At 40.7% G+C, this 140,271-nt stretch overlaps 1 protein-coding gene across 5 annotated transcripts; it reads left to right on the forward strand.

The window, feature by feature from the left end:
- The first annotated feature begins 62,350 nt into the window (after nucleotides 1-62,350).
- KIT (KIT proto-oncogene receptor tyrosine kinase) lies at nucleotides 62,351-119,609 on the forward strand. Of its 5 annotated transcripts, none has more exons than XM_027636183.1 (21): nucleotides 62,351-62,435; nucleotides 80,884-81,123; nucleotides 84,655-84,933; nucleotides 88,267-88,403; nucleotides 91,071-91,230; nucleotides 94,058-94,247; nucleotides 94,928-95,043; nucleotides 100,488-100,602; nucleotides 101,793-101,986; nucleotides 103,070-103,176; nucleotides 103,269-103,395; nucleotides 103,653-103,757; nucleotides 103,845-103,955; nucleotides 105,607-105,757; nucleotides 107,527-107,615; nucleotides 107,964-108,091; nucleotides 110,852-110,974; nucleotides 115,124-115,235; nucleotides 115,329-115,428; nucleotides 116,064-116,169; nucleotides 117,291-119,609. In XM_027636183.1, the coding sequence occupies exons 1-21, from the start codon at nucleotides 62,366-62,368 to the stop codon at nucleotides 117,414-117,416; spliced, it is 2,886 nt and encodes a 961-aa protein (XP_027491984.1). In that variant the 5' UTR covers nucleotides 62,351-62,365; the 3' UTR covers nucleotides 117,417-119,609. The 5 variants fall into 5 exon arrangements, with proteins under 5 accessions (XP_027491984.1, XP_027491988.1, XP_027491987.1 ...); XM_027636187.1 differs by lacking the exon at nucleotides 62,351-62,435 and adding an exon at nucleotides 78,343-78,412; XM_027636186.1 differs by lacking the exon at nucleotides 62,351-62,435 and adding an exon at nucleotides 78,420-78,520.
- Nucleotides 119,610-140,271: the final 20,662 nt, after the last annotated feature.

Below are 140,271 nucleotides of genomic sequence, written 5' to 3' on the forward strand. Positions count from 1 at the left end.
TGGGGGTGGTCAGTGGTCTGCAGTACATGGCTGTGATCTGCCCAGGGCAATGCAGAGCTTCACAGGGATAAATTTGCTTTCAATAGTTTCACCTTCTCAGCCATCTGCCTGCTGTCTTTTCCCTCCCTGCTTCCCCACCCATGCATAGGAGAAGTAGCTCAGCTAATCATGTAGACGATGAGCCAATTTGTGAATACTTTCCATGGCCAGAGGTGAAAATTGGCATACTAATTGGCATACAGGGGACAGCCCCTTCAGTTTGGTCTTGGGTGTGGGGCCCGAATGCTTTCTGCTTGCAAGTGCTGAAGGTTCATGGCTGTGAGTGCAGTTTGCCATTTGCAGCTTTCACACTGACTTGCCTCTTTCATCCTACCAGGCGCCAGATCTTGCACTGCTGGTGGCTTGGCAGAGCTGGTGGGTGGTGGAAGGGTCCATGGCTTAGCTGCCCACACAGCAGGTGTGTCCAGCAAATCCTTATGTGCCAGGATGTCTTCAGGAAAAGCAGGGAATCTGTTTTCAACCTTTCAATTCATTTAAGGTGGAATTTGTTACACAAAATAAATTTATTTGTACTGAATTTTTCCATCTTCACCAGCGAAACAGTTAGTTTTGCTTGTGAAGGAACAAACCAAGATTTTTCAGCATCTACAACTGAATTTTGACCTTGCAGAGCAATTAAAGAAAATATATTAAATAAAGTATGCTTTAGGTTGCTTTTTGCAGAGTCTTCCCTTGGCAGATAAAATTACTTTCAAATGCGGTGATAGGGCAACATTATTCTGGCAGAAACTCTCCACAGTAACCTTATCAGAACAACTTTAAGCCAGCACATAGGGACAAGAAAGTCAGCTCAGGTTCCATAGAACTGGGACCACCTCTAAGAGCCCCAAGGCCCTGTTTTGCCTGCCAGTGAAATGAGAGAGGATGTGCTTGGTGCTACAGCAGAAGACAAATTAAAAAGAAGCTGCGAATCCACTGACAAGCAAGGTAACCATATCAAGCATATCTCTGCCACACAGCTGTGTCAGTTTGGCTAAAATATTTACATTTTATATATGTCAAAAATATAAAGCACACTAATGTATCTTAGAAAAAAGATAGTAAGTTTAATAGTGTAGGTAAGAGAGATAAATCCTTAGTTTATTAAAAAATTTGCCACAGATATTTTTCTTCTTTTCTATGACTGCTTATAATAAAACATCATTGGGAAAAACACAGGCCATTACTATAGCAGATTTCCCTTCATGCTGACCACAGCATCAGGCAAGTACAGCTTCCCGAGAGACCATTTGGCATCATGATTTTGTTTCTCCTGGACATCACCTTTATGTTTTGAAAGAGGGGAAAACCCCAAAATTTGCCTGCTGTTTTCTCATGGATGCCTCACGCCTGTTCATTTAATTTAGTTGTTTTTCATATTCCAAAGTAAAGGCTTTCTTCCTGACAATGTTTGGTGTTTGCCATGTGTTGGAAAAAAAGATTACTGCTGTCTGGTACATTCTCTTTTGTGGAAAAGGAGTCCAAACCAACAAAGCCTTCCACCTGTGAGCGATACTTAGTCAAATAAATGGGACATTGCACAAAAATTACTAACTTGAGCAAAGATTGCAAAGTTAGTTTTGCCCTTATGAAAACACTGCTGATCATAAACAGAAAAAGGCAAAAACACAAGCTGAGAGAAGAAAACACTAGAAAAGACAAAAACCTGAATATCACATCTTTAAGTCTCAGATTATGTACCTCCTGCACAAATTTGCAGGTAAACAAGTTGCAGACAAAAATGTTATGTCCACAATTAAGCATTGGAGAGTTAATTCCACTTAGCTCCTTCAGTCCTTGATATGCAGGTACCACCAGATGATTGATGGTTACTTTATATCAATCACACCTGGTAATTTTTTGGACTTCAGTAAAGCTTTTGATCCTGTCTCTCACAGGATCCATCTGGACAAAATGTCCCGCACACAGCTGGATAAACACATCATGTAGTGGGTGAGCAATTGGCTCATGAGTTGAACACAGAAGGTAACAGTGAATGGGGTAACATCAGACTGGTGACCTGTCACTAGGGGGGTTCCACAGGGCTCCATCTTTGGCCCTGTGCTCTTCAATATCTTCATAAATTACTTGGACACAGGACTGGAAAGGATACTAAGCAAGTCTGCAGACAATACAAAACTGGGAAGATCTGTTGACTCCCTCGAATTCAGAGAGGTCCCGCAGAGAGACCTTGACAAATTAGGGGACTGGGCAATCACCAACCATATGAAGTTCAACAAGAGAATGTGCCAGATTCTGCACCTGGGATGGGGCAACCCTGGATGTACATACAGACTGGGGAATGAGATGATGGATAGCAGTGCCATGGAGAGGAACCTGGGAGTCCTGGTCAATGGCAAGCTGAATATGAGTCAGCAGTGCCCTGGCAGTCAGGAGGGTCAACTGTGTCCTGGGGGCATCAGGCAAAGCATTGCAAGCTGGTCGAGGGAGGGGATTGTCCCACTCTGCTCTGCACTGGGGTGGTCTCACCTTGAATACTGTGTGCAGTGTTGGGCGTCACAATATAGGAAAGATATTAAGCTCTTAGACAGTGTCCAGAGGAGGGCAACAAAGATGGTGAAGGGCCTTGAGGGGAAGCCGTATGAGGAGCGGCTGAGGGCACTTGGTCTGTTCAGCCTGGAGAAGAGGAGCCTGAGGGGAGACCTCACTGCAGCCTCCAACTTCCTCGTGAGGGGAAGAGGAGGGGCAGACACTGATCTCTTCTCTGTGGTGACCGGTGACAAGACCCAAGGAGAATGGTGTGAAATTGTGTCAGGGGAGGTTTAGGTTAGGTGTTAGAAAAAGGTTCTTTACCCAGAGAATGTTTGCGTCCTGGAACAGGCTCCCCAGAGCAGTGGTTCAAGCCTGATAGAGGTCAAGAAGTGTTTGGATGATACTCTTGGGCACATGGTGTGATTTTTGGGGATGGTCCTGTGCAGGGCTAAGGGTTGGACTTAGTGATCCTTGTGGGTCTCTTCCAACTCAGCGAATTCTGTGATTCTGTGATAAGTACTGGCTATAAAAACTATATCCCGATGCTTAAAATGCCAAAAGCAAAAGAGAAGCCAATGTCCTGGCAATCCAAATATCATGCCTCATTTCTTTCAAAAAGTTACAAGTGAAAAACACCCCACCAGTGACAATTTCTTGCTTGCAGTGGACTTGGGTCAAATCAACACCAAGAAGAGTAAACACTGTAAACAGAACCATCTAAATGTAAGCTGGAGTTTCGAAGTGATATCTACGGCCAAAAGCATCACATAAAGCCTAACACTTCCACCGTGATCTGGCTAGAACTCACACCAAGATCACTAAGGGAAGGATGGGATCCAAAAATTTTGGCCACAGGTAGTGATAGCAATTTGAATATTGTAAGGAGTGAGCTCTTAGATCTAGTGATGCTCTCCAAATCTTCAAAGTGCCCCTTATTCTCAGCTGGGAGTGTTGCCCTTGTTTGTACAGGGCTGACTCTGATTATCAGGTAAGCTTTTGCTCATCTGCTGGGCTAGCCACATTTTCATAAGACTGCCTCTTCAATACCAGTTTGAATAAGTGGCCTTTTCATTTTACTCGCAAACAAAGTGAGGCTTTTTAAAAACTGAAACCACAAGGGTAGATAAAGGCTTTCCAGTAGACTCTATTTAACACTACCATACTGTTCAGATTTGCTTCTCATCAATTTGCAATGTCCTTCTGGTTATTAAATGCAAACCCTTTGTTAAGGCAAAGTGAGAAAACAAAAATTTGCTTTTGTCTTTTGATTGAACAGAAATTATAGAAGATCCGCAGGAGGTTTCTTTGTTATTTGTTTGTTTGTTTGTTTTCTTCTTAAAAATATGAATACAGAAATACAACAGTGTTCTGTATTAGCCTCCTTGCTTCAGCTGATGGATATCTGTAGAGAGTTTAGGAGACTCAGGAGGATTAGGCAAGCTTGGAGCCGCAGATGTTGTATCTTTCCCAGGACCTTTAGACATCACTGGAGCAGCATTGGGTTGAGGTCAATCATACCATATCTCCCCAGCTGGTCAGGCAGCAATCAGGGATTGCTCTGAAGCTGTTGCAGCTTGATAGCTACAGCAAAAAACCAGGAGAATCACCACAATCCCACCTTGACTTGATGGTCCTCAGCTATAAGGCCAAGGTGCCACTTCAGAGGTCCAGTGTGGTGGAAATGGGTAAAGATAAGGCCATTTCCAGAGCGAATTGGAGTTCCTCACATCCCCTTACCTCACTGTGAGATTGGTAAGAGGCTTTTTGCTAAATTGCTGTGGTCCAGCTGCTGAAACTCTGCATAGAGATGTATTTCTGAGTTTTGTTGTTGGGTTCAGCTGTCTCTAGAACACAGAGAACTGGGAATGCTTTTTTTTTTTAAGTTAGAAAAGGCCTTTAATTGAAATTTTATTCAGTGTGAATAGGTCTTGCAGAAAAACTAGCTTTTACATCTTAACTTTCAGTGGCATTTTTTCACCACAAAACAAATTTCTTTCATATGAATGTCATACTTGCAATTGGTGTTATTTATTCTTACTCTCAAAGGCACAAATTTGCTGCTTTATTTGTGCAGTTCAGTTGCAACAACATAATACGAAGATTATAGTGCAAAGGTATAGGATTTTTTCCTTCTCTGTATTCAGTTTTGCTTTTTGATATGGCAGTGTCTACATCTAATATGTATGTACAAAAAGTGCTGCTATGGAAGATTCAATTTGTTGAGAAGCACACCCATTGATTTGTGACTCTTCTGTAATCTCATCCATTGCGTTAATGCAATTCAAATCATTTTCTTTGTGAAACAATAGCTTTTATACATGTGTATGGCATTTTTATTATAGCCTCACTTCATAAAAGGTATAGATTTACTTTAGAAATCCAACTTCCAGGCTTCTTTCTTTGTTTTTTTTTTTATTATTTTTGAGTAATGAATATTTGTTTGAGTAGCCCCAAACAAATATTTTCCAGATCATTGTTTTTAGCCCTCAATAGTTCTGGTTACTTAAGTGTTAGATATTAGAAAAACCAGTTCATGGAAACCCTTTTACCAGTGCTGGTAGCTTTTGGTCCACGTCTTCACCACTGCAAAACCCTGAGAGAAGACGTCAGTATATGACTTTGTGTATGTGCTGGGCATTGCTTAAGACACTTGTTTCTGTGTCTTCATGGAATTCTCAAATTTTTAAATCTTTGTTGTCAGAAAATATCCTTTGCGCTATTTAATGATTGCCAGCCTCTGAATCACTTTCCTTTTGGCTGACTCCAGAGTTTCCATGACAGCGGATTATGGTACCATAAGAAACATGCCTTACAGATTCAATTACAGCCTGAGAGAAGAAAGGTGAATAAGACAGAAACTTGCAGCCAGAGCAAAAAGCTTCTCCATTTAAAGAGAATCCAGAATAATATACTTAGGAAAGTAGGGGGGTTACCTTCAACACTGTGAAAAAATGGAACAGCAGTCGTCTGAAAATAAAATGAAGCCGATGTGTATTCTCTTGTGTGTGTCATTCTTGTAAAGTGTATCTTTTTCACAAGCTGGTTAGAGTTGAGATGATAATTTGCATGTCAAGCAAACTGTCTTAATTTCCTTGTTCTTGCTTCCCTCCTAGGATGACGCTGCCTGATATGTGTTCTAACAAACGTGTTTGTCAACGAAGAAATCACAGCAAATGCGCGAGTTAATGACTGTGTTAGCTGTTAGTTTGGCATCCCTCTCTGACTTCATTGTCAAATCTGTTGGCAGGGATAGCCAGCAACATACGTACTCTGAACACATAGACTGGCTCAGGGAACCCATACAATAGACCATAGACCAATATTCACCCTCACAGTCAAATTAACTTTGAAGGTAAAGTGTTTTAATATTAGTGGTTCTGATGGGGGTCTGTACCTGCGTGCACTACTGGTCTGAAATGCATAAAAAGCCCAGTCACACAGCTCTAATTTAAATCAATTTTATCTCTTGTAGCATTAGCATTAATTCTGTGAAACACTAAATGCACTGTAATTATAATAAATCCATTGGGTTTTCTAGTCCATTAAAAACACAAATGAGAAAAAGGTTCCTCCCCTCTTCCCCCTCCCCAGAAGGCAAAGAGTTTTTAAACTGGGAGACAAACAGATATTTCAGGAAGTCCAAGTGTTAGTGTTAATGACTTTATTGCTTCTGCTCCAAAGCATCTTATCATAGCAAGTATAAAAATACGAATGAAGGCAGATTTACAATCAATAGTACCACATCGATAAGGAAATACTTTTGTCAAGTACAGTGTTAATTACTGCACAATGGTATTGCTGAAATGAGAAAAACCTGAAGGGGTCAAAAGGAAAAAAAAAAAGGAAATTTGAAATGGAAGGGAAAGAGTTAGAAGGGAAAGTCATGCTACTACCGTCTCAGAAAGAGAATGTATACTAGGTAATATCTTCTCATTTCAGGGTTCACTGGAGTTAATAACCTTGAATGTTCTGCTCATTCCTGGTTCTTCATGGTCAAGTAGCAAATATCTAACCAAGGCCCTTTGATGTGAAGCAACATTAAAATGCATTCTATGCACCAATAATAACAACACCTCTCACTTATGGCTTCAAAGTCTCGGTCACGTTCTCACATTGGACACTGCAATAAGAGCCTTTGTCCACACTGGGTGAACTACTGCACTCTTTCAGCACAAAGCTTCCAGCTGGTCGGAAGATGTTCTTTACAGATCAACTTTTGTGTTAATTAAAACAAAACGAAGCATTTGTGAATTTTAAGTGGTTGTCCTAACAATGTCAGTCTTCAATATTGCCTCTTTGTCAGCGTTGCTCAGATTTGAGGGGTGTACAGGAGGCACTTTGTGTTCACTTCAACTCAGAAGTTAGAAGTGCATTGCAGCAGTCTTATTTGAGCCAAAAAGATTCGGGTTTTCTTTTCTTTTTTTTTTCCCCCTCTAGTTTCAGACACCAGCCACATGACTTATGGCAAACAATTTTGGGTTGCTGGGATGCTTCTCTGCCTTTTGTCCGACTGTGTATGCTCTTTCCATGAGTTCTGCTTAACTTGATGTAGGTAGCAGTGCGAGCCAAGGAGGGCTGGTGGTGCCTGCAGCTCTGCAGCAGGGTCCCTTTGATGTATCACAAACCTCCCTCCTGTGTCCCTGAGTAGGAAATACACCAGGTCTTTGCAGAGCCTGGAGAGATAGACTCTTCAAAGGAAGGCAGTGAACATGGGAGGCTAGAACCTTGCACAGATTTACAGGGCTGGGGAAGCAACAGGAGAAATGATTCTGCAGCTGTGTATCCCCTACTTTTTGAGCTGCATCAGAAAGCACCTCTTTGTCAGGTTACAACATAAGGCATGATCTACCATAAAATTTTTTACAGTAACAGCTCTGGTGATTAATGCAGAATTCCCTTCCTGGCAAAGCTTTCCCTTTGTGAGCAGAAGCCAATGGATTTCAGATGTTTTGTCATGTTGCACATGGCAAAAATGCTCAGTGTAAGCACTGACCCTGTTACACAGGATCTTAGCCTCAGTAGGCATCTACTAGGTCAATACCACTGAAAATGTAAGTGTACCTTGAGTGGTTTTTGAGGTGGAACTTGAAAAGACCAAACTTACATAGGAAAAAAAGCAAAAGGTTGGCCTTCAAATATAGATAGCCTGCAGATGTAGTTTCAAATGCACTGGTTAGCCTAACCCCTGCTTCCATGAAAATCCCCCAGCTGAACTGAACACCCAGGTTTACAGAAGATGCTTCTCAAAAATGAAAAGCATAGGAGGAATTAATTAGAGATGAAAAGGATATATATCATCTATAAAAGTAAGTGTTGAATGTTAAGCAAACAGGTCACATTTTTTATTTATTTTAAGTAGCAAGATCCTATGTTCCCAAGGGTGATAATGTTTTACCACACAGACTTTAGGTAAAATTGAAATACTCTAATTGAAAGTCACTGAGGACATTTTTATTGAAAATTCAACTTCCAAGAGAGTATCCGTGGTTTTTCATGGTGTCAAACTGCAATTTTTTAATTTTATAATCCTAGTAGTTACCTATAAACAAAAACCTGCCCTACAATCAGTCATCATCACCACTCTAATGTTCTACACATCTGCGTTGGTGAAAAGGTATCTTAGCCATTACAGTCACTTGCAGATGTGTCTTTTATAATGTGTTGTAAAGATTTTTTCGTAAATATCCTTTTGCTCTACAGCATGTGGCAACCAAGCTGAATGAATTTCTCAGCGGATTACTGGGCTCAGCCATTGAGAGCAAAAGCTCTTCCTCTGTCTTTGCCGATGCTTGTGCATTGAGCATTGTTGCTCCATTTCTATCATTCACAGATGGATTGCTAGGAAATGTGTGAAACTGCCTTGGGCACCAAGAAAGCAAGGGCATCAAGCCAGGACGTTAAAAGACTATTTCCAACAACTGCAGCTGCAGTGTGCCTTACTCCACACTGAGCTCCACTCTCCTACCCTGACTGGTTGGCTTCCTCTTTATCTGAAAAAGAGGGTGTGTTTCAAATACAAGCAAGTTGGGGAATTACAGAAAAAAATGCAAAAGACAATCTCCTTTAAAGCTTATGCAAATTCTTTCTTTGGTGCTGAAAATCTATGTATCTCTACACATGAGATGAGCTATGAAAGTGCTTAGACCTGAGTATCTTTCATCAGATCCTCCCTATTTGTGCGGAAGTGCAGAGAAGGCAAAGAGCGGTACATAAACACCAAAATAAACAATGATTTGGTTTCAATTTTTTTTATTTTAAACCCTATTTTTCACTTTTTATTACTCATCATTTGACTAGAGTGATGGTCCTCAAAGCAGTTTGAGAGGAGAAATTGAGAGCAGAAGAGCAGATGAGCCAGCTCAGCATCAAGCTGTAAGGAAAAACCAGGAATTACCATACCGTCTCACAAAATGCCCAGCAGACCTGAAGCACATCATAAGCAGAAGAAAGTGGTTCAAATTTGACTGTATATTAGAAGGGTGGGAGGCTGCAAAATCAGACAGTAACAGGCTTTCAGAGGTGTACCCGTCCCCAGAGAAAAACAGAACTCAGGGACAAAAGAAATCTTGCAAAATTTTGGCTAAATGACAAAACTGCAGATACTACCTGATCTTTTAAGGAATCTCTAAGAGAACAAAAAGGGGAAAAAAGGATATACCTGATACCAATAAAAAGGATATAAATGTAATTATCTACATCAGTATAAATTTTACCGTAGCAAGTCCAGGGCATTATTTGTCTGTCTTAAGTAGCATCATAACTGTATTCTCTGCATATTGCAATTAATATCATCATTCTGCATCTGGAATGCAAAAAACCCAAGGATGTCAAACTGGAAACAAATGGTATTCCCTCCACCTAGATTAATATTTACAGTTCTAGACACTTAATCTCAAAGAAACAGCAGAAATGGAAGGGACATATGGAAGTGGAAAAAAAATGAGAAGAGTGCAGGGAAAAGCGCCCTGGTGAGAAAGCTGGATTGTAGCAGAAGGAAAAAGAAAAGAAAATAAACTAGTAAATCCTGTTTCATACTACAAGGACAAGAGAAGGAGCCAGTGGAACTGGAAATCAGTAATCAGAAAACTAATTAAATCACCATGCTTTGTCTTTGCACAATGCATAATTAATCTATGTCACAGATGTTCTAGAGTCAAGAGAGATTAGATGATTGTATACATAATATGAACATCTGCAGCCATGTGATATAGGATGGAAGCTTTTGTATTGTACACTATTACCCAGGTACTCACTGATGCAGTTTTGGATCAAACTTCTCTTACTATCAGGTTATTTTCTATCTCCTCTGCACTGGGTTTGCACTACCTTTAAAGCAACTGGCAAGACAGCTGTCACATTGAGTTCCTGGTGTGCTAAACTATTTGGCCTTTTCTGACTTGTGTCATATATTCCACTTTGAATTGAAGACAAATATGTATATATATGTATTTATATCAGTCTCAGATAATAAAAATGTCTCCTGAAAGAAAAATAAATATGACGTATTTCTTCACATGGTTGAAAGCAAAGATTGCATCTTAAAGGCTTTGATTAAAAATATATATTAATTCTGCATATATTATACAGAATTAATCATACGGATGCAGATCTCTTTCCTCAGAAGGCTGGCTGCCTTTAAGCAGCTTTTCCCTTTGAAAATCCTGAACTCTGGATGTGACAAAATCATTAGTTCGTATTTTAAAAGAATTACAATGAATGCTAAAGAGAGACCCCCACTTCCCACATACAAACTTTCTAGCCATAAAGAGCCTTTTCAGACTGTATAATCCTATTTACTGTTCTTAATTGGAGAACTGTGTTTGTCAAAAAGTAAAGAAGTCTTCAGTTGTTTGGAAGTGAGTTTGGCTCATCAGCTCCCAAGGAAGAAAAGAGCTATTTATTTTAACTGTTAAGCCTAAATGCAAACCACAATAAATCTGTCTATCCAAATACTGACCCATTTGATGTAATGTGAAGATGAGGCTGGCCTTGCTCTATAAGGCTACTGTTGCACGTTAAAAAAAAAAAGCAAACTCTATTACAGAGCCCTGGAACCAGCTTCTAGAAGTTGGCAGGGTGAATGACCGCCAACCCAACCGCCTCCCTCAACTCCTCCACAACCATCAACCTGAGGGGAGGCTGGAAATGAACCTCAATTACCCAGCTCCATCTAGTGTTTGGGAAACAAATCACTCTTTGAAACCTACCCTGCCCATTAAATATCACCAGTTTCCTATTTTCCCAACAAAAAAGAGTTTTGCAGAGCAGGCAGAGAATGGTGGTGCTAGGATGGATATTGGTGCTAATATGCGGATGAGCATGGCCAATACCACTATGTTTCTCTGCCAAGGAGCTTACTCTGTAGCTGTGTGTCTTTCTTCAGTCTGTGAACTTCTGGATATCAGTAAAATGCTTCCATTTTGAGCAGGCAAAGAAAGACATTGAACTAGGTATGCTTGGCTTGCTAAGTTGATTTGCATTTCCACTGGAAAATTTATCAGGATCAGCCACAAAAAAACACCGTTCCATATCCAGAAGTGGTGGTCAGGAGGAGATGGTATTGAAGCTCCTCAGAAATGCACCAAGATTTGGCATCCAAGATGAAAATGCCTCTGGATTTCTAGACAGAAGTAGAAAGGTCAAACCCAATCTTACGTCCCTTTAGTTTCCCTAAAAAAGGCCAGTCTGTAGAAAGCAGAACCCAAAAAAATTGCAAGAGAAAAGGTTGTCTTTGGGCCCTTCCAAAGACACCCTTTAGGAAACTGCTGACACTTGCCCTCTGTACACTTTCTCTGGTTCACAGGTGACTTCCCTTTGACAGCCACTAAAAGAGCTCCCAGAAAATATGCAACAGCTTAGTTGCCAGTTATGTTATCATCTGACATTCAACTGTCTTTCTTTAAGAAGGGAAAAAATGTACAGCTTAGGAAAACAAAACCCATGGCACATCCCTGCCGGTTCTCCAGTCAGAGCATTTTGAATAGTGCTGAGATAGAGCAGTTTAAATAAACAACATGACAGTGTTTTCAAGAATAAACTAACTATAAAGACTTTCCAGTAAACACTTGTAAAATTTCATTAAAACTATCCATTTATAGCCAGGCGGTTTTTTTCTGGTCAGCTCAGAAATAAATTTTCTTGCTTTTTTCTCTCCTTAATAATTTTATGTGGCTTGATTGGCAATGGACTCCAGCCAAATTTCCTGGGTGATTCAAAGTTTGGTCCAGCAGAAATGAGACTATTCCTGCTCAGGCTTTGCAGATCGAAAAGACATCAAGTTGCTTCTTCTTAACAGGCTGAATTAGGTGCTTCCTTCAAACCTTGCCCTCATACTGCAATGGGGTTATTTCACTGGATGCAGACATGGCTCTTTTCCTGAGTCTATTACAACAGTAGTTGTAACTCCACAACAGGAGTTGTGTACTCTTTGATTCAGGGTATCTGATTTGCATAATAAGTAGAAAGATGGTTATTGTGGAAAAAATGGGCTGTATATAAATCCCCATACTGATGGAGGACAGCAGCCTTGGGAACCAATTACAGAGAAGGGATTTGAGTAACTCCTGCATATGAGTTTTTTTAGGAGTATATTGCCTGTGAGTTATTGTGAAGTGGCACAACTACAGGCCACCAACTCTCCAGCCTTCTACTGTCTTCCCAGGTTCCCTTCCTGTCCCTAGTCCTCATACCGTTTAGAGGAGCCCAAGGAATCCCAGATTGCTACCCAAGGCAGGGCCGGCTCATGCACTAGGTGAGTCTGGGTGTCTCCTTGCTGCACAGAGGAGCCTCTCAGCTCTGATTTCCAAGCCCCAAGAAATGCCAAGTGCCTCAGCCCCACCTCCAGGTTTCCACACAACATTGCAGGTTTAATAATGCACAAGCCTTTTGCCACAGCAACATGTTGCAAAGATTTCCTACAGCATAACTGGATATGCAGCACCTCCTCCTCTACCCCATAATATCCCCTGTTGCCTCCTTCTCTATAGTCTCCTTTAATCAGCCCAACACTAATCCCATCCATGCCTAAATAAATGAAAGGTAGTATAAGCTACTTAGGTTTACTTAAGGACCTATACCACCTCCTCCCAGCTTCCTTCAAGCTCTCTCAGCTAAAAAATAATTCTCCTCATGGTAATCCATAAAACAAAGCATATTTGTAGTTCTTTAGCAGTCCATTTTGCAGACTTCCAGAGTTAACACTTTGCCTCTAAAGAATGACAATCAAACACACTTTAAAAACACAGTTTTGTGCTCCTTTTCCGCTTCTGTCTAGGATTAAGATAGTAGACAATATTTAGTCTGATGAGACAGTAGCATGAGACATTTTAGACAGAATTTTTTTTGGCAGAGAATGCAGTACAAATTGCAAATATTGGCAACTGGACTTGGATTTAGCTTTAAACTGACCTGCTATGAGATTAAGCAATGCACAGCTGAGGGACAGGCAGCATTGCTAAGATTTTCTACCACTACATCTTTCTGCAAAGATAAGCATCTGTATATCCCTTCATCTAGCCAGCTACTTTAGCTATCATGAGACCTATTGACTCATGATCATTAGCAAAGTCACAAACCCACAGTAACTTTTATCCACATTAAAACATTTTGCCATCTACGCTATCAAAACGGAGCAGAAGTAAAAAGAAAATGTGTAAATCTTTATCTGAATCTAAAACATTTTGGAGTAATTACAATTCAGTGAAATCCATATTGGAAAACAGCTCACACATCCTTAGGTTGCTGGGAGTTTAACTTGCTTACACAAAAGATGTCAGTGCATCATTTTAACATGGGGCCTGATCATTCTTGAGGACAAATTTTCTTGAGGACCAGTCTCTACAAATTTGTAAATCATAGCAAAAAACTACATGAAGGAATAAATCTGAACCTTCAATGAAAACATACCCAAAAGAATTTCACCTTTCATAGCCCCCATACTGCAATTTTCTCATTTCTACACTTCTTGTGAAGAGAAGTGGGTTTTCTGGTACTTTCCTCAGAACAGACCAGGAAGTATCCAAATCCTAGATAAAAAATAAAGTCTGAATGTAGGAGATTTCCAGACAGATTTCTCAAGCTTGAAGTTTCAGATCAGTGTGGCTAGCCCTAAGATAAATATTTCAGCTTGGCTTAAAAGTTCTCTACCTGTACCCGTTAAAATTTAATGGAGTGTTTTGGTGGTTTGGATTGGACTCTAGACTGGAGAATAACCACTGGAAAAAAAAATCTTTGTTTTCTAAATCAGTATGAAGGGGACATTTGTTGCTATTTTACTGTTTCTTAAGATCCCTGCTATGCAAAAGTTTCTTGTTGAAATAGTTCACCAAATGACATTCTTAAACAGAAGCTAACAGATTTAATTGTGGCTGCCCACGTGTCAACTGATCACCTGGGGACCTGCTGGCTCTCCCACCTGTCCCTGCCAGCCCCCACACCAGAAGCACAGCACCGCTGTGGAAGCAGGGGCAGCCACCCCAAACCCAGACTACTCACATGCCCCAAGTACAGATCTCAAAGTACAGCAGCTTTTGCAACATTTGAAAGAAAACTGAGGTGTTTCTAGACACCCTGAGGGGCTTAGTCACACTCCCAGGATCCTCCAGACAAATCCTTCCAATTCTGGCATATGGTACCATTTCCCAGGATGTTTCTTTAAGCAGAGTGTTCTGCTCTTCTTCTCTCCTTGGCACAATGGATCATAGCTAGAGATGAGGAAAAGCATCTCCAAACCATGGAAAATGGCATTTTAGTAACATCTGGAGAGTACGTCTGTGAAGGAAAGAGCACTTGGAATCATGCAAGAAGTAGGGGTAATTGCTGGATGATATTTCACTTCTGATAGCCAAAAACTCTGGCTGTAAGTCTGGTGGCTGACATCCCCTGGGTGGGTACTAGAACCAGCTGATGGGCTGAAGTTTTCTGCCGTGCCAATCAGAAGAATCAGTGGTTGATCCAGAAGGAAGGAAGAGACATTACCAGATTCCCAAAATGCTTGGCCCCCGACTTTGCAGTGTTGTACCCTCCTTCCCCCAGCCTGCTGTTCTTCTGGCTACTCTAGAAAATTATTGAAGCAGCATGTGGTGTAGAAGTCACTGATGAATGCTGTGCTGGCATCGTACAGTAACAAAAGCACTGGAGCTTCAGCTACCACCACTCCTAAATTCTGTCAGAAGGAAACTCTTCAGTGAAAACTTAGGGTAGTCTCTGAGTTTTCACATTGCTAGCAAGTCTAGGAGATACTACTTGGCACAGTCCAGACATACTAATGCAAGGCTGAATTCCATTAGGCTGAATTGCACTGGCCATGAGAGCACATTTGTCTATTAACAATATTTTCAAGTTTTGCAGGGCTTCTGCAATTTCTGCTCTGATGCAGATGGCAAAGAGTCAAAATAAAACCCTATGCACTTGAGGATCAGAAGTTGTCCATTGTAGTATCATATCATATTCATTTTGTCCTGTTTTTTGTAGCCACACATTGAGATGTCGACTCCATGAAACACTTGAGAATGTTCAGAGCTGCAGCAGAATATGACTTTGAGAAGCTACAAGGAAATTGGAGGTGTCTGCTCAGTGACTAATGTGCTGATTATAATATCTGCCTGCTGAATTTTGCATAATACATGGGAGAGAACTACAGAAAAGGAAGTCAATAGTCGTGGATCAATTTGTATGCAAACATCTAGGTCATCTGCTGCTGCTGAACTTACACAGATTTGGTCAAGACAAGGATGTCATAGTGCTAAGCTGGGCTTGTTCTCTTCGTCCATTTTCAGATCAGTGCTGAGAAACTGGAGATAGATGAGTGGAATTAATGGTATATTTGGGTTAAATGTAAAAAAAAAAAAGGGACCGAAGAAATAATTATATGTTGCTGGCTTCATCTGTGCTTTACAAATTTGCGCTTATGAATTTTTTTCTTGCGATTAGCAATTTCTATTTGAAAGGGTGAGGAAGTTCTTGGAAGAGTGAATTACTGCTCACCACTGCTGCCAAGTCTCATGTTTTAATTTCAAGTTTCATGATTTTTGATGCGTTTCTTAAAACTTACATTCTTGGAATAAAGATTCTATAACATTTCCAGCTTTTTTAAAATGTAAAACATGAAGCAATTTTACCTAGGAGATCATATCTAAAAGGCAAATAAAAAGAATCCAAAATGTGTTATTTTAAGCATACTTCACAATGTTAGGTCAATCTGATGGGATCTGGAAGGCCTGATTCCTGGGGGGTTAAGGAAATTATATACTTTATTCATATGAAAAATAATATATCAATTAACTAGGTGCTTTTCCAAAACCAGTTGCAATAACCAAATGAAGAGAAAAATTTGAAAGGACAAGTACCACAGAGATGTTTGTTTTACATTTTCATACAGTCCATATCAGTTAGCTCTCAATCTTCCTCCTCTTTAATATGATAACTGTCAGAAGGAAAGAACCTTTGAGATGGTCAGAGAGCAGCAGTTAAAGAAGTACAGTTCTGTACTTGAGCAGGTGATGTAGGACCTGTTGGGCAGAGAAGCTTTATTTTTCATATAAGATATCTTCAGTATTCTCAAATTTTTAATTCTGGAAACCTTTCTCAGCTGATTTCCTCTATTCCATCTCAAGCTCTGTGGGCTTGCAAAAGTGGCTTATTTAGAGAAATGCTTTTGATCTGAGCTCAGGTTCATCCTGCCAATGCATAGATAGGAATTTGGTATTTATTTTCCTTGGATTTGAGATTTCTATTCTTCTTCTGCCACAGATCCAATTTGCCTACTCCAACCAAGTCTATTTGTCAGTGATTACTACAGTGCATCAGCGGTTACCATGTAACTGAAGAAATTAATGCAGATTAAAGAGTACATTGCCATAGGGATACTCCATTCAGTCCTTTAGAAAGACTAAATGAGTGTAATTGAAACAGCATCTTCGGGCCAGTCCCAGTTTCTTGCATGACACTCTCTTACTCATTTCACTTCTAAAACTAGAAGTGCATTTAGTGTGCATTATGCAGGAGTGCTAGAGAGGTTTGCAAAAAAAGAAGATGAAAGGGATGAATTAAAGGGAAGAAATAAGAAGGGGGAGCCTTTGCTCTTATCTGGGCTGATTGTGTGAACACAGCATGGTGTGTTATAACAGTCAAATGACTGTAAGAGTTGCAAATTTCTCCACAGCATGTCACATCAAGGTCAAATCCTCGGTTTCTAACAGACTCTTGATCTGCATTGATTCTTCATGCAAACACTCAGATTTTTTTTGTTGTTGTTCTTATTTGTAAAGGTCAAACATAGATACTGCAAGCTTTGCTCCCCTAAGTCCTTATTATAACAAGGGGCTCTTCTGATCTTCTTCCCTTCCATATCTGTTTCAGTGATCTTTCCCTCTAACTTTGTAATACTTTTTTTTCATAGCAATACTCTGCTAGCACTCAGCTGAATGCAGTGCAAGCATATGATCTAATGTGATCCTTGTTCCCAAGAGCTTACAGAGTAGGTAAAGCAGGATTATGATATGAGAAAAACGCTTGGAGAGCAGTTATAAAAAAAGCAAAATTCAAGTCCTCCTTCAGTGAGGGATGACTGAAGTAAAAAGACAGTGTGTGGACAGATTTGGCCCCTGAAATACATCTTTTAACTTTTTGCTGGCTCTCTTCTCAGAACAGAGGTCACTCACTGTTAACTGGGCTGTATTTTGCCATGTGGTCAGGCATGTCCTGAAGGCTACGGGTTTAAAGCTTTTCTTATGTAACAAAACTGCAATCTTTGAAATTTGGGACCTGAAAGAAAGGAGATATAAGTGCAATAAGAAAAAATATGATGAAATACTGTAAATATTGGGGTTGGGACACATAAGATCACCTGAGAAGAAAGATGATTCCACTTGAACTAGGTGCAAGGGTTTCTGCCCTCTTTACAGGTAGTGACCAAGTCGGGGTTCTTATCTTGGAGAGAACTGTCCTCAAGTCTGTAGTTATTTAAAGATCTGTGTCATTAAAGCAGTAGGGAAAATAAAACAAATAGGATTTTAAGCTTATTAACTTCTCACTTCCTTTTGAACCCTTCTATTAAATTATGAGGCTCTATATTTTCCTTTCTTTAAACTCTCTTTTCAGCTGCCTTTTCTGTTGTGTGAATGACCCACACAGAGTGACTGGGGAAATCATGCCAGATAACAGATATACAAATAACACTATTTGATGTACAGATATAAAAAATTATCTTTTATATAATTTCTCAGTATAACCTAAGCTTCCTGTAGCAGAATGAGGCTTTTAGAGGTCCCAGGAGGTCCTTTGAAGGCAGCCAGAGGAGCAGAGCTACTTCTCCTGCTGACCTCTCACCATCAGAGTAGGAACAAGGATGTTTGGGTTCCCAAGTCCTTCCCCTAATTTCTGAGCTCCAGTAGCAACAGTAAAATGACAGGCAAAGGAAAGAGAGATGACGTGATTTGACAGTCTTAACAGACAGCTTTTACAGCCAGTGTGAAAACATATCACAGAACAAAGGAATAAAAAGAAATTAAAGCTTTGCATCTGTCTCTTTGGACACCATATTCTGTGACCTTGAGGTGTTGCTTTTTTCATCCCCAGCACAACTTTCCAGACTATAATTTATCATGTGAATGTATAATTACCATGGTGACCACAAATAAAATTTTTTAATGCACCTAGTCTGAAACTGAGCATTGTTTTCTTTTTCAGCTTTGGTGCCTATGTGTGCTGGGGTATGCATTGTACTTCTGAGACAGGGAAGGGGATATTGCAGTTCCTACTGTGTAGAATTGTCTATCACGTTTACACTGATATTCTTGTCTGCAGTTTGCTTTATGTTGGGGTGCAATAGCAGCAGCTAAACTTAAAGGTCACTCTGCACAAAAAATACCTGAGAATCCCATTGTCTAAATGCACAAGATAACTGGACATGGGAGGAAGAAAGCATCCTTGTAACTCACAGTATACACACATATTTCTAATGAAGACTTTTTAAATCAGTGAAATATCAGAACATTTTCTTGTTCTAAGATATATTTGACCCATATTTTGCAAAGTGGTTGGAAATGTGGTGTGTCTTTCCATTGCAGTATCAACACAGAGATATCTTAAATAAAACTGATTTTTACATGGCAGCAATGATCAGAGTAGTTTGAATATATCTCCAGGAAAGCAATCAGAACAGCTCAGCCTTTTTCACCAGATTTTTGATGTCTACTAGCAGAGAATGTATTTCTTTTATGCCTGTTGATACTGATAGCATTCATACTTCACCGAGCTGAGCAAAGTGCACCTTGTTTAGTCTAAACTGCACTTCCAACCTGATGTCAGTAATGTGAAAAAAAATCCTATCCTAATTTAGGAATAGCACAGAAAACTCTACCGTACATATAAGCCCACACTAAAACCAGTTCTTTTACTAGTACCATGTATTCTAACTGGCAAAATAATATCACCTAGAGTGACAGAAAACCTCTTTTCTGAACATAAGCTGGCCTACAGCAAGGAAGATGTACTGCTTTTATTAAAAAAATTAAACATTTTCTAATATAAACAATGTTTGGAGGCCAAATGCATAAAGACATCTAGGTACTTGAAATTTCCATTGAAATTAGATGGGAAAATTGTTTAGCATCTATCCACAAGGAAGCTGAAGAAGGCATGTCAAAGGTTTTTTCTCCAACCAGAAAATACCAGTAAAATAAAGACACATAGAAGTTTAAGAACATTCATTAGGAGGCCTTTAATCTTCTAACGACATACATTTTTTGAGCTCGCAATATTCTTGCACTATCCATGTATGGTTTTTTGCACCCTGTTAAAGCACCACAGACTGGATTTTCCTGATGGGAATAATATCGCAGGTACCTGTGCAACTTGGTTCTGTTGTCTCCTTTGCCTGTTCCCATTCCTGCCCTAAGACTGCAGAAGCATTTCCCCTTCTCTTTAACTGCAAATCATGCCTCCTTCAGGGATGAATTTCAGGAAAAAAACCAACCCCCAAGCCAGTATAAACCAGTAAACAGCGTAAGAAGAGGCAGCACTTGCATGCTCATAACTTTAACCCCAGCTACACAAGGATTAGTGGACTGAGTGAAAATGCCGCGTCTGCCGATTTCTGAATGCGGACAAGCATTTCCTCAGACTGCGCTACTGCAGCCGCATCTGATTTGTCAGCCATTTCGCCAAAATTGCCTGGAGACCCCAAGAGAGAGTAGGCTCTACACTAAGAAGGAAGGACTAAAGCAGAGAAATGAAACTAATTGAACACTGTGGCTAGAAAATCCTGGCTGCAGTTAGATCCGAGTTTATCTGATGACTGTTTTCAGTGTTCAAATGTAATTTAAATGGGGAAATTCAGGTACCTAAACATAATGCTTTTGGAGGTGGTGGCAGTGCTGGAGTCATCTAAATGTGTTGGCAGTTTTGACACAGGATTTATGGCAGGATTTGTGCCCTGCTGGAGCAGCAGCTGTAAGCCAGATGGGTTTCTTGGAGTATCTAAAATGACATTAGACAGCTCTTCTTATATTTAGTCACCTGAATCTCTCTAAATGTTCCTTTCTTGGAAATAAGCATTTTAGAATCCATTCAATGCTACCTCTAAGTTACAGGAATGATACAGTTGTGTAATCAAATATAGAACAGAAAATTACTGAAAGAAGGGGCCTCAGGCAGTCTCAACATGTCTTCTTGCAAGTGTGCATCTTGACACAGTCTGTAGGGTATTGGATAATTTTTTCCGTAAAACCCACATTGCATTCAGTCTTTGGAAGGTTGATACTTATGCAGAACTTTCCACCTTTTAATTACTGTGTACCTTTCAGACTCTGCAGAGAATATGAAATTATTAATTTCCTCATGGTGAACTGTTAATGAATACTAATGAATACAACTTTATGGTGCCTTTCCCTGAAAAAAATTACCTCAATTTACTGTGGTGGCTGTGATGTCAAAATCTTTAAAGTGAAAAGAGGAACAGGCAGTGTGGACAAAACATCTTAATGCTCCACCTGTGTTATGTCCATATGGGTTTTTCTCAGAATGCACGGGGATTCAGACAAGAAGGTTTGTCTGATTAATGATTCACAGCGGTATGTTGCATGTTATAGCAACTTAATAGTAGTTTCAAAAGGTGTGTTATGTCCCCTTATCCTGGGGAGGGGTAATAGTAAAAGGGGATGATAAAGTTCAAGTCATTAGGTTTACATTTGCAGTGTAAGGAAATTAGGAGTGAGAAGACAAAATAGTGTGATATAAGAGCAAGGGGGGGATAAGGTAAGATAAGGTGGGTAGGGAAAGGTGATGAATGGCTCTGGGAACGTTTTCTTCTCATCTTTGCAGCCTGGACACACTGGGGGACTTTGTGGTGACACACACTGAAATGGTACAGAGATAATGTTTTCAAGTGCAGAACAGTGTTCTGTTTTACCTCTGATTTGATCTTGGAATCTCTGTTTCCAGTATTAAAATTATTAGTCCTAAAAGCCTAGCCTTAGGTCCAAAATGTGTCATATTTAAAAGGCAAGATGAGCCTCAGGGAAACTGGAGATGGTGGGGTGAAGTCTCACAGCAGCAGCAATGAATCAGCAGAAAGGGAAGCTGAAGTGCCCACTCCTGGCAAAAGAGGACATCCTGTCTAGGATGGATGTTCCTCTCTAGTCCTTGTTGCCACTGGTATGAGGTGTGGAGATGTTATGCAATGCTCTGAGTGAACTCTGAGATGCCCCAAACATAAGGTCCAGGGATGACAGACAAGGTTACTACACTCAAGTCTTAAATCCTTTATAGACTCAATCCCAATCCTATAGGGCAACATTCAAGTGCCTCAACTATATGCCTGTCCTATTTACCTGTAAACCAATGTCTCCTTCATGTTATATCTTTGCAGTATCCTCAATGAATGAAATGAGTCCCAAGGGATTAAAAGAAAGTGTTGTAGAGATCAAGCTATAAAATATGTGCATAAAGGGAGTTAAATGAAAGCTGGACAGGAACTCTTAATCTTCCTATTTCATAATTTCTTCCCTTTTTCATAATGTGGTATTTGAAAGAAAAAAAAATCCATTCTTATTGTTACTCAAAAAAAAAAAAATCTAGACAAACCACAGGAAGAAAAAAAAAAATCCATGATGTGACTCAGGCTTTATTCTTACCAGTGGGGTTGGGACCTTTCTAGATCCATAACAAATCCTCTATCCTCTTTCTGCTTTTACATTAAGATGAAGGGTTTTGTCTGCCATCTGCACATCTCTGAGGCAGGTAAAAATTCAATTTCATGTCCAGGAGGCAATATGATCTAATGGCCAGAGGAAACCTGTATCTTCCCCATCTTCTCCATCTCTCCTGTACTGTTACTGCCAGTGCCTGTCTGCTCCCTGGCTGTTCCTGCTTAAATTGTTCTAATTTGTTGCATGTGTGAGGAAAAAATTTTATGCTTCATGTTGAAAAAAGACTATTTGTTAGATTTCCATTTTATTTACAATGTTATACTGTTGACTATGCAAAAGGCACACAGTATTTGCTCCAGAAGCACATTTCCTTTAACAAATTTAATATTAAATTAAAAGGGGGCTAAATCCGTACAGAGACTGAAGCTTCCCAATGCTCAGTGTTGTAACAACTGACCTAATCCCTGGCTTTTCCTGAGACATATAACCACAGTCCAAACTGTTTCCACAGGCCATCATGCTGTTAGACTGTGAAGGCAGCCCTGGAGTGATCCTTCAGACCCTTGCAGTGAAGGGCTGTCTCTCCTGCCTGACAGCAGTGCACCAGGACACGGGAGGGCTGGAGGCTTTGCAAGGTGTCAGGGCTGTCTACACCACCTCTAACAGTGAATTAGCAAGAGGCAGACAGACATATAACAGATTGATCCTGGGAATGTTCATGCTGCTTCTTGCTTTTGAAAAAGGACACTGCTGGAGATATATTTCCTCATGGCTTTATCAGACTCCCCTTTAAAAGCTAAAGAGCACCTGAGTTTTTCAAAGCTATTGTACATGGTGTTTGGTGCCTGCCTTAGCAATTTTTCACTTGGTCATGTATCGCAGTGATTGCTAGGACCCTCCAGGGCTTCTGCCAAGAGGACCTATGAGCTAAACCACCTCCCAGTGCTGTCCTCAGCATCACAGCATACATAAAATGATGGTCGCAGCTGCAAGGCTTGGCACGCACATCCCTGAGCAGTTGTGGAACTGCACTTATTTCACCCTCGATGTTAGGACCTGAGCCAGCACCCTCACCATGAGGCTGCACATCCCTCTGCATCAAAATACATTCCTTTTGGTGGAAGAGGTTGAGCAAAGCCTGCTCCAGTCACCCTCTGCTCAAGGTTAGTGTGGAAATGTGGACGCACATTTTTCACCCAAAACAGGGTGAGGGTGTGAAGCCAGAAACTGCCTCAGTGCTGCAAATAAAGTTACATTCCTTGCTGTCATATGTGGGTCACTTATATCTAAAAGACAAGGTAGGAGAGGATCTGTAAAAACTCTTTTTGAGCCTCTGCTGTGAAATAGGGCTGGTTCTGGGCAACTTCTGGCAATCTGTACACGGCCACTGGGAAACTTGGCACTGGCAAAAGCAGAATGTGGCTTTTGACATTCAAGCTAGTAGACAAATACGTAATAATACCCAGTGGCTGGAAATTGGCTGTCAACTTGGTAAGTCCTGATATGTGGAAATTTTTGAAGATGGAAGTGATTAACCATTAGAAAGCCCTGTCAGAGGATTGGTGAAACCAATTGTTAAGATTTTAGTTTTATTTTAATCTAAAGTACCTGTTTCTGAAAGAGATTCTCTAGTTCAAACAAAAAATGAAAATATTTGGTTGTTTGCTCTGGTAGGTTCCACAAGACACCAAGTTAGATGATCACAACTAATCTTTGTTACCCTATGATTATTTGAGAAATACACACTGTATACTCCAATATCTCTGGTGGGCTAGACTAGGTGTTCTTTGCACCTTAAATATTCTTGTGTGAACTCAGAGAGTTGAACATAAGTATGTAATATTGTGCTTGTATTTTCCTGGAAATTCTTCGGTACTCCCTTTTGAATGTCCTTCCCTTAAGCCAAACGGCTATCAGCTGCCATTTGCTAGTCAAAGTCCATCTCAATTAATGACAATAGATGAGAATTTCTTGCCCCAACTCATGTCTTGTTTACTCAAGCCTATTTCCAGTTTACTCAAATCCTGCCATAAAATCCTTCTTTCTCCAAAAGGAAGTCACAAAAACTAATATTGGAGAGCTCATGACTTTTTTAAGGCAAAAAATGAGCAGACAGATTTCTAAATTTGATATGATCACCAACTCCGTATTTCTTCCTTAGATTGCAAAACTGAAATATCTCTATGAGTAAAGGCGAATGTGTTACAGCTAAATTCACTACAGACCAACTGATCAGACATCCATGGGTCATCATATAAACCCATGAGGAATTTCCTGAGTGTGAAAGATACCATATCAACCCACATTTATTATTTTGGTGAAATATAAGTGTGATATTTGTAGACATCTTTTTTCAGTAATGCAATCCTGAAGTTTATTATATGAAATGCCATTTTTATTTGCAAGTGGGTAGATAAATTAAATTTTATTATCCTTTTTCCTCTCTCCTTCAGTATAAAGAATGGGTTATTGCAGATGCACAATCTTTGTTACTTAGCCAAATTGTACTGTATTATATTTGTAGTTCCATCTATAGGGTTAAAGTAAAATCCCAGAACTTTGTGAGACATTTTTCGTGGCAGTTATGAATAGCTGAACCATATTTGTTAATCTCCTGCTAAATTCTCCAGACCACACCTTCCCTCACATTAGAAACTGTCCTACTTATTTTCACAATAGTCAGCCAAGTTTTCTTACTTTACACGCAGTACAGTTCCAGGCCATGTCAAAATTTCCATAGAGATCCATGCAACACCTTTTCTTCCCAGGAGCTCTACTTACTTGAACCAAATTAAAGTTAAGAAACAAATTGTAGCACATGTTAAGGCACAGTTTAGGAAATAGATTAAGCCCACTAACCCCCAGCATAATAAGTGGTCATCATGGCTTATTGAAAAAAAAAGAAAATCTCCAGCAGGCAGTACTAATCAGCTGGTCATACTAGTCGTCACTATTTGGTGTTGGTGCACATCACAATGCAGAACATACAACATGAAGGAATATCTGACCCATTTGATTGGTTTTCTTGCAATCATGCAGTTGCATTCAGAAATGTACAAAGTTCCATCTTGAAACCACTTTCCTGTTTTCCATTAACTCAGTGACAGAGGCTGTTGGAGGACCTGTCTCTGCCAATGATCAGCTTTTCTCACTTCTTTTGGCATGTCCACTGGCCGTGTCTCTCTGTCCTCTCTATGTAGACCCAGATATCCCCTTTCCCTCCTTCCTTGGACAAGCCTGAACACATCCCACCCTCAATTCCCTGCAATGCAAAAGAGATTGCAGAAGACAGTTTTGTCATCCATGATGTAGAAAGAACATACTAGTTCCTGGAGCATTGCCCTCTTCACAGTTGTGTTTTCCCTCAGCTCTTCACAAGATACAGGTTTTCCCAGTAATCACACAGAAAACTCTGTCCCTGACCACCTGGGGATACACTGGGACATTTGCTGGCAAGGGCATCATACAAGGGCAGGACCACTGAGTTTGTCTATCTCCTCTATGATGAAGAGCAGGCTGCAAAAACTCATCTACTCATCTGTGCCCATTACCCATACTGCAGCAGGCATGACACAAGTACATCTGGGAACTCATCCTGGAGGGAGCACTGCTGGAGTGGAAGGAGAGAGGAGAAGGGGAGGAGGGAGGCCAGGGAAAACTGAGGTAGAAAATGAATCTGTTCCTACAGGGCTGACAGCAGCTCCTGCCTGCTTGGGGACAGACCAGTAAATGACTGGAGAAGAGGTGCAAGAGGCAGCTCTTCCCCTGTTTCTCAGTTTATATACGTTGCCCTCCCAAATCCTCTCCCTGATCTTAGGAGCTATGGACTACAGTGGTGCCCAGGAAACGCTGTTTTTCTGTTTGAGCATTCACATTTGACTGTAGAAGTTCGTCAATTCTGATTTTCAGCCTTTGATTAAAGCTATGCTTGCATGTCGTGGCAGGGAACCAGCTGGGAGCCAGAGTAGGTCGTGTGGCCTGTTGGCTGAGTCTGTCATGAAAAGTGGGTGAGAAGGCCACTCTCAGTTCTCAAGTCTCTTCTGTCTTTGTATGTGGGGTGAGTGCACAGAGTGTGTTCTAGCAACTTTAGGAAGCTAGTTCTTGATTTTTTCTATTAGAGTTTTCCTCCATACCTGTTCCTCTTTTCTTCATGCTGGAAGATCTTTTGCTGTGTCTTTTAATATCCTTCACAAGTCTGACTCAGCTTGACTTTTGGCAATATTCCTTTTACCGAACACAGATTTCTTTGCTGACCAAATGCTTTTGCAATACTTCTGAGCTCTCTGCTACTCTTAATACGACTTCTGAGATGCTGACTCTGTTTGCTTAGTCTGGAGCCCTTCCTGATAGATTTTCTGTTTCTGCCTGGGATAAAAGTTGAAGGTACTATGGCACCTTTGGCTTTAATGCATTTCTTTCCATTCATGATTTCTACTTCTTCAGGTGTTAGAATTCATTTCATTATACAAAAGTACACTTTAGAAATTGAAAAACTTTAAAGTCTTCCACTGAATTTAAGGAGAATCAGGTCATAATCACAAATCATTTCATAACCAGAGAATACAGAGGATACTTTATTTTTCTGACAGCTTCTCTATTATCTAAGCACTTTTCTTGAGCAAAATACCCACAGTCCCTTCCCTCCCTTGCTTGCTCCATTGCAAGTGGTCCATGCTCCCTTGTGTTTCACTCCCCAGGGGTGACCTGTGATTCTTCTTTGCTTTTCTCAGAAAATCCTGCCCATACGCCTGACCAAGAAGTCTGGAGAAAAACCAGCAGTCCTTCCCCCTGGCTGTAAACTGGAAGAGTTTGATCCCTCTGGAAGAGTTACTCTCTCTGTATGTAGGAAATCACGTCTCTTCATAATACATTTCCCAGCTGCATGGGCCAACTGCAATCCATACTTGCCTGCTGACCTGAGCCCTTTGGTTTTGGAGCACTGACCTACAGGAGCCACCTTGTTCCTCTCCTCAAGTCTCCAATGCAAACATACTCTTACCTAGGCTTTTCCTGCTTATTTACTGCAGTTCAGTCCAGTATTGCAAGGCAGAACCCTGAGGTAGGACTGAATCCAGGGCTGGGGAGTGCTGAGGACAAACGCTCCAGCTGTAAGACAATGCTGAGGGCTCAGGACATTTTTATCTTATTTCCTGATGCATCTACTAAGTCATGACAGAAGATTGTGATTCTGAGGATGATGTCTCATCATTAGCAAATTAGATGCTGTAATCTGCTTCTAAATGAATCTTCTTAGGGGGTATTACTCAGGGTCAGATTAAAATTAAGTGAGAGAAAGACTTATTAAAATGTAAGGTGAGCTTCCGTTCTCTGCTTCTGGTAGGTGTAACACAAAACCCTTGAAAGGGCAGAGGTATTTTTAGACCACTTTTTTTTCTTTTGTGATCTACCCTGGAACTGTCTCTAAATCAGATCACATGGTGATGTGCATATCCCCCTCTCCTCTGGGTGCCAGTGAGTGCCATTCCCCAGGTCTGTGGGCAACCAGGTCTTTGCAACTGAATGAGCACTTCAAAAGCTGCTGTAAACACTTGTCCTGGGGTTGTAATTTGCAGGAAGAGTCTTCCCATACTTGTATAGCCACTCTAGCATGCAAGATTGTGGGAACTTGGGCCAGCAAAGGATTTCTGCTACACTAGCAGAGTCTCCTTCAAAATATGGGATCCAGCGTTATTTAATGTATTCCTAAGGGAGGAACAGCTTTGAAAGTCTTTTTGGCCTAGTCACTCCTTTGTTCAGTCCTGCTCTGATTTCCGAGAAGGAAATAACCAAAACCAGCTAACAAGAGGCTGTGAGAGTCCAGTTGTACTTTACCAGGGACCCAGATTATCTGGTGGCATTTCATGGCCATTTTTGTGCTCCTTGACCTACACCAACTTCTATTTATCTTTTGTCATCTCAGATTAATTCTGGTTGGATTCAGATGTCACACTGATGCCATTAGGGTAATATGGAGATCTGCAAATGGGCCAATAAAAAGTATTTGGGTTTAATTTTGACTGAAATAAATTACTAAGCGAGTCACTACATATTAAAGCTTTGCTACAGCAGATCAAAACTGTCCCGTTAATTAACTGCCATGTTAATTAATTGGATGCGTGTGAGTTGATGTTAGGTGCAGTCAAACAGCAGCATATTTATTTTTCTCATGCTGTACAAATGGTATTAGCAATTTTAGTTTCTTGTCTCATAGCTACTGCCTAATTTCATGACTGAACATGAAGGCTGTTTATGATGAACAGTGCTTTAAACTATTCTGACATGCTCTCCTTTCTTCTCACTCTCCATCCAGTTGCGCCAGGCCCATGGGCTTCTTCTGCTCTATGCCCTCCACCCACCCACATGGCCCCAGTGCTACCAGGATGGCCTCACTATGTGTACCAAAGAAGAGCATCTCCAAATGCCTGAATTCAGGCTGCTTTGCCCAAGATGACGCTCCAAGGCACCAACTCCCACCTCAGTACTAAACTTTACACTTCGGGTTTAATTTTTTCTGTTCCAGCTGCTACAGCTCCCTGTCATCTTGGTAACTGCAGAGGGCAGTGCCTCTCCTCACTGCCAGCTGCTCTGCACCGGGCTCCCCCAGCTGGTTACTTCTGTCTTATTCAAAGTGCTCCTAATCCAATTAGGTGTCTGTTGTGAACATACTAACAACAAAGGCCACACATTCAGAACTATAATTTGATGCACAAATCAAAGCCTGTTTGGGGTTTTTTTGTTGTTGTTCAAGGCTTCTAATAGCCAAGCTCCATGTTTGCTGGGTAATACGTTTAGGTTTTCATGCCAGAAAGGCATGAGCCAGTTCCTTCTGGAGTCCATAAAAAGGCCCCTGCTGACATTTGGCTGGGGCTCAAGACCTACATCTTCATCAGAAGGCTTTGTTGTCTGCCAGTTTTTTTGAGCCTAATGCACAAATTCAGGCAAAAGCAGGGACAACTGCAAGAAGCATGCTAGAACCAGAGAGGTACACCCATAATCCAGCTTCAGTCTTTTTATTTGAATATCTGACACAATAGATTTTAGCCTTTTCTCTGAAATCTCTGAAAAAACAGATTTAAAATCTGGCTAATTTTCTAGACATCGTGACAGCATAATTATTACTTATTTTCAGGCTAGAGGATAATGTTGTTGCACTTAAGAAACGATAAATACTTGAGAAATTGGTGTGTTGTCACTTGCTCTGAGGCAATGTGTTCAGAAACAAAAGCAAGATCTTACCAAGAAATCATGATAGGTACTCAGGATGCCACGTTTTCTTCTCAGTTTGGTGGAAGTATTTGTCTCCACTGGGAAGTTCCCAGCAGCTTCTCATATTTCTCTAGCCTTTATTTTTTGAGTGTGGTTTTGAATTATATTAAAAGTTTACTGTATCACAATCGCACACATATGTACATAAAGTACATATAAGATGGGATCAAACATGTAACTAGTAAATGTAGGGGATGTGTGTGTAGGGGTGTGTGTGTTTGTCATAAGTCTATAACTCAATTTGAAGTGTGAAAAAACACGCCCCAGTGATATCAACTATCAGGATAAGATGAGGACAGTTTCAGATGAGCCTGTGCTCATGAAAGTACAGAATAAATGGAGAGGGACAAAGCAGGCTGAACTCAAAGAGAAAAAAAGTACTACTTGTTAATAATTTTAAACACACCAAGACCACTAAAAGCCTAGCCACCAAACAAGGAGTTAGATTATAAGGGTCCCATCTATTGTTTAAAGATAAAGAGAAAAGATAAAAACTTCTAGGCAGACACATTCAAAATCTTCAGAGATGGTAGGAAATAAAGACTTTTGAAGAGCATGCTTTAGGAGAGCTGAAAACAAAGTCCGGAGTGTGCAGTTATGTTCTGCTGGCTCTATGCAAAATGAATGTGGCTTTGAAAAAAGCCTGTTTTGGATACTTTTTATTCCTAAGTTTTTATGAGTATATAGAGGAAGGCAGTTGGAGAATTTCCACTGGTATGAAGTAAGAATTACTGCATGAATGTCATCAGGATATGTTAGTGAGAATGGGAGAATTAACGCCTCAAGTATGTTTCTCAGTTTCAACATCCTACTACATTTCAGCAGTGCTTTGGGATCCAGTGAGATAAAATGTGCTGTACAAATGTAAATGTGTCTTATTACTAAGTGTCTGCTAATTTTATGCAGGGAAATAACCCTTGCTGCTCTGAGTTCAGCAGTGATTTGCATAATCTCAGGTAAGTGAATCAGAAATGTCTTTTAAGAAGGAGGCTAAACCCTAAAGAATTTTAAACGAGGAAGGATATTAAACTATTGAAACTCATCTGAATTTCCAGTTGCTTTTCTTTATATTTCATCTTTCCAGGGTCACCTAACTCCAGCTGGGTGAAAGAAATGGAGGACAGGGGAAGGTAAAAGACATAAACAAAACCAAAGCAGAACATTTGAAGGAGAAGTGGCATAAATGAAGATTGAAGAACTATAAAGTGAAAAAACACCTCTGAGAAAAAGCATTGCTCACAGAGCCTTTTAGTTTGTCACAGGGAAATTACATTTACAGTGTCCTGGATAGATGGAGAATTTTTTTAGAGGTAAAAGAAAAATAATCCTTGAGCTCCGTTCTAATGCCACCATTTTTGTTTTGGCATGTTTTAATTTTTTTAAAGCATTAATACCTCTTGACCATCCTTCCAGGTTCTGCCTCTTTCTCTCAGGTGTGGTGACTAATAGCAAGCATGAATGCACGAATGCCCCAACACTGAAGAAAATGCTTGAAATCAAGCACTTTGACTTAACTGAAGACAGAAGAGGGTAAGATCATTGAACACAGCACAACCCTTCATGTAATCTGGGTGTTTCTACCATCAACTAATTGATTTGTATTGGTTTCTGCAAATTTTGCAAATGACAAATATTGTCTATGAGAAGAACAGAAAAGAACTGTCTCGCTTCAAATTTTTCTTCAATGATCTTTGAGCCAAAAAGCTCTCCAGAATTTTGGGCCTAGGTGAAGAAGGGTGTCCCTGCTTTGAGGGTCTAAATATGCAAGGCTGCTCTTTTGGGTTAGTTCTTCCGTCATTGACAAAGACCTTCCTGTCAACAAAATGTTGGGCTTTCCTTTCTGCCTGTATTCTTTTATAGGGCAAATGCAGGATACACTGGGAAGCTGTCTACTGTCAATTAGTCACAACAAGCTCATCTTAAAAACCTTAGGATCCTGCTTCCTTGATGCAACTGGAAGTATGTTCTAGGACATTGGAGGATGACAGCTTGCTTTCTAATTCCCACTCCAAATTATTCATTGCCACTTTCTTCTCATTTGGCCTTGTGCCAGTATTGTCATCTTACTTAAAGGATTCTTAATTCTTTAATGACTACTTGGTGATTAGCCATTTCACAGATATATACAGAAAGATTGTAACTCTGTATTCTAGTCTAAACCACCCACGCTCTTTTATTCTCTTCTAACAACCCTTCTTTGCCCTTCTCCAACCTGGAATTCACATTTTTCAGAATGGGCTTGTACAGAGCGGTATAGATGGGATTCTAACAGTCACCTGTATGATGGCATGGACACGCCTCCAACTACAAAAAAAACCTGAGCTGATGCACTTCACAGTTACATCTTTATTTTCCTGGCTGCATCACACCAATGGATTGATTTCAGCCTGCAATTGCCTAAATACCCAGGATGTTATTTTCATCAGTTTCTTTACCCTGAAAGTTTTGTTCTTCCATGCCCTGCCATTTAAACAGGTATGAAATGATGTGCATATCCTTTCATACATGTCATCTGCTAGTAATCTGAATCTTGAGGGTTGAATCCAGCCTCAGGAAAAGCTCACCATTGAATATGATGTTTCCTTGGTGTGACTTCACCTCTCATGAAAGTCAAACACAGTTTGACCTGGAGCCATACATAACAGAAGAAAGTTTCTGTGATGGCCACTCCAGTCCTTCTTCCAGACAGTGCAGTGGTCTCTCCCAATGCTTTTCTTGTGGTTGCACAGCAAGCGTTGCCCGTGGGGGCTTCTTTGCAAGTGTTCCTTGATTATTTTGGTTCCTACAATGCTAGACGTGTAGCTCCATCAGAATAATATCTGTCTCCTGCACTTGCACACATCCTTCCCTGGTCAAAACCTCCTGTCCATCTAGCGCTGAGTTGTCTCGTCCCTAACTTGTGTTTGTGGCCTTGGGTCTTAATGTAACTCCAAGAGAAGTTTGTTATTATGACTGAAGAAGATCTGTTATGGGAAACTGTAGAGGTCAGCCAGGCTTCATTTAACTTTCACAAGGGAAAAATTGCAAAATCCCATTCTTCTTCATGGCAAGAATCAGAATCCTTTTACAGGGAATGCTCTAACAAGTCACATGTATCTAGACAGGAACCAATGCAAGACCACTCAATATATTGTAGAATCAGGCTCTGGTGGTCTTTTTAGAAGTTGTACTGTCACTCAATCTGCCTTTGTCAAAGTCTTTGTTGTGGCAATGGATTTGCCATATGCAGGATGGAAGAAGTCCTGTCAGAGATGGATTAGTGAAGAAAATGAGAGCAGTTCAAATGTTACAGAAACTGAAGTTTTTAAGGTGGTTTAAACAGGTTTTAAAATGGCTTTTACCTTTTTGCAGAGTCACTGATCTTCTTCCCAACATCCCCTGTGCTCCCACACAAGGTGTCCTGGGAAGGTGTCCTGAGATGTTTCCCATTGGCCTTTGTTAACCCCTTTCTATTGGCTGTTGACCCTTCACCTGATGGTTTTTTCTATGTGACCCTGAACTTGTGATTGGTCCCCTTTTGACCCTCCTGAAAGCCTTATAAACCCCTACCCCACAGTAAACTTCCTCTTTCGTCCGTCCCTCCCTGGTGGTCTGTGTGCTCCTTGCGGGGTCGCAGGGCCACGTGCTGGGGCGGGGGGAAGGGCATTCACCTCGCAGGTAATGGGCTAGCAGCCTAAAGCCTGGAGGTCTCCCCCATTCCCACTAATCCGTCGGACTTTGTGCTGGACTTTAGAGACGAAATCTGTCACTAGACTAAGAAATAGGAATTGACTGTAAGACCCTAGCAATGAGGAGGTTGTTTTGTATGGGTATCTCTAAGTCCTTCTGCCTGTTCACAAAGACTGATCAAGTGCCTCATTTATTTTGTCAGTGTTTAAAAAAACCGTGTATGAAGAGGCTGCGTGCTTTTCCTGTTAAAATCCTATGGCAGTGCTCCTGAACTGCAAGTGATAGATACTTGGTAGCTCAAATATGCTTGAGAAGATTTCCTGTTATCATCCTCCCTTGCTCCTGCTGTTTTGCTACCATGTTTTGAAAACACAAGAAGTTTCATATCTTAAAAATATTAAGGAAACTGTTAGTAAACTTTGGAAAATGCCCAGCATTGCTTTTATGAATGTTATTTAGCGCAAAACTCAGGAATCCAGTCCAATCTTAGGTTAAGTCACAGGAAAGTCAGATCTAGCTGACATACCAATGCAAAAACAAGTTGGTAACTTGTTAACAGCACACATGGTGAAGATTGCAAAAGATTGATGAAGAAGATAAGCTTGTGTTTCTTCCACATAAATCACAGTAAATGATAACCTAAGCAGGCTGCAGCCACAGTCCAAAGGACAAATCTCAAAGCAATAACTGCTATCTGTTTTTTATAATATCTTTTATTTATCCAGTCATTATATGAACAATAACGACAAAACAGAAATTATAATGCCCTCCATCTGAAGCAATGCCAAGCATGAGTTTTACAGAAAATAATGAACTTGATGGGAAGGCCATTTTGAAAGGAGCTTATGGATGGAAAAGCCAATTTTTGGGGTCTGAAGTACCTTCCAGATTAGGAATGATTCCACAAGTGTGGACTTCATGGGTTCAGATGTAGATGTCCAAACTGGTTGTTAAATATATTTGTTGCAAGAAAAGAATCCCTTTGGGTACGTGATTTTTTTTTTAATCCTCAAGCAGATGTATACAATACTTCTGATTAATTACTCCCTAAAAATCCCTGGTTTTCCCTATTGACTCTTAGGGGTTCCTAAACTGGGAGACAGAAGGAACACATCTGTATTGTAGATATAAAGATATATGAGATGAGCTTACACTGGTGCCTGCAGCTCATCAACAATTAGGAAACCTAGAATGGTTATTGCTGTTCTAAATGTACTGTACTGAGTGAATAGTATGACCGTAGGACCTGTGCAAGCTCTTTACACTGTTTCTGCTTCTCCTGCAAAAGGACTGATGACCTACAACTCATCAGGTACCATGACCTTATTTATTAGTGCATTCTATCCAACACACTTTCCTATCATTCATTCAGACAGTATTGCAAATTTGGCACTGGGGCAAAGGAACGGACAATATGGGAAAGGCAAAAAGGAGTTTATGCTGCTTAAAACCAAAACAGTATTTTGCATTTAAGACATCATGTGCATTCTTTCAAAGCATCTCAACCTTTTTTAAAACAGCATATTAAGTATAATTTAATTTAAGGAAACTGAGGTTAAAGATGTGATTTCCATAGTATATCAGGTTGAGTACTGCACGGAGAAGAAGTGCTGCACTGAAGTCACATAAGCATATTCCTGGGTTGTGATGTCAGTGAGAATCCACTGTAAAACTTGCAGGGAAAGATCAACCTACCTTCCCACAGAAGAAATCACAGAAATAGGTATGCTCTTCAGCAGCATACATCAACTGTTACACTGAAGTCCAAAAACTTAGGTATCGCAGGTACTGCAACTGCTTAGGATTTGTAGTGCCTCTCTCCACTAAGAAGCTAAGGAAAAAGAATACACATCTCCTGCCAAAAGCAATACCACTAAGTTGTAACAGCAATGGCAACTCATCACAAGGGAAGTCCATACTGAAAAATACTGACTATAGCTGAACAAGGGTTCAAATGGTACATACACATACATAGTTTTGGCACAGGGTAAAGGAAGCTGCTATATTGTGAATAAACCAAAGAGAAAACAAAATGGTATTTTTCTTCTCGTTTTTTACAGACAGAGCAAGTAGTGAAAGACACTTGTCTTTGAACATGTTGTTTTCTTCCCCCCGCTCGTTTTCCTTTCCCCCTAGATTTCTGCCACATTTCAGAGTATAGTTCTTCAAAACACAGTGCTATGGAGAAGTATCCTTTGAAACTCTAAGTGTAGGAAGAGAAGTGCCTTTATTTCTACAGGTGGGATGGCACCACCTGAAAGCCAGGCCATTGATTAGCAAGGAGATGCTGCTCTTGTAAGAAAAAAATTACAAGAATCTTGACATAACTTGCTTCAGGTGGTGAAAAAACAGCTCTCCTTTCAGCTGAACACCACTTAGTTGTCAGGAGTGGACCAGTAGCAGAAGTAGATGGTTGTCAATATGGAGTGTGGTGCCAAATCTTACCACAAAAAAAAAAATCCTCACACTGAGAGAAAAATTCTTACTATAGAGAAAAAAAAGTGTTGAGAGGATATTGTCTTTGAGTTCCCTGTACCAATAAAGCTTTTATTAATGATGTGTTAGATTACACAGGACACACAAGTGCTATGGAGACACCAGGACCAAACTGACTCCAGCAGCCTTAGTCCCAGAAGGAGGGGTTCATACTCAATGTCCCTAGGCAGGACTGAGGTCCCACCACGGGGATTTCTCCAATTGTTCCATCACCCCCAGAAGGTGAGAATGGCATTGTTTTCTGTGCTGTATGTGCTGAGGAATCAACCTCAGAACTGAGGGTTCACAAATAATCAGCTAAAAAAGACAAGCAAACACTGATCTACTAGTAGCTATAAAATCAGGGCTCCTGTTATTTGTTATCCTCTTCTTTTCTGCTCTTTGAGGCTTACTGTGTACACACAGCCCATTTTTGAGCTTTTATCTACAGCCATTAGGATCAGAACTCTTATGTTTTAATGAATACTGAGTTTCTCACATAATGACAAGAGTCGTGGAAAGCATCAAATATCATGAGACGTGAAAAACATCCTAAGTTGGCAGTACTGCACACAAAAAGGAATGGCTCTTGTCCTACAGAGCTACAGTCCAAATATGAGACAAAGAGTGGTAGAAAGTAGCATTACCACAAATTTACAGATACAGCAAGATTAAGGAAAAATTTGTCAAAGGGGGCACTGAGTAAAAATCTGACATGGCCGTTTTTAGAGCCCTGGTTAGAGGAATACTTTTCTTCTTCATTATACAGCCTTAACTGCCATAGGGATAATAAAATGTTTTGCATGTTGCCAGAGGATTATGTTTTCCTTCCTAAAACAGGCAAATTAGGCTATTGTAGTGACAAATCATACAAACATATTCCTTCAGCGGGCCATAAGCTTCACAAATAGAATTTGCTGTGCTATGGCATACTTGTATTTCTCAATGAAACCAATAAAACCAATGTTATAGCACCCAGAGAAAGCAATTTTGAAATATATTCAGTGAGTATTTCTCAGATTATTTGTGCAAGTAATGTATGTGTGCAAAAGCAAACAAAATCACATGCCCTGCAATTCCTCAAAGCATCAGGAAAGTGACAGACTGTAACCATTCTCCTTGCATTGCAGAATATTTTCTCAGCACTGACCACAGCACTGCACATAGTAAACAAATTTTACCCAGCAAAGAGACTGCATAATTTTCACTATGGTGTTAATTTGCTTCTGTTTGCCAGATTATTTTAATCAGAAACCTAGCCAGTTCTCAGCTGTTGCTTATTTTGCCAGTCAATGACAACAGAGTGCTGTGGGAACATTGATTATGGGGTTATAGAGATGAGCTAAAGCTATATGTACTTGTTCTCTATTATTTAGTGAGTCATTGAAATTAATAACTGTCACCTTCTTATCTTGCATTACAGTTGAGAAACACACTGGTTGTAGACAACAGTAAGTTGAAAAGCAGGTTGTTTTGTTAATGCATCTGCTGCACTTGTGAGTTATACAGTTGTCATTCAGTCCCCAAAATTTTACTGTCTCTTTGTGTTTTTTAAAAATTTCCCAATATCCCGAGGCTATTTGTTAAATACTTGATCATATCCTGTTTCAAGTTAATAGAAGTGTATGTATCTGGGCTAGTATTAACATAATTCAATCCATCATATTTTAATTTATTTGCTGGTATTCGCAAGGAATAATGAATTGATTAACATGTCAGAATATGCCATATTCATCAATTACTGACTTTAAAAATAAAACCAATACTGAAATGAGACTTTGAAGCTTTAATTCATAAAAAATGTCTGAGCGTTTTATTGATCAGTGTTCTTACAATAAAGCTATTGAATCAAATGCAACATAACACTGATTATACTGTAGTCCTTCATGACACTTGTCGGTCTGGCTTTTGTTGAAGTCTGACCCTCTTCCACTTCAACTTTTTTTTAAAGCATCAAATGATGAGCATGTGAACTAAAACTATGTAACAATTACTTTGTGTTTCTTATCCTTTTTTCACATTGAAAAATTGCATCTGAGACTTTGGGGTAGCTGTAACAGAGCCTGTGCTGTGATGTATGAAATGCAGAGGACCTCCACTCCACCAGAAGCTTGGCCTGGGTGACACAAAGTTTGCTTTCATGGCTTCATTCAGGGGAATTTCATGTTTTGAAACGGACCTTTGCCGTATCTTTTCTTCATGCACTATCCTGCATGAGCAGGACTCGTGGCTCTATGCTACAGTCTCTGATAAAAGCATGCAGAAAGAAAGACTTTTGAAGATGATGGAGCACTTTTAAATCCTTTCTGAGGCTGGGTTTGTCTTTCTTTTTACATTTACTGGCTAAGTACTTCTGAAAATTGTTTTTTTCAGTTGCCATAGAAAAGTACCATAAAAAATACCCCACAGGTAAATAGGTATTTTCATGCCAATTCTCACTTGCCCTCCCAATTTGCACAGACAGAGCTATTCCCTCCTCCCCATCCCCTGCACACAGAGCAATACTCTGGCCAGCCAGGAAATCTCACTGCTACAAAGTAGGCCAAAGAATTCACTTCCCTCAAGACGTCAATCTGATTGATTTCCCTTTCAGTGTCTACTGATTACAATTCTTAAAGAACATTGCTACTGTCATGGTTGCCTCAATAAGTGAAGATGGAAGGGAGATGTAACAACAGTCTTCAGATATGTGAGAGGTAACTGGAAAGAGGATAGAGCAAACTCTTTCTCTTCTGCCAGGTGGACAGGGCTAGAGGTTTAGGAGCTTAAATGGAAATAAGAGTGATTTGTGTTAGGTAATAGGAAAACTGTTTTCAGTGATGAAGCATTGGAAGACATTGCTGAAGGAGGTAAGGGATCCCTAGAAAGGTACCTGGACACATTTCTCTGGTAAATTTTTTAGGGAAAGCTAAAAGTGTCCTAGTGCAGCGGAGTAGTATAAATGACCCTTCGGGTTTTTTTCCAAGCCCTGGTGTCCAGTGGGAGACAAGCTCCATCCTTGAACTTTCCTGAGGTTCCACTACAAGTTAGTGTCAAAACAGACATGACATCACCTGCACCAAATATATTTTGCTGAAGTGGCACCTCTGATGGCTACAGCAAGCAGCAGCATGGAGGCAAGGAGGTGATTATATGAATTTTTATGACACCCTCCCAGCACCTTTTCCCTTCCTGGGGACAACCCACTTCTTCTACAGCACCTATGCACTCTATGTCCACCTCCCGCATGCCCAAGCTCAGGTTCATGCCCACTGGCCCCCCTGTAGACTTGCAATGCCACTGCCCTGCTTCCCCCTGTGGTGGGCACTGGCACTTTGCCACTAACTTTCACGGACACTGGACAAGGAATCTAGTGGAAGGCATTATTTATGACCTGAAAGATAAGAGAAACCTTGCTTTCTGCACTGGACCATCACAGTCTTCTAAGGCAGCATGTGCGGCGCCAAACCCTCTCTGAATTTTTCACTCCACTTTACAGTTGGGGAGACCTCAGCAACTACATGTTTGGTGGCATTGGCACAGCTTCATGAACAACGTCATTTGGCAGCCAGACACCCACTCCTTTCCTGACCAAGCACAGTGCTTTCCCACCCCTACTGCATCTGTGCTAACATTTTCTCATGTTAGGCTGCAGGTCGGATGTTTTCATCTTCAAGGTGTCCTGGTTCTGGCAGTGAAAGTAACTTAGATTGGGATGGTGTAGTGGCTGTTGTCAGACATCTCAATGCTGTGCATCGAAATGACATCTCGTCATCCCATGCAGACAAGAAGCAGCAAGCAGGCGAGAGGGAAAATATAACAAAAAGTATTTCTTTGTCTGCCAAGGGAACAGTCCATGTGTGAAATTCTGGCTGCTAAAAAGGTAGACAGCAGTGTCAGTAAACAGCAGCTTTGGATTTTCAGTGCCATCTCCTTATCTGAATTTTTATTGCATATCTATTAACTAACAACGTGTAGTTGAATGCAATTGTCATATGAATATTTTCGAGGGTTTCCACCAATTCACTTTTCCTAAATAGTATAGTATTTCTACTTCCATTTTTGCATTTATGCATCTAGGCTCTAGTTACCATTATCACACTGGAAGTACATCATCATTTCTCTCTGGTTTCCATCAAACCCAAAAACATCTAGGTACATTAAAAAACACTCTTTTTTTTACTTTACAAGTGAAATAAAAATTGCCAACCTATTCCTCCACTTATGTTTCACCTCTGGATCTTAATTCACAAGTTCTTCTTTTGCTCTTAAAAAAAAGAATCTATAAATTTATTTTGTGGCAGTTGTAGTAAACTGTAGCACTTTGGAGAAGACATTCTGTGTTTTCTTTTAACATGTTCCCAGTAAGATTTATGCACAGGCTAAAAAGAAAATCATGCTAGGTTTTTTGGTTAAAATTTCCCCCAGATTTTAAGCACTAAACTATTCACAGCCTGAAAACTTATGAAAAATAAAAATCTCATGAGTTTTATCCAACTTACAGCCTTCCAAAAAACACTGGCATTTTTTGAAGCAGCCACTTTTGAGGAAAAAAATCTATGTAAAACTCTATTTTCCTGTTGAAAAAGACTTGGAAGTTATGCTTTCACCTGCTTACTCAGCTCTTCAGGCACATTAGAAAATTATTTCCTTTAGAGAGAAATATTGAGGGTTTGGGAGAGGAATTAGCAAGCCCATTGCAGAATACACTCCATGGGCTGGGGCTTGAGACTTTTCTGTAAAGAATATTTTGTGGTGTTCTGTCACTATCTTCTGTATCTGTACTCTATACCTCCCTCATTTTATTTCAAGATTTATTTAAGAAGACTTTTTAGTGCCAAACAGATTTTTTTTTCTTTTTTTTTGGTACAGAGTAGTTTGTGTGGGTACGCAGCTCTTACAGTTACAGCTGGAAGACAGAAAATGCCATTTTGTTTAGCATAGAGACATGTATACATGATGAACACCCCAGGCTGGTGTTTGGCCATGGATGGTATCTACAGCAGCAGTCATACAGCACACCAAGTGTGAACTGCAAAGCAAACTATTTCTGGTGCAGAGGACCTGATGTTTGTGACATACAAGTTTTTGGAGGTTTTACTTCAGACTAGCTCTAGTCTGGTTTGTTCCCCCTTTTGTGGATGGAACAGTGCTCCTGATCTGCAGTGTCTGGTTTAGGTTGATCCCAGCAGAATCCAGCTTGTGCTTTCTAAGAGTGCTTCACAAAGCATGCTAAACTGAGAGGTGTGGTTGAACAGCACACTCCTGATCCAAACAGAAACACTAGTGCAGGTGCACCCTGAGCTACCTTGGGGTATACCTCAAAACTACTGGGACCACCAGAGGAGTCTGGTGGCTGGGTCATTTTATTAATTTAAGCGATCTTGGAAAAAAGTTTTTTTTCTTCCTTTAATTCCTTCAATTAAGCTGTAACTCTATCACTAGAGTTCATTAATACACTTGTCCTGGCTGTACAGCTCAGTTAGTGACCACTCTCTTATGATGGAAAGATCCTCAGCAAACAGTGGTTTGGCTCCACCTCCAATCTCCAGGGACACCCAAGGGAAGCTGATACAACTAACTTTGTAGATGTCAGACATGCACCCTTTGGCAGGCATTAGGTGGTGGCAGGCAGTGATTAGAGAACTGGAGGTTTGACCCTAAGCCTGGGCTTTTCAGACCAACGAAAAGTAAAATAAACTCCATGTCTCCCATCTTCATGGTGGCAACTCTCAGCCAAGGAGCAGCACCTTTTTAGACTGTGATTGCTAGTTCTCTTGTGTCCCTTTGACTGTAGTTGTACTTCATGGGGTCATTCCCAACAGGAAACAAAGGTATTAGCTAGTAAAGACTCTCAGCTGAGACTGAGGGATGATTTCTACACCCACCAGTGAATTAAATAAAAATGCAGTAAGACCAATCTCATTCCACATGGGAATGTTTACACAGAGTTCTAACTAGGATTCATTCACTTTTCTCAGTTTACAGGTCTGGTGAGTTCAGAGCAGTGTAAAGCCAACATCTCTACAAATGTATGCACACAGGCTTGCTCCCATCCTCTTCAATAAGACCGTGTCCATACTAATTTGCTCCGCTGTCTCTGGCAGTGCAGAAATGCAGCTGTTCTGCCACAAATTAAACGAATCCTTCACAGATAAGACACTCATTGCAGCTTCCTGCATGGACCCCCAAATTTTCATCCTGTTTAATAATCAGACACAGTAAAATGGCATTTTAAATGTATTCACAGCTTTCAAACATCTGGTGCATTACTGCTAATGTGCAGCAGACGACTAACTTGTATTAATTTTGGAGTGTAATGCCACAGATTGACTATTTAAGTGGGAATATAGGAGAAAGAAGCTCCCAAAAAAGGCTTATTGGTGAACTTACCTGCCATTGCCCTTTACTCATTTGTTGAAACAGTATTTGTATATTTGCATAACTTGAGCTGCTCAGCAGCAATTAAAGCCATAACTATCCTGCTATCATTGGGTTTTGCCTCATTTATGTGAATATCCATTTACAGTGGTGAGCAATATGGATCTTATCTTTTCCTATGTTTCAAAATTAATTGGAAAGGTGAGAAGGTTTTGTCAGAAGTGTCTGGTCTTTTTGGATCCTAAGAGCCGTTTCTGTAAGTTTCTAAGCAATTTAAATATTTGTTTATATTTTACAATCTCAATCTAAACATGAGAATTCTTATGCTGTAGAGTTTCTGCAAAAATAGTAGTACTGTGTCTTCTCCCTTTAATAACTTCTCTCTAACAATGACCAGTCTCATTATAAAAAGATATTATAGTTTGACAAGATTTGTTTTCCATAAACCAATTTTGATTTGAAACAGTTTTATTTCTATCCTTAAAATAAAGTCCCATACTCACAATTCAATATGTTGTTTTGCTTCCAAATAGTTCTAATACGCCTGTAATATCCAAGCTTCCTGCTACAGGTTTTTAAAATACTGACATGTCATTGATTTTCTTCCAGTCTTCTGGGAACTGTTGGGAGTTTTCCAGTATGCTGAAAATCACCATTTTTGTTCCTTGGTTCTCTTCAGTTAGCTGTCTTAAAAATCACAGGTGCAGGTTATCCAGACCTGCTGATTTTAAATATTTAATCTTTGTGGCTGCTGTTTAACATCATCTAGATCCATGCTTGGAATGACAGTCTACAGAGGGAGCTGTGACATAATCAGATTTAAAGTAGCACAAATTTGCACACACACTGGACCAAAAGGCTTTACCACAGGCAGCCCAGATTTGAGAAGAAAGGCTTAGTGGTATTTCTGAGAGCTTAGACTGGGCTGGTACAGTGATCTACAGCATATACATACATCTTCAAATGTAGCTGGTCTATCATTTTTCTAAATAAGTAAGCCTTTTACTGTGAGAACTGAAAGAAAATCCTGTGAACATGAAATGGTTCTGTGGCTGAAGCTGAAGGGAGCCTTGGACAACTACTTGGAGAAGACAGAGGTATTTTATGCTATCCCAGGATGTTAACTATGATGGAGAGGGACACTAATCCTTATCTCAGCACATATACTGAACTTGCTCTGAAGAGGAAAGCCCACTTGACTTTTTTTCACAGTATTATTAATAACTATCCTGGCAATATTTTCCATGAAGATAAGCCACATAAGAGTTTTGTCCCCAGTGTACCTGAAAAAAGCTCTGTCTCCTCTGGCATAGTCTCCAGCCACCTACTAGCAAAGCAGTGACTTTGAGCAGATATTGCTGAACAATTTCAAATGTCTTCATTTGGAGAGGGTACCTCACTGTCATAAACCGTTTCTGACGGTGGTGTGTTTCCACCTTCTCTTCCTGCTTGCCTTGGCAAGTTGTCCTGGTTCTGGCCCGAACAGGGCTGACTTTTCCAGTAGACAGGAGAGGGCACAATTAGGACACGGAAGTTTTTCTATACCACATCACGGCATTTGTTGGGGATGGGGGAAGAGGTCCCTTCCAGGTCGGGTAGCCTGGCAGAGGGAGCAGGGAGCCTGGCAGTTACTGTTGGGGTTGAGAACTCACGTGCAGATCATTTGTTTCTCGTACACTCTTTTTTTAGTATTGTTGCTTCTAGTGTTTTTCTTATCTCACTGTTATTTCCAGTGATTTGTTCTTATCACAACCTGTGATCTTTACCTTTTCTGCCTCCAATTTTCCCTTCCATCCTGCTGCAGGGGGAGGGGGAGGAGAAGTGAGTGAGTGGCACATGGTTTGGAGTGTCTCAATGGGAACACCAAATTGGGGAGTACCATTCCTAAACCACAACATAGGATATATTTTCCTCCAAGACATGGTAGAACCTTACACATGGCTGTCTTTGCCTCTCCAGTGGCCACAACTCTCTTTGCAACATAACATGGGAGTCAGCACACGTCCAGAACAAGAACCCTGTGCAGGTTCTAGACAGATCCAGACACCTTCTGTACAGCCCCTACTCAGACAAACACACTAACAATCCAGCGTGTCAACAGCTAACACCCATGCTCCACAACACACATACACTGTCTTATTTGCAAGCATATACAGGGAGTTTAGTAAGTATATGAGTTTAAACAGTACTCTAGACAGTCAACACTTTCATGACACCACAGTTTATGATGGGAAAAAAAAAGATGGCTCTGGGGCACAGTTCAGACAGTGCTAAATGTTGCATACTGTTAATGCTTTTCTAGATTAATGTGATTTTCCTCAAATACTTAACGCTGGGTATAATGTGTTGTGTACAAACACCAAAAATGACTACTTTTAACATTCTAGACAGGACATCTGAAATGGAAATTTCTCAGCATGTAGGTATTTGACATAGTGTTTGCCTTTGAAGTGAAAGAAAACTGCAGCTGACAGGGGATGCTTTGATGAAACAGTTTCTCATGAGAAAATGTGGGTTCATAAACATGGAAAATTTTCATGGAAACACTTGCGGTAAGAAGATAGCTTAGGGTGAGGATACATATTCTGGGGCAGAGGGAGACTTTCACAAGGTTGGAGTGTTGGCTGGGATGGGAGGGATGAGTGTCTTTCAGGTGATATCCTCAAGGGTATTTCAGGCAGTGAAATATGCTTAGGCAGAGCCAGTGCAGTCAAGTGCTCATTCAGTGTTTGAAAATGGCAGTTAAATTATGAGATGGAAAGTTTTTCAGGACAGAACTGGCTTTAGATGTTGCTGATCAGCAGGGGGTAAATTTGTGGGTCTGACAACTGAGTTCTGGTGAGAGTATATTGAGCATTTCCCATGTATAAGTTGTTGTCCCTATACTTTCTAGAGAAACTTGCCATGTCAACTAATGTTTCCCACATGCAACAAAGCAGTAGTGCGTTGCTTGTCCATATTTGCAAGGCATTCAATCACATATCATATAAAAGAGGCTATATATCATGTAGCTGAAGACCATCAACAAGAATCAGTGGAGTGTGATTGAAGGTGTTCATGGAAAGACCCACAAATTAACATCACCAAAGATGCTGTGGGAACGGAGGTGAGAAGAAGTGTCTTAGGATTTTGCCTTGCCAAGCCTCATTGAAGGAAGCTTCTCCTCCAGCCAGGCTCCTGTCATGCATGCTGGTTCAGCCCATGAGCTGCTCACATGTAGCCATGGAGGTGGCTGCAGCCCAGAAGCACAGCCAGGGCTTCACCAGAGCAAATTAGACCATCTGAGAGTCTAGAAGATGGCTGAATTGACCTCTGTAGCTGAGTTAGGTTCTGTGCTGCCAGCCCTGGGTACAGCTGACCACGTGACTGCCCACACCAAGCTGGTAAGCCCACAGGCATCTGTATAATGAGTCCCTTCTGATAAATGCCAGCACCATGGAAAAGTCCATCTGCAAAACTCCTTCAAGCCATGTGTCAAAGATATTCAGAATAGGAAGCACCCAAGGCTACAGGTTTGTGGGATCTTGATTAGTGTCAGACTTCATAGAAACAGGCATAACCATATTGGTAACGTTTCTCACAATTGTCTTATTCACATGAGATCTCACTGCTGAACAAACTTCAGACAGGGATACTAATAAATATCTGTTCATATTAAAAAATCCATTGCTCACAGCAAACTGTCATTTCCTGAGACATGTTTATTTCCTGAGATGTTCCTCAGCACCATCCCTAATCTAAGCAGTCTGAGGCGGCTCACACTGAGGTCTCCAGGTGGGCAGAAGGGGTGGATGCAGTTTCATGTCCAGCCCCACCAAACTGGTCCTTAATGATGGGCTCTCGAATGAGCTTAAAAAACTGAGCTGCTTCTGGAGTTCAAAAAGTCAGTTCTCAGTCTCAGAAAGAGCTGACCCCTTTGGTCTCTGGGCCTTATAATGCAAGGAAAAAAGTACTATCCACTTGAGAGCTTCTCTTTTTTTTCTGGGAGAATACTTGTTTAAGAACACAGTGTTTCTTTTCTCACCTATCTAAACCAAGCAGTTAGCCTTTTTCTCTAGTAAAGCCTCCTTAATTGGAAGCAGTTAACATCAATCACTGTAATGCTGCTAGAAGTCACCTTCCCTTTACTTGGCATTGGGAAGGTCTGTCCTGTTATACCCTGTACCAAGTTGGAGTGTTGACTATCCATATAACTTCTTGCCCTACTTATTTACATTAGAGAAGGGAGTAAACAATTCCAAAAACATTTCAAAGATGAGGAATATCTCTTTTATTTGCTTAAGTCATGACTACTGTGCTGCAACATATCACTGTCCAAAACAATGACATCTGAAAATACATATCTAATTTGATATATGTCCATAGCAAAGCGTATTTAACTACAAAGATATATATGTCTGAAGGTATACTTGCTACTGGAAGAACATCTGCCACAGGCTCTGGAGATAGAGAAAATGCTCAGCAGTCCAGTGACATAATAGTTATTAATAAAACCAGCATTTCTAAAGTATCTTTAATATACTCCAAGGGTGTTGCTGTGAAGGCTCTTTGAAAATTAGGGATCCTCTTCCAGCATGCAGACCACAATAGAGAGGAACATGTCTAAAACACTTGGCAACCTGTGCATAAAATATAGTTCTTTATTTATACTAATCATAAATGGTATAAAAAAATAATTCTATTCAATTAACATAGGATCAAGTAAAGGAATCCAATGTAAGGGATTTTGAAGCAGCAAGGGAAATGAATGAGAAAAAAGCTCAGTGTGTCTGTCAGAGACTTGAAGGTGTTCCAAATAACAGAATACTGGCAAACCCAGAACTCCCAAGGGGTCAGGCAATATTGATCTGGCTGAATTTCATTACATAGGAAACCATACTGCAATTCCATGTCTTGAAAAGTTACAGAGTCTATTAAATTTTCTAAGAAGACTTGAGTTCTCATGTCTGGACCACAGCTTTACAAACAAAGAGTTACTATGTTTTGGAAAGTTTTTCCCATGGAGGAGGAAAGGCTTTTTGGTTGTGAAAACATTATAGATGTCCAGTTTGGTTACACTTAAGGCTTGCAATTTTCTATGTGCATAACAATTTTTATGCCCAAGCTATTATAAATTAATTTTGAGAGCAAGACTCTGTAAGGCACTGTATCAAATGTTGCTGTTTTTAATTCAAATTATCACTACCACTTTTTTTTCAGTTGATAATTTACCAAAAGAATTGAGTCAACAAAAGAAAAGCTATCAAGTTTCTCAAGCAAGATTTGATCTTATGAGAAAATGCATGCATAAGTCTCATTCTTATTAAACACTCCTGAGCATCCAAAGATAATGAAAATTAGGCTATGTCTTCCTGATTTTAAATGTCTAACTCAGAGGCGAAGGGCACTTTGAAGACATATCACACAGAGACTAGATCTGTGAGCTTGACATTAATCGTATTTTTTATGTCATGCTTCATGCTTGTTGTATTTGCTACATTATTTGCATTATGCAGTAAGCCTCAATCACAAACAAAAATATATGAAAAGCTGTATTGTGAAGGTTCAAGAACCGCTTGAAGACATAATTCATACTGCAACTCTTAGATACACTGGAAAACTACTAGTAATTGCAGGAAACATTTTGAACTTTTCAGCAATTTCACTTTCCCCCCACCTTTTCCTTGATAACCTCTTCTCTTTGATTGAAACTCTTAATATTTTAGAGATACCCACAAAAAGCATTCTGTGAAACCATGTTATAAAGTTTCCCTCCAAAACTAGACCTACTGGAGACACACAGCATACACAGGGATAAGTTAATAAATTAGAGCATATCTGAATCCAAATACAACAGATAGTGCCTGAAGAAGCAATGAATACCAGGAGGATTATGATGCTGGACACATTTGACTCAGAGTTCAGTGCCTTTTTCAGACACGTGGAAGAGAAAGGTAACTTCAAGTTTCTTAAGGAAAATTTCTTCAGGAATTAGATGCTGCAGAATCAAGCTGCCACAGATGTATGACAGCTTAATTGGCAGGAAAATGTAGGAATCTGGAAGCTAACCAAGCTTTTGTCAGGTCTTCTCTTGGAACAAATGTTAGAGTTGGGGCTTTTTGCCTTACTGACAAGACCCAGACGGCCAGAGGCCAACCTTGAACAGCAACACATGTGTCCACCAATACTGAAGCTCAGAGAACAGCTTTAGGAAAGAGTCTCTCCTCATTAGTTTCTATCTAGAAATTATGAAATTCTTTCAAAACATGGTCTTTTTGGTGCAGAACTTATTAGAAAAATGAAGAAAGACCCTTTATGGTTCACACACACAAAGTAATCACAGCCACCTTTCCATGTATGCATCTGTTACTGGCAGCAGCCACCAGTCTGTCTCATTAAAAAGACACCATAAAATTTACATCAATTTGAGCAAATGAGATCCAAGCAATACACCTGCCTACAGTCTCCACCATCACATCTGAAGGAATAGATGTAATTGTTAGCTTCCTTTACTCCAGCCTTGCACCAGTGGCATCAAAGGCCAGGACAACTGGTTAGTAAGTCATTTACAGGACAGCACTGCTTCCCAAGCTTGAATGAGTTTGCAGCAGTTCTTTGCAGGGTCACTAAGCCTGGCAAAAACTCAGCTGTTTATGCCAATATTCAGGGTTGCAGGAGGATTATCATGGGGAAGCTCCCACAACTCTGTCCTATGATAGTAACAATGATAAAAAGCTGCTGAAGTGCATCAGCAAGAATATCAGCTGCTAGAATTACAGCTTCTATATTGCTTCTATAATCTGACATCAGTTTTAGTAAACTTTGTCTGTCTAATGTGCCCAGTAGGATTTTACAGAGGTTAAACCCTTCTCACATCAAACTGAGGCCTTGGGTTTTGTTTGCAATTTAGAAAAGTGGGACTAATGTAATAGTTTCTTAATTAACAGCCTCTTGAAAATGTGAATAAAAATTGCACCAGATACAGATCTATATTAATATGATTGTAATTTATATTATGTTACTAAATTGTTTTTTGTTCTTTACATCCAGTTTGTGTGTTACCACTTTAATGTGTGCTGTGTGTTATTAGTATGCAACTTAATCTTAGCACATTATCCACAAGATTTAAACATAATGCATGCTCTCTTAAGCTTGATTATAGCTTCTGTGACATTTCTACTTTCCCTTTTTCCTATGCTGATAAGTTAAAGATGCCCCTAGGCTTTTTCAGTTTATGTCTGTGTATTTGTTTCCATGGAATTACACATATAATGTTGCGGGGAAATATGTTTATCTGGAGACTTAATAGCCGTGTTTTTGCACTTCTTTGGGTGTTTGTTTTTTTATCTTGCAGATATCAATAAAACCAAATCTCTCTGTTTCTCTTCTAGGTTAAAAAAAAAAAAAAGAAGAAAGTAATTCTCTTCCTGTTAATGAACATTATTAATGGTGTTCTCAGTTACCCAATTTAATAGTCACCTCCTGAGTTTACAACTCTTTCTTTCTTCACAGAACAAGGACACAAAGCACCTCATATAGGGAGAGCCTATGACAGATTGCCCCTTCGCTAATGGAGGCTCCAGATATATGACTGAAACATTTACATCAGAAATGGATTGCCTAGACCTAAATGTTTCCCACTTCAAAGCCTGAGGGTGACCAGACCAATTCACAAATATATCTTTCTTCTTTCATTTCCTTACTGTGTCATCATCACATGAAACTTTTAAAGGGTTAGATCAGAAATAATTAGGAAATTTTTACTTATAATGGAGTACAGAAGTCAAAGAAAAAAAAAAACAGAAAAAAGATGAAAGAGATGAAAAAGAAACTGGGGGAAGTCCTCTCTGCTTAATAGATATGAAACAGGTAAAACAAAGAAGGCAATTCATGCATGTCTGGGAGAGATTTCCTAGGCATATTAGGAATAGTGGGATATACTTTCTCCTACTTGGATGTACAATCCAAGTCAGGATGGGAGCAGTCTCTCACGTTCAGCTCAGTGTAGGATCCCATCTTGAATGCCTGCAGAGTTGTTCATAATTATCAAGAGCTGAAATAATCTGTGAAAAGTCCTCACCACTTGTAGCTTTCGAAAATCAGTATTGTCAGTGAGGCAGTGTGATAGGAGAAGGGGCTGGAGAGGTGGATGGGAGGCTAGGAATGAGAAAGGAGAGGCTGGAAACAACAAAAAAAAATCACAATAAAATGAGGCAGCGAGTAGAGGAAAGGAATGGGTAGGTCCTAGCCATTAGTGACTCAGAAGTCTGAGGTCAGGTCATGGCCCACCACAGAGCAGAGCATGGCTCTCCGAGGCAGACATGGGAAGAGACATCTTCCTGCAGCAGGAGCTGTAGAGAACCAGTGTAATGCAAGAGAGCTGAATGACCTTGTGAGTCTCCCCATGAGTCATGGGTAGTATTAAAGGTAGAGATCTAAGACTGCAATTTTAGGCTTTGAATATTTGACGCTTTCTACAGCTAACCAAGCACAGTTATGTGCCTCTCATTTAGCTCAAAGCTAGTCTTTAATCAACACTGACATCAAAGTCCTAGACACAGAGATTTCCCCTGGGTCACAGGTAGTGCTCCAGGTCTTTAATACTATCCGGGAGAGAAATTTATCGCTTACCGTTTTTGGACCCTGAGGACTAAGCATCATGTTGAAGACAATACTTCCACAGGGGCTGAACTTCTGTCCTGAGCCATCAGTGGCTGAGAAATCTCCACAATTTTTTGAGAATTTTAGCTAAATGTAGTTTAACTTTTCTGTCCTAGTTGAGTGTGAAAACTGAAGCACTGGTTACAGGAAGAGACATTGGTCATACACTATTTTTTTGTCCAGAAAATATAAGAAGAAACTTGCTTTTCAAAACTTCATATTTTGCCATGGGCTTTATTCTCAGAGAACAATATATTTGAAGAAATGGCAAAGGTCTCTCTCTATATATACGCAATGTGTGGCTCTTTAAAGGCATACTGCAAAGGAATTTAGGCCTAGCATGTAATTGGAGCATTGGTATGTTTACAAACTTAATATTCTACAAGAAAAAAATATGTGTTGCATATTTTCTGCATACTATTTCCATATGTAAAACTGCATGTAACTTCTGAGCTTGTTCTGTTGGTTTATGCACCTAATCGCAGCACTAGCTAGGTCCAAAGTTTTTGTTGAAATAATGATGTGAAAGAGGAGTCGATAACACACAGCTCTCAGAAACAGTTGTGCTTGCAATTGCTGCTGGGCTGGCAAAATTGTTCTTGGTATTGCTGCTTCTGTTCAAAAACTGGAACAAGCTCTAGTGGGAAATCATGCAAGCCGTGATTCTTCATGAGGGTTTGTCAAAATTTCTTTACAGTAAAAAACCTCTTCTAGTGTAGACAAAGACTTTGCAGTTGATTTTTTTTTTTTTTTTTGAAGCAACGTCTTACAATCCGGCATTGTATTTGCATGTTTTGACTCTAATGACGTTCTAGTTAAAAGTAAAAACATTCCTTACTGCTTGGCTTGATTTAGCACAGAAATTAGATACAGTTAGCTTAAAAAAGAACTTTTAATTGTAGCTCAAAATAGAGTGAAATGGCATAAAAACTGATGTCATGGTCCAAAAATACTATTTTATTTTGAACATCTAAACAATGTCTTGTCTTATAAAAGTTCAGATTATCATAAAAGCAAAAGAGAATCAGAAGAACACTGAAAGTACTCTTTTACAGATCGGGCAAAACCTATAATAATTTGCTTAACAACAAGATGCCCTCTAAAGACATGTTGCTGTTAAAACTGAGATACTGTTGCATACTTGTCTAAAAAGGAGTTAGCAAACATTTTCCTTTTTAACCAGCTGCAGTCAATCAAAGAGTGCAAGAAGGCTATGAATGAATATGAATTAAAGTTGTCTGTGGGAAGTTTAACTTGTAAATTGAACATTTTCAGAAGCATTATACGTGAGAATGTACTCGTCTACCACCAATTTGTGCACAAATAGTTTGTTTCTATGGTCCTTTCAAGATATGTACAGTTACTATGATGATGTTTAATGTAGTGACATCAGTGATGTAACATTTATGTTGCAAAGCAGGGGTAACAGCTTTTTGGTTAGTACTACCTGCAAAGGGGATCACACAGACAATGCATAAGTAGCCCTAAGCCTCTTCTCGCAGCCCACCAGTGAGCTGACACAGATGTGAGAGCTTTGGGTGTAAGTTGGAGAGCACTCAAGAGCCAGTTCCAAGAGGAAATCCCTTTTTGAAATGCCTAATAGTGCAGAGCTTCCTGAGGTCAGACCCTTGCTGCAGCTGTAGGAAAGGTGATTTCGTACTATCTTTGACTGCTTGGGGAGCCATCTTCACCCCATCACCTTGTCCTGCCCCAAAGTGCAGACTGCTTGACAATGTTCTGCACCTGCCGACACTCAGTGCAGATTCAGTGCAGATGAACTGACAAGAATATTCCCTGGGTCTCCTTTAGTATGTCTGTGAAAAAGGAGATGCAAGTTATCTCAAACATCTTTGGCAGAAGGAAATTAAAAAATTTATGTGAAACCACAACCTAGCTGAAGGAACTGAAAACAGAAGCAGCGGCCAGAAGTTGTCAGCTCTAAGAGACAACAAAGGCCTAGAAAACAAGCGCAGAGCCTGCAGTCCACAATGCTCCTCATTGACAGTGGTATAAATTTAACCAACCTTCCTTTTTTGTATTACAGTAATACTTCAGCTTGGCTAGTTCCCGGGCTGGCCCCACAATGAGTCCACACATACCTGTGCCTAGCACAATGGAGGGGAGAGAGCCAAGCATGAGTTAAAGACAGGGCAGCACAACTGCTTTGAGAATAGATAGTGGTGGGGCATCACAGAAATGGAGGGATGTGGAAGGCCTCAGACTGGTGCCTACTGCTGCTGCTGGTCGAGCTTACCAACACCTAGCTACACCCTGTCTCACTGGGTTACAATCACTCCTAGAGAATTAAGTGTGGCAGTGTGTATTAGGGGAGGAATTCACTTACAAATACAGTTGCTGGGCTTGCTGCCTCCATCAGGACATAGTCTTCACTCCACATCATTGTTAATGGAAGGATGACTGTTCAGGCAAGGCACAGTGGGAGGTTTCAGTGGGAAGCTCAGTGAGATGGCATCTACAACCTGCAGCCTTTGTGCTGTGTTGGTTTTGATGTAAAGAAAGGAGGGGAGCTTCAGGGAGGAGTCTATATCATTCAGCTGACAAGACCCACTTGAAATGCCACAAGACATACTGGAAATGAATTTAGCACACACTGGAAATGCTCAGTGACTGTTTTGGAAGGCTAATACCTAGCTCTTACATTGCCCTTGCCAGCCACAGAACACAAAGAAAGGCAGTGCACTTCATACCTGGAGACACTGTGGCATAGAGAAACTTCACCAAATTTCTTCAGTGGGTAGTACAATGGGGGCTTCTGAATCCCAGTGCCATACAGCAGTTGCAGGTTCCTTTTTTTTCCTTTTTTTGCAAGGAGACTTGCAGACCTGTTTAAGACTGTGCCAGTCACAGCTGAAAACAGCAAAGGGATATGAAACATAGCTGGTAGTGATAAAGATCTAGACAGATGCGTGTTTGTACTGAGTCTCCATGTTCAAATATTTTGTTAGTTTTGCTTTGTATTTATTTACAGAGGAAACTCATTGATTTTATTTGTCCACCTTATTGTCGTTAACAGGAAATGCCTGTTAATCTTTGAGACTAAACAGCATATGCATCTTTCATGTAACTTCAGCCACAAAAAAGTGAGATATATGTCTGAGTTTTCTAGATTCCCTCTGAGGAGGAGATAGACATCTCCAGAAGACAGTTCATCCCACCTGCAGCTGGGTGACTGTCACTCCAGAGGTACTGGATATAGAAAGCAGCTAGTTGTCTAGCTTAGACCCAAGTGAATTTTAACCTCAGCTGGCTCATTTCAACAGAGATTCTGTCTTCATCAAAGAACTAAGAGATGCCAAACTCAATGGGCTGTCAGTCAATAACATTTTATCCATTGTAGCTGATCACACAGCAGTATGACATGAATACGGAATGCATGGACATTTGATGTGCTGATCCAGGACCCTGTTATTGCTTTGAACATAGGCTGCAGTTTTCTGTTTTATCAGTGGCTGATAGTATCAGCCAAACTAACCCAAGGACTGTGATGTGTTGCTAGTTCTGGACATCTCTGGTGTTTGTTTGCAGGATTTCTGAAGTGTTTGGAAAGAAACTTGACATGCTCATGTTCTTCCAGGCTTTCAAGGGTCAAAATGACATGTTTGATCATATGATTGTGTTAGAGAAACTGAAAAGTCACCCGTGAAAGTAGATGAAAGAAAAATTCTAAGTATTATTTACAAAATTTTGTTTATGTTTCTGCTTATCAGCTGTACAGTGGCTGTGCAGTGAGGATTATTAACATGGCATCAAAGTTCTATAGATAAAAATGTCCTAAGATTTAACCCCAGGTTGAGACTCTGACTCAGATGCAGCAAACAGCATCTCTTAAATTTGCTTTTGAAAAGAGTTACTCTGCTGTGTTATTTTGATTTCTTGTCACTGTCATAAATCCCGTGCATATTGCAATAGACTATTAAGTGGACATTTGCCACAGCCACATCCTAATTGCTATACTAATTTCATCCCCAAAGCCCCAAACCAAATGATCGACCTCTGACACAGGAATGCAAGCAAAATCTGGGAGGGAAGAGCTGCCTGCTCTCTGAGGTGTAGCAAGATCAGCAAGCTGTTCCTGGGCTGACATCTGTGTTAACAATGGGCCATATGTGGGCTGTACAGAGAGAGCTGGTAACACATCCGAGATCATGCATTTAACAGATTGTACCTATAACCAACATCTTGTATTACATTTAATATAAGGATAAATAAAGGCAGAGCAAGAGCAGCCCAAACTGGGCACAGAACAATCAGCCAGATGACCTGAGGCAGGGGAAACAGCTCCAAGATAATCTAAGATATCCACTTATAGGAGGAGCTGGCTGCTACCTTCCATTGTTTTACCCACCTTGGCTGTTTACGGAGTCCATCTAAAATGGGGAAATCACCTGTAAGTACCTTCACACCTGGCTTCAGAGAGAAGCATCATAGCATTTACTTTATATTTTGGCTCCTGTAAAATATATGTATCTACTTGTGAGAGATGCTGGCTTTAGCAGCAAGCCAGTGTAAGTTCCTTCTCACTGCTCATTCTCATTGCTTTTCCTCCCTCAGTTTGGCAGTAGATCTGTTTGCAAAGTCACACAATAAAACAGATCAAAAACCAGGTTAGGGGTGAAAATTAGCCTTTTCTGTGGTTGCTCAAAATATCTGTGGCAGCAAAACAAAGAGCTAGCAAGTTAAAGTGCCTCAGAAGGGGTCAGAATCAGGGAGAGAAGAGTCAGGAACTTCCTAAGCTTATTTCACAGCCAGTGTCTCACAAACCCATGTGACAAATGCAGGCCTGAATAGCACAACAGTAGTTCAGGATGAAGGCAGACAGAAACCATGCTATCCGCTGTGAAAGCCGTGTCCCAGTGGATGCACCTCCCCTCAGCAAGACAGGCTGTCGGCCTAGAGGGGTAATGAGCTCATAGGACGCAAAGTTGACATTTACATTTGCATTATTTCCAACACGGAGCAGATGGCAAAGAGATGCTCTGTAATTTCTATCTGAACCCCAAAGAATCCAAAATCTCTATTTTAGTTGGTCACTTTTGGGTTCTAAATGAGTCCTGTGTGCTGCCAGTGACAACAGCTCTCTCCTCCAAGGCAGCTGCTTTTCACAGCAGGGGATGGCTCCATATGCAGTTAATTAAGGACCTTGACTTTGAGATATAAATGTGTGTAAGATTTATATCAGGGCTTTCCCACTGCAGGTGCAAAGTGCTGGTGAGCTCTGAAATGCAACTTGGTGCAGCCGCTGGAGGCCACCTCCTAATAGCAGGGTCATCTGAGCTTGGGAACTTGTACACAAGCTAGAGCCTGGCATGGTCCACAGCTAGGACTAGGGGTTTTCCAGCAGTGCTCTTGAATTTGAGAGCAGAAACAACACACAAGAGGAACCTTAACACAAGAGGACAAAACCAGATACGGTCTTTGGAATTTTTTTTTTTTTTACACCAAAGGAGATGTTTATATTGCATATCAGACAAATATATAGAGAAGAATGTTCAGAAACACTTAGATAAATTGCATACCTGAGTAATCATAATTTCAACATCAGTTCCCTAAAAGAACTGGGATAAAATAGGAAAAGGATCTCAGAAAACCTATCCTGAAAATAATTTGTCTGAATTTGAGCATACTGAACTGATATGACCCTACTAAATATGCTTAAACTTAGAATAGGAGGAGAAAAATAGAGGAGTATCCATCTTATTTAATATAACATCACCTCTTAAGGTCCAAATTCACAAGACTTCTAAATCTAGATGATTTCATTAGTATCAGCAGGCTTTATAATATTGTCTCGTAGGGAATATTATCATTTTTACTACTGGGCATCTTCACTAACTGTTTTTTTCTTACTGGTTATCCAGCCTGGACAAACTAAGTCATCAAAATGCAAATTTATCAAGATGCAATCCCAGGCCTTCCCAGGGGGCCAGGCAGTGAGCATTTATCACGGAAGAAAAGATCATTTACGCTACGTAACAGGCTACACACTGAAATTTCCATCTCATTGTACCATCTCAGTCTGAAAACTCTTACCAAAAAGACTGAAAAAAAAACTTCTACAGGTGAAAAAATATTGAGGTTTGGATAATAAATGTGATGGGCATGACCTTCCTAAAGGGGAGGCACCTTTGATGACCCTTGACTCTTTCAGTGGTGTGTATGTCTACCAGCACTGTGGGCTTGGGGATTATAACATACACTGCATTTGCAAATATACAGAGCTGAAAAAAAAAAGCCCCCAAGGCCTCTGGCAGTACAAGATAGCTGCCAGGAAAATAATCTCTTAGAGACTTTTGGTGACCAAGAACTGTGAAGTCAGATAGTAATGAAAGCCTAAATACATATATACCTGCTGTGCGGTCCCCTAAGACACTGCAACATTGCCTTGGTAAGGGTTACCTACCCTATAGAGAGGGGCAACAGCATCTACATTTTAATTTAGTAGTGGTTACTTGAAAAGGTTGCAGGGGCAGAAGTGAGAGGCAATGGAGAAGCTGTTACCTCTGTGGCTGTTTCAGCCATTTGCAGCAAACTGCAAGCCTGATTTTGCCAATTATGGAAGTTACCCGTTCACAGACACTGAAAGGTGTCTGGCTCTCTAGTACGTTCAGCTGCCCATGGCCATCCTGGGAATTAAATTAAACTGAGCAGAAACTGAGACAAGCTTTGTGGAGAAGCAACTAGGAAGACCAGACTTCTGGGTTTTTCTATGAAAAATAGTAAATGGGTCACATGTGCAGCCTGTTTACTATTTTAAGAACTGTCTTCTCTAAAATAAATAACATCCGCTTTTAAGGCCAAACACTGATATCCTTGTTCCAGACAAGGTGGCAGGGTTGTGACAAATCCACCTTGCTTTGTACAAGGAGACATGCAGAGCAGACACTGCAGATGGGATTCTATGAGAGAGCAGGAGGCTCATATGATGCTCCCCTGACAAAGGCTGAGGGCTCCAGGACAGACATGTGAGAGAAGAAGTGCCAGAATGAGTCAAAAAAGACCACTTGCCCATAAAATACAACCCAGGTTAGTAACAAGTCATAAAGATGAAAAGGGGGAACCAACAGATTTCTGCAAACTGCACAAAGATAGAAACAAAACAGTACCTAAAGAACTTTGAAGATACCTTGCAAGGCAAAAAGGCAGCCATGCAACTTATGATACACCTAAAGAATGCTAAATTAAAATAAGCTAAAGAAAAATATTTGAGAGGCATTGTGACAAACAAGGCCTGATAAAAAACTCGAGCTTTTCAGTTTATCTACTCAGAAAACACAGGCAAGAGAAACACTCTGTTCTCCAAATCACACTTTTGACATAAATCATCTCAATCAAGAGAGTTCCTTTGCTTTTGTTTTAGTTTTCTTCTTATTTGATCCCTACATTTATACCCAAAATAGCACAGTTAACACAAAATGCCAGAGGAGTCAACTGGAACTCATGTGGCTTTAATCACCTCAAAAGAAAAATGCCTGACAAGCTCCTCTCTAGCCATTTATTTAGATTTCAGATATGGAGAAGCACTGTGAGAAAACACAGAAGGACTCTTTATGAACTGCAAAGCAAAGTTAGTTCTTGTCACAAGATGAAGAGCCTGGATATGCTTTCAGCAACTAAGGCATTAATATCCTGCTGGAAGCAGGCAGAAAAGGCAAGTACAAGGCTCTCTGGGTCTGCAGCCCAAAGCTGCCATGTGTGCAAAAGCCAGGAAAGGATGGGTAGGACAGCAAGCTGGGAAGGGAGAATGCATTTGAGGAAGCCACATCAGCTGTTTCTCCACAATTATTTTCATATGTTAAACTCCTTTAAAACAAACAAAAAGGCAAAAACCCCCCCCCCCCACAAAACCAACAAAAAACCAGCAACAAAATGAAGACAAAACAACACTTGAAAATATCTAAGTTATTGCATGGAGTAAATTTTCAACAGTGGCCTGTGCAAACAAAGCTGCAAGTGATAAAGGCAAGAACCATACTTGGCAGTTCATAAAGACAAATCCCTTTTCTTAGTAAGATTGCAGGCTATAAACTAACAAAAAAAATGCTATCAAGAAGATTAGAGCCTTTATTTTCCACTTAAGCTTATACTGATAAAACAGTTTTTACAATAGTGTGCTATGCATGTGATAATACAAGATGTCTTTAAAACCAGCATATATTTCAAGCTTCAATGACAACTCTATCTAGGCTCTTGAGATTCGATGCTGGAAATCTTTAATTAACTAGGATGGCAATGCCGATTTAAGATCACGGGCACAATGGGATTTAGTGAATATTCTGCACAATTGGATTAAAGGGGAATAAGAGATACCTATCACTTTAGTAAGACTGAATGGATTCAGTTTGAAGATTTTATATTCCAAGTGGAATGAGATAAAGGTGTCCACTTTATTTGCATTTATTTTATTGTCATCCCTGCTAAAAATAGCAGAAGTTTCTTCGCTTAAATTGCATGTAAGACATCATAATCCTGCCATCTACAGATGAAGTCTTAAGACATATGCCTATCAAATACTATCAGTTTTCTCCGCTTACCCACCCTAACATGTCAGTGTGAAGATGCAGAAAACTATAGATCAATAAAATAAATGCAATGGGATGTCCCAAAATGTCAAGCTTTCTAGAAAACAGGTTCAACTGTACCAATAGTTTAGACCAGTAGATTTCACACCTTTTTTTTTTTTTTTAATTAATAAAACAAGAGGTTCAGAAAATTCACAGCTACTGTTTTCTCGATTAAAATCAAGATACAGTAGATGCTGACTATGTAGTTCTGCACAGTGGTCATACAACATTCCTAACAGCCACTCTTCAGAATTGCTGTTTTATGTGATTGCACAAGGCAGAAATTTAACTACTTTTCACATTTAAAAAGCTTAACGAACTTTTATGCCAATGATTAGATAGGTTTTACAGCAACATTGGTAAATCGATATATGTTTCAAACTCTCATAATTTCTCAAAGCCTTCAGGAATCACAGAGGAGTTAATTCTGGAGCTGTCTGGCTTGCTGGGGCTGCCAGTTTATTTGAAAGAGCTGTGCTCTAGCCTAGGATCTATTAATCTGCAATTTAAAAAAAGGAAGGTACAACCTCATTGTTATCACAGGGTTATCAAGAGGGATTCTAGCTGGCATTGATTGACTGTATCAGAAGTGTATTTTCCCCTCTTCTCAATAGAAATGTTGTGTCTTATATAGAATAGATTCTACAGATTATTTATGCTGTAAAGATTTAGAATAAAAAAGGTTTTCATAGCTCTGAGAAATAAATTGTTTGAAACCACTAAACTAGCCAATTTCCAAATGCATTTCCATTCAGATACACAAATAACAAGTCCTTCATTAGGGCACCAGTTTTTCGATGACATTAGCTGAATCTTACCAATATTATTGATCTATTCAATGCTTACTTCAGTAAACAGTCCCATGGATATTTAAAAGCAATCTTTTGAATTGACTGTTCAAAGGAGCTGGTCCATAAATGTTAAATCATTTTCAGGATTTCAAGCTGAAGTGAACTTTTCAAAAATATTTTCACATATTTCTCCAAGCTTATCATTCTTATCTCCAAATCTGTATCCACTGTCTCCAAAGTCTGTAGATCTCTCTCTCCTTTTGTTCCACACCTCCCCAAATATCAGCCTAGTGCAAACTGGCTCCAGCAGACAATGAGGGGAGATGGCATTACCTGTCCTAACATACTGCCGACAGTATCACAGTGAGAACCGAAGAGAGGAACATGTGGGCTGGCTGCAAAGCCAGAGAAGAACCTTACTGGTTTAAACTTACCCTTTTTGGACAAAGATGGAAAAAAGACCTAAGAGAAACCTCCACTGCTTAAGAAATTTTCTTTTTCTTCTATAATCCAAACAGAATATAGACAAAAGAACTTAAAGCATTCAGTGTAATACATTGGAAAGGGCAACTGCATTTATCACTATGATTATTAAAAGTAAATGAAGTGGCAAGGTTCAAACCAATTCACCTTTGTTTCCCACTTACTGCAGCTATTTATAGCCAGGCAAAGCACATGGAATATTGTTGCCACTTTGATTTTGAGATCTAACATTCAGCTAATGCTTGTGAGAATGAGGCACATGATGCAGGGCCACGCGGAGTTTGGCTTCATGTGATCAGGGATGTGCAGGACCTAAAGGCAGGCCACCAACTGAAAGAGCACTAATCAAGGAGAACAGGGAGAAACCTGTCACAATAACAACATCACATGTTCCTTGATAATGCTTCAGTGGAAACCTCTCATAGCATACTCTGTGTTGCCTTTGCATCTTTAAGAAATTAAAATGTAAATCTTCCAAGTATATATATAAAAAATTTCTAGCTTGCTTTTTTTCTCCTACAGAAACAGAAACCAAAGACAACTGGAAAATCTGTACTTCACTAAAAAATTAAGTATTTCAGTATTATTTTTCTCCTCCCTAGAATTAATTTGATGAGACTAGCACCTAGTAAGAAATATGATTTTAAAACACTATTTGAGTTTTCAACTGTTGGTGCGCTAACAAAAAAGTATTCCATTTTGCAGCAGAGGAAGGATTCACCATCAAAGGAGACTGGCTGTCAGAGATGAAAGAGAGTAAAGAAATGGAGAGAGCCATTTTAAACATATAAGACAAGACTTTCATCTCGTGCTGGACCATGTGGGACAGTGCTATTAACCTTGGGAAAAAAACTGACAGGAGTGAAAAAGGAAAAAAGATGAAGAAAAAAAAGGAATAATTTACCTTCAATAACTTTTCTGATCTGTACCGACATGTTTCAAGAAGTCTACATTTACGCTTTTCCATGGGTGAAGGTTTTGCCATGTGTTCCCCACGTATTTCTGTACATCCAGAAGTTTTGAGGTTTTTGACAGTCTGTGTGTCCTTCGCCCACTTGCCTGCTCAAGTGCTGTCTGTGGATACCTGGGCAGAGCATAGCTGGCCAATGCATGGACTACTCCTTTGCCTGGGTCACCCACAGGTCACCAAAGACAACTGGAAAATCTGTAGTTCACTAAAAAATTAGGTATTTCAGTATTATTTTTCTCCTCCCTAGAATTAATTTGATGAGACTAGCACCTAGTAAGAAATATGATTTTAAAACACTATTTGAGTTTCCAACTGTTGGTGCGCTAACAAAAAAGTATTCTGTTTTGCAGCAGAGGAAGGATTCACCTCAGCAGTGTGTGACACTGACTGACAAAGCAGTGTTAAAGCCAGACGTTTCTGTAGTTTGTGTTATTTCTGCCTGAAGAGCAGCTCCACTCCAATTCTGCAGCTACAGAAGCGAGTGCTCCCAGATCCTCCTTGTCAGTCGTCTCATTGGTGCTTGAAAAACTCCCTCTGTGGGATTCCACAACCTCTTCTCCGCAATGCATTTGTAGACTAAATTCTCTTTTCTCTTTGCAAGTGCCTTCCTTACACTTAAGTGATTTTTTTTCTGAGAACTAAATGGATTACTTTTTCTCTTGCCCTTGAGGGACACGAAAAGCAATTGTTCACAATCTTTTTTGTAAGAACCTTTTCCATGTTTAAGTTCCCTGTCAGCTTTCTCTTTTCCATACCAAATCAGTCAGTTCTTTCAAGTCTTCCCTTTGTGTCACAGCATATACTTTTAAGTCTCACTCTAGGTGCTTTGACCCTTAATAGGTGGCAGCCCAGAGCAGGCTCAGCTGATCTCAGCAGTGCGAGCCACGTTGGAAGCGATAGCTTCGGTGCCCGCGGAATCTGCTTTAACATCTCCAGGAACTCTCAGTGAGGATTTTAGAGCTAGGCAAATGGCTTTGTACCTGCCCTTTAAGGGATGCTCCCTCCGCTTCCAGGTCCCAGCTTGGCCGCTTCCCCCCACTTTCCTCCGGACCACACTGCCACCCGGGTTTCCCCAGCCATACCGCCCCCATCCCTCGGGGTGGCTCGGCGGTGCAGAATGCTGCCCCGTGAGGAGGGCAAGCTCTCCCTCACCACAGCACTGTGTGGTGGCCACTGGGGTCTTCCCTTCTTAAATCATTTTGTTCGGGGATCTCTATGTCGTGCCCAAACGAAGCAAACCGGGGCGCTCCCCTTACCCCGGGGGGCGGGGGTAGCTGCTCACCTGCGCCCATCCCCGCGGTGCGGGGCGGGGGCGCGGGGCGGGCAGCGGGGCGGGGCCGGCTGTACTCGGCACCCTCCCGCGGGGGCTCGGGCATCTCTGCGCGCCGGGCGGTGCGAGCGGCAGCCGCACCGGGAGCGGGGGGTGGTGGTGGAGGCGGAGGCGGCGGCATGGAGGGCGCGAACCTCGTCCGGGAGCTGGCGCACGCCGCGCTGCTGCTGCTGAGCCTCTTCCCCGCAGGTGGGAGCCGCGGGCGCGGGGGGCGCGGAGCCCCGCGGGGCCGGGGCCGGGGCGGGCGGCGGCGGGGAAAACTTCAGCGCTGGCGGCCCCTTCCAGCGGAGGTCGAGCGGCAGCCCACGGTGTGTCCAGCATCGCCCCGCGCTGCCCTTGCTGGACGCCCCGCCGGGGGAAAATAAAGTCCTTTGTTTGCTGTGCGCGGGTATCTGGGGCTAGGAGAGAGGCTGGCAGGGACCCCTCCACCCCCTTCCCCCGCCCCATCTCCTCCGCCGGGCTGTTTTGACAATAAACTATCCGGTGATCGGTACAAAATGTCCCCGCGGTTCAGTGCTCGTTGAACAATGGGCAGGACCGAGCCTCCTCCGTCAGGTGTCCAGCGCGCCCCGGCGGGGTGAAGCCTCCCCGGCGGGCTGATGGGCGAGGTGCGGCGCTCGCCGCGGGACGGGGCATCGGACCCGGTATGCTCTGGCACTGACGGACTATCGCGATGAAGGGGAGGGTGAGCGGTGCCGCTCAGGCCTTCGGGATGTCACCGGTGGTAAACTTTGGTGTGTCGGAGGTTCCCTTCTACTCCTTGCTAAAAAGGGGGTTTACCTGTCTGACCTGACCAGCCCTGGCGCACAGGGCTAGTGATTTTTAAATACTGCATCTGACTGTAGCACTGGGCAGCTTTGCACGTGGCTTTCGGAGTCACCGTGCAGCTCCTTGCCTGGTTTTGTAGGCTTATGAGGAGTTTGGCAGTGTCCAGGGCAAGGTGCTGTGAGGAGGTCGGTGCTAGACCCGTGGAGGAATTTGGCCCTGGGCATATAAGTCTGAAAGCAGATAACGTGAAAGGTTATTTTACTACTTACCTCAGAGCAAACTGAGGATCTAGGGAAGCGATGCACGGCGTTAGGTGTTTAATGTCTGCTGCCACCAGCAGAGAGGAGCCTTGCAGAGCACCCTGTGTGAGACAGGGAGGGCTCCGCCAGCCTCTGCCCATGCTGCTGGGAGCAAATACAACTAAAACATCGGGAACTAACTGTGGTGACAATTTCTATTTCTTTTTGTAAGCAGTTTACTTAGGGATGTGAGGGAGTCAGTCACTAATTTATGAATATTTTTGTTTGTAGTTTTGTTAAGGTAACTTTTTGTGTTTGCTCCCTTTTGTTCATTGATAATCTGAACGAGAATGTGGTATCTGAAAATTTGGACTTTCCTATTAAGAAATATCCACATAGGGCTGCAAAATGCTAGTGCTGTGGCCACAGGGATTGGAAAGTCACTTACCAATGAGCTATTCCTAGAATGAAATTTTAAAAATGTTGAAATGATCAATACCTGCCAACTTTCTTTACTTCATTTATTTCTTGCCTGCACTTGAAGGTTATCCTTCATTGTATGGTTAGACTGTCCTTAAAGAGAGCTTGGGGAACAGGTCACACTGGCAGCATCTCCCAGAAGACAGAGATGCAAGTTCCAGAGTACTGGAGAGGTAAGGAGGGAACCTTTGTCATGATCCTTCCTGTTGTTCTGGATTCATACACTTAACCTGTGGGAGACTTCACCTCAGGGGTACATCAGACAAACTTGTGTAAACAAAAACACACCGTGTTGTAGGCAGAAATTACTTGCTGCTGCAAAAGACAAGTGTCTTTGGGTATGTATGCGTCTCATCTGCGTATCACACAGATGTGTGAGTGTATGAGTATTCCGGGCTAGTTTTGTGGTGCTGGAGGAGATATCGGAGTGATGGCTCCTGTCCTTGCAACTGCCTAGGGAACATCAGAAGTGACAGGTAGGACAGAGCTAATCTGGTGTTCTGGATTGCTCTGGAGCTGGCATGATCCTAGGTTACTTTTGGGTTTGCCTCAGTGCAGACACTTGGCCAGGATAATCTCCCACATTCCCTATTGAGACCTATCCTGTTTATCAGTTTACACATTTATATTAAGTATTTTTCTTTGGCTGTTGGTCAAGAGCTTCTTCCTTTGGTTGCAAACAGGGAAGGAGGATGTAGAAAACAGAGCTTAACATAGCTTCTCAAAGGGTAAACCATTCATCTTTTCTGTCCATAGCCCCTTTCTACTTTTTGTTTTTCTTGCATCCTAACATATGCTTCCACACTTCCTTCCATTTGGGAATTGCCTGATCCTCATTTTGATGCAATATTCTGGAATGATCTTTTGTCTGCCTCTTCTGTCCTCTCTCAGGGCTTGCCCTGTACCCCACTGCCCAGTACTCTTACAGAGTCTCTGGCATTTCCATCCTGTGGTCATGGAAGACTGGGCCTGGTTCCTTTCAGCATCCATCAGTGCAACCTTTTTTTTTTCAGTCAGCTACAGAGTAATAGGAGACTCTCCCTGTGCCCAGAGGGAAGAATGTTTTCGTGATGCTTCCTGCTACCTGTCAGCCATGAGAGAGGAGGCTTGAAGGAGGAAGATTGAATCTGATGAGGATTCTGATTGCTTTCACTCAGTCATTGCCTTGACCCCCCTCAAGCCATCTGAGTATCCTGCCCTCCCTACTCCCTTGTTTCCATTTCTGCTCTCTCCTTCTCCTTTTCCACCCTCCCTCATGGAAGTGCAGATTCTCCCATACAGAAATGTGGCCCAAGGCCACTGCCAGGAGAGGAATGGGAATGTCAAAGATTGCTCAATATTCAACTTTTTCCTGCATTACAACTGGGAACCCTCTGCCAGCAAGTGCGTAAGTGATTTTTGTTCAGGCTTTATAATAAAGAATGTGACAAATTTGGCAAGAAGTGAGACTCCCATTTGCATCCTGTTTAAATACCATTCATAGAGACTGGAGGCATTTCCATGTGCTTATTTTGCCAGAGAGAGCCTCTTGTCAACAGATGACAGCAGCTGTAGTACTGTTAAGTTTTACTGGCTCTCCGTGGGTTTTCCATCCTGCTTCAGCTCTCCCAGAAATCTCTTACTGATTGTCCAAACAGTAATGCTTCTTTGCAGGTGCCAGAATTAATCACAGGATCCTGTGTCACCTCTAGAAGGGATATGCTGCACCAGGGCACAGGTGGAATTGGAAGGGATATGTCTTTAGCACATGTAAACACAAGCTAGGACAGGTCTTGGGAGGAACATCTGAGTCATATTCAAGTCAGTAGGAGGTCCTTGTAGTGTAATTTGTCCTTTTCATTCTCTGGTCTGTTCTGAGAGACTCTAATGATACGTTTATAGTCTTTTGATTTCAGTCTGAACTGTAATTTGGATTGTGTGAGCTATCAGAAAGATTTTTAAGGCATATCTGGAGATGTCAAACTAAATACCAAATACTAGACATCTGTAGTTTGAAGGAAAGCTGCTTTCTAGACTGAACAGTAAACACCCTGGTGTATTCTGAAGGTAAGGAATAACAAATTCTGGATAAAACGAGAACGACACAGCATCAAAGAGTTTCAACAACATACATGTTTATCTACAATACACAGTGACTGATATAATCTCATCAGTTTTGTAGAAGAGAGGCAGTAATTGCTCAAGGTTAAGCCACTTCTCAACTTTTTTTCTCTGTCCACAAAGATGAATGCCTTTGCAGAGATCAAGTGTTGCACATTGTCTTGCTGTATGGTTGTGACACATGATTTTACAGATGTTGTTTTCTTTTTCATCTAGTACAAACATCTTCCAGGATTTTGACTCATTTCCTTAAGTCTCTTTCAGCTGTTCAGAGAATGGCTAGAGGAAATGAGGTCTGATATCCTAATGCATTATATTTACTGTAAGCACCCTCTCACTTTAAGTATAAAACTTTGGTTTTTAAAAATTTCTGAATGTCTTTCTGACTACTCCCCACTCCCCTTGCTGATGTTTGTGTCCTTTAGAAACTTATCTTCCCTGGTTGAGACTTTTCAGCCATAACAGGGCTTACGGTGTTCATTGTAACCTTAGGCAGGAGAGAAGAGCTGATGGTAAAGGCATCTAGTAAAAGTGGTGGATTTCACACTGGATTTCAGTGTGTTACATATTTTGCACATTTATTAAAAAAATCTGAAGAGAATGTACATAGAAATTACTAGACCTTGAAATGAAAGGAATTTTAAAATTACTACTATTCTTCTATATTATTTTACTGCAGAAGCATTGTGCTTGGCTTTTTCAGTGACTTTTAGGAAACCAGAAGGGTGTTTTCCAACAGGACCCTCTTTGACAATGAATCCTACAAACAGTCATAAATGAACATAATTTTGTGTGTGTTAGCAGTCTCCTTGGCTGGTTGCCAAACCTAATGACAACTGAAGTGTATTGTTTGTCCACTGGCCAAGATTGCTGCCGTTAGTGATAAAAGCGTAAGGAGAGTGTAAATATCTGTGTTTGAAGGGAGAATGTGACTCCTATTTTCTAGGGTATACCAATTAGAAAGCACAGTAAATGTTATTCTCTCAGTGGATTTACTCTGGGGGATTATATTGATTTATTCTGAACCCATAAGTTTTCAGATTTAATGGATTTTTAATGATATTTTCGTGGGGGTTTGAAAAATCGGGCCAGAGTAAACCCATGACAATTTTTCATGTCCAAAGAATTTTTTTTTTAATTTTTTTTAACAGCACAGCTCTTGGCTTTAACAGCAAACAGGCATGTAAATAACAGAAAAGGTTATAATGTTGCTATTATGCTATGCAACTCCTGGGATGCTCCATGTGGATCCTGGAAATTAAACTAGAATGAAGCATCACTGAGTAACATGAGCTACAGGGTTTTTTGTCACTGGGGGTGGGGAGCATGGGGGGGGTGCTGACCGCATTAAATGTCTATAATTTTAAATACCATCTTGACAGTTGAGACTGTGATCACATAACACGATCATTAAATATTTGATACGGAAAAGAATTCTCTGGTCAACTAGGCACTGGCAGTTGTAAATCTAAGTGATAAAGAGGATGTACAGTCTGATTTAAGTTAATAAGAGGTGAAAACTGGCAGGGAAATGTGAAAATCAGAGAGATACATCTCTTGCATGTTCTTTGGGAGCCTGGCAAATGCCAGGTTAGTCTTACATCTCCTTTCTTTTCCCATCAGTAATTGTTTTAAGCTAAGTAGTGTTCCTCTGCTTATGCTGGATGAACATATTCCTCATGAGGGATCAGAGAACTGGAGTGCCTCTCCTATGAAGATAGGCTGAGGGAGCTAGGGTTGTTCAGCCTGGAGAAGAGAAGGCTTCCGCTACCAAAAGGGGCCCCTACAAGAAAGCTGGAGGGAGACTTTTTACAAAGGCACATAGTGGTACACCAGGGGGTAATGGCTTTAAACTGAAAGGGGGGAGGTTTAGATTAGGTGTTATGAAGAAATTCTTTACTGTGAGGGTGGTGAGATGCGGGACCAGGATACCCAGAGAAGTTGTGGATGCCCCATCACTGGAAGTGTTCAAGGCCAGGTTGGATGGATCTTTGGGTAACGTAATCTAATGGAAGGTGTTCCTGCCCACAGCAAGGGGTTGGAACTAGATGATCTTTAAGGTCCCTTCTAACCCAAACCAATCTATGATTCTATGACATGGAGTGGACTTCTTTTACAGAAAGGCTTTGTGCAAAAGTCACACAGGTTATAACCTGTCATTCAGAGCTTGCATGCTTTGAAGGGGGAGGAAGCATCTCAGTGAGCTGGGTAATAGAAATATTTTGGATGTTCACATACCTAGACTGTTCAGAACTGACTAGATTCCTGCTGAAGGGCATCATGAGATTTAAAACTTGCTCTTGGCTCTCTTAATCTGTTTTTTGTTCAGGGCTTAATGGCAGCAGTTATGTCACATGTCGAAGGATTTGTCCACAGCCCTCAGGACTGGAAACCTCACTCTTTGCTGAATGAAATCTGGCTTTATCATGCATTCACCTGCCTCCTGCAGCCAGGTTTCTGAGAGACACGGCAAGTCTTGGGAAGCTCCCACAGAACTGTAGGAGTAAGGCTGGAGGAGATCTGCAGAGATCTGGTCTATCCCCTGCTCTTCCCTGCAATAAAACAGAGCATGTAGACTTTGTCTAACCTGCTGTAAGGCAGACTTGTGGTGCAGAGTCTATCACACGTTTTTTCCAGCACATAGTTGTTAAAGGTCAAAAGCTTCTTCCAATACCTAACCTTATCTCCCTTGCTGGTTACTTAAGTGCATCCCTTTTTTTCCCTCCCTGTCTATTGGATAGAATGAACTTCTGATCACTGTGCTATTTATAATAATATTTTACACATTGACGATGTAACACCGTTGACTTCACTTTTCTGTGATAAACCTTTTCTAGCCTTTTCTTTTAGTGTATCTTTTGTAACTCCTTGTCCTCTTCTTGTTAGTCCTCTCCGACTGATTTTCATTTCCTCCAGATACGATGTGTAAAATTGATATCTGACTGCACGTGAGAAATATAGTTACTACTTCAATAAAAGTTACCTCCCCTGTACTACGTGCTCCAATTTGATTCAAAGCATTGTAAATCTGATTTTAATCATGATTTAAATCAGCCAACAGTAAGCCTCGTTTTAGCTGTTTTGCATTTGTACTTAATCATTTTGTAAAGAAAGCTTTAACCTCCTTTATTACCATTGAGATAGTTTTAATTAAATATAGCCTTTGCAGTTAATGTTACACTTTGATTAATCAATGTGCCTGTATTTAAGCAATTATGAAGCTTGTTATATATACACTCATTCTTCATGTGTATGTTTTAGTATGAAAATAGAAAGTATTGACATTTCTTGTATTAGATAATTGATTTTTACTGATGATATGCATTGATTACGATGAAGGAAACAAGAATTCTGAAATGTTCTTCCGTTAGATAAATAGTACCACATAGAAGCCAGCCAATTCAGAAGAAAAAACTCATTGAGAAATGTTTTGAAATAAAGAATTAACATCTGAAAGGCCTATCTGTAGTCAAAACTGGTGGTTTTGAATCACTATGCTACAAAAATTTTAGAACTAGTCCATCTCATCCTCTTTTTATTCTTAGAATGGTAATGGAAGGAAACATTCATGAGGTTTTCTTAACTCCTGATCAGTAGCTCCCCTTTGAGTGGTCTAGTTGCTTAATTAAGTGGTACTGAATGAACTGAAGTAAAGAAAATATTTTCTCTGTACCTACTAGGAAACTCCAGATGTAAAAGTCTGGTTTATCACTCCCTATAGGTGCTCAGTGACTGAATTCCATGAATCCAGTAGTTTGATTATCTTTAAAATGTTGGCAGCAAGTATAACTTGAATAATTTTTTCTTTATTTTTCTAAAATTATAAGAGGAACTGTAAGTTTAAATTTATGTAATTGTATTTTCAGAATCACTGTTGAATATTTTTCCCTTTTAAAAGGAAAATGTGCATTATAAAAATGCTACATTTTTACTTTTAATGTTTTAATGGTTTAATAGTGTGTTTTTACCTGAAGTGGTTCTGTTTGTAGGATTTGTATGCAATTCTGCACTAGGACCTGATACTGAGGCATTTATTTTCTGCTGCTCAGTGACTGATGGATTCTCTATTTTTGCTACCTCTTTGTTTGCTATTTTGTATGACATGGAAGTGATTTTTATGCCTGGATGAGCATAACTTTTTAACTTTGAAAAGAAATTATGTTATCTTCTACAAAATAAAAGCTTTGTCCTGATAGTGTTCATTGTAACACAAGCTGTTGAAGTTTCCTATTCCACAGTATGTCTAACTTCCAGGTATTATACATAAAATTGCTGACTTTGCAGTAGTGCTAATATTATCATCCCTAGGATTTGAGGTATGCAGCAAAATAAAAGAGGTCAAATGGAAGGAGCAGAAGTAAACCCTGTATTTCTGGTCTCCTTCCATAATCTAGATACATTCAGAAGTGATGCTGAAATGGGATTCCCTGCTTAGGCAGGGACTCAGGCTGCACCCAGTGCAGTGTCCTCTGCGTATCTCTCCTGGAATAGGAGGAAGGACCACTTTTCAATAAGCAGCTAGCTATATATATGCCATGTGTATGCAGTTTGTGATAGGGCTTATAAAAAAGAAATAATAGAAACTAAATACAATTTAAAATACAATTTAAAAGCAAAAACTACAAGTGGAAATTCTGCTGACACTGGAGATGAAGTTCAGTAGCTGAGTTCTACATCTCCTTGCCAGAAGACTGGGGAAATGAAATGGATTGTCAGAAATATACCCAAGTCTCGGTATTTAAGACATTTCTAAGACAAAATTGGTAACAGATGTTTCTGGGTGTTAGTGTGATGTCTGAGGTGAGATTTTTCACCCGAGGAGGTTTTGAAGATCATGCCAAAGATTCCTCCAGAAGATGTCCTAGTCATAGTTTCAGAAGGCACGTACAAAGATGCTTCTCTAATACTGGGTACCTCATTAAAAAAATGTTTGTTTGTTTTGGTATATGTTGTCTGTAAAACAGCACTTTTACAAGAATTTTTTACCGACATCTTAGTGGGAAAGTTTGTGCATTAGTCAGACAAAGGAAATCTAACTTATTGCAGACTTATTGGAAATCTCTGGATAGATACACTTAATTTATATGGGAAAATATGGAAATATTCTAAAACCTGCTTCATGTGGCTGTTTGACATGTGATGCAATGACTTGTGTTTCAGTAATGGAACTATATAAATACTGCATCTTATTACTAAACCCAATATTTTTTCCATTAATTTGTCATTTTTTTTCAGTGAAAAGAGAATACAAAGTATTATGAATATAAGGTAGCTGTGTCTTTTCTACAAAATTTGGTGAACGTGTTTGTTAATCGGGAAGTCATTTTTATTCTGTAATCTTCTAGGAAAATGTACAGAACTAAATATCTAGAGAAAGTAAAAAGCAGTGCTCCTCTGTGTGGTATTTAATGTGGTCCATCATACAAGCAATGATAATATAATTATGCAATTATTGGTATATTTTCCCCTCTGGAGGCCTTATGTAGATGATTACCAGTGCACCTTTTAATGAAATTGCTACAATTCAATAAAAATGCTGCCAAGACTTGAAATAATTAGAATTTGCCTTGCCAGAAGTCTTACATCTCTTTCCTCAGTTGAACCTTTTCCAAATAAGCATTAATTCAGATTGCAAAACGATTCACTGTTCTCCAGTTTTCTCATTTCTCTTCATTAAAACTACCTTTCACTGCTTTTCAGAAAACATGCTTTTTAGCCCCTGTTGCTCATTACAAGGAACATTCGTTCAAAATGGCAGTTGAAAGATACTGCACCTTTTAATGAAAATGTCAGCAAAGAGAAGTGAGAAGAAAGAGCTGTTCAAGGAATAGATGGGGCGCACGACAGCTGAATATGAATACACTATGCATTAGTGTGCTTCTTCATTCCTTCTAATCCTTCTCCACACTTAGTTTATAATTTGTTTATTTATGTGTCTAGCAGCTGACAAAACTAACTGTGGGAACAGCTGGTTAGTAAGTAATTTTGGAAATTAAAGGAAAGCAATAATTCAGTAGAAGTAGAGATCAGTCTAAATGTATAAATCTCAATATTGACAAGTGTTGTGGAAAACAATTGCTCTTTTTTTTTTGCAAATCCTGCTTCTGTATATTTAGCTGTCCTGTATTTCTCTTTGAATAAGAACTATCAGGTAGTTGTTTTAAGCATAGGCCATTCAAGTTAAAGCCATGGGTCAGTCATGCTTTGGATTTGGTTTTGTTCATTAGTACATTACCTGTAGATTCCTTCAGTGGTGGGAAGTTTAGGTATGAGAGACCATAGCGCATCAATGGGGTATAATAAAATTAATCATATAGAATAGGTTGTAGCTTATGACTTCAAGATAAGAGACTGAACTGCTGTGGTGCATATGGTGCTCCTTCAAAAAACAAGCCTCAAAACAACAGAAAAAGCCCCAAAGCCATGACTTCTCAGAAAAAGAGGATTCAGGAAAGTATCATACTCAGCCTTGGAAAGGAGGATGGTGTTTGATCCTGCTGTGGCTATTCAGTATTGTGCTAAACTTGAATTATATTATATTCTGTGTCTGCCTTTTACAAAGTCCTCTATTAGCAGAGTGAGGAATGCATGCAGAAAGGGCAACCTGCTTGGCAGGCAGGAAGAGTAGCCTGTTTCCATGGCTGGAGTTTCCTCATGCCAGCAAGGGAAAACAAACTGAGTGGGAAAAGGAAGCTACATCTCTGTCTCTGGAAGGTGCAGTTGCTTTTCCCCAGCCCCCTGCCTTGGTGGTGTTGCACTTACATGGACAGGGCAGCTCTCACGTGGTTTTGGGAGTCATGTGCAGAATCTGCTCTGCTAAGCCTGCTTCCAGAGTACAGAAGCAAAGTATTCCTAGCTACATCACTAATTGCTGTGGCAAGATGCCCTCCAGGAGGATGTGCTGGCTTCTACCCATAAGCAAAGGATCAGCCCAAGTGCCCATGCTTATCCTGCCTGAAGATCCTGTGAATGTCTCTCTTTGAGAGTGAGATGTGCGGGGGCTGGAGAGCTGGCTGGATTTGTCTTCTTGCCACCTGTCTCTGATGCTGGCTCTTTCTGATTCACCGTATCTCATTCAGAGGGCTGCATAACTTCTCTTCAGGTGTAGCTGGGTGTCGGCTCAGTCACCTGAGTTGCTTTCTCTGCAAGGGGTAAGCACCAAGTGCCTTTTACTTGTTCTGTGGAGTGCCCTCCCAGGGCATGAATTGTTTCTTGAGGGAGGTCCATGTAGGAGCAATCCCAAACTGGGAAGCTGAAAGCTTACTGTGGGGCATCACTGCAAAGGGGGACATCTCACAGCCACAGCCATGGTCTGGCTGCCTCCGGTTCTCCACGCTCATGCCTCCACAGATGATAAAGACAGCTATTGTTCTAGCCTCCTGCCACTTCCTCTCTCAGGTTTGCCATGGGTTGGAATCAGCTGGCTGGTTCCACACTTGCTCTTTATGTTGGGAGATCCCTGTTTTGCCTTGATGCTGCTTGCAGATGGAGTGAGATTGGCTGTGCCTTTGAGTGCTGGGCTGGCGAGCTCCCACCTTCTGCCCTCTACAGTGCCCTTCCTCTGCCCCCTTTCCTTTCAGAGTGAGGGGGCAGGCAAGGCTGGATGAGAAGACAGAGGTTGCCCTCATGCAGCTGGTTAAAAATCAAAGCCCCCATTAATCCTCTCCCCTGGTTTTCTACTTAGTAACATATAAGCACCCAGAATACAAAACCTCAGAGCAAGCAAAAGCTCATGAGCTTGGTGTTTCTGCTTGGGAAAGACAGCATTGAAGAGTCTGTTGGTCAGCAGATAGCACTGGCCCTATTAGATGGGTTAGAAACAAACTGCTTGGTTCTGCAGGGAAGCCTAATCAGCTTAGACTCTTAAATATGTGTCTGGTGACAGTTATTTTTTGGTCTCTGAAATGAAGCTGGGGCAGAGGAGATGGTCAGCATTTTGTCAGCAAGGATTTGTGTCATTCATATATGTTGAGAGTCTGTGACACTTGTAGGGACAATCATGTCTTTGGTTTTTTTTGGACTATGTCTTTGAGGAAGACACTAGCATGGGTGTTGGCATAGATGGCTTCTTTTGTGAAGTAAGAGCCTGTACCACTATCTACCTTTTCCCCCGCAGCCTGGCTGAAATGGGTTCTGATGTAGCTTTCAGATCAAATCATTTAAAATTGACATTTGCCATTGCTAAACTTTTCATCTAGCATAAGGGAGAGTGTCTGTTTAGTGAAGTGGAACAAAACAAGTAAGCATATGATAGCATCTCTGCTTTGAAAAATCTGGGAGATTTTATACATCAGACTAAATTCAAGTTGTTTCAGTGCAATTAACATGCAAGTTTGATGCTTTATTTTTTTCCTTGGGGCATGAAATGACAGGACAAAGAAAATATAATTGAAAGGGTTTTACATTCATGTCCATCATAGCATATGTCAAGTGTCTTAGTGGCTTTAAGAAATAAGAGGCAGAGTTGGAAGGGCGATAGTCTTCAATTAGACACGTATATAAATACTATAGAGAAGAATGAGCAGGCTTCTGGCTAGAACCTCTGCACTTGTGTAAAAGAGATGTTTTTGCTTCTGCTCTTCTTTCAGATCTGCAGGGGACTTGTGTGTCTGAAAATATGTTCATTTTTTCTAAGATGTTTGGGTATGCTGAAAGGGAATATTACCTCCCTGCAAGCCATGTCTTGTTGATATCCCCGGACCCTTGCATCTACAACAGTGCTACTACTTTAACTGATAATGCATATCTCTTGTTTCTGCTCTCTTATGTTGTTGTAGATGAGAAACTGCGGTGAGGGAGGTCTGTGTGATAGCCTTTGAAATGAACCCAGTGCTCAGAATGCATAGGCACTCTCCAATTGTATCTAATCCCCACAATCTTACACAAAAGTTGCGGACATTTTGTCACTTGAAGTTTAGCTCCTCTGTGCGTTTATCATAGAAGAACATTAACTGCTTTAGAAATCATGGTCAGGATCAGGTCACAGCCAGGTCATAGCTTTCGTTGTGCGGTGTTTGTACAGCTTACATGATGATGACTATGGGGGTTATGGCAACCGCGAGGGGAAAAGGCAGAAGCTCAGAAGAGACTGCCATGCCCTTACAATGTGTCCCAGCCCTGGGGGAGGCAGGGCAAAGGATTTGCTCTCGCTGAGCAGCAATGAACCTGTTGTCAGGGCGCTGCCAGTCCCATAGACTTGGCAGAGAGGCTGGTACAGGATGTGAGCAGTTTGTGGCTGTACTGTGAAGCTGTGCTGTGCCTCTATCTTGGGAGATATTTCAGATGAGTTTAATGTGGATGGGGGTGGGATAAGGCACAGGGGTTTTTGTTTTGTTTTATTTTTCTCTGGAAGCTTGTGTTATATTGCTGCCACAAACTTCTTGTTCCTTTTAATGTTTAGATAAGACTTGAAAGAGGAAGCTGCCACAGAGGGACTAACCTATTGGCTTAAGGTTGTGCAGGAAATCTGTGGCAGACCTGGGAATAAAATCCACAGTGCTCAACTCTTCGTCTTATTCCATGGCAGTCCCACATCCTTTGTTTGCTTGGCAGCTGGAGATGGTTTCCAGTTGCTTGTGAGTATGATGTAGACTTGCACTTGATGTGCTTTTCCATGCTACAGCAGTGTTGTGCTGAGGCCGAAAAGCTCCAGCATAAACCATATTTTTTCCCCAGGATGGTGCACTCCTTAGTCAGAGCTTTTTTTGTTTGTACATCCCTTAATTGTTACAGGAACATTCTGCTGTCCTTAATCATATCCCTGCAATTTGACCTGCATTTCCTATCAGTATTATATAGAGCTGTTTGATTTTCTAATTCCTTGAGTCTGGTTTTCCAGATGTTCCTTCTGCATACAGAAGTCACAACTGCTGTACTCCCCCTCTTTCCTCCCTCTCCCTTCATTTTTAGGGCTCAGGGAGCTGCTTGTAATATATTCATATATTCTTTTTTTTGGTTACACAGCCTTGTTCACAAGTGATCCCAGCGTTGTAGTTTTTAACTCAAATTTGTTATATTACAAGGAGAAGCTAGAGTGGTGGAAGTTAATCTTTTCAGCAGTAGGACACAAAATGAGTACATCCAAAATGGATCTTGGGCTATCCAACTCTGAACTTGGCAATTTGTGTGGTTTTTTAAAAATTGTTGATTATGAAATATTTTCCTTTTTCAGCTTATTTTTATTAGCATATAATAACTACACCTGCAAGTTGCCCTTGAGGACAACTCTAGTGGGTCCTCTAGAGCCCCAGTGTGATACTCTGGCTATGCAGTGTATGGGGAATGTTGGATGTTTTCCAGTGGGATCCACAGTCTATGATTGACAGTGGGATCACAGAACCCACTTGAGTCCACAGGAACCATGTAGGCAGAAGATGGGTTTCCTCTCTTCTCCTCGTCCTGAGTTGTTTCTGTGGTCAGGTGTCCCCCTCACTGAGATAGGGACACTCAGCTGAATATTGAAGTAGCAGTCCACCTCCTTTTCCAAGTTGTAAGGAGATAGAGAGATGGTGGAGGCGTGCCCACGTATGGGTCAGATAACAGAGTAAGGATTCACATCCACACCTGGAAAACTTCAGGGGAGACATAGTGTTGTGTTCCTCCATCCCATTGCTCAGAAAGGTTACAGTCCCACTAGTGACTGGTAAATTCATGGCCCTGCCTGGGCTGAACATAGAGCCCTGGTAGGAGACAGTAGACACTGTATCCCATGGGGTTTGGTACTTTGAGATCTCTTACTATCCCAGGCATGTAGCCTGCCAACACAATCGATTCCTGAATTACTGGTGTTACTGTCATGGTTATGATTACATGGTTGATGTCACTAGAGTGCCCAAGAGCAACAGTGGGCCTGGAAGAGCCCCATCACTTGGGTGCCGTACAAATGGAGCAGTGTCAGATGTGAGTCTGAGAAAAGATGAAGAGAGAGCAGATGGACACATGCTGCGGGGATTAGTGCACTGGATTACGAGTTGTTACTTAAACTCTTGGATTTCTGTCGCTTAATTATTCCTTCAAAAAGAAGGTACAAAGTCATTCTCATCTTTGTAAACGCCATTCTAATTCTTTTTTTTAAAGACAGACTGCTATTTAGGTGCATAATACAAAGTAAATATAGTAGTCATTGCATTTACAACCTGTTGTGCTTACACTGCCATAGTTTTCTTGGCAGTGTAGAAGGCAAGAGGAAAAAAGCCCTTTACATTGTGGCAATTCTTTGCAGAAGGCATTAATACCATTTGTAAATTATTCTGCTGAGAATTCATAGTCTGCGTACAAGGAACCATAGCAAAGTCATGTTGAATGATGAGTGATAGTTCACCTCAGTGTGCTTGTTCCCTCTTCTCCATTTTTTCCCCAGCTCCGGTACATAACATATTTCTTGTACTTCTGGAGGAAGTCATGCCCTGCTGCATTGTTTACCACCTTTAAAAACTTTCCAACAAATTGCTAGATAGTCCTTATAATAAGTGTTGCAAAATTTTGAACTCCTAACCTGAATGGGTAGGATGAGAGCTAGGGGAAAGAGTAGGTAAGAGTCATAAATATTCCACAAAAATGTGAAATTATGTTTTTCTAATCCTTCTGGCAGTTATTTTTTGTGGCGTGCTTGTTTATATGTTCACTCATGTGAGTTTGTGCAGGGAATTAGTGGACCGCATGTGGAAAATCTCTGATCGTGCTGGAAAAACAGGCACTGGTGGGCTGTCTATTGGATTTATCATTGATAAATCTTCATCTGAGGGAGATGGGGAGAGAACCAAGGGCTCCCTTCAAAACCCAGACCACAAACAAAGTTATTAGACTCCACAGGTGGTCTGCCATCCTTTGCTTCCTACTCTGTCATGGATTTGACAGGAAGAGGAGCAGTTACCTGACCTGATCTTAATCCAGTATATACCTTAAGAACAACTAAAGCTGTGAGATGAGTGAATTAAGTCTGGAGAGTATAACCTCATCCCAACTAATTATCCAATTGTTTTTCTTGAACGTCTGTTGTTATTTGTGTGGGTAGGGAAATTCAACCTCTGAATGGAGCTGCGGAGTGTGTTTTTGCATGCAAGTGGTGTTGGTTTTTGAGAAATGTTCCCCCCCAGCTCAAGCATGGCTACTACATGTCCAGTCCAGCTGTGCAATACTGTGCTGTGCATCAGAGGGACATGAAGCGATCTGTATTTATAGGACTATTGAGCCAACATTCATGAGGGGAAGGGATTGTGGCTGCAGAACCTGTCAGCATTTACACACAACATAGTGATGTGTATGGTTGGAAAGATCCATCCTTATGTAGTGGGTCAGTTATATTAATCTTTGCACTGCAACCTCCAGCGGGTCCCTTTTACTCTTCAAACCTGTTGGTGATAGCCTACACTTGACCTTCACACACCTTTGTGCCCTAGGGTTGGGTGCTTAGGTGGGTTTGGGAAGGAGGAGAAGCCCAATGCCTGTCTGCGGTATTTTACAGGCTGGTTTTGTCTGGGTAGTTTGGAGCCTTCACTTACCCTGTATGTCATTATTTGGCTGTCTAAATACCTCCAGGAGGAAAGTGGAGGGAGCAGTTCATCAAGCCAGGCTGGCTTGGTGTTTCCTAAGGGGCAAGTAAATGAGTTTGTTGTCTGTGTAGCTCTGGGCCCTTGGAATGAAGGCACTCCTCACCGCAGCTGAGAGTGTCTGTCTGCGTCATACCAGGTGTTGGGAGCTGAGGCCAGGCCATCAGCAGCATGACCCCTAGTTCTGGTGAAGGAGGGCTGCCCCATGGTGTGATGAGGGGCTGCTTTGGTGTTTGCTGCATGGTGGGGGCTGTATGACCTTCTCAGGACTGTGCTCCTCGAGGGGGTGGGCAGTGGGGCCAACCCAGTCCAGCCACATGTGCACCTCCCTGGCAGGCCCCAGGCTGAGGCCTTGCTGGCTGCAGGCATGGAGTGGTGCCGTTGAAGGTTATCCAGATCTTTTCCTTTCTCAACCTTCCCTGACTTGTCTGTGAAGCTACTGCCGGATTAGATATACACCATATTGCCCTTCTGTTTTATGTAGCTCATGTGTTTTTTTTCTTGGAAATGCCCTATGGTCTGTGGGAAGCAGCAGAGAAGTTTTCCAAAGACATCCCCATGAAGAACCTGCATGGTCATATATAAGACCTTCTTAGAGGTCTTTGCCCTCTGCCTTCTCAGGTGCCAAAGTTCCTGGCTCTGATCTGAGGGGTTTGCAAATCAGAGGTCTTCTTGCCTCTACCCTGCTGTCAGGCACCTCTTTGTCCAGAGCAAAGGATTTTTCCAGCTTTTGTTCCTGCCCAGCCACTGTTGGCTGGGACCTGTGCTTCTGAGACCTTGGACTTTCACTCTTCTCATTTGAGCTGCTGTATTACAGCTCAGGCTCACACCTCCACTTTGAGGGACAAGATTTGAAATTAAAACTTGTTTTTTTCTGGCAACTTTTATTTCTAGGGTGGTGGTTTATGTGTTCAGTCATTGAAGCGTATATGCAGGGTTAGTGAAACTCATGTGGAAAATTTCTGGTGATGCTGGAAAAATGACTGCCAGTTGAGTTTAGCACTGATAAATAAATTCTAATTTGAAGGAGATGGGTAGAAAATGAAGGCTCCTTCCAGACCACAAACAAAGTTATTAGACTCCACAGGTGGTCTACCATCCTTTGCTTCCTACTCTGTGGTGGATTTGTCAGGATGAGGAGCAGTTACCTGACCTGATCTTAATCCAGTATATACCTTAAGAACAACTAAAGCTGTGAGATGAGTGAATTAAGTCTGGAGAGTATAACCTCATCCTAACTGATTATCCAATTGTTTTTCTTGAACGTCTGTTGTTATTTGTGTGGGTAGGGAAATTCAACCTCTGAATGGAGCTGCAGAGTGTGTTTTTGCATGCAAGTAGTATTTTCATTGGCATGACTCTGCTACTACACATGGATGTTGTACAGTCTTGTACAACTGGGTGACATGAGTTAGCAGCATAGATACTGCAGGCTAAGGATTACTTGTAGGACTAAAGATCTACTCTGAAAGGGGAAGGGCTTGTTCCTGCAAGATCACCTCTACATTTACATATGTTCTTCTGGTGTACAAGTAGGTCTGTAAAAGTAAGAATTTATCTGTTTTTTTGGTGTGAACTCCATTTTGAAGATTCACTAATATTTTCATATCACGGGTGTGCTATCTCAGCAACCCCCTGCTTGGTTTGTCTTAACAGTGGAGCGAGAGAACCCTGAATGTCCTCCTTTCTCCCTGTGGTCAATCGGGAAGTGGTTGGGAATTGTGAATTAGAGCTACTAATTTTACAGAGCTTTATTTTGTGAGAACTTTTAAAACTGTGTTATGGCATGTTCAGTGAAAAAGAAGCTAAACGGTCATTTAGAGCAGCTTTTGTGACTGGGAGATTGATGCTGCAGTGAAACTAATTTGGTAGCATTGGGATGGAAGCTTAAATATTTTGCATTAATTTTTTTTTAATGTAAGAAATGATGAATTGGAACTAAGAAATTATTAGTTAATTAAAGAAATAAGCAAGTATGGAAAGCATGTACTGATGCCTTCATTAAACTGGATACTGCTAACCTGAGTGGAGCTTCTGAATACGTGAGAAAGCAGTTATAAAAAGATCACTGTTGAGTAAGGAGACTATAGTTCTTGGCAACATACTGAGTAAATGACAAAGAATGATTAAAAGTGCTGCCATGTAGAATCAGGCTCATATGTTCTTGAATATAATTTTTAAATAGCTTGGGTCTGTTGTCATTCAAAAGCCAAAACATTGCAGAAAGTGGTGCATCTGAAACTTTAGTTTCAAAAGGTTTTTTAGAGGCTGGTTTCCACCTGCAGTGGTTATTTTCTCTGTGTACCAAAGGTCTTACTAGCCAAAAGGTGTTTGTAGAATTGCATAGTGCCATTGCAGCTTAGTATTTTTTAAGAAATAACTCTTAAAATATTAACTGCACATATGCAACTATTTATATGATAACTTTGCTGCAGAAAAAATGGAGTGTTATAGACTGTTGTATTGACAGGCATTCTGTTTTGTGCTTTTTTTTTTCCCCAGGTGGTTCACTGCCCCATGAAGAGTCTTCAGTGGTTGTGAATAAAGGAGAGGAATTAAGGCTGAGGTGCAATGAGGAGGGACCCGTGACTTGGAATTTCCAGAACTCAGACCCATCGGCAAAAGCAAGGAGTTCTAATGAGAAAGAGTGGTACACCAAAAATGCAACAGTCAGAGACATAGGCAGATACATATGCAGCAGCAAAGGGAGTATTGTCACCTCTTTTTATGTTTTTGTTAAAGGTAAATGTCAATGAAGGCATTATTTTTGCTTCCCCCCCACTCCCTTTCCCATTCCTAAAATAATAGGACAATAAATGTTGGAGGAGGGAATGAATTTGAAGTACAGAGGGAGAACGCAGTGTGATAGGAGAAGTCTCCTTCCCTGTCCAGTAGGAAGAAACCTCACTCTTGGTTTTGCTTGCAATGGCCTTCGTCACCAGAGCAAAGTTCTGGATGAGTGCCTCTGTACATCCCCATTATTTTGTTGTGAAGTATACCAAAGCTTTCTTTCTAGACTCTAGCCAGGTGACCTGAGTCTGTTGTATGAGTCAGTTGTACTGTGAGGAAGCAAGCAATATGTAGAAATGTCTTTTTAATTACATGCCATCCATCAGTATAGAGTCATATAAGGCTTGGTCCCAAGCTTTTGATTTAGTGAGGCAGTTAGCCTAAAGGATTTGGTTTTTTTGAGGCCGTGCTTCGGGCCTCAGCCAGCAAACAGAAATGATTCCTCTGCCTCCAGCTTCTGATATACCTTGTGACTGATCAGAAACGTCTCAGACAGGAAAAAAAAGTGCTTCTGCTCTGACACATTTTTTCAATCCTTTATTACTCTTCTTTTTACAGTGTTTTCTTCAGATTTCTTCTGTTTTTGGCTCCTAACCTGTGGCTTCATCAACTGCCCTCAAGCTGACAGTTTATTATGCCTGGCATTCCCTTTTACTTTCCAAGGAAAGTGGTTATTTTGCTTCTTCTTCACATAGCTCTAGTGGTCTTCCTTCGCTGTTGATGGAAAAAAGTCCTACAGCATCCACTTTCTTGGAGACAGCATTCTGTGTCCAATGGGAGTGTCTCAAAGAGCCTCTTCTGAACCCTGCCAATCCTTTGTAAATTACTGCAAGGTTGTTCTCCAAGATAGGGAGATGGCAACACAGCAAAGCATATTTTCCCAGGGAAAAATATCTGGCATAGTGGCCACGCAAATGCTCTTTTAACAAAGAATGCTCTTTTAACCACTCGTGAGTTGTCCAAATAGCCATACATGTTTCTCTGAGACTATGACTAAAAGAAATCTGACATATATTTTACCTATGTGTGGCAAACAATGTTGACTATCTACCATGATTGTTTTCCTGAAGGTCATGGTAATTATCTCAGACAGCTGTGATCATAGAGAAGTTTTTGTCTGCCGTTACAAGAGTGACTCCTTCATCTCAGGATACCAGGCAGTCTTCCCACTAAGCATGATTACCAAAGCATCAGGGAAGTTGTGTGGCCTTCATGCAATACATTGTTAATTTTTTTGTGTCCCTTGTGTGAAAACTGTGCAAGCTTCACTTTGACAAGTTTCTGACAGTGAAATAAGTGTGTTTGTGAGGTTGGCTATCATTTTGCAATAGGTTCTGGCTTAATGACATCTTACATAACCTATAAGATGCTACCGTGTGCTCTGCTGCTTGTGGCATTGTCACAAGCACCCCATACACTTTCTACTTGTAAAGCTGAAAGTGAAGAGGGAACAGGACCAAGAACCTTGATCCTGCACAGTCCCAAGTGAACATGAAATGATGGCATCTGTTTATACCTCACATTCTTCTGGATCTACTAAACCTAAATTTCCTATGTTTCTGTGACCAAGAGTGGCGCGGTGTTGTCAAACCATGGGCACTTACCTGTTTCACCTTTCTGTTTTGGCTGAAAGGGCCTGTATTGTGTCTATAGAAGCAGTTTATGTTCTGATCCAAGCAAGACTAGTGAAGATCAAGTTAGTTCAGACACCTACATAAGAGAGAAAAATCTTTTAACTTTGATCTCAAGTCTTTTCAGATGAAAGCAATGATTAGCTCCACCCTATCTTGTGTTGGAAACCTGTGGTATGCACAGAAAGCAAGTAAAACCCAAGATGTACATGGAAATCCATGAAAGGAGGAACATGATCATGAGCAGCTTTGTTTGTGCATGGATTCCCTACAGGAAATCTTTTCATATCTTTTCACTGTGATATGTCCCTTCTAGAGGGGGATTGAAGATGCAAGAGGAGAACCTCAACAATTCTGCTTGCCCCAGTCAAGGCCTTCCCCAGTTTCAGCTGTTAGCAAAACAGGTCTTTGTTTCTTTCTTCTGTTTTCAAAAAATGTCATTTTTCTTTCTCCTGGGGAACCGTACTTTCTGCATAATGAAGATATCTTGACTCTGTCCATGTTGGAGAAAAAGTGGACTGAGTGGAAACCAATCAGTTAAGTCTCTGTTAGCAGGGACATTTAGATGAGCTTTTCTAATCCATCCTGTTCCAGCTCAGGAGTGACATCTAGTCATAGCATTTATCTGAGTATCTCTTTGTGCAAAATGTCGCATTTCCTGTTCAGACATGCTTTACTTTAGTTCTAGACTGATGCTTCAAAACTTGTAGTTTGTGGGGGCATCTTGGGTGGTAGTATAAAATGAGATTGAAGCTACACCCTCACTCTAAGCTAGAAACCAGCCGGTAACTTCTCTGTTTGGTGATGAGCAGCATTCGACTTAGCAAATTGCTTACGTAAAATCCCATGCTTCATTTTCAACCTGGTGCTTGTTGTCCAAAATCTTAAAACCAAATTCTCTTAGTCTTCCTTGTTAAGTCATGGTTTGTTGATCTCTAATCATTCAAGTTGTAAGCATATTTGCAAAAAAGAAAGAAAACTTTTCCCTCTGTTTTTGTGTTTCTAATTCATTCTACTCTGTAGGGAGGGCAGATGGAATCTGATATAAGCTTTTATAGAGGGTTTGCCATCACACATTCTTTTATTTTTGTGTTTGCCAGGTTCTTTGCATTTCAAGGTCATGACCTATCACAGTCTCCAACTTCGGTTGTAAAAGTTTTTAAAGTACTATATGTTTGTGTGCTGTGGTTGGCTAAGATGAAATGCTTTAGAAAAGTTACCTTGTGAAAGATTGCATGATGATTTTTCAATCAGATATGCTGTTTGTATGCCCAGTTTTTCTTCTAAGGAGGCTAAAAATAATCCCTGCTTTCAAGGAGGGGAGAGAAAGAGAGAAGTTGTTTGATGCTTCCTCTGGTAGCAGTGTGTGTTCATTTAGATTATATATTTTACAGAAGTGAAAACCATAATCTAGGTGCTTTTCAACTTCCATTTGCTCATAAATTTCTTCCAGATCCTCCTGTGGGCATGAAACCTTACAGCCCTGTCACTAGCTAAAAGCAAATTACTTTTAATGGTCTGTGAAAATCTGTTTACTGTTGTGGGGATATTTTGGAGCTAAACAAGGCAAAAAACCCCTCCATCTCCAAATATAAAAGCAGTAAGATTATTTTTAGTGCACATAATTCTTTAGTGTGTCTAGTATTGAATGCTACTGCATATCTCCTCTCACGCTGCTCTTTTAGGACTAAATTTAATGTCTCTTGGTGAACATGAATTGGGCAATACTCAGTTTTACTGTCTGAAAGTAAAACTTTCTTTGATATAAGTGCCCAACTGCAGAGTTCTAGGATAATCAGAAGTTCCCTGTGCAATGCCAGCTTCTCTGACAGATCTTTGTGTTTCTTCACAGATCCAAATGTGCTCTTCCTCGTTGATTCTCTGATCTATGGAAAAGAAGACAGTGACATCTTGCTAGTGTGCCCGCTAACAGATCCAAATATTACAAATTTCACACTGAAAAAATGTGACAGCAAACGTCTCCCAAAAAACATGACATTCATTCCCAATCCCCAGAAAGGCATCATTATAAAGAACGTCCAGAGGTCATTTAAGGGCTGCTACCAGTGCTTGGCCAAGCACAATGGAGTTGAGAAGATATCAGAGAACATTTACCTGAATGTTAGACCAGGTAACACGGGATTTTTGCCTTTGTATACAGCACCTCGTTTTACTCTTCACCTTCCAGAAGCTGATGGAAGGGGCTGTGAAACCTCACCATTGTCCAAAGGAAAGTGATGAGCTTAGAAAGCTTGTTCTGGGCAAGTTGTGTTGGGGCACAGATTGATCTCATGACACTTGGCTTGTAGATGTGCTGAGAAGGTTTGGCCATGATCAGTTTTGTTTTCTGTTCCTGGTGATTTCCAGGAGGTTTTTTCATCATTATGAGAAATGTGGGTTGTGCTGTTGAACTCTGAGGACAAAACTGTGCCTTGAGGTTTTGACAGGTTTGTGCAAGCAAGATGGAGATTTCAGTACCTGACTCACATGTCTGTCGCCCACAAGTGACAGCAGGAGGAACTGATTGATGGCATTGAAGAAGAGGGATTTGGTGGAGAAGTAGAACTTGGGGAAGGAGAAGGTCCTTGTTTCCATATCTGGGAGTGAAGATGATCAGAACAGCATCTGTGTGCTCAGATTGTGATGAGGAATGTGTTGTGGCTGAGCTGGTACATGCACCAGTGAGCTTGGCAAACCTGTTGGTGATAGCCTACACTTGACCTTCACACACTCTTGGGCCCGAGGGTTGGGTGCTTGGGTGGGTTTGGGAAGGAGGAGAAGCCCAATGCCTGTCTGCAGTACTTTACAGGCTGGTTTTGTCTGGGTAGTTTGGAGCCTACACTTACCCTGTATGTCATTATTTGGCTGTCTAAATACCTCCAGGAGGAAAGTGGAGGGAGCAGTTCATCAAGCCAGGCTGGCTTGGTGTTTCCTAAGGGGCAGGTAAATGAGTTTGTTGTCTGTGTAGCTCTGGGCCCTTGGAATGAAGGCACTCCTCACTGCAGCTGAGAGCGTGTCTCTACTAAGGCGTGTGTGAGATGTGGGGGCTGCAGTAGGGTCTGGGGAGAGGGCATCCCCTGTCTGGGCACACATGTAGGCTGTGCACTAGGAGTTTGCCTTGGCTGCAAGGGCATTTCTGCTCATGTATCTGGTTGGGTTTTTGTTATTGAAAGGAGAGCAGCACATGGGGGCTATGCTGGTTGGCTTTGTGCTTCCTATAGCATCCGTCTGTCAGCGATGCTATCCCACTGGTGCTGCCAAGGCTGCTGCCAAAGGAGGGCTGGGCCAGTGAGCTGGTATGCATCTCCCTTGTTGCCTGCATTGTGCCAGGTGTTGGGAGCTGAGGCCAAGCCATCAGCAGCATAGCCCCTAGTTCTGGAGAAAGAGGGCTGCCTCATGGTGTAATGAGGGCACATGTTGTTTGCTTTGTGGCAGGGGCTCTGTGACCTGCCTGGAGCTCTGTGACCTGCCCAGTGACATGCTCCTTGGTGGTGGGGCAAGGACTTGAGCAGTGGGGACCTTCTCAAGTGTGGAGTTTGCTGTGGCAAATTTAAGAAGTCTTTTTTTCTTGGTGATTTGGAAATTCTGATGTAGTGAATTTTAAGGAGTTATAAAATTTCAAATAATGAGAAGATAACAAAAGTTGAGTCAGTGCAGGCATCTCTGACATTTGCCTTCGACAAACAAAAATCAAGTCCATTCTTGCTGTCTCTATTGTTTGTTCTGTAACAAGTGTTTTTTTCATCTGTTTCTTCAGTGGTGTCCAAAGAAAGAAACCAACTGTTTGACATAACCGATGTTTCTCTGGCAAAGGAGGGCACAAGTTGTAGTATTGGACTTTTTCGGTTTTTTAATGGATAAAAGCTTGTACTTGCTCAATACAGTGGTGACTTCAGATGGAAGAGTGCTGAGCTGGCACCATTGCCAGCAGCCCATTGATGGGGGGCAGCCGTAGGTGGCTGGGGGCACCTCAGCACTCTGCCCACGTTTTCTGCCAGGGAGGAAGTGTGCAGTAAGTGGAAACATCTGCTGAAATCCATCAACAGCATTATCACTCTCAGTCTTGTAATTACCGTGCAGTAGTGTTCAGTCCTTCTTGAGTTAAAAGGTGAAACTCCCACTTTCTCCTTCACTCAACATTTAAATGCATTGGAGATCCTTTGGTGGGTAATGTTTTTGTAGCTACAACCGTGGCACTCAGACCTCCAGATCTGAGTTTCTGGTGCAGAAAGACAGGCATCCATGAAACAGGGAGCTGTGCAGGCGCACTCAGACTCACACCAACTACAACAGCACAGGTAGAGTTTATGTCCAGCCCTTCTCAAAGCAATGAGGTGCTTTATGGACTTAGGGCTTGTTTTTTTGAATGTGCACAGATGTTTCTGACAGATGAGAACACAGAATGCCTTCTCCACCAGCTTCCTCCTGTCTCTTGGGTACTGCTGAATGCTGGTGTGCATTTTTGTGTGAGCCTTTATATCTGAAGAGAGCAACATGTTTCTTCTCTTCTGTAGCCACTTACAGCAACATGAGGAAAACATTATTATTAAAGTACTAATACCTGAAAAGCCTGGTGTTTTCCCACGTTTCGTACAATTTACCTAAGACAACTACAAAACCTGTGTCAGAGGCAGGAAAAGAGTCTGGATGACCTTATCTGATATATGTTGCATTCACAGTTTGAAAGTGAGTCATCCTGTGTAAAAGCCCTAGTGGGAAGTTCACTGGAGTCTAATAAAATAAGAAAATTTGAAAAAAGGATGAAGAAAACAGAAAAACAAACCATGAAGGGAACAGGGGAAGAGCTGAAGAGCTTTGTGGAGACAAAAGAGACACACAGTCCTCAGATATACTTCACTGTTGACAAAAGACACCCAGAAGCAGAATAGGGGTACAGCTAGTCCACAGCTACTTGTAACCACCTACTCCTTGGGTGACAAATTCTGAACCATCACCATAAGCAGAGGTTGTAGTGCTTTCAGAGGCAGGTGTGCAGAAGTCCTTGAGCTTTACCTGTCCTTCCTAGGCTGTCCATCAGGAGCTTTTCAAGGACCTGTCAGACAGCACTTTCTGTTGGCTGTAATGTTTTGTAATTAAAATTTGCAGTTAGTGCTAGGCTACTGTTCTTCAGTGACTGATCCTCACCATGTTTTCGGTTCCATAGTGCTACTTTTTAATCACTGTCATGGAGTGAATCATCTCATTGATGGTTCAATATCGTTCAAGTTTCTTCATGCAAGTTACTATGTTCTAACAAATACTATCTAACTTTTAGGTGTAGTTTGAAGGGAGGTTGAAGCAGAAATATGCTTGTTGTAAAGGAACAATTGCATAATATGTTAGAAAAATTTGAATACATATCAGAGCCTTGATTTTATTGGAAAGTTAATGACTGTTGATTTTTATCCCCCCTTGGAAGCACTGGAACTAATGAAAAATAATATGCTTCTAAATTGTTTTCCAGTTCACAAAACTCTTCCTGTCATCACCTTATCAAAAAGCTATGAGCTTCTCAAAGAAGGGGAAGAATTTGAAGTTACGTGCATAATCACGGATGTGGATAGCAGCGTACAAGCTAGTTGGATTTCTCACAAAAGTGGGGTAAGTTCCTTTAATTCTATCACGTATACTTCAGCACAGTTCACAGACCCTCTGTAGACATTCTCATTTGTCTTGGCTACCTGATGCTATGTCAGTTTGGATTTGTTGCATTTACAAAGATCCAGCATCCCACAGACTGATGAGGGAGCAACAACAGTCCTATGCCCATGAGGACAGCTGGGAGGAAAAGCAACTGCACGGGCTTCTCTTCCCAAACAGAAATTAAAATTAGGCTCTTCAATGTGAATTTTAGGTGACCTCTATTGGGCCTCCTAAATATGGAAGCATGGAGTGCCTACACATCACATTGCAATCAATGGGAGCTGCAAATATCAGCACATGGACTGCAAATTACATATTCTAGTTGTTATCATTAACAGTAAAATACCTGCTAATTAGCATGGGGTTGTGTGTGACAGGAATAGTAGTAAGCATTCACAGGAATGATTAATTCATTTGAATTACATGGTGTGCTTCACTAACTGGAAAAGTTCTGAAAAATGAACCAGTGAACGGGCTTCTGTCTGCCAGAGATAGATGAGGTTACTGACTGTCATCACCAAATTAAATTATTGACAGTCTAGGTGCTCCAGGAGAGTTAGTTACCAGCAGCACAACAATTCTGCGGAAGAGGAGCAGAGAGATCCCCTTCTGGGGTAAGCCAGCATGCTGCCAGCTCTGTCTTTGAAATGAGCAGCAGGCACTGAGGTGTTTTTGAGAATGCTTCTAGGTCTTCTGGGTATACCCTGAAATTTAAATAAATTAAAAGCCGTTGTGAAGACCTTTCAGTAACTCCCACCATGCTAATTGGCCAGTCGTTTACTGCTAATGGTAGTGAGCAGAATACGTAATTCTCAGTCCATGTGTATGGAAGAAAAGACTTATGAGATATTTGGATAAATCCCATTGCCTTGGGCACATAATGAACAGGAGTCCCATTCCCAGGGGCTGGGAATGCCATGCTTAGCTAATCCACCAGCTTTGGCAAAGCTGTTCTTGCTAAGTGCTCTCTGCTCCAGAAATCCCAGCTCACAACTCTGAAGGTTGAGAAGGTCTAAGTGACATGAAGGCGGCATGGGACATGCAGATCCATTTTTGGTCCTGTGCCAAGGTCAGCTGCAAGCCTTTCATCTGAGAGCTTCATTTCTTCTCTCATTCCCTTCCCTTTGCTTTGTTATATGTGATGAAATTGAGGCCTTCCCTTCAGTTTTTGTGCTTTAGCATTTTTCGCTTTATCAGTAAAAGCTACAAGGAAAGTATTTTTGACTAAATAAGTTTGACCTTTCTGCCTTTTCTAGTAAATAGCAGGAGATGCTGTCTTTTAAATACTGACTATCAAATTAATTTTGTATTGAGAGAGTATACATAAATTTCATATTTAAGTAGATTCAGAATTACATTTTGTCCTGAATAGATGAGAGGAAAAAAAAACACTTTTTCTGTGTATGACTGAAGTTATCACCACTTTTGAAAATTAGTAGAATTGTTATAAGCAAGCACATCCGTACTAAATAAACGTCTCTTGTGATTATTATAGCTCAGGAGGAATCAAAATTGCATTGAGAAGCTTTAATTTGTCTAGAAGCTCTTGGAGCCTCCAAGAATTGAAATAATTCAATTAGAAAATCATAACAAGTCCAGGTCTACATTTGTATTAATCAGTGTAAATTCTATCAGTCTTTCAAACCATACCAAACATTCTCACAGAAACTAAAGTCAACACATCAAAGTATTAATTTTTTCTATGCGTATTCATAGGGTCATGTTATACTTAAGAGAATGAAGTTTCCAATTGCGTTTAAGAGTAGTAAGTATATATTGCTAAGGACCAAGTGTCAGAGTGGGTACCAGAGGAAGGATGCTGTGTGAAGCCTGCTGCCAGCAGGGCTCTGCAGCATGCCTGCAATCAGAAGATGCTGTGGCCTTGGGCCATAGAACAACACAGTTTAAAATGAAGCCCCAGGACCTTAAATTCTCTTATGTAATTCACAAAATTACATAATCATTGCAACCATTTGAGCAGTCAGTGAACTTCAGGCACCACTTAAGTGGTGAACCACACTTCAGAGTTGCAATAACTTCATATAAGAACTGCACCTTCTGAGCATTAGAAAAATCAGCACCCGGTGGTCATGTTGCATTAAGCCCCACAGCTAGAAGCACTGTTAGTGTAAATAAAACCTTCTGTTGGTTCCTCACCTTCATCAATATTGGAAATGTAGCCAGAATAAGCTGACCCTGACCTTGGGCACAACACCGTTGTCCTCATGTAATGGAAACATTTGAAGAAGTTAGAGTTTTAGTTTCTTGGCTTGGGCTGGTCTCCCCCCCTTTGGCTTTCTTGAGGCAGGTGAGCACAGCCCCACACTCACCCCACCCCACGTTCTGGCCTTACAGGGGAGCTTGAGGAGAGAAAAAAAAAAAAAAAGAACAATAAGAGGAGGGGATAGGACTTAGGAGAGAGAACATTATCTCCCAAAGGCAGCTGATCACACACTTGTTTTGCACGGAGAGATTCTAGTGACAGGTTTGTCATGCTGGCTTATTATTCCAGTTTAAAGTTATGAATATTAATATAGCAAAGTTATAATTACTTCTATTTTTAATTTATCTAGGAAAGATGATGCATACACAGTGTTTTAGTTGTTAATTGTTTTTTACCGACAGATTGTTACAAGCAAAAGCAGAAATTTGGGTGATTATGGATACGAAAGGAAATTAACATTGAACATCCGTTCAGTGGGAGTTAATGATTCTGGAGAATTCATATGCCAAGCAGAAAACCCTTTCGGAAAAACCAATGCCACAGTAACCTTGAAAGCACTAGGTAAATGCTTCTTGTAGAAATCTTAACATTTCTAAGAGCAGGAGATGAAGAGTGGGAACAACAGGGAGTCTTCCCTCCCTTCTTTCTCCTTTTCCCCAAACCTCAGTGAGTAAAGTTGCTTTTCTTAAAAGGTTATTGCTGACTGGTACCATATGGGATGGCTCAGGAAGTGTTGTGGTGTGTATGACTACTTTGATTTCTGTAACCCTTTGCATGTTATTGGAAAGTGATGTTAGAACAACCACCCAACAGTGTTTCCATCTCTCTGGTTTGTCTCATCCTTCCTGGTTTAATTTAAAATTTAATCCAGTTTTGACAAAACAAGTGATTTACTTTTGCCTAGTACTGTCCCTGTGCCTAAGTAATTTGGCAGTACAAGCACAAAACACGTCTTTAATACCTGCCTTCCAAGAATGGGAAATTTCACTGACAGTGTGTCAATGTTTTTACGTAAAAGCTATATTTGTACCTCTGTTTAAAATGATGCTTTGAGGAGCATCGTGATGTGCATAGACGGCATGAAATTGTTCCAGAGGTCACCCCCCTATTAAACCCACTATCCATCACATCTACATGTTTTGGATCATGACCTTAAACAGTGAGAAAAATCCCTTCCTCCTCTTGTTTAATAACAGGTGCATTTAGAGTCTGCTATATATTAACTTGGATGACACACAGTGCCTTTTAAATTTTAAAGCTGCTCATTTGATAAATTAAGTACAATTAAGGACATCTTGGTATGTTAATAGTATCATTCTGGTCTGTGTAATTGGCTACAACTCTTTCAGTTCTGTACCATTCAAGGATGTAGTAACTGAGGGAAGTGTAGCCTTGGATCCTGTTTTTTTTCAAATCCGTTTTTCTGTTTCACAGACACACACTCCTGCAACAATGCTTGTTTTGCTTTCCCTGGTAACATAAAGAAAACAGAAGTGTTTGACTTAATGTGGGTCAGATCTTCAGCAAAGCCACAGAGGTTTTAAGTGCCCTTTACCTTGCTCTGCTGTTGGAGGGGGTAGGGCTCAGAACTACAGGGATGTTTTCCTCATTTTTTTACAGAAGAGACTACATTCATATGTAAAAGAGTGAAACAGTGTGAAGTATGAAAGAAAATCTTTTCCCCAAGGGAATCAATGTGAAAGCTTCTATTATAAGAAGAGGGAAGTTCTTGACTACAGAAATTCTTAGTACTACTACATATGCAAATGTGGCTTTAAAAAGGATTGACTTTGGAAAGTCTGGGGTTTAAAATAAAGCATGGTATTATAAAAAGTATAAAATAAAGTAGCAAGTTTTTATTTAGTAACTTTGTATTTAATAACAAAATGCCAGAGAAAAGGTGGAATCGTTTCTTTTTGAGATACTTTTCTCCCCCCACCCTCTCAAATTTGACTTAAAATTTTTAAGCTCCAACTTCTGGATACCTTTCACCATTCATTCAGACTGACTATATTTACCTGAACTGTGAAGCTCCCAGGGTCCTGGGAAGTGGTATATGGTGTGTACTGGAGAGATCCTGGGATTGCATCAAATCCTAAATCACTGTGGCTTTAACATTAGCCAAAAGATTTACAAGAAATAATGTGTATTTTTTGGTAAATTTCCTAATTACTTTTTCTAGCAGTTAATTTATCTAACTGTAGACAGTTACTAGAATTGCATTCCAGGGACCAATAGCATCATAATAAAGTTTTATTTGAAAGCTCTTGTGTCTGATTTTGAATATAGGTTGCATAGAGGATCCTGTGTTTATACAGATAACAGAAAAAAGGTCTGCAAAGGAACTACAAATCTTCAGTTTCCAGATTTGAAACCTTTTTCTCTTTCCTAGTGAAGGAGAGCATTTTAAAGCATACCTGCCTGCTGTGAATTTACTTCATCCTTTCTTCTCCAAAGCACCTGTCAAGTGCTCTGGCAGCTCCATATGCTTTCACCAAGCCCCACTGGCTCTGGTTTTCCTGAGCTTGGGTGCCCAGCTGGCCCCAGCATTTTGATTACTAAAGAGTGGGAAGAAGCAGGGATCTGAGATTGATTTTAGGTCTAAATTCAAGCTCTCAGTAAATGTGTTTCCTTTTAATTGCAATCTACCCATCAAACTGATAATTCCCTTATGAATTTGTGTAATAGGACGGAAAAATTTGTCTTTTCAAAGTAAATCCTGAAGCTGATGACTTTATTAATGAAATTAAAACTGCTACAGCAAGGATGTTGTTAGACATGATATTTTGGAGCGGAACTGCACAATGGTACATGGTATCTGCCAAATAAAAGATTAAGACCCAGCAGCAGATGTACAAAAATGCCTTAGTTTAAGACGATTGGTATCCAGGCCTATGGACTTAGCACATTTTTCTCTAATTACAGCTTTTAATAGCTTTATTTGTAATGTTGTTCTTAATTACACTTGACAAAGAAACATTAAATACTTTAGTATATTGTCATAAATGATTTTATCTTGTTTTTTTCTTAGTTCTTTTTTACCAGACAGTTAGCAACTCTGATTTTTGGAAAAATATAAATACTTGAGTAAAATCAAACATGTCCTTGCATTTTTCCAAAAGCAAATAGAGGATATTTGTCACCAGAAGATGGAGTTATGGATGTTAAGGCACTAAGGCTGCTTTAAGTCCTGTGTCTCACTGCTATATATAGCTATTGGCCTTGGTTTTGGCAGGTGAGGGTTCAAGTTCTGCTTTGCAGATAAGGTTTTCTGTTTCACAGTTGGATATTTGATCACTGATCTTGAAGTACTCTAAGTGTGGGTACAGTACTGTCAATCTTCTAAATGGCCTTGAAATTGTTTTTCTTCTCCTCTTATGACCATCAGCTAAGGGATTTGTCCGTTTGTTTGCAACAATGAATACCACAGTAGATATAAATGCAGGACAAAATGGAAACTTAACAGTTGAATATGACGCATATCCAAAACCAAAGGAAGAAGTCTGGATGTTCATGAATGAAACATTACAGAATTCCTCAGACCATAATGTCAAATTCAGGAGCGTGGGTAATAACAGGTAATATGCATGACTGTAAGTGCTATTGATTTTACTTTGGAACAGCAAACTAGAGTCTGCTCTGGAGAAAGTGGAGATGGTGAGAAAATTGTTACTATAGAAGATCTTTTAGTACATGTGGCTTGCCACAGTAACTGGTGCAAAGGCTGCTAACCTCGATGTGGAATAGCATTGACCTAACCACACCATCTGAGGACCAGCATGCTGTATGCTCACAACTCACCTACATTCCTGTCCAATGAGCAGCAGTGAGAATTTAGAGTTGTTTGTGTGCAGAAACTCCCTCTGCTGCTTCAGCAGACCCCAGTGCTCTAGATAAAAGCTTATACTTTTATTTCTGCTGTGCACTGTTCCCTGATCCCTGGTCCTCCAAAAATCCAGTGAAGCACCTAGCACATGTGGTCTAGATTGTAAATCTGGGTTCCCTCCTCAGTGAGAAGAAGAATAGGTGGTGGTGCCTGCATGACATCTGAGCCTGGTACTGAGCTGTCACCAGGCACACATCTGGATGTTGGAAGTCACAAAACTTCTGGGTGTTAGAAGTGCAAGGGCTGTTGTAAGGCACGATAAGAGTGTTTGCATGGACTGTGTCTGCAGAAAATGACACGCTATTAATTCCCTCCTCAGCTTCCGTGCAGCAAGCTGTGTGCCTTAGTAATGCTTAATTTTTTTCTTTACAGTTATACAAGTGAACTTCACCTTACACGATTAAAAGGAACAGAAGGAGGCATTTACACATTTTTTGTGTCCAATTCTGATGCCAGCTCCTCTGTAACATTTAATGTCTATGTGAAAAGTAAGTAAAGTGAACAGTCTGAAATATTTCATTATCACAGTCATTGTATTTTATACAGCATAATATATGCACAAGATGTCACAGTGTGGTTCAGCATATGAGAGGCTTTCTGAAATGAAGCACATGCTGGAAAACTAAATGTCAGGATATAAAACTGCAGAGTATTTACACAAATCCAGGTAGTATCCAGCGTGACCTTACATTCTAGCAAACATATTCCGGAGATTACCAGAGAGCAGCTAGGTAGTTTATACAGAAAAAAACCACAACTGTAGCACCTGGAAACATGATCTCAAAAATAAGTATGTAACATAAACCTTTTATAATTTGAGATGGAGCAGGATATACAGGCATTATAATTTGCATTTTTGTCAACCAAGTAAAGATATTAATTGTTCTTAATTTGTTTGACTTGAATTTGAATGCTTGTCAGGGGAATTACTAACATTTAAATGCCTTTTGGCATCTAAATACTTCTGTATAATAATATAAATCACCATTGCTTTAGAGAAATCTGCATAGCTTTACAAATATGTGTGCTGTCATCTTTGGGATGTGCTTATTAAGAAAGAGCATTGGCTTCAGTTCCAAATAGCATTCTTCAAGACAAAAGCTAAACTTCAAAAGTAAATCAATGAAACCTTCAGAAAACCCTGTCCTTAGCAGAAGCATCCACTTAGAGCATTTCATGCTCTCAGCAGACAGATATTGGCAGCTGCTAAAGGCTAGGCTTAAGGCAAATTAAACCAAGAGGGGACTGCAGGCAAACTGGAGAAACTAGGGCGAGGTAGGCAATGATGCCTTTGAGCCCAGCAGGAGGAACTGTATAGAAAGTAAATGAATGTGCTGTAAATGCAGTTTTGCATTGCTGCTATGCTTTAGCAGCAGTGTGTCCTTTTCCAGGCATAGCTTTATGAAGAGGACTATCAAGACTTCCACAAATGCATCAAGTCCTATATGTTAATTTCTGAATTCTTCTCATTTATCACTGAAGGTCAACATTTGTAGCATCTCTATGCAGTGACATAGTTCGGATCAGAAATGTCACTTGAGCTCCTTTCAGAATATGGTATTTCTTCTTTCATTTCTGAATGTTGTCATTTGTATTGTACCTTTCCTGTTTCCTAGCTGTGATTTCTGAGGTGAGGGCACTGGTGACCTCAGATGTCTTTTGTCTCAGTGCATGAGTGTGGGTTACAGTCATGAGGGATAATTCTAGTATTTAACAGATTAATGGAGCAAATCGTTGAGCCAGAAGTTTAATTTCTGTGAAGGAATGGGAGAAATTCCAAGTTACCTGTGGAACTGTTAGTTCACATGAAGTTGGATAGTGTTTTCCAACTCACAATGTCATACACGTACTTGGAGCAAGAGGCTGTTCACGGTTCTCCCAGCAATCCCAGGCTCTGCAGGCTGCTTGGACATAGTCTGGGCACAAGAACTCAAAAAAACTAGCCAAAAATAACCTAAAAACCCCAGTCTTGTCATCATCAGGTGTCAGTTCTCAATGCAGATCTCCATGTTGCTGCTTTTGAGGTATATGCTACTTGATAAAAGCTGAAAATCCCTGTAGATCATGCTTAGAAAACCAGACTAGGAAGAAGATGGTGAAGCAAGATGGACAAGGCAAGAGGGAGCATAGACAGTTTAGTTCTTCTGAATGGCTTGTCCGTACAACCAGCAAATCTGTTTCCTTCTTGCTTCAACTACTGGTCTTGTAAGTAGGAAGAAAAGTCTTGGGATGCCCTGAGGATATTTAAGCAGTCCCATGGAGCACGTTACCATGCACTGTGGCCCTGGGTGGACTGCAACCATTGCTGAAGCAGATGGATTTGAGGCACTTGATTAAAAAAGAGTTTCTTTTGGCACTTTGACTAAGCTTCTGCAAACATTTTTTTCATTTTGAAAAGAAGAGATAAATAGATTGGTCTTTCTAGGGGTTTGTTTTTAACAAAAATAACCTGTTTTCACTGGCTTGTAAAATGCTCATCATTTAGGTATGAGACACAAACTGCATGACAACATACTCTATTATTTGACATAGCAGAGTAATTGCCAAAGGTAAGTTATGTGTGGGTTGGTTGTATCCTGATCTTATGGTGCGTCCTGACCTGGCATCGTTGTCAGGGATTTTGCATAAGTTGCTTGGATGTAGATCGTGATGTTTACACATCTGGCTTGGGCAAGTAATCAGCAGAAAGTAATCAAACAGGTAAAACAGGATACATAATCAGCAGAGAATGTCTTCACATAAACAAAAGTTGATGTCAAAGCATTTGCTGAAAGACATGAAAAACCCAGTGCAGAAATACTTTGCTTGGATTTAAACATATTTAGCAATTGCATATGCTAGTTTGAAATAATACTAAATTGCTTTAAGAAATAGTATAGTAATTCATAGTAAATGTGACATAAAGTAAGTAAGGAAGGTGTTCTGAAATTAGGAGTCAAAAAGAAAATTACAGCTTGACATGCAGCATACTGTACTCAGTTACAACTAAGATATTGTAGAAATCTCCAGAGTGGCAAGGTATGGTACATCTAGCAATTAACAGAGGAACCTTCCAAGTAGTAACTGAGTTTAGTGCAAAATAATATCTGAGCTTAATTATAGTCAACAAAATATTATCTACACAGTTGGGGCTCATGCTGCAAAGAGAAAACTGGTCATGGTATTACAGATCACATGAAGCCAAGTTCAGCTGTTTTCCTCTTGTTGAACTGAGCAGTGAAAAAATGAGGAGTCACCATGATATTGTAAAAAGATTTGTTCCAATCCAGAAATTGTAGATCCAGGAGGAAAGCACTCTCTCTTTGTCTGGGACGACTCATGATACCTATTAAGTGTTGCTTTTTAGACATTCACTTTGTTAAGAATGAAGAAAGGGAAATTGACAATAAAAAGAAATTAAATGCAAAATTCACGATACAGTACATTGAATTAAAGTACAAGTGACCTCTTATAAGTCATATTTGTTACATTTAGGGTTATTTAATCAATAAAATCAATAAAAGCTGAAAAGCAATTAATAAACTTAATGAAATTAGAAGTTTAAGACTTTTAATGACCAGTTACAGAAGGCAATATGCATATATGCTGAGCGATGTAATGAAGTGTTAAATATTTAAAGAGTTAAAGCCAAAACAATAAGCAAAGTCTAGTCATTAAGAGTCTGTCTGACAGCAGGGGCAATAAGGCAGTGAAAGTCATAAAATCTAGCACAGTAAAATCCCTTTTAAAAAGAAGATGCTTGGTGACAGCTTGGCATCTGTTTGCAAAAGCTAGTCGATCTTTGCTCCAGCATCCCCTGGAGCACCTACATTGGTGGTTGAGGAAGATGCTCTGGCTGCCAGAATGAGGTGCAGGTGCTGAGACACATATGTGGCCTGAGCCGGGAAAGGCACAGCCTGGAGGACAGCAGTAGTAGCTGTCTCAGTCCTCTTGGGTACTGGATTAGAGGGCTCTTTGCTGCCTCAAGTGAAATGCATCCCTTAATTTCTTTGAGCCAGGGAAGCTTGGGAGCCCTCAGTGCTGGTGGGGAGAGGCTGATCATGCTAATTGCCACATCAAAGTGCTTCACCAGGTGCATGACAGGTAGAACTGCTCTTAGGTTAGCTGTTCTCGGAGGCTGCTGCAGCTCAGCTTCCCATACCACCAAGGCTGGACCACTCTGCCTGGGCTGCTGGAGGCGTTAACTCTGCACAGCCTCTTGTTTCCCTCCATTGCTGCAGGATAAGTCCACATGAGACTGTGGCCATGTGGACAGGCTTTTATTGCACTAGGTTTTTACAGTGGAAAGAGCCTGACTAATATGGGCATTTTTGTTTCCCTTGCTCAAAGTCAGAAGATGTTAGATGCAGACCAACTCTTGCACAATATTTTTACCAGGGCTTAATGCTGACACTCCTCTTATATTTGACTTGTCATGTCTCTCATTTCTTGAGTTATGTTGTGCTATAATGTTGCCTAAAACATAGCATATGTGTAAACAAATAGCACATGGGTAATAGTTTAGCTAATTACAATTTCACAATCCAGCCATTTTGATTGGAGTTTCAGAAATGTGAATTACATGTATTCTGTGAGCACTGAGGCTGGATGAGATGTTGTGTGCTCTCAGAAAATTCCTCACCAAATGAATAATGCTGAAAATCAATCTCAACATTTTACAACAATGTTTTGTTCTTGGTGGTTTGCATAAAACACATGTGGATTTAGAAATGAAAGAACATTTGGTTCCTGTAACAAGTCACAAGGAGATGGTATGTGATTGAGAATATACGTGTGCTTTATTGCTTTTAATTTAATCAGTGAGTAGAATATTCATTAAAAATGAACACCATACAGTCTTTGTACATGGATTTTCCCTGAAATAAATCTGTGTTTTCCCACTGCAGTCTATACAGTTTCACTACTTTCTAGAATTAGAAGTTCATCTTACATTTCTATAAAGCTGTATTAGCTGATAATGGACTCTTAACTTGTACCTATCAGGTTAGCAGCATCATTCCTTATAGTTTTTTTCATTAGCTTATGTTTGGGTGATTTTGCAAGGAAGCTAAGGTAGTTATGGGAAATAAAACCTCTAATTCAAGTTTCACCAGGAAAAACATCTTGCTCTATTGGTGGTGCCCTTGGCTGAAGCCTGTGACATTGGATTAATGACTCTGAAGCCCACCTGACTGCTCTCGTTTCCTCCCATACTTGAAACAGCAGCTCCTGAACCAACTGCAGGAATAAGTCCTGTTCAGGATGTGGCAGAAGGCATCAGCTGAATGGATTGCTTTATAAACTACCAGAGCAATCACAAATTCTCATTTGGAAAGCTGATACATTCTGCCAAATATTAGTTTCCTCTACATGCAGTGCTTCAGAGAATCAGGCAGTTGGGCATTTCATTAGCAATATCTTAGAGGGATGTCTGTCCTCTGTGGGATGGGGTCTGCACTGGTTGCCATGCTCTGTAGTTCCTTTTCTGGCTGCGGTGGTAATATTTAATACACAGGGCAGATGTAAGAGGGATGTGGTTTGACAGATTTAGTACAATTATAACGGTGGAGAAACTGTCCTTTTTTACAGGCGGGTAAAGTCATGCCATGCAGAAACGGGAACTGCACTGTTGTTCCAAGCACACAATTCTTTGGGTTGTTTAATCTCTGAGCTTTGCTGGTTTAGGATCTTTCATCAAACTGAATACTCAGGGGAGATAAAGTATTCTTCTGACATCCAGCCAAAACATTCAGTGTAAGAGCTAATATTTTCACAAATGTTCAGTTTTTGTAGGACACCAGTTCAGGCCTGGACATCCTTGAGCATGAGGAGCTCTTGCTCACCTGGGTGATTCCATGGATGATGATGCACACAGGTTGCTGGGGTGAAGAGCAAATGGTAGTGCAAATTCTGTGTTCTCCTAATGGATGACTCTTGTTTTTGTTTATTGCAGCAAAACCAGAAATTCTCACTCTGGATATACTTGGCAATGGTGTTCTTCAGTGCGTAGCAGCTGGATTCCCAGCCCCTACCATATACTGGTATTTTAGCCCAGGAACTGAGCAGAGGTGAGTTAAGTAAACAGGAGTCTCCAAAGGTGCAACACACCCAATTTCTAATTAAAAATTAGGAACATAAAATGACTTGGTAATAGTTATGTTCAAACATTGCATCACTGTTTTCATCATTCTTTGTATCACATTGTTTGAAATGGTTTGTGAGAAGGCAGGGATACATTTCATTTTCCTCCTTTGCATTCTGTCCTTGAAAGGAGAATAACCAACACTTTCTGCTGCATAAAAGGCAAACTTTCTGCTGCAAGCTAGCTATGGTTTGTATCAGTTTGGCCTCAAATGACACATGTTCTCTATGCAATTTCACTGAATGCCAGTCATGGAATCACTTGTGAATAAGGCTGTTATAATTTGTTTTATTGTGTAATGAAGTAATTTTTCAAGACATAATGTAATTAGATTTCCATTCACATGAAACATATGACAAGTATACAAGTCCAGAGTTGTTATGAATAAAACCTGATGTTTAGTCATCGCATTTTTAAAAAGATTGTAGAGTTTCACTGTGAAGTGAGCATTTGTGAAGCAAGTTTTAAGGTTCTGGTTTACTTCCACCGTAGCTGTAGGTCTCATACTAGCAAGTCATGGGTCTCCCTCCCACCTGTGTAATTTGTTTTATGTCTGAAATAATTGTTATTTCATTAATTGTTTTAAACAGTACCTTTTTAAAAATCTTAAATGTGTACTCATGTGTCAATGTGTGCTTCATTTATCAATACATGATATATGAAGGAGAAGCAGCATCTTAAGAGAAAAGAGCTGGCTAATTTTTTGACTGCTTATAAGCTTGATGGTGTTTTATGTACATCATGGACTTTTTTTTTTCTGTAATAAGATGATGCTTGGGGAAAGTTTTCAGGAGTAGGTAATAAACCATAACTGCTTGAAGCTGAAGTTGGAGGTGCAGGTTGAATGGTATAAAACCCCTAGTGAAGTTTCAGACCTATAGGTATTTCTAACCAAAAGCAAATGCAAAGACATCATGGTGTTCAGCTGGGTCAGGCTGGGTTTATGTATCAGTTTCTCCCACTGCATTAAAGACAATGAGACATCATGAGTAGGCTGTTTGGAGGATAAGAGCTTCAGATGAATCCCTTTGTAAAGCAGTGTTGTTTAGTTACCTGTTGGTCTGGCATTCCAGATAGCAATCCATGGCAGGTAACTGTCAGTATTGTTTCTCCCAGGTGTTTTGATTCACCAACAATATCTCCCATGCTTATCAAAAGTGGTTACACAAATTCATCAGTGCCATCATTTGAACGAATCCGGGTTGAAAGCACGATTAACACCAGCATGTTCAGGAGCACTGGCACTGTGTGCTGCGAGGCCTCCAGCAATGGGGACAGGAGCTCTGCTTTCTTCAACTTTGCTATTAAAGGTAATGGCTGGAGTGAATGAGACCATAAAACAAGAGTGTCCTGCAGCTCTTTCTGTAAAAGGATTTTAAGTGGTTTACCTTTGCCATAAGAAAGTTGATGGTACTGTGGCTGAGTATATGATAAGACACTATGTTACATGCTCTGGCTGTCAGAGCATTGCTTTAATTTTTCAATTAATATTGTGGTACCATCCTTGTATGGCTCCAGATCTGCAGTGCAGTAGGTAGCTGGTTTTATTCTGTCTGTGCAGCACAGGGGCAAACCACATACAACATTACCCTGTCTTCCGTTCTCTCTCTCCCTTTTCTTGTCATTGTCTGTTTTGACTATTTAGGCCATCACTTTTTTTCTTCAAGGAAAGATTGCCTTTTATTTTAGGTTTTTACAATGTCTTGGGAAAAATGCAGTCCCAAACTTGCCTGGAGCTCAAGGGTCCTGCTGTTGTAAAAGAAGTAACAACAACGTACTGCAGAAAGGCTTATGAGTTTTTTTAGCAGTATTTGTGGGTTTGTGGGGGAAAGCACTTGAACCTAGATGATTTGAAATGTATGTGTAAAACTGTACTCTTCTTTGTGAAACCAAATGTTCTGCTTCGTTTTTACTCTGTTACACCCAGATACAACATACAAACAAAAACGCCAGATTTGGGGCAGATGGGTTGTACTGGAATGGTATTCCTTCGCTACTCGGCACAGTCTCTACTTGTAAAGACTGTAGAAATTATACTTGCGGGGGAGGGTGCGGGGGAAGAGAAGAAATTAGGACTTCAGAAAAAACCTTCTCTCTTTAACTTAATTTGACTGAGATCATGCAGACCCCTTGCATTAACTGATCTTGGTGTCACACCTCCTGAATTGATGACGCTGAGACTCCCAAGGTATCAGACTGGATGGTTTCTGTGCCAGCTCCATCTCCCACAGCTCATTCAGAAAAGACATTTCTGATATACCTGAAGTACATCTGGGAAAGTCAAAACCCTAAACTCTGTTTCACAAAAAAGAACTAAGAAAAGGTTTTCACCTGCATCTTTTTACTGAACTTTCTTGTTCAGTATTTAAGCAGAATTTTGTGTTTCTTTCCAGAGAAAATCCGTACCCATACCCTTTTTACCCCGTTACTAACTGCATTTGGAGTCGCTGCAGGACTGATGTGCATCATAGTCATGATCCTGGTGTATGTATATTTGCAGGTAAATTCTGAAGCCCTTCTGCCTGAGTTAGAAAAGTGTGTGAGCTGCCTGTGGAGGCTTCTGTAGTGACAGCCAATCTCTTTCTTTTCCAGAAACCCAAGTATGAAGTTCAGTGGAAAGTTGTTGAGGAAATAAATGGAAACAACTATGTTTACATAGACCCAACACAACTTCCTTACGATCACAAGTGGGAATTTCCAAGAAACCGTTTGAGTTTTGGTTAGTTTAGGTTTATTTAACTTCATCTGCAAGGTGAAACCTTCAGGTCTCATAGGAGACTTTGGTCAAACACAGCAGGGTTTTGTCAAAAAGATGTTGTGCAATAATGCAGATAGTGATAATTGCTCATTCTTACCTTGGGACAAAAAGCAAGCAGGCGCGTCTGCAACAGCTTCTTTATATCAAAAAATAAAATGTTGAGCCCTTCAGGAAGAAGTACCCCAAGTCATTACAGAGTATTTTGTTTGCTTTATTAGGTAAAACCCTTGGTGCTGGAGCTTTTGGAAAAGTTGTTGAAGCCACTGCTTATGGTTTATTTAAATCTGATGCTGCTATGACAGTAGCAGTAAAGATGTTGAAAAGTAAGTTACTGTAGTATACTCACCAATTTTTTCTCTCTTCTGTCTGGTCGGTTTGTTACGTACTGAACATTGTGCTTTGCCTTGCAGCAAGTGCCCATTTAACAGAAAGAGAAGCCTTGATGTCAGAGCTTAAAGTGCTGAGTTACCTTGGAAACCACATTAATATTGTGAATCTACTTGGAGCTTGCACTATTGGAGGTGGGGTTATCAACACATTATTGATTATTTCTGTTCCTTTTTTACTGCCTGGAGAACGAACCTTGTGAAGAAGAATCCAAGGTGCTGCTATAAGTATAGAAATCTTAAATACATTCCATGCTTAGACAGGTTGCAGATCATCATGGCTATCACCTGTGATTTAGTGAATCCAGATTTTAGCTTAGTCCTAAAAGCAGTAGTAAGAGCACTGTAGTTGCAGCTAAACAAGAAGGTTGCTTTTATTCTCTTTCATATGAACCATTGTGTGCTTTCTTCTTGAGATATGACAAAGTGTATGGTATAAATTTTTTCTCTCACACGCTCTTTCTCATTAGTGAGAGCTGGTGTCTTGTTGGTATCCAAGCTGAAGTCAACAGACCTCTCTTGTATAGTCTTCCAGTCTTCTGTTTAATCTACAAGTGTGTCTGCTAAGGCACCACTAAAGTTACAAATTCTAAGCAGCAGAAAGTTGAGAAAAATAATTTTCCAAATAAAGGATTGCACAACAATGTTTCACATTTAATATTAACTTCATAAGTTTGTTTTCATACATAATAAAAGCTACAAAACATCTGAAGTGTTAATACAGAATGATAGAGACCTGTACTTTTAATAGCTGTGCATTTTAATATGAAAGGTCGTGTTGCTTCTTATTCAAATATATGTTCTTTAAGTTTCTGCTTAATTTTTCAAAGAAAAGGAGCTTGTAAAAATTCATAGTTTTAGACAAAGGCAAAACATTTCTCACATTTAATGATTTAAAAATAGAATGAAACTATATTGTTCAAGCAGTCAACAAAGTAAACTCACTGGCCTAAGTGCATGTGTCTCAGCTGAAAAAATGTGTTGCCTGTAAAAAAATCCTGCCAGTAACACTGTTTTTGCTATTGTGAAAGCTATAGTTTTTAACTGCAAAAAAATGGAAATAAACTAGTGAGGTTAGGAAACAATGGCACTGAATAAACTTAGAGATGAAATAACACACAGTGCAATTACATATTCAAGATCCATAGCTGGAATCATTCACTCAGAAGACACATATTTGATCTATAAACATCCGTGCTGAAGATGACTTGATTCTCTTTTTTTATTTCATTTTAATATTCTAAGACCTTGTGCAATGTAGTTCTCTGTCGCAGCGGGCTGTTCTGTTTGAATGATTTTTCCTATTATACTGCAGAATATAACACTCTACATCATTTCCAAAACATTACTGAAGGAGTGTGAAGCTCTACTGTAAACACAAGTGAATCAAAAGGATTAATGTTTGAAGCTTGAATTACTCTTAACGTTTGGAACAAATAACTTCCTTCAGGAAGTGAGCAAAATCAAACAGATGTGTCTGGCCAGAAACATTATCACACAAAGAAAGAGAAAAAGACTTATTTGTTTAATTTTTGTACAGTGTAATGCTATTGAGGGGCAGAAAATTAATTGGGACACAGCTTTAGCTGGACCATAGTTGTTCATTTGTGAAAGGGAAGATGCTGGGTTACATTTCTATAACTTTTCAAGTCTAGACAGTGCTAGGCAGTGTGATTTTTTTTTTAATAGTCCAGCCTGTGTGCTTCACTGAATGCTATCTTTATGTAGGGTTTACTGCTTTGAAAACAATATTCACCAGCTTTATAAACCTTACATGCATCTACAGGTCCCACTCTGGTCATTACAGAATATTGCTGCTATGGTGATCTTTTAAATTTTCTTAGACGGAAGCGAGATTCATTTATTTGCCCAAAACATGAAGAACATGCAGATACAGCAGTTTATGAGAACCTTTTGCATCAGGCAGAGCCTGCAGCGTAAGTATGACCTGCTGAAATGTATTTGTGTTTTTAGAAGATTGGGAAGGAGGAGATATCAAAGTTTGTTCGAGATAAGAGGTGTGGAGAAACCTTTCATGAAACAGGCTTTGAATATTCTTTGCTGCACAAGGAAGCAATTCAATTAAGAGATAATTTGTACAGCGGGTGGTTTATTCTAACAGAGTGCAATGGATTGTATACACTCTCTGTTTTACTTCTTTATCAAATTTTCTGCAGTTATTTTATGCACTTCCTTAATTCCAATCTTCATATGTATTTGTGTTTGCTGTTCCCATTTAACATTGCCAGTGCTCATTTAGCAACATGAATTACAATTCCTCCAGTGTTGGGATGTTAGTACTCTGAGCTCTACCAAGTTTCTGCCTTCAGAAATTGATTTTACAAAATCAAACCAGTGCCTTTACAGTGTCTGAGGCAGGCTACTACTGACAGCTCTCTACATTTTGTGATGAAACAACCCGTTGTCACAATTCTGAGATTGCTCTTGTACTTTTTTTTTTTCCAGTTACTTCATCTGTATATTTTTAACTGCTGCATTTTAGATGTCATCCCAGGGTTGTTCCAAGTGCGTTTCCAAGCAGAATTCCTTCCCTTTGCAAAGTGAGGGAGAAATAACTTACCAAAACCTAGGGTCTGTTACAATACCTGCCCCTTCTTGGTCTATTTATTGCCACAGTGGGCCCATTACTTTGTTGGCAGACACAAAAGAACCAGGCAGAGCCATAGGACATGATAAAGTCCTTTTTCCCAGTAACGTAATACTGTTTGTGCCATGGCAATAGACGGATAGCTGGGAATGCCCCATAGGGGTTGAGTCCCCAGAGATGATGAACACAAAACTCTGATTTGCCATTGGAGGTGTGCCCTCTTTAGTGAAGGAATCTCGCTGTTTGAGCACATTTTATAAATTGAGTTATTAACAGCAGAGTATTTACCAAATTCTCATATTTGTATTTACTGTAAAGTTGTACCTGCTGGATAATATATCATAGATGTTTCTGATGGTAACTAAAACTGTTGGTGATCTCATTGCTCCTTTCCATGTTAGCTCTCTGGCTGCATTTATTGGACATAAACTAAACACATATGTCAGGCTAAGGAAGTATATGAGTTCTAATGGCAATGAAGTGAAAAATGCCAAAGTACGTCCATCATTTCTAAAGGTGCCTAACTACTTATTTATAAATCATGTAGTATGAAAATCTGTACATTTGAATTATACAGGGCAGTAAGAAAATTGAGACATAAAAGAATGTAGTAGATGGCTATCCCAAGCCTCAGCTGATTTTTTGAAATACATATGAATCCCCTATGGAACTTGGGAATCTCTGCATTTAACATTTTTTAGTGTTTTTATTCCACATTTCAATTGCCAATTGTGCCGCTGAAATATTCTGGTAGAAGTTTGCCTAAGCAGAAGAAGGAAGCATTAGCAGATCCTGTGAAACATCTGGATGTTATTTTATAGAGAGTGAAATCTGTATAAACAGTATTCATGTGAAAGGTTTTGTTTGCTCACCTGAGCCAAACTCCAGACTTTGAGATGTATCATTAACTGTATTGTCAAACCTCTCTTTCTGTACAGGCATTTCCTCATCTTTTTCACCCATCCATTAGTTTCCAATCTACTGATGATTTGTAAAGCAATATATTCAGAAGGTTGGCGTGACCTTGACTTTTTGTTTGGATAGCTGTTGAGACCTTTTTCATTAAACTATGTTTCATTTGATCTGCTGCCTCTACAGTGATGCTGCCAATGAGTACATGGACATGAAACCAGGAGTGTCATATGCAGTCCCACCAAAGGCTGATAAAAAACGACCTGTGAAGTCTGGTGAGTTCAGTGACAAGGAATTCTGTTTGCTGGTGGGAGTGCAGAAAGAGGGGCTTCAGAGATTTTTTCAGGTTTATCATATTTGTCTCTCATGAATGGGGACAATTAAAACTCAGTAATTGGTATGAGAAGGTTTGAAAAAGAACAATATGCTAAATTACAGTGTGTTGTATTTCTCCACACTTAAATGGAGTATCAGGATTGTTTTTTGCATTTTGGTGATGGGCTATTTATGTGACTAGACTGGTACTTACTCAAATAACTGTTTTGTTTAACGTTAACACAACTTATGTTTCTACATGATTGTACTTGCTCAACTCAAAAGCTGTTTTTGTTTATATTCCATAGGATCCTACACTGATCAGGATGTTACCCTTTCTATGCCGGAAGATGATGAACTTGCTCTAGATGTTGAAGATCTGCTAAGCTTTTCTTACCAGGTGGCAAAGGGCATGAGCTTCCTTGCCTCCAAAAATGTAAGTTAAGAATTTTTCAGAGCTGGACAGAACCAATATTTTTTTTTTTTCAGCATCACTTTCAGTGTTCTGATGTGACACATGTGTTTAAATGCCAAATATTTCTATGTTCTTTTCAACAAGCACTGCAAACTGGTACACTCCCTCTCATACCTGAAGCTTGCCTAATGGTGGAGTTCCATACTGTGCTTATTGGCCAAAAGTGATGTTTTATATCCCATAAAACAGAATATAGGGTGCACAGTAGTCAATGTGAATCAGTGCTATTGTATATCCACAGTTCAGGCTAGTAGAATCAGTGCAAAACTATCTATTTGCATGAGTTTTAAACAGTGCTGCACCTGCTACTTCTCTCATGTAGAATACTGCCATAAACAGGGGCGCTATCACATTATGTGATTTTTTGCTAAGTATGGCTTAATTCACAGGAGATGTCTTGATGTTTAATTTTCTGGAAAGATAAAATCAGTTGAGAGACCCACAAAGAATCTTTTTAATCTTTTTTGGCTACACTGAGCATAATAGACATTTCTCTGGGTTTCTTAGGAGAGGTATTGCATAACAGAAAGGGATTTATAAAGAATAGAAGTCTTAAGTACAGCATAATTAGGATTTTCCAATGGTTATTCTCACATTTTATTGGAAAAATGCCATTTAACATGTAAACACTATAACTAATGTAGGCACAGGATACTACAGGTGCACCTTGGATAAAATACAAAACCAAGTTTAGGCAATTCAGGGAAAGAAAGGTAATCCTGGAGTCCTGTGTTACTATTGGGAAATGCATCTCAAATTCTGCTGCAAGGAAAGTGCACAGTAAAACTTGCTTTTGCACTTGTTTTTTTTCTCCCACTGTTCCTTCTTCCAAACCAAACAATAAACTTCTCTTTAGTTTATTTTTCATCTATCAACAGGTTCAAAACAGGCCCAACATGCAAACGTATTATGTTACAGATTTTAATGCTGTTCACCATGCTCCTGCATCCTTCACTATTCAGAACATCCGGTGCTGAGCACACATATTCTGTATTTCTTCTATTTTCCTATAAAGTAGCCCCAGGATTCACTATATATCGTTCCCAGAAGACTTTTTCTTCATAGTCTTTCCATTTTCACAAACAGACACGGTGGTGTTGAGTAGCAGAGGCAATAATGAATGTAACATCACCTCACTTCACCTTGAGATTGGGAAGTAATGTGCAGTATCGCTTTGGCAGTGTAGAATTAACAACTATATCAAGAATTAAGTTGCAGTGTGCTAATATGTTAGTCTGCTTCGTCCTCTTCAGTTGTTGTGTATGTACATGCATTTAGCTCCAGCTAGGTAATGCAGAGTAGCGTGGGCTGATGGACAAGGTGCCTCAGATCACCTCAAGTCCTCGAGGAAGGAGGGTCCAAGCAGACCAGCAGTGCAGAGTACCCAGCTGGACTTCTGCAATTTGCTTGCCTATCAAGGCTATGCAGGAGTCTGTGTAGGAGCTTATTCTGGAAGAGTAATTGCCTTAAGCACATGGTGCCTTAATCACAAGACAGGGCTTCCTCTGTTAGACAAAGTCTTTATTCAATGCAAACTGCACTGATTCTGGAGGAGCAAGGCAGAGTCATACTGGTGCTTGGCCATTTCATCGCCATCCTGCTTCAGAGCAGTTATGTTCTCAGCCTTACATATGCAAAGTGCAGAATATGTTGCATAAGGAACAAGAGTCCTCTGAGACAGTAGTTGTCATTAAAAATAGTTCCTTGTGTAAGCATGCTAAAGTGACTGCAGGTTGCTTATGCAATCTGCAGTTATTTTCTGAGCTTGATTTGTGTAACTCTTGATATTTTAAATCATTTTTCGTAGGAAATTCTGAAAGCTTTGTATTTCAAGGAAAAATGAAAAATTGAACTATCTTTAGTTGTTTTTTAGATAGATGTCACCTATGTACTATATGCCATTAGTAAAGCAGAAGCTTAATACTCCCAAGACAGAGAAAGAAATCATTTTGTTAGAGAACCATGTCCATTCTCTAACAAACACACAGGGACTCCACAGTTGCATACAAAGAAATACAACTTCTGGGAAACTCAGGCAGTCTTCTGTAGCTGGAGTTATCAACACATGCCCACTTCTCAAGTGAAAACTGGAATATAAGCTAGCTAGGTCACAGAATGCATGAAAGACACTGGAATGTGAAAATTTCCAATATTTTCAAATATTTAGGTCTGCTTATAAAGCTCTCCTAGGTATTTAGTAATTCAGGTTTTCCAAAGAAGTATTTCTGAAATGGAATTCAGTTCAATGTTTGTGTGCTTTGAAGTTGTTACCATAATTTTCCCTATTTTCAGCTTTGCAGGATTTTCCCCTGAACCACAGTAGTTATTTAATAGACTATTGGAATTAATTTGGAAACAAACCACATTTTTCCCCTATTTCTCCTTTATTAGGAAGTAAGCCAATGATGATTTTGATAAAAAAGAGGGGAAAATACATTATATTTTAGCTGAAAATGTGGAACACTGAAAAATTCAAAGTGACTGCAAGTGGTCTTTTCTAAAATAAATGCATAGACAACCTCAACAATATGGATCAATGTCATGATTGTAAAGATGCTACACCAGAATGTTTAATCACCTGAGTAAGCTTATTAGCACATGGATTTCAGCTTACCATAAAATGCATAATGCAGTAACTTATACAGCTAAGTAAACATGTAACCAAGGAACAGCCATTTAAAGATACTATAAAATAGCTTTGTTTGTTTGTTTGTTATTTAGTGCATTCATAGGGATCTGGCCGCAAGAAATATTCTCCTAACTCATGGTCGAATTACAAAAATCTGTGATTTTGGCCTGGCAAGAGATATAAGGAATGATTCAAATTATGTGGTCAAAGGAAATGTAAGTATATATGATACTTTATCGACTTGTTTTAAGTTAAAGGAGTTCCTGTTATCTTGACAGGCAAAGAAAAGTGTTTCTTAGTTAAATGGAAATCTGGATTTCCCAGTTGTGGCATATATCCGTGTTGGTCAGGAAGGTTAGGAGGGGCCATTTCTGACATAATGTGCTGACAAAACCCTGGGTATATGCATGTTGTTATACTGGCAAACATGTACTGGTATCTGAATATATGTTGTAGTGGACGAGATGTTTTTGCTGCACTAATATAATGTCCAGTCTTTCTATTGTATTTGAATGTACTAAAAGTTACAGCTCTGTGAATAATTGCAAGTTTTGTCATAGGAATATTTTGGTAGTCCAATCCTAAATATAATTATTTGAAAACTTTTTCTCTGAACATTGCTCTATTTGTCCATTACTGAATATATTTTAAAAATATCTAAATAATAAGGCAGCCCATTCTTTTCTGTTAGAGATCACTCAGACAATAGAAAGTGAATTTTGAAGTGTGAATTTATTAATTAGGGCATAAATTAGGGAGGCAAAAAGACCTTAGTTTTCTCTGATTCCATACAGAGATCTTAACCTCATATGTGTAAATACATCTTTAACTTGTAGCTATAGTTCAATCTCTGTAACAGGATTGGAACAAGACACTATATTTTGATGAGAAAAGTTCAAAACTTCCCATGTAGAAGAGTACCAATCTCATGAGTACTGATGAATCCTCTACAGGGGTACAAAGACACTTTGAAGTGATGCAGATTACGTTGGCAGCACTTGAAGTCCTCTTTAAAGTGCTAGTGCAGTAAAAAGAGTCCTACTGCAAAAGAAAGTTGAGCTTTTCTGTGGTTAAGCTGGAGAAGTGCGTATGAAGTGTAGTTGTTTTGCATCTCAAACTGATTTATGCTGCTTACTGATTACTGTTCTTAGTCTGTGTCATATAGGTGCAGCCAGCCGCTGCCTTCAGACTACACATGCTTTCACTTGCACTGTTTTTCAAAGGAGAGAAGATCCAGCAAGGCAGCTCTCCTCCCCAGCCCAGCTGAGGGCTTGGTGTTCAGCAGCTGGTCATTAGTTAGGGATATGACAACAAAGGAACTGAAGCTTATGTGGCCTGGCTTTGGGCAAGCTGATAAAGAGAGAAAATCCCACACCTGAGCATCTGTCACCGAAGGGGTGTGCCACATTCCACTTGAGTCAGTCCATGGCACCTCAGATGTTTGAGATATCTGCTCTTGTGCTGTCACCCAGCAGGCCTTTATGTCTCAGGCCCTTATTTTCAGCTATGGAAGAGACGGGTCTATTAGTTTTCTTCAAAACAATGTTGGCAGCAGCCACTGGTTGCTTATAAGTTGGGATAATGGAACAATAGGAGCTGAAATAATTCAGGAATGGCTGCCCTGCTGAAATACTGGATAGCATTTAGTGTAAGAAAGCTGCTTTCAGACTCGGGTCAGGTCAGGAGCTTCTTCATCAGCAAAGGCTCCTGGTAGTAGGAAGTTCAGACTAGCAGCTCAGGAGGGAAATGTGCTATAGATAATTAATTTTTACTTGTCTAGGCTATCCTTTAAGTTTCCTGAGTTCACAGAATTACAGAATCATAGAAGGACCTTCAAAGATCATCCAACCCCCCTGCTATGGGCAGGGACATCTTTCACTACACCAGATTGCTTAAAGTCAGGTCCAACTTGACGTTGACCATTTGCAGTGATGAGGTATCCACCACATTTCTGGGCTATGTGTTCCAGTTTCTCACCACCCTCATTGTAATTTTTTTTTCCTTGTTTCTAATCTAAATTAATGCCCTTTCAGTTGAAAACTTGTCCTGTTACTACAAGCCCTGGTAAAAAGTCCCTCTCCATCTTTCTTATAAGCCCCCTTTATATGATTAAAGGCTGCAGTGAGGTCTCCCTGGAGCCTTCTCTTCTCCAGACTGAACACCACCAACTCTTTCAAACTTTCTTCATAGGAGATGTCTTCAAGCCCTCTGATCATTTTCATGGCCCTCCTCTGGACTTGCTCTAACATGGCCACAGTCATTCTTGCACTGGGAATCCCAGAACTGATGAGTCATGCAAAATATTTATTAGAAGGCTGGGTTTGCTTTGACAAAACTTATCATAACAGTTGCCTGAGAATAGGATTTTACATAGCCAGCAAGGGTGAGAGGAGGACATGCTGCACCTGCCTGGGGAGGGAGGAAGCAGTAGCTGCAGGAGGCATCTAGTTGCATCTGGTGTTATCTTAAAGCAGATTGGGGCTGTGGCATCATTAGCTGTGGGCACTGCTTGGGAAGCAGTGCTGCTGACAGCAGCTGAGTGCTTGGCAAAGAAATGTTTTAGCTGGAAATAAACAGCTCTGGTTTGCTCTCTGGTGAGCCATCCCTTGGCACATGATGCCTTTCCTCCACTTTGCTTCTTTTCCTCTCCATTTTCCTCCTTTCCTGTTTGGTCTCCTTTCCTTACAAGACATCAAGGCTATTCTCTGTGGCGTAGTTGAAATGTATCTTTGGACACATTGTTGCAAGACCATTTGAAATGAAGAGATCTGGTTTCTTCTAAAACAGGACAAGTGAGATTAGCTTAATTGGTTAGAGCATGTTGCTAATAACACCAGAGTTGGAGGTTTGATCCCTGTATGGGCCATTCACTTAACAACTGGACTCAATGATCCTTGTGAGTCCCTTCCAACTCAGAATATTCTGTGATTTTGTGAACTGATGAAATGTTTAGGACAATTTAGTACTGGCTTCTACAGTCAGACAAGGAAAGGGCAAAGCAAGGAGAGGAAGGTGAAAGCAAATGCAAAGGCTTTCTGTGTCCTTTCTTCTGCTCCAGTTGGCATTCATGAGGGCCCCACACAAACTTAGGAAAAATCACAGAATCATAGAACTGTTTAGGTTGTAAAAGACCTTTAGTGTCATTGAGTCCAACCGTTAACCCAGCACTGCCAAGTCCACCACTAAACTATGTCTCTAAGCCCTACATCTACACATCTTTGAAATATGTCCAAGGATGGTGAGTCCACCACTTCCACAGGCAGCCTGTTCCAATGCTTGACAATCCTTTTAGTAAAACACTTTTTTCCTAATATGCAATCCAAACCTCCCCTGGCTCAAGCTAAGGCCATTTTCTGTGGCCCTGTCACTTGTTACATTATAGAAGAGACTGTTCCCCACCTTGCTATGGCCTCCTTTCAGGTAGTTGCAGAGAGCACTAAAATCCTTGTAAGATTTATGTTCGAGACCCTTCACCAACTTTATTACCCTTCTCTGGAAACACTCCAGCACCTGAATGTGACCTCACCAGCACTGAGTACAGGGGGGGATGATCACTGCCCTGGTCCTGCTGTCCACACTATTTTGCATGCAGGCCATGATGCCATTGGCCTTCTTGACCACCTGGGCACACCACTGGCTCATGTTCAGACGACAGTCGACCAACACCTCCAGGTCCTTTTTTGCTGGGCTGCTTTCCAGTCACTCTTCCCTAACCCTGTAGCACTGCTTGGGCTTGTGGTGACCCAAGTACAGGACCCAGCACTTGATCATGTTGAACCTTATACAACTGGACTCAGCCCATCAATCCAGCCTGTCCAGATCCCTCTGCAGAGCCCTCCTGCTCTCCAGCTGATCAGCATTCCTGGGCCAAATATGCATGTTAATATATATATGAATTCTAATTTGTCTACTCATAGACTGAGGAGCTAAAGCAGATTTACTGACTGTTGGTTAAAACCTCAAGGTGTCTCAACTATGTGAATCTCATCTATGTACCTATGGCAGCTAGTCCATGAAAATAGACTTGCATGTTTGATTGAAGAACCGTGTCACAGTCATTTATGTTATTTTCCTCTGACTTCCCTGATACCCTTTATTAACTAGACAGAGGGAATCCAACAGTGTCCAAGAAATCAGAGTGCAAGCGACTACATTTGTTCAGTAGACCCACAGAAAGGTAGATCAGTAGTGATGCAGCACTTGGAGACTCTACATTGTTAAGATTTTCATTTTTGTTGAATATTTCTACTTCTTTATTTTACAAGCATTTAAAGCACATAAAAAGTAGAAAAGGTTTATTTTATCTTTTAAATTCTGTCTACCTTATGTCCATTGTCTTAATTCATTCCCTTTTCCCTGGAAAGGCTCGTCTTCCTGTGAAGTGGATGGCACCCGAAAGTATTTTCAATTGTGTCTACACCTTTGAGAGTGACGTGTGGTCTTACGGGATATTGCTTTGGGAGCTCTTTTCTTTAGGTAAGCTCCTTGAAAATCTGTACTTCAGATCTGTTTCATTTTGGGGTTTACTGGAGGTGCAGAAATCATGTTGCTCATCTGCTTTCTCAACAGGAAGCAGCCCTTATCCAGGGATACCCGTGGACTCCAAGTTCTATAAAATGATCAAGGAGGGATACAGGATGTTTAGCCCTGAGTGTGCACCACCTGAAATGTAAGCAAGCAACCAGCACCTCTAATCATCCAAACATCAGTAATGATGCATTCTTGCATTAAGGCTCATTGCACTGCCCCATTGTCTTTTTTTTAAGTTCTTTTCATGTTTCGAGTAATTCCTGTACTCTAACTAGCAGAATACATGCATGTGTTACAAGCAATGAAATACACTCATGCCTTGTGCCATCTGATCACTTTTTCATGGCATCTGCTCTGTGTCAATAAATTACTGACAGATCACAGTACATAATTAAACATTTTTACTTCAGATAAAGAAGTCAGTGAGATGTATAACCAGACTGTACAGCATCTGCATTTGTGCTGTACTTCCTGACAAGAAGGACTGGCAAGAGGACTGGCTACTGATCTGCTTTATTAGCTACCCCTAATTCACTGTTTTGTAAATGGATTGGCATTTAGCAAGGTGTCAAAGAAAACTGTGTCCAGAGCCTCCTATTAGTATTGAGTCTTCCCTTGTCACAAGCACAGGTGTTAGCAACACCATTCCTGTTCTTAAAAGTTGTTTAAAGAAGATGGGACTGGGTCACACTTTTCTTTAAAATAATAATGGAGGCAGGATAAAAGCTCTAAGGACTTCCCCATGAGCAGTACTTAATTTCAGTATCTTTACAGGTATGATATAATGAAGAGCTGCTGGGATGCTGATCCTTTACAAAGACCCACATTTAAACAAATTGTACAGATGATAGAGCAGCAGCTTTCAGATAATGCCCCCCGGGTAAGTTATGGATCAAGCAGTTTCAAGCAAGATGTTATACTTAGAGCAGAGAGCCCAGGCACTTATTTCCAGTATTATTTATGTAGCTTTGCACTGTCAGTTTGAGTTGTAGGAATGATATCTGGGCTACTCACTTCTGCTTAACTGTGTCATTAGGCAGTAGTTGTCTAAGCCCACACCAAAAATGTACCAGCTGGAGGAGACTCTTTGCATGATTGATGTTTCTCACTCAAAATAGACCTGTCACAACAATTTTGATGTTACAACATGTAACTACATACATGTTGTATGTATGTACATACATTTACTACATAAATTCCTTTATCCTGAACTATGAAAAATTCTATTAATCTGGGAAACAGAAATGAAGTATATTTAACTTTTATTAGGAATGTTTTCTGGATGAAGGGGTGGAGCTTTTGGTGCACCTCTGCATCTTCTCACTTGCTTCCCTTAGTTCTATTTATATGACCTTGGAGGTATGTCATGACAAACTGTATTTGCTGCTCTTTCCTGAGTAAAAGCCTATTCTGAGTGGCTTAACTGGACAAAACAGTCTAAAGAAAAATTGGAGGCACATGAAAAACTTGGATTTTCTCTCTCCATAACTTTGTGTGTTATTGGGGTTTGAAAAAGTGTGTTTTAAAACCTGGTTTAAAAATAAAGCTTCCCTTTACCTTCTGGATGCCTTGTTTAGGCACAGAGTACATGGCTTCCTGACAATTTGAGAAAAGAGGAAACTGAAAGCTGCTGGTGTTCAATTGCATCCTGTAGCATATTTTTGGCAGGTGCAGGCATTACTAAAACAAAAGCAAGAATGTGAAGGAAGTATTAGTGAGGTTTCTGGGGGAGTTTAGTAATAACCTGAGCTGTGTGTTTTTGAACTTGGTTGAAATTTGGCATGCAGTTTGAAGCTGTGGTGTTGTTGAGATTAAGATTCTTGTTTCTTTAAAAGAGCAGTTAAGCCCAAGACCTTTTGAAACTATTTTGATTTGAAATGCCTGAGCTGGAACCCTTCCATGGTGGTGTGTGGTGTGAAAAGGCTAGGAAAGGAGAGCTCTCCAAGAGTGCATGAAAGGAGCAGTCTGCAGAGTACTGACACCAGTCTTTGGCTTCTGCAGGTTTATGCCAACTTCTCAACCCCACCTTCCAGTCAAGGAAATGCTCCAGATCACTCAGTGAGGATTAACTCAGTGGGTAGCAGTGCTTCATCTACTCAGCCTCTCCTGGTACGCGAAGAAGTTTGAGTGGCTCCTCTAAAAAAGAGGAGCTCAGAGCCGTTTGTATTGTGCAGGGGGTGAGAGAGGAATGACTTCAATATTTTCTCTTACTTTTACTCACTACTACCACTGTGTAGCTGAAACATTGTTGTAATACTGTCCTTTACCATGCACTGTTACACATAAACTTAATCTGCTGAGCACGGTTACAGGCATCATTACAGTGTTAACTGAAGCTGTATATATTTTGCTGTGTTGTGTGTATTTGCAGTAGAGAGCCAGATGTGAAGTAAAAACCAACCAACAAAAGAATTCCTGAGCCAGGATATGGAATGAGATGAATGTAGATCAAACCAAAATTGCAGTGATCCTTCTCTGGATCTGTGCCTGGAATGCGTACAGTCATTTTCTAGTTAATCTTGTTTTACTGAATTTAAGAAATAAACAAATATGAAGTTAATGGCTTTGCAAACCCCTTTCCACGTCCAGTCAAGCCCGAGAAGCTTTCCCTGGCAGGTATCATAGGTTGGAGGCCGGTGAGGGCACTGTATGTACCTGGGAAAGAGGGGTGAATGGACCAAGACCCTTCCAGAGTTGATCTGCACAGCTGGAAACCCTCCTGGGAGCTCTGGGGTTTGAACCAGAGGAGAAGGGAGAAAGAGTATGGATCTTCACCTTTATTTCCCACCTGCACTGTCAGCCTTGCAAACTAGTTGCAAGATTTCCACGGATATCTGCACTACTTCCCACTGGCGCATTCCCTGCCAGGATAAAGCTGCCCATCATTGGGTCTCACTCCACCATGGAGCCTGAACCATTCCTGTGCCCTCCTGTCTTGAGAACCCAAGGGCTTTGATGTTTGTTTTGCTAATAATAATGTCTAAAATGTTCACCAAAGATTAGTGGCCTTGCCAAACCGGTCAAAATAGAGGAGGAGGGCTGCTTCCAATAAACTGTGTGTTTGGAGGAGAGACCGTTTAACGAGTCATCTTATCTAAGTCAGAGCAGAGCCAAAAATTTCTCTCCTGGGGGCCCTTTCTTTATCTTTTCCTACTGAGGTGAATTCTTCCCACAGGCAGTCTTGGATGGTGCTAACTGGAAAGGGCTATTTTCCCCACCCTGAGTTGTTTGATCTTTCCATGGCAGTCCAGAGAGGGTAATAAGGATGAGTCTAACTGGGGAGTGCTGAATTTATAAATGGGATAAAAGAAAGAATCCCTTCAGTTTTCCTTGACACACGGGAGGCTTTGGGATCAGCATCTGTTGAGCCTAGGGTTGGGCTCAAGTATTTTCTAACCGCTTTTATTCTCATCAGGAGCACTGCTAGTTCTTTTCTTCCTTTGTTTCTGACCCCTAGAAATATGCAATGGCATTGAGAGAAGCATTCATCAGAGACAGAGTACTAGCTGAGTACCTATTTATTTACAATGCACTTAAGCACTCTGTAACTTTTACTTTACCAGGATTTTGGTTGAGTTTACATGCAATTCAAAGTATAACTAACTGCCCAAATACAAGGTAATTGTAAATACACACACTGGTGGTATATTTTGGGTTACACTGAATACCATGCTCTTCCTATGACTGTGCATTTGGTTTATTGTTACAGAAATCTGTCTTTAAGAGTTTAGTCAAAAATTAGCCATTTGCACTGAACTTAGGCTGTTGCACCTTTCCAAAGTTAGCCATTTGTTTGGATGCACTCTTGTGCATACTTGTTGAGCATTTTCAGTTTAATGCTATAAAAGCTCTTTTGTAACATGTTGGCTTTCAGAGCAATTGTAGACAAACTAGTTGTTATAGATGTCTCGGTACTTTACAGACACTTAGCTGAAAGAAGTTTGGGTTTTTTTCGTTCTTGAAATTTATATTTTTATAATTTTGGGGTTTTTGAAACTTATTTTGCAATGGCTTGGTGTTTTGAGTGGGTTTATGCATTGTTTTTGTAAATATGGAAATGTAGCAATAATGTCCTTTTGACTATTCTCAGTCCTTGAGTCTCAAAAATATTTTTATATATATATATATATATGCAAAAACTATATGTATAAAAATGTGTTTGAAAGTTTATGAAACACTTATGGATATGTTGCTCAGTTGTAGAATTGCAGTTCAGAAAAGTTCAAATAAATCTGTAAATACGTATTCAAATGCTACTGATGTGTACCTATGTTAAGATGGACTATTTTCATGTAAGTCTTAATAAATTCTTGGGGTGAAACAAAATCTCAGTGTCTGGCCACACACAGGTCAAGTTTGGCATTCTGAAACGTTTTTGCAAATATATGCCAGACAACCTTACTGTGTATTTGTTATGTAAGTTCTTTACCTGTGAATATATGGGACAAATACTTGGATGCAGCTTTATTTTGGAAAGAAGTGCAATTAGAAGATTGATCCTGTCGTCTGTTGATGCAGTCTATGTGTCATGAACAGTATTTAAAACAAAGATATCTCAGTGTTATTAAGAGTTTGGTTGCAGAGGCAGTTGGAGCCACTCAAAGGCTGCAGTGATACTGAATATTCCCCCTTCCTTAAACACATGTACATGCTCTTGTCCCCTCCTGCATGCTGGCACTAAGCTCACACTGGGCTGGCCGAGTGCAGCACTGCAGGGGAGGCAGCAGGAAGTAACTGGTGCTGCTTCAGACCCCCCTTTGGAGGGGAGGTCATGAAGAGAAAATAGGATGCTTCCCTTGCTGAGCAGGTACCTTGTGTCTTAGTGGGAGACCCCCTGCTTTAGTTACTCCAGGTTTGAAATCTGTGAGTGCCCTACTCACACTTGTTCATGTGCTGCATAAGAGTTTTCATAGGCCTGGTTGGTGCATGGTTTAATAGTAGATATAGAGCATATAAGCATAAGTTTCTAGATACCAAAACCCCTGCTATTTCACAGGAGACACTGACCTCAGCTGTTTTGGTCCTTAAACATTTCTGTCAGCAGACCTCCTTGAAGAGCTCTCCTCCTTTAGTTTCCTTTGTTAAACAGCTTCCTTTTTTCTCTTTTTTTTTTTTTTTTCTTCCACCTAGGTCTTCACTCTGTTTGTTAAAACTAGTTAAGGAAATTAAAACCCAGTTTTGCCAGGAACCAGGAGGTACAGGTTTTGTCCCAATTAGCATTGTCATTGTTTCTAACAATGCTTCAGAAGATACCAAGATTGTGTCTGATTTGGACTCATTTTGTTTCCTGTCTTGTCCACTCCCCCATTCAAGCAGAGTTCAGTTCATACTGAGGGATTCCAGTAGCTGAATTGTACAAATAATCTGTGAGTTCTCATTTAGCGTAGCCAGAGGAGCTATTTTATGTATTTATTTGGTTAGCGCATCATTAATTTTATTTTCCTGAAATGTTTCCCCTTCTGAAACACCCTAGGATATGGCATCTCTGCTTTCTGAAAGAATCTTACTCTGTTTTCTTATTACAATATTCACAATGATTACTGCCTCTATCCCTGCTCATGATCACACAGCCCATTTCCCCCAAATTATTTTATTGTGCCAGTTCTAAGCAATAGCTTACATGGGAAAGCACATCAGGACAACATTTACTATGTATTTTATCTGTCCTTCAAAGCATTATTGTGCCCAGATATAAAAAGCAACCAGCACCATGTTACTAGCATGGACCATCATGGATCAAGTATCCGAAGGGAAGATTCAAAGAAGACTGATTCAGGCTCTTTTCTTTTTCAGTGACACTGAAATCATTGTCACTGATTTCAGTGCCCAGTGACAGGACCAGAGGCAGTCAGCACAAATGGTTCCCTCTCAACATCAGTAAACACCTTTTTTTTATTGTGAGGGTGACCAAGAACTAGAACAGATTGTCCCAGTGGTTATGGAGTCTCTATGCTTGGAGATACTAAAAAACCATATGGAAACAGTCCTGGGCAATGGGCTCTAGGTGTCCCTGCTTGAGCAGGGGAGTTGGGCCAGATGACCTGGCTTACAACATCAACTCTTCTGTGATTTTGCAATCAGCTAGGGCCCTTTGGAGAATCTTGACTGTAACATGCACTTAGCCAGAAGTAGAAAAGAAAATCCTCACTTTATGCCAAACACTAGGGAGTGACTTGTCTTTTGTCCTCTTTACTGACTAGACAAGCAAGTACCTATAGGCTCTGTGGGAGAAAAGAAAAAAGATCATGGAAACACTAGGGTATATGTGGAATTAGTGACCAGTATCATATGCATCACCACCACCAGATTTCTTTGTTTCTGGTTCTTTTTCACATCTGTATACCATATGGGCCTTTGGGGATGTAAATGGAGACATGATGTTCCTGGGCTGAGTTACCAGGGAATGATCAGTCACAGCCTGGACAAAAATGTTCATAGTGATCACCAGAGAATTTGAACAACAGCATCATTAATTCTACTGTATTGTAGGCTGAAACCAAGAGAGTGAAACGTTTTCGTCTTCATGGATTAGGAAACTTCCTACTTGTCCTGTGAGGATGTCTAAGTCTCAACACAGGAGAAGGAGCAGTTACATAGACTTCAGCCTCTGGTTTAGAGCTAAAGTTGTAACAAAAATGTGATAACCTACTCTGCAGTTCAGTTGTGGTTTCCAGAAACTTCTGTAACTGTGAGTAATGGTTACAGATGACTTTCAATTGCCATGTTTCCTGAGCACTAATTTCTTAAAAGATTATGCTATAACTAGTAATTTTGTGTCCAAAAGTTGCTCTGAGGCTATGTTTTCTGAAAGATTGTCCATATTTCATAAATTGATTATTGGTCATTCTTCTTGGTAAGAATTATTATCTGTCAGCTGCCAACCAGGCAGCAGAGATTATTTACTAGTAGTGATAGGTTCAGTCATTTAATTTTTCTGTCCATGCTCTGGAAATCATTTTAGCTAGGTTGTGACAGGCAGTAGAAACCAGCAGACCCCAAAGAGCCTGCTGAGCTTTGAGGATGCACTCCTTGCTAAGCAATGTCACAATATCAGATAAGGGGTTTGTGTGGCGGGTTTAACACTATCCAACCATCAGGTCGCCACAGCATGTAGCTTTCCTTATAGATCAGTACGCATCAGTGTGTAGTACAAATTACCCCTCTTTTAACAATGACAACAAATGTTTGTAGAGCATGTTTGTCAGAATACTTGGAACTATATTGATGAAATTAATTAAGTAGGATAAAATCAAATCACTTCACTACAATTAGTTATCTAATTTTTGAAGGTTTATTCTTTTCTTTTAGAGCTTCTGGCATTTTGGGGCATGGAAAAAAATATAAAAATATGAGCAGTACTGGTAACCCTCCCTCCTCCATGAAATGTCAAAAACCCAAGGTTTATGGTTAGTTTTCAAAAGTTCATGGTTAAGCTGCTGGAGAATTCAGAGGCCCGGGGCATTACCCTGAGCCTGGTAGTGGGGAGTCACTCTTCGCAAGTAGAGCCCTGGGTTGGAGGGAGGCAGCTCCAGCAGGAGCCCAGAGGACATGGCTGACCAGAGCTTTGCTGCATCACTTCTGGCCATTAACTGTAATCTCCATAGAGATTTCCTAGAATTTCTCAGGCTCCTTCGAGTGGCAGCAGTTGTTTGGGTTTCACATGTAAGGTTGCAGGAAAAAGAACCAAGCTGATTTGGGACACTGAAGTGGAAAAACAAAACAATCTTTTTAATCATAAAAATAGATCCCTCCTGTTACTGCAGGTAGTATTGCATTGCCTGCACTCCGCTGTGTGGTCCCCTGTGGGATGCACCAGTAGGACCCAGAGCAGCAAGACTGCCACCACAGGGATGGGCATCCCCAGCAGTACACACCAGCCAGCTTCTCTTTGGGGGCACGTATGGCACTTCTAGGGTACAGAAGAACATCTGCACTGTATCACGTTGGCCCCTTGCAAAGAAGCCACCAGCACTTGACAGGGGACAGGAATTTCTCCAGGAGTGATACGAGTTAATCCAGAGGATTTGCTTCTCAGATGGCCTCTGTTACTCTACTGGTTAATCTCAACAGGAAGCATATTACCTGCCTTACAGTCTCTGTCCCAAACAGCTGGGATGAAAAAAATATATTAATCCCTCCTCACTTCTTTTTTTTTTTAAATTGCTCCTTAATAGAGTTGCCTTGCCAGCCTCAGCTTTTACCATGTTCAATATTTTTGATTTTTCTGTGAAGCAGTACAACATTGGTTAAGATTCTGGTTTTGAGCAAACTGCTCAAGGCCTCTCTCTAGCAGCAGGGAGGCTCTGGCTCCCTCTCTGTGATGTGTGTGTGTGTGTTGGTGTAGGACAGCTGCAGTAAGCACTGTCCTACAGGCAAATGCACTGCCAGGGCAGGCAGAGCAGTTTGTCCCAAGCCCCTCTGGCCTCTTCTTTAAACGGTTTTAGGAACAAATCTCCTTTTAATCATCTTTGTAAGCTATTGTTGCAATTACGTAGGATCCCCAGGCCGTATGATGGTCATGTGTGCTGATCACCACCCCGGCACTTTTCTAATCACAAGTAATAGATGGATCTACCTCCTTGGGATCAGAGTGGTGCTGTCAGCTCTGCCCTGAGCACTGCCTGTGTGAAGGACCATGTGACAGTGACTTGGACCTACTCTTGTCATTTGTTGAAAGCAAGGAGCATTTCTCCTTCCCCTCAAAGGGAAGGAGGGGAGGGAATGGGAAGGCTCGAAGGAGAGCCATGTTTTGTCATGTTTTTCATGGCAGAAAATAATTCAGACTGAAAACAACATATCTGCTTCCTCATACTTTGCCCTTAGTTCAGAGTTAGAGAAAAATGAGGGTCTTGATTGAACATCAAAGTATTTTGCATTATATAGTGCAGGGCTGTTACAAATGATGAAAAGAATATCTGTTAACCAATTGAAGTAAGAATTTCAATGCTTTTATTTACCATCTAGTATCTGGACAGTCCAAGGCATCACTTATATGACAAGAGAAATATTTTCAGAAATAACATCACCAAGGATGTTTTCTGGCCTGATGCCTGCAAGTCTTGTAGAGCAACATGTGGCTGGTGTTGCCAGCCCAGAGTGCACGCAGACTTAATCATCTTTTCAAGGTTTCTTCTTCTGATACCAAAAGCCTCTCTGAAGCAGAACCCGATATACACATAAGCCCACAGATAAGCACAAATTAGAGCTGTGGACAAGTATCAGTGCACCCTGCCTGCCCACCCAAGCCTTCTCCTTCCAGCGCAAGAACAGATATGAAAAAGTTGCAGTTTTATACTTGTGTGCAGGCAGTTCAAGAGCAAACAAAATGTCACAGAGAATCATGGACCCCATTTGCACTGTGCCATGAGATCACTACAGTCATATGATGAGCTATCTAGATTGTTTGGCACCCAAACTGTAATCTGTGGTTACATACCAGCATAACCACAGCAATACCTACAAATATGGTTAAAGCTGATCTACAGCATATCAGCTGGAGAAGAAAATGTATCTGCTCCTTTGCACAAGGAACTTGAACAAAAACTGTTTTGTTTCTCCACCATGACAAAAAACCAGCCTCTGGGGCTCAGTGGAAATTTTAGAAAACAAACTAAAATCAGCTTTCCTACACTGAAGCATTATTATTATTATTCTCTGAGATGGTTCTTCTTCCAGCTAAACTGCTAAAAAGCTCAACCATCAAATACATAGGTATTTTAAATTAAAAAGAGTAATTTTTCTGGTGAAAGATTAGGTATGAATTGCACACTGGCACACATTTGTCTAGATTCAAATTCCAAAACATGGAACCACTCAATGAATCAAGAAGTGGAAAGGAGAGGAGGGAGGAAAGCCAAACTTTACTTTGTCAGAGCCGACAGGCTGGGCTGGGCTGAGCCTCTCATGGGGCAGTTGTACCTCTCATGAATTCTGGTGTAGCTGGAGGTCATTCCTTCAGTGGGGAGGCCAGGACAGACTTTTTTGCAAACTCACATGAAGGGGAAAGCCAACATAGCAACAGTTTGCAGGAGTGAAGGAACCCTGCAATAAAGCTGAGTTGTAGGAGCCGTACTGACAGTGGGGTCTGTGGTGTCAAACACCCAACAAAGACCCAAATCTTTGAGCAGATCCAGCCTCAAAGCTGATCATCTATTGAAACTCCATCTGTTTCCCTGGAAAGTGAATTCTAGTATTCAGCATTGCAATTCTTGGACAGCAGCCCCAGCTGCCTCAGAGGAGGATGGAAACAAGTCACTCATCACCTGCACCTTGGGAATAGCTGCCTCATGGCAGGCATGTGTCCTCTTAACCCAAGGCAGGGACTGATGTTTGGTACCCTTCACCATGAGGTTGGATATTTCTTCTAACTTTCCACACTCCCAGTATCACGATGGATATTTGTGGTGAATCTCTTCCACTATACCTCTCTTTAAGAGCCCGAAAGTAAGCAAAGCCTTCTTCAAAAGAAAATGAGTCAAATATTTTCCTACTTCCCTGAGCAGTTTCGTACAGACTTGATGCAGTTGGTAATGAGGTTCCAGGTCATTTCTTATTTTGGGTGCCATCTGCTGCAGTGGGAAATAACAACCAAATGTATTTTATAAACACCATATGAATATGGTTCATGTTATCTTGTAATGTCCAAAACCTCTCTCCTGACTACCTATATGCTGAACTTGAAAAGACCATTCCTGAACATCAGTATAGCTTCAGAAAGTCTATCACTTCCAAGCAGACAGACTTAATATAATTCTTTTGCAATAGATTTTAGCATTTTAACCCAAGTGTAGAAAGTGGGCTCTACAGGGCTGCTGTGGCAACCAGCTCTACATCTATGCATTATGACTTATGCATATTATGCATATTATGACATGACTATGCATGGCAGACTAACTGTGGAGACTCTACAAGATGAAAAAATACTTTAGAATTCACATTATTCTTTCACCTATCCTTTGTGAAGCATTTTTAGTCTTAGTGTCAAGAGGCCTTTCATCATGAAAAAAGATCTGATTATTTTTGAAAATTCTATCAAGAAAACCGTTTTACCAACTGCCCGCAGATGCAACTTGCTAAACTAACTGGTTACTTTTAAGGATGCTCACTGTTACTAGGATAGCTACTGCCAAAGCATCTTCTTCCTTTCGTCCTTACCAGTGCCTTCCAGCATCCACCTGTAGTCCTTGCGCATCTGCTCTTCTCCTTCATGCCCTACCACAGAAGTACGTGGGAGGAAGTATAAAGAACGGATAAAAGTAGATAGGCTAGATGTGCTAAGGGCTTGGAAGGCATGGGTTCTGTGTTATTTTGTCTGTGCAGTTTGAACAAGACAGCTCGAGGCACAGTCACGTAGCTCCTGAGACAGTCTGGCACAGGCACCACCAGCAGACATACAGCTCCCTTGAGAGGTACTCCATGGGGATGGCACCCAGCTCCACTGCCTGAAGGAATTACTCTGGGGTCAAGGAGACAGAGCAATTTGGGATAACTGCATAGCTAATTTTGACTGGAAGGAAAAAAATATTCCTGGCAGAGAAACAGTTTAACTACTGACAGCAACATAGTAAGTACCTTCCAGTTTTGTTTGTTCTGCAGCTACAATTAATTGACTACTTTGTAAAATTCTAGATCATGAATAATGAAATATATTAAATAAAAACAGGTCTAATACCACTGTCTGTGCCATTCCATTAGGGGCCTTATTGAAACAGAGGTACTTCCTGTTATGTTTTGTTTAAAGAAGGTTTCAGTTCATGCTTAGACAGCACACAAAACAACATCTGGTCCTTGAGCAGGTAGGATTTTGTGCTGCATGGTATGAAGAACAAGCTGAAATCAAGAAGTATCATAGCTCTTGCCTCCTGGTTTGCTTCCTAACCTACATTTACGTGTTGTTCATGGAACAGCGACCTGTGGCTGTGATTGGAGACAGATCATTCAAGGAATATTTTTTAACCATATTAATTATATTCTAACATTTGAAATCAGAATTACCCCTTAAATCGAGTGGTTGATAAACGCGTGGATTGTGTCTACATTTTCTTATTTTCTTTAACTTTGTCTCCCAGCATTTAACATTTTTATTGAAATCTTTCTGATGTCCGCAGTGGACAGCACAAGAAGGAGGCACCACAATGCAACCTGGCTGGGATAGATGCCTGTAGGAGCAGGGGTGAGAATGTCTCTTCCTTACCTCCCACCCGAAATGTATGAGGTAATTTCTGATCACCGACCTCTTCCATATGCTGAGCACAGATTCTCTTTTTGATGCTTATCTTTAGTCTGCATGCCATGACCAATCATACCTTTGGGATATTTTCTTCCCCTTTTCCACCCCACGTTCCTGTTTAGAAACTGATTTTAAGCAGTCTCTCACTAACCAAATTTGCCACTTCTTTCTTCTGTTTTCCTCTTCAGGGCAACATTACCTTGTATTCATTTATATGTCTTATTTACAAAACTATCCCTAGAAAAGATCATTCTCCCTCTTTTAGTCTCAGACATTACTTCATCTAATTGCAACACCCTGAATGAGGATCTGATAAGTGGGATTGAGTAGAAGGGAGTCCATTTACACTGCTGGCTACATCTGGTCACAACTCTTCCCAAGCACTAAATTGCCTCCTACCGCAGGCCTGACATGGTGAAAATACACTGGAGCAAGTGAGAAGATAAGTAGAAAACAATGTACCCGTATCTATGCAAAAATTAGAACACTTTGTTGTTTAATAAAAAGTAGCTGGCAAAACCAAGAGCAGAAGTTTTCAGAATTCAGTAAAAAAATCAACAGCCCATAGTGTGATCAGATTTGCAAATAGCCTCCTTCTTCCTGGGGCAGCCATGCCACAGTGGGAGGCTCAGCTTCACTGGGTGACACACCAGCTTGCTGCACTTCAGCATGAGAGTGGATGCCCTCTCTGCTTGGGCTTTGGCCACAAGCAGTATGCTCTCCATGGTGCTCTTGCTGCACAGCACCAGACCAGGGGTGGGAAAGATCCATCTACAGAGATGACTTTGAGCAGCAAAATACACATCTATGCACTTAGAAAGAAAACTGGTCTGGACAAAGTTGTAAACTGAGACCTTCACCAAGCCTTGGTCATGTTGGTACTGACAAATGGCAACAAAATAAGATGGAAAATCTTATTGACTGAGATAAAGACAGGATGATTGCTTAACAATTACTGTCATGAGCAAAGCAGACTTGATGTGACAGAGTCATGTTTTAGAGATGGTCTTGGGAGTGTTAGGTTAACGATTGGACTGGATGTTCTTAAAGGTCTTTTTCAACCCAAACAGTTGGTGGAAACAGACAGTTCAAAGTTTCCTTTTCTTCTCTATTTTTACTTTTAAAATTTTTTTTACTGTTTTGTTATCCCTAGATGTATGTTTGGATTGGTTTCATTTTAGAGGTCAGGTTTTTCATAGTCCGTTACTTTCCAAATCATTACCCAAACAGGTTTCCAAATGCATTTCAGCCTATCCAAGATCACAGCTTTTATTTATTAACTTTTATTTAGTTATTTGCTTACTTTTAATTATGTGTCTATTTATTTATTTACCTTTATTTATTTTTTGAAATAGGCACATACTTAAAAAACATACATAAAATACTGTCACGTAGGAGCACAGAAGGAGAATCAACATTTAAAAACTAGATTGGAAAGACAGCACGTTTTTGCACATGTGTGTGTGTGTGAATACGTACTCTCTGGGTGTGCAATTTGACTGTTTTAGCAGGGTGTGATGCTAATTGTCGTGTGCTGAGTTCTTTGAACATGGGCTTTGTGTGTGGATTTTCCCCTCCTGAGTATAAGAACCATTTAGGCTGCATGTATTTTTAAAGTAAAATTAGATGTCTGTGGAAGGCTTACAGTAATTTACTTTCAATTTAGGGCTGTTTTTTGAACCAGAACAAATAGCTGAGCATCTGTTGCCCTGAAAATGTTACAAAATGCAGTCACCAGGCAAAAATCAAGCATCTCTGAAAATGAGTATTTTGGCTACATAATCAAGCAAGCAATTACTGCATTATCTACAAAGTATGATCATACATTATTAATACATTTTCAGAGAAAAAGGTTTCAGTAAATGCAGTTTTTCTGGCTTTTATGATACTCGAGACCCAGACGTAATTCTAACTGATTGAAAATACTTCATGGCTTGTCATTTCCCAGTTTAAGATGCAGTTTGCTTGGGCATAAGAGACAGCAAAGAAGGAGCAGGAAGAACAGAAGGATATGGACATTTGTGTAAGTGATTACAGACATCCTTCCTCTGTGTCATGCATGTCCAAAGCCAGAGAGCCAATTTTCCAGTGGAAAAGGATTTAATGAATGCAAACAGTATAGTGTGCTGTGCTATATACAGGACATAGTATTCATAAGTTCAGATACACAACCAGGCAACCATTTTTCTCTGAGACTAGAGTTTCATGTGATGCAGAGAAAACATTTTCAGAGCTGGGAAAAGAGCCCAAGTGAGGTGCTCACTGACCTTTGATGTTCTGGGCTGCAGTGACTTTACAGACTAATTCTCATCTTCAAAAGTGTCTTAATTTCACTTAATTTTGGCTGTCTGAATGTTAGGCATCCTAGCCAAGCTCCTGCCTCAGTTTATTTTTCAGTCAACAGAGAGACTCTTTCACCTGCCTTGGATGCTTACTCTGTGATGGGAGGAATCACTCAAGTTTACAAAGCTGGCATTTATACTGCTGAAGCTGTGAGTGGTGAATCCCTTAAAGATTAACGTTTCAGTCAGTTTGTAAATGACTTTTGGAAATGGAAATTATTATTCCGATTAATTTTGGGAAATTAGTTACCTCAACCCTGACACAACCAAGCAATACAGTTTTCTCATTGAGCTGCATGTTATAACCTGATGTCACCACCTAGAAAAAAATTTCACAGCCTTGTTTCTCTGATCTCTCTAGATCCTACTGTGCTTCCTTTTCTAAAAGATAGTTGAAAGTGTGTCCTAAAATGTCAGCAGGAAATATTTGTGCCTTATGGACAAACAGCCCAGACTGCTTAGGAACTCATCAGTCAAGTTTACTTTAAAGATAAAGAAAACATGAACAAGACCTAGCTGGAAAAGATCTGCTCAGAACTTCTGCTAGTGCCAAAAAGTCTACTAGAAGGAAGTTGCTGTAGAGTGTATTTGTGTGTGTGTGTGTGTGTGTGTGTGTGTGTGTGAAAACATTGGCAGGCAGGCATTAAAATAATTAGTTATACAAATTACCACTAATGGGTGGCAGTACCAAACACCATGGGATAAATTCATCCTTGGCTTGAGGAGGGGTAATTAATCCTAAATGCACCCTTGTGATATAGGTAAGTATTATTATTACTCCAGTTTGACAGACACAGAGAGGTAATGTTTTGCCCTTGGCAATTCAGCTTTCCAGAAGACTGACTAACGTAATTTATGGTGGAGGATTACACTATTCTCTTTAGATGACATTTCTTGTAACATTGCAACACTATCCCATAAAGAGATGCATGGAGTAGTTAGAGAGTTTTAAAGTTGATCCACAGCTAGAAAATTCAGCAAGCAGGTTCATGTTGGGGTGATCTGGAAAACCTCTGAATACACAACACAGCAGTGTTTATGCTGGCACAAATGCGTCAGTAAGGAAAACTTGCCTTTCAGCAATAAAAACTTTCTGAGTGTCTTTTTTTCCCTTGAAAATTCACATTTTTGGTATGTAAACAATAGCTCTGCTCAGCTTTTAAGGTTTCCTATAAGACAGTCCTCAGGCTATAGGCTTTTCCCTTCACCATGTAAACCACTCCTAATGCAGGGCTTGAGCCTCTCCCCCTCCCCAGTCTGTTTGCTGATAAAGACCAGCAATGACCATCAACCCAAAAAGTGCTGCTGCACACTGGTAAGTCTCCCAAGCAAAGGAACATTTTAAAGTCACACCTTCAAAGATGTGCTATCCATACCATGAGGAGACTTAAACCATATACCATATGTTTAGCATATAAAGGTTTCAGCACATAGCAAGTTACAGCTGGACAGATTGTACATTGAATTTCCTCCATAGCAATCTGTAAAGCCCACAAGCTATTTGCATTTCCTATATTTTCTCATTCAATGCCAATAAGTTTGACAATAAAAAGAATAATAGTAATCTACTGGGACACAGAAATGTAGCTTTCTCGGCTGAGAATGAAGCTTTGGAACAAACAAGAACAAGCAATCTAAATTGGCTAGCATTTAAGCAATACATTTGGTATATGTTTCTAATGCTACGATGTTGTGGAAAAGAATAGCACCTTATTACAAGGCAAAACCACAACCAGACTGAATTATGGCTGCACAATATTTACTTGATTACACAGGAAAAAAAATTAAAGAAATATGTATTTCTTTAAATATATGTGTATCATAGTTCAGCTTTTAATGGGTCTGAGTCAATGAGCTTGTCCCTTAAACTTTGCACTTCCTTAAATTTTAAAATTACTTAAAATGTTAGAAATACAAACTTCTGATTTATTTTCTCAGAGAGCTGTTTCTTGGGACCATACTGAAACTCTCAGAGGCAAATAGTCTTTGAATACTTTCTTAACTTGAAGCTCCGGATACAGGACACTAGTTTTTTGAGCTAATGGGCATCAGTATAAATGGTCTTACCAAAAATAATTTGAGGCACACCAAGAGACAGTTTATCATAACATCCTCATGAGTATGTTCCCTTCTGTGGAACTTTATGATGACCTTCTTATACAATGCAAAAAAGTTTTAAGTTAGTCTTTGGAGAAATCTTAGGAACTGTAAGTATTTAGGTAAGTATAAAAAGATATAAAATAAAATGCCTTTTTAAGCATATAGGTAACCTAGCAAACTAAACCGTGGCATTACATACTTGGACGAATACCCATGGCTAAAAACATTGCCCCTGTCCCCTAAGGCTCTCCTCTCCCCACAGGAGAGCGGGGCTGAGAGGCACAAATACAGGCTAGGGCAGATTAGCATGATAAGCAAGTGCCAGGGACTATTAAAGACGCCCTCTACTGGTTCCTTCCCCATAAAACACTTGCTTCCCAGCAGGAGTGCTTGGGCTGGCCACGGTCTCCTATGGGGATCGAGGCAGGAGCCAGTGCCTGGGAACCACATCAGGTTTCACAGATAAAATCTATCCCTCAGACTTCTCCTTAAATAAGCTGCAAACCAGGCTTTACATACCAGGACAGTGCACCTGACAGCAAGCAGTGAGGATTTCCCCATTTCTAGCTAGGGTGTCACAACCAGCTGCTTTCCAGGGCAAGGTGAAAGAGCCCTATGTTGAGAGCCTGAGCAGCAAAAGGCAGCTCAGCTTCAGCTTCTGTGATCCGTTCTCTGAGCTCCGTTAAATCACAGGGAATGGAGCCACTAGAGTGCAATTTCTGTTCCTTTCTGAGTCCCTGTGGTCATATGGGGGACATTTTGCAATCTGCAATATCAAAGACTCCAAAAGCACTGGCTTTTCATCCACACTCAGAAAAATCCAGGATGCGAAACAATCAAATGTCTTCAGAAACCATTGGGACCAAAATAATTTAGAGTAATTGCGTCTCTCATAAAGGCAACACTTGCCCCTCTGGTTACAGCTTGAGCTGCATTGTGCACTGAAGAAAGAAGTCTAAGAAATCTGGTAAAGAGACTTACAAAAGATTTCAAACTGAGAAACACAGTGTAGAAACTGAACTGTCTCTTCTTAAAATTATATACTACCAGAGGAGATCATCGCTACGCTGCACTCTTTTGAGTGTATTTGTGTGCATACACACGCGTGTACACAAGGAGAGAGGGAGAAGAGAAACCCCTTGATCCGGGTGGTTTCAGTTTAGCCCCGTTGCAAGATGCAGATGGTTTATTATTTTTTCATCTGGGCGGAAAGGAAGCAAAAGGCCCTTACTGGGAAAGCCGTGAGGCTTGCCTGTCCCGTGAGCTGCAGATGCTCAGGAAGCCGAAGCACTGGTGTGGCTTGTGCATAGGAAGCACTGCCCCCCTCACCCAGGCCCAGCACCCCTGGCCCCTGGCCCCACTGCTGCACCAACCTCCACCGCTTATCTAAGGTGCGGCCGGCTTCCTCGCACCCCCGGGTGTGTGGCAACCTGCTGCTGTTCAGTTGCATAATGAAGCAGTTGCATAAGAGGATCTTAAGAAAGGATCAAATAATTAACAGCAAATAACTGCCACTGGGTGTTTTGACAATCTGAACCTGGACCATAGTTGGGGGAAAAATAAAGCAGCATGAGAGACTCTGTTTCCTGAAATGCTGCACAGCTGGTGTAAATCCAATGTCACTTTCCGCAGATAAAGACTCAGACTTAATTAATCCAGACCAAATCAGCAAGAGCTTAATCATTTGCCTATTTAAAAGGCTCAGTCTCTAATCTGTGGGCATGGACTTTTATCTAACGATGGCCTATCTTTCACAAGCCCAGGTAAAAACAGAGATCATTGCTTTTGTGACATTTTGCACATCTTCTGGGTACTGGCCCAGCACAGCCTGATGTGCCCCTGCGTCATCCCTCACCACAGGACCAAAGTGATGCTTGGTTGGTCCATTTTGAATATATTGCGCTAAAGGTACCCAAGCATGACTTGGTCAAGTATAATTCTCTACCAAGAAAAAGATACAAAAACTTGCCTGGAGATGGGATAAATGGCATCAGGAGGGTCTTCTCCCCCTGAAAGAGCTGCAGACAAGAGCTGCCCCTGTACCTGCCAAGAGCATATATGAGCACAGAGGACATTTTGCAGAAAACCTGGCTTTGCAGTTAAAGTATCATGGTGGGGTGAGCAAGCAACAATTCTCTTTGGTGTCCCCAGCCAGGTGACAGAACTGGGGACAATTTTATTAACTTCCTTGTTCACTGTTGTATCACATTTCTTAACCTCTGCAAGAGAAAGAATAAAAATTAGGCAGATGAGTTTGCAGGAAGACACAGGGCAGTTAGAAACCCTGGAACAGAAGACATGTTGGAAATAAGAAGATACCTCATACATGGGCATTCATGTCCACTACCACGCTATAGCAACTTCTATTTGCAAAGTAAAAAAGATTTCTCATTGCAGAAAGCAGTCTGGCTCCTTGAACAAAGAGCTTTAGCTATCATAGTTATTGATAATCAATGCCTACTTACAGCACAAAGGAGAAATGATCTTTTCTGCTGATAAAGTCCAGGTCTTTGGATGGGGTGGTCAATGAGGTACATAGGTAGGAATTCAAAATGGCACTACCTGGGAACCCAAAGACATATATCAGTCAAGATCCTCCTGACATTGTAATTGTACCACCCCAACATTTATCACCTGAAGCTCTGGCAGAAGATCAGCATAAATTTGGGAGCCTTTTGGCAAGGGTAGGGAGAACTCCATCAAAAACTAATGCAGGATACCACCCTTGCCTCAATATGAGATGGCAGACGTGCCAAGGTGCTGGGCAGGATGACTACTCTTTCCTTGGTAACCTGAGGTAGTGCTCTTACATATAAAGAAAATGATCTGTTATTATTAATCATCCATAATAAAATTACATTAAGTCAGAACCTGCCATTAACTCTTTGGTGGCAGGACTTGTGTTCTTCCACCATGAGTTATGCACTAACGTAAAACGCATTATGCTTTTATGGTAAAATCCCACTGACTGCACCAAGAGGTTAATTAAACTGGAGAGAAGAAAATAAAGAGGCTTTTAGAATGAATTATTCAGGATATAATTAAAAATCAGGCTCGCATGAGAAGCATGATACTTAAAAATCCGAAATGTAAACACACTTTCCTGGATTAATGCAAGATTAAGAAGATAAATAGAAGTTATCTATGTGTTGCTACTACAGCAGGACTAGCCTGCATGCCTTTAAGAATCACTTTTTAATTGTGAACATTTCTGGTGCAGAGGACTAAGGAGGGTGAGATGGATACTCTGAGGGGAGCAGTATCAGACCTCAGAAGGCTCCCTCACTCTATGCTGACCACTTGGGTCTCCTTTCATCATGGACCTTCTCCTCTCTGCTTCAGGTAACACAGGCTGGGGTACAGCAAATGCAAACATGCCCTAGCTCTACTGATGCCAAATCACCAAGTGCCATGGTCCCTGGCGTACCACTGCTAGAGCAGTTGTGGGGTGTAAGCTGTTACCGTCTGCCTTTACCCACCACTGATTCCTAGGCTGTGCAGACTCAGATGTTCATGGAGCCCCATGGCACTGGCTGGTCTGCAATTAAGGAAACCAAAACATATGGAACCCAGGTTTTCTTGGGGGAGGCAAAGAAAGTGGAAGAAGCCTTCCTGCTGCCTTGGCCCCAACCTGGGCACGAATGTAACAATGGGGCCATTTTTCTTTCTTCCCACTTGTGTGTCTGCTCTCAGAGTTGGTTTTGACCAGAGTTGGCCAGCTTAACTCTACATCAGCCCCTCCAGTGTGTGAGTCACCTCCTGAGCTGTCAGATATATGAGAAGTTTCAAACACAGATGTTTTTCCTCTGAGAAGACTTTGCTTGACAGACGGTATGGTGATCAGCAGATTCATCGAGACTGGCCCTTGCGGTATTTTCTGAACACTGAATTCTTTATTTGTCTCTTCTTATGAAGCTACAGTGCTGCCACTGGTATTTTCAGCCATACAATTATCATTTTACACTTTCAAGACACAACAAATGCATGAATTAATGTGAACTTTCTGGGCCCGAGTTTCAAAGTTAGCAAGTCTCCACTGGGGCAATGAAAAGTGAGGTTATAACGTGTATATATTACACTTATGCCCCATTTGCAGTCCCTTTATACAGTCAGAAAGATATCAGAAGGTACACGAACATTAGGCCTCTAGTCTATATTACATCTAGTTGAGTCAGGCAGGGGACAGAAGGAATTGCAGTGATAAAACATGGTGCTTATCTCTGGCTCTGTGAGACCCTTTGTCTTAAGCCGTCTTGAGGTGCAGTCTGCAGATCATTTTAAAAGCTGTAAAAGGGAGGGAATAGGGATAATGCTATATCACTGTCCCAATCTGGAGCCATGCTCTATAACCCTTCTCTCTATATACTTAATTGAAGGATTTGGTAATGCAAACTCTTGAATGCAATTTCTTTTCATTATTAACCCACTGAAAACAATTATTTCTTTACCTTAGCAGTAACTTGCTTCTATTTCCATTGAGAAATGTCTACTATAGAAATGAAAAGATCCGGCTTTCTCCAAGTCAGCTCAAATATTTGAAAATAAATACTGCAAAACATTCACTTGAATTCTTCCGAACAGATGGGATTTCAGGTTGAAGAGCAATGAGAGAACAAGGCTTGAGAATCCCAAGGATGCTGTGAACTCTTCTCCCTATGCAGCATTTCAAAATGACAAATGTTTTGCAAGTTCAAGGATCTATATCAAGTCTCTGCCATAGTGAGGGAGGCATTCTTGTAAGGTCAGCTGCTGTCATGAGATGTTTGCTGTGATCCTCCCTCTTAAATGGATTAACATGGGCACTTCCTCAGACTGGATTTGACCTGGATAAAGAGCCAGAGGGATAAATTTCTAAGGGAAGCCTGAACCCAGTGTTTCATGATGTTTCACAAAATCTATACATCACAGAAAAATATTTACCGACCACTAGAGAAAACCCCACTTCTCCATCAAGCTAGAGACATGACCTTTGATTTTTGAGGAGTCTTTCTTTCTGATCATCTGTTCTGGTTTCATCTGTAACTTGCACGTGGAACATTGTGTTTTATGTTGGCTAATACATAGTCTCTGCTACCACGACCAACACTGTCACATGAGAGGCAAACTACTAAGTGCCAAATAACCTCATTGGAAACATGCTCTTTGCTCTTGAGTTCAGTCTACTTTGTTAATGGTGGCCACATTGGCTTGGCAGCTGCTCCTATGCAGCTGGCAGGCTCCAATGACTGACTGTCCTGCACAGGGTCAAGCCACTACACAAGCCAACTGAGCAGCCTGAGGTGCACTGATGGGTGTGCAGGGGCACAGAGGGTGTTAGGGAGGATTTAGAGGAGGTGTTTCAGTGGCTGCTGACTGGACTTCTCCCAGGTGAGCTGGGTGAGAGGCAACACAGCATTACCAAGCACTTTCCAGGTCTGCAAGAAAAAGTAGTGGATTGGGGGAAAGGGGACTTAGGTCTAGGTGAACTCCTCTAAAGCTGCCACCCTCCCCACAGCCCTCACTTTGCACGAACAAAGGAGTTGTTTTGCCCCACCAAGACCTGCACCTCAGAGTTATTTCCAAAAAGGAGCCAGGCTACTCTGCCAGCCTTACTCTGAGCTGTCCAGCCACTCCTCCATCTGTTTTTGATGTCTCCCACCTCGCCCCACAGCTTCCCAAATGCATCCCACTTTTACACAGTTCCCCTCTCAAATCCTCTGGTAGGTGTGAAATGCTGATTCATACACACCACCTTGGTCCTGAAAAGCATTTCCTCCAGGCCATGAACAGCCCTGAAATTCACATAGGCAATTTTAGGAGCATTATTAAATTCTGAAATCTCACCACTGGATTTTACTCAATTTAGAAATCTTTGCCTAGTCTGGCAGATACCTTCGGTCTGTGCAATGCTTCTTTCTTAATCCTTGAGACTCTAGTCTTAAGTCTTCATGGTCTAGCAAGGGCAGGGCACAAAGCACTCCATAAAAATATGCCCCAGGATTTATTTTTCAAAGGGTAGAGTCATCTACATACCCTGCTATTGTGGCTTTGAGTGCAGATGTCTCACAAATGTGCAGAATTTTTTTGCTCTTCCTCCAAAAGAGAAAAAGGCAAGTGACACGACATGTGCTGTGTGCCAGGGTTTGTTTTACAGGAGAGGATAGGACATGTGCCAGGACAAGGTGTCACCATTTAACTTACTTTCCTGAATATTCAGATGAAGCTGGTGGCACATCAGCTCCCCACTTGCTCTTGGCATCAAGCTGTCCTGCTCGGTAACTCCCTGTCTTCTGCTCATTGGCTGCCAAGTTGTCTAAGCTCATTTGTCCCCTCAAGACGGTGTGAGCCACATTCTCACTGTTTTTTCTGTTGAGATGTGAAATCTTAAAATGAGATCTTAAAAGAGTTAGAAAACCTGTTAGCTATTCTTTTTTCACTAGTGTCTTTTGTTTGCACAGTGCAGTAGTTAAACTAAGGCTCTTATGCCTCCTTACACTACCAGGTGTCACAGTGGCCATGGGCATGATGGGGTGTGATGGAAGAAAGGTTGAAATTCAGTTCCTGAAAGAGAGTTTTGTTTTTTCTTCTTATGGAAGATTATCAGTCCAGTTTTCAGGCAAAGTGAGATGGACTTCTCTCACTCTTCCAAACTGTTTTCAATAGTGATGACTCAGTCACATTAGTGTAGAGTAGTGGATGCTGAATGCACTTGAACACAAAAGAGCACAGTGTAATTGGCTCAAAGTGTGCCACATGATAGCCACAGATGCACAGGCAGTGAAGAAGACAACTAACCAGTGAGAGGTGGAAGTGTTGTGTGGGAATATTGACTCTGCTGGAGGGCAAGAACACTCTGCAGAGGGATCTGGACAGGCTGGATCCGTGGGCCAAGGCCAATGGTATGAGGTTCAAGAAGACCAAGTGTTGGGTCCTGCACTTGGGTCACAACAACTCCAGGCAGTGCCGCAGGTTGAGGGCTTCAGGATGGTGTTTCCACAACCTCCCTCATTAGTACTGCAGCACTTCAGTAGAATGTAAGGAATAAAGTTTAACCTCAGTCTCCTTTGCTGCTATTTCTTGTCCTAATCAAAAGGCATTCGGAAAGTAGATTTTTTTGATATGTTCTGCAAGAATCTTTTGTTTGGCATTTGTTTTCCATTTAACTAAGGTAAACAAAATGTCCTCTGTGAAGAAGTACAGTTAAAACCAGTGTGCACACGCAGAGGAATAGTCCTCACAACCTGGAGACAGGAGGGCTCACTGCATTTCAGACTGGCTCTGAATGAAGTTCCTGCCGTTTCTGCATTAAGATGCTTTGAGTTTTCTTTTCAGACTGGTGATCAGCCTGAGACTGCTTTTGGAGAAAAAAACAGGCATAGGACCATTGAACCCCTCCTGTGCAGCAGCAGTTTTTGCTCAGCTCCCAGACTGGGAGCGCAGAGGAAGGGGAAGAATATCTCACCACTGGCTGCGGTGCCTGCTCCTTGTCTAAAGGAGACAATTGTGGAGGGCACATGAGTCAAAGGACCTTTGAGGCTGTAGAAATACCTTGAAGGAGCCTATAGCCAAGGCTTACCTCTCCCCGAACTATCACCAATGTGAAACTAGAGTAGCTTTGAAAGAAATCTTACTTACCTTTGAATAATCCAGCTCTTATAATACCAAATGTCACTATTGGTGTTAAATAGACAACTGTGATTTCACAATAAATGGGGACACATGAAGGTCTAACACTACTGGATATTTATAAGAATAATGAAAATAGATGTCCAATACACTGCAGAAGAAAAGAGAGAAGATTTACTTCCTCTATTTCAGTATTTATCACTAAATCAGATGTGTTTGAGTCATGGGAAAGCAACTTGATAGATAAGATGTAGCATCTACAGAGAGATAGCACATGATCCTATCCGTAGGGTCAACATCACAACACACAAAGGCACCTTCCAGAATATATGTTGATATAATTCTGGCATTTCTGACCTTTCACTTGCATGAGTTTGCCATCTTAATAATGCCATTTAAAGATAGCAGGGTTGTATGTGTAAAAGTAAGCCATTGTTTCAAAGCATGAAGGTAATGGGTTTTCTTTAGGGACATCATCTCTTTTTAGTAAGGCGTGCAAATATTTCCTCTCTTCTCCCAGACTGTCTCAGAATTTGTTCAGAGAACGTGGTTCCCACACTGGAAAATAACATCTCCAAACTCACTGGAATTCAATGGTCTTTTAAGCTACTGAAAACAGATATTAAAAATACAATCATTGAAAAGCCCCAGTAAAACCTTATACTATTGGCTATAACTAATTCAGAGAATAAAATCAAGACTTCAA

Source organism: Corapipo altera, unplaced genomic scaffold, assembly GCF_003945725.1.
Source record: "Corapipo altera isolate COAL_440 unplaced genomic scaffold, ASM394572v1 22b, whole genome shotgun sequence".
Lineage (NCBI taxonomy): Eukaryota > Metazoa > Chordata > Aves > Passeriformes > Pipridae > Corapipo > Corapipo altera.

What these genes read in the sequence shown, in the direction of transcription:
- KIT (XM_027636182.1), top strand. Translation starts at nt 78,636, where the DNA reads ATGACCTTCTCAGGACTGTGCTCCTCGAGGGGGTGGGCAGTGGGGCCA. An exon ending in AGTAACCTTGAAAGCACTAG is followed by an intron (nt 91,231 to 94,057) that starts GTAAATGCTTCT and finishes TATGACCATCAG; the next exon opens with CTAAGGGATTTGTCCGTTTG. An exon ending in GCTTCCTTGCCTCCAAAAAT is followed by an intron (nt 108,092 to 110,851) that starts GTAAGTTAAGAA and finishes TTTGTTATTTAG; the next exon opens with TGCATTCATAGGGATCTGGC.